General features: G+C 43.3%; 1 protein-coding gene and 1 long non-coding RNA gene across 5 annotated transcripts; one reads left to right on the forward strand and one right to left on the reverse strand.

Moving 5' to 3' along the window:
• Nucleotides 1-21091: 21091 nt before the first annotated feature.
• SPTLC3 (serine palmitoyltransferase long chain base subunit 3) lies at nucleotides 21092-86258 on the reverse strand. 2 transcript variants are annotated; one of them, XM_079969882.1, is made up of 12 exons: nucleotides 85514-86258; nucleotides 56829-57020; nucleotides 54021-54175; nucleotides 51919-52067; nucleotides 47315-47439; nucleotides 46433-46526; nucleotides 44928-45033; nucleotides 42677-42896; nucleotides 37469-37595; nucleotides 26609-26744; nucleotides 25530-25659; nucleotides 21092-23086 (listed from the first exon to the last, which is right to left on the reverse strand). In XM_079969882.1, the coding sequence occupies exons 1-12, from the start codon at nucleotides 85754-85756 to the stop codon at nucleotides 22973-22975; spliced, it is 1791 nt and encodes a 596-aa protein (XP_079826008.1). In that variant the 5' UTR covers nucleotides 85757-86258; the 3' UTR covers nucleotides 21092-22972. The 2 variants fall into 2 exon arrangements, with proteins under 2 accessions (XP_079826008.1, XP_079826007.1); XM_079969881.1 differs by lacking the exon at nucleotides 85514-86258 and adding an exon at nucleotides 66006-66685.
• Nucleotides 86259-86267: 9 nt separating this feature from the next.
• Nucleotides 86268-96319, forward strand: LOC307212682. Of its 3 annotated transcripts, XR_013837092.1 has the most exons (5): nucleotides 86268-86512; nucleotides 87792-87980; nucleotides 92669-92929; nucleotides 93980-94502; nucleotides 96192-96319. It is a non-coding gene; the product is annotated as an uncharacterized lncRNA (long non-coding RNA). The 3 variants fall into 3 exon arrangements; XR_013837093.1 differs by lacking the exon at nucleotides 96192-96319 and having other exon boundaries at nucleotides 91229-92929; nucleotides 93980-94755; XR_013837094.1 differs by lacking the exon at nucleotides 96192-96319 and having other exon boundaries at nucleotides 93980-94755.
• The last annotated feature ends 47860 nt before the right edge of the window (nucleotides 96320-144179 follow it).

A 144179-nucleotide genomic window follows, 5' to 3' on the forward strand; every position in this document is an offset into this window, starting at 1 on the left:
CTAGATTCTAGAACTGCATGGTACACTTGGATGTTTATAAGAGAAATAAATTGTGCAAGCTGATAAAAGGTATACAAATATGCTATTCTTTGCATACAAATTAAACTGGGGTGCTTATTCAGCTTCTAGGTTTTTTGGAGGGTGGGATTTTTTTTGGTGGTGGGCAGAATTCTGGAGACGCAAGGATATGTCATTCGTTAAAGAAAAGTATGAGGGAATGCCAGTGTCTTTATATCACCCAGATGTCAAAATAAAGTTCAGTCCACCAGTCACCAGTTCCATGTCAAGCCAAGACCTTAAAAGCTAACAAAGTTTCCCCCCTCAGGAAATAATTGTTGACTCTCTCATCATTAAATCAAAAACCCATCAAGTCAGTCCAATCAAACCAAATAAGAGCCATCCTTCAAAATAACCACCTTTCTGGGTTCTTCAGTGCAGTTTTCTCGTAAGCCAAATCACCCAGAAAAAATGCATATATGCAGTGCTTTTTTCCAGGGGTATGCAGGAGCACGCAAACCCCTAAACATAAGTTTGGCTTCAGTGAGGGGCAGTCGTTCAATACGAATAGGAAAATGAAAATACCCCTAAACTTTTTTTTTTTAAAAAAAGCACTGCATATATGTATAAAATTGTATTTATTATTTTAAAAAAACCATACAAGAATGTATTGTATTGAGGAAAATTGCTTTGCAAAATCTGGATATTAGGCAAAATTGCATTAAAAAAATATTAGGGAAAATTTTGCAAAAAAAACCAAACAAAACCAGTGAATTCTCATGACGACTTTAAAAAATTGCACACTTATGTGGAAATGTGAAGACCTGAACTTGATTGGAAAAGTGATAAACTGAGAGAAACAAAAATTGGCAGATCTGCCCATCCTTAGACAGGCCTTTGGTCTTGCATTTTGCAAAGGATTTCTTATTTTCTTAAAAGCTATTGTCAATAACTATTTAAAATGCCATGTCTTCTTGCTAAGTCTTGCCTGTATGAAATATTGCATAGAAAGAGCAGTTCAAAAGTAATTCTATAAAACTTTGAAACAAGATATCCTGTCAGTAAAAATTGTTCAGTCTTGTCCTTGTTTCTCCCATACGTTGGTATCAGCAGAGGCAAATGTTATCCATTAAACTTCAGACTTTGCTCTTTGATTGCAGTGATTTACAGGAGTAGGGAACCTCCAGCTTGTGGGATAAATTTGGCTTGTCATGCTAATACGACCTGTGAGGCTGTTTCCCCAGTTACATGACATTGTATGTGACATCAGGTGTGGGACAGAGAGAGACCCAGGTGGATCAGCTGTGTGATCAAGATCGTTTCAACTCACGTAGGGGTCCCTGCACATCTTATAGCTCCCCCCGAAGATGCTCCTGCTTCATGCATGGACTTCAGAGGCAGGGAGGTGCCATAGCCCCTTCCATCAGATGGAGCTCCAGTCACATGATTAACACAATTCAAAAGCGTAAGAAGTGCCCTCTTTTGCTTTGCAATGTTGTTCATTAAAGGTGGCACACTGATCAGCTATCCAATCGCACTCCTGCCCTGGAGTGAAAAACCACAAGGGAGAGATGAATGTTATATCTGGGTTATAAGCAGAAATGATAGATTGGCCCAAAAGTCAAATCTTAAACCCAGCTTGAGTTCAGTGGGACTTACTCAGTGGAAAAATGCTTTTGGCTGGGCCTGTTGAGCAAGGAATGTCTTTTCAAACATTTATGGTAAAAAAAAAAAATCCAAAAGGAGCAGGACTGGACCATGGGCAGTGCCAGATTTACGTATAAGCTAAACAATCTATAGCTTAGGGCCCCACTCTCTTGGGGCCCTCCCAAAAAAATTAAAGGAAAAAAACTGGATGTACAGTTCCAAAAATATAAGATTAAAAACAAATAAAATAAAACCTACATACAGCAACAGTGTTTTGTGTTGTGTAGGTTCCTATGATGTAAGTAATGGGTCCCACCTGCTAGCCTGCTCCCTAAAATATCACTGGTTTGCTCATTTCTATATACAGTGGTACCTTGGTTCTCAAACTTAATCCGTTCCAGAAGTCTGTTCCAAAACCAAAGCGTTCCAAAACCAAGGCATGCTTGGTTAATATACTTCTTCTTAATTGTATTTCACTATTAATATACTTGGGACGCAGGTGGCGCTGTGGGTTAAAGCCTCAGCGCCTAGGACTTGCCGATCGAAAGGTCGGCGGTTCGAATCCCTGCGGCGGGGTGCGCTCCCGCTGCTCGGTCCCAGCGCCTGCCAACCTAGCAGTTCGAAAGCACCTCCGGGTGCAAGTAGATAAATAGGGACCGCTTACCAGCGGGAAGGTAAACGGCGTTTCTGTGTGCGGCTCTGGCTCGCCAGAGCAGCGATGTCACGCTGGCCACGTGACCCGGAAGTGTCTCCGGACAGCGCTGGCCCCTGGCCTCTTAAGTGAGATGGGCGCACAACCCCAGAGTCTGTCAAGACTGGCCCGTACGGGCAGGGGTACCTTTACCTTTACTTTATCAATATACTTCTTCTTAATTGTATTTCAGTTCAAGAATTACTTTGATGAAATACACATTTTGTTATGTGCAAATGGCTTTAGATACCTATTAGGTCCATAAATTACCATATAGCATATATTCAACACAAAAAACAGCAACAATTTGTTGTTGACAAAGGACAGCTGGACATATAAAGGGTCCCATTACCTTCAGTAGCTTAGGGCCTCATCAAACCTAAATCCGGCCCTGACCATGGGTAGTATGCAGGGTATTTGTTGTGTTACTTGCAAGGATTTATTATTGTGCAGTAGAGGTTTGCCTCATTTCCTCTCCTTGTGCCCTCCCCAAATCTGCTCCAGAAGGTTGGGGGAACCCCAGAACAGATTTAGGGGGCCTGTAGGGGGATGAGAGGTAGGGGGAGAGTTCTGTTGCACAATCGTAAATCCTTGCAGTAACAGATGCTTAGCCTTATATTGGATTCAATGCAGTGAGAGAACTGGCATTGTTTAATTGCTGTGTATGTGAAACAACCCTTTAAATAGAAACCCCCCACCCCCAAGGTGCTACTTTCTGTGGAGAAATTACAAGTAGCCAAAGTTGCTGCATAAATGGGTTTTTTAAAATTATTATTATTTATTACAGTGAGTTGCTTCACCACAACATATAGCATGCAACAAGGCAAAGTGTATGTCTGCCAGCCTCTTGAAAATGGACTAAAATGCTTTCCTCTCAAGGAGCAGATCCTGGCTGGGAGATTTTTGCAACAATAAAGCCTCTAATATTGTTTTAAAGTGCTTCATTTGTGCACCAGATGTTTGGAATGAAGAGATTCCGCTTCTTAATATGAAGGAAAATGATGAAAGTGTTATAAGGAAAAAGAGAACAATGGGTGTTAAGAGCATTCGAGGAAAGTGGTTTGGGAAGTTTTGAAGTGTGCAAAGTTCCAGTGTTGTTTTGTAAATATTTTCCTTTGCTTGTTTGAAGTCTTAACGATTTGTGGAATTCTTTCTGCCTAAAGATCAGAGGGTTTTGTAGTTGCATTGGTCCCACAGAATGAAAAACACACAGCAAGTGAGACGATACCTTTTATTAGACCAGTCTGGCTATTTCCTCCCATTCTGTTAAACTCCAGTCCTCTTTTGCTGCTTTTTGAGGACATGCATGGATGGTAAGAATTGAGTTTATCTCACTAAGGTAGTAGATCTGTGCCTACACGATATCATGTTCAGCTTCCAGTGGGGGCTCACGTAACTGAATGTAACCTCCCCTAAAAGGTAAAGGTAAAGGGACCCCTGACCATTAGGTCCAGTCATGGCCGACTCTGGTCATCTCGCTTTATTGTCCAAGGGAGCCGGCATACAGCTTCCGGGTCATGTGGCCAGCATGACTGAGCAGCGCATGGAAACGCCATTTACCTTCCCGCCGGAACGGTACCTATTTATCTACTTGCACTTTGAGGTGCTTTTGAACTGCTAGGTTGGCAGGAGCAGGGACTGAGCAATGGGAGCTCACCCCGTTGCGGGGATTCGAACCGCTGACCTTCTGATCGGCAAGTCCTAGGCTCTGTGGTTTAACCCAAAGTGCCACCCGGTCCCCTATCCACTAACCCTTCCCCTACAGTAGCTCAATTAGTAGAGCATCTTCTTTGCACACAAAAGTTCCTAGGTTCATCCCCTGGCGTCTCTAGGCGGGGCTAGTTGAGATCCTCCAACTCAAACCCTGCAGACCAGTCACTGTAGACCAGGTGTCCAACCTTTGGCTCTTGAGATGGTCCTGAACTCCAACCTCCATCATCCCTGGCCATTGGCCTTGCTTGCTGAATGGAAACTAGGCCTTGACCAGCCTATGCATCTGTAGGAGTGGCATCATGTAATCATTCCACGGGCAGCCAAACCCCAGGGCTACGTCACTGCATTGTGGGCTAGGCATTCTTTTTACCCAGCGTTCAGCATCTTAGAAGCTATGGAAGTTAGTGCTGGAGATCAGTTTTCTTGACGTGTTGGGCAGAGGTGAATAGCTCTGTTTGACTTGCTGGCTCTAACCTGCAGCAAGGCCAAATCCACACAGCAAGGCTTTCGGCATTTCATTAGAGGCAAACACATGTTTAGCCCTCCTGGCGGAAGAGCTCAATGGGGAAATGCCACGGCGACAGGTGCTTAGAAACCAGAAAGTGAGCAATACAATGTCCTAAACCACAAAAGCATGATATTTATTACAAAATAAAAATGGCAAATTCAGTAGTGCTTGTCTACCTGCTGGGGCTTATAATCAAACATGTCTATGCAAAGTGAAGTGATATGCCTATCATTCGTTTATGTTTTAATTTCACTTTACTCATAAGAGTTATATCCAGTCCTTCATCAAGAGACCTTGGAGCCGATAACAACATTCAAAATACATAAACCAAGGTATAAAAACAGGACTGTACAAGTCAATCTCGACAATTTCATAAAGATTTCAAGGTGATCCATGTCTCTGTATTTTACTGTACAGGTCTTAAAATAACCCAAAGGCTGGAGGGAAAGTCAAAAAGGTGCAAACTGAACCTCAGGAGGGAGCTGTTCAAAAGGTGGAATGCTGCAGCTGAGGCAGCTTTCCTGTGAGCTACAAAACCAGGAATCTCACCTGCTGATGGTATTACTGATAAAGTCTCTGTGGATAATCACAAGGCCCAAGTGCATAGCTGTCAACGTTTCCCTTTTTTAAAGGGAAATTCCCTTATTCTGAATAGGATTCCTCACAAGAAAAGGGAAAAGTTGACAGCTATGCCCAAGTGTGACAGTATGAGGAGAGCTTCCCTTTTACTGTAAAGGCTTTAAAAGTCAAAGCAAAAACGTTGAATTGAACTAAGAAGTGCTTTTGACACCAGGCTTTTAAAATCACTTCCAGGATCCCTGATGAATGCTAAGTCCCTAGGTCTCTCAAAGACATCTGAAGTCAGTGGGAAAGGAGGTGAAAAAATATTTGTTTCTGGGTATGAGATGAAGTGCATCTTATTCTTTGCTGGTTCCCCACCCCCCGGCCCTGCCTTACTGATATGTCACCAAACTAGCTTCCACACACATAGCACAAGTCCAGTCTTTGAAAACTTATGCCGTAATGACTTGGTTAGTCTTTGAAGTGCTGCAAGACCCTTTGTCAGATATTCAGGAGATCATGTATACTTATAACAAACTCAGAGTGCCTTTGTTGTTGTTGTTGTTGTTGTTTAGTCATTTAGTTGTGTCCGACTCTTCATGGTCAAACTCAGGTTGGTAGCTTCAAGAACACTATCCAACCATCTCGTCCTCTGTCGTCCCCTTCTCCTTGTGACCTCCATCTTTCCCAACATCAGGGTCTTTTCCAGGGAGTCTTCTCTTCTCATGAGGTGGCCAAAGTATTGGAGCCTCAGCTTCAGGACCTGTCCTTCCAGTGAGCACTCAGGGCTGATTTCCTTAAGAATGGATGCATTTGATCTTCTTGCAGTCCATGGGACTCTCAAGAGTCTCCTCCAGCACCATAATTCAAAAGCATCAATTCTTCAGCGATCAGCCTTCTTTATGGTCCAGCTCTCACTTCCATACATCACTACTGGGAAAACCATAGCTTTAAATTTCACCATCCATGCACCAGGGAGGTATCAGCAGGCTAGCAGGAGCCTCAAGTAGTGCAGAAGAATAAGAAAACATTAAAAGAAAAAGGCAGAGGGGAGCTTTTCCTCCAAACAGCCAAAGGAGGACCAGGCATGCTTGATAGGCACAGAATGCTGGCTGACTAGGTTTGTGAGGAAATGAAAACTAGGAAGGAGGGTGAATGGAATGGGCTATTCAGAGCAGGAGATCTCCATGCAGCAACATTTTGTTGCAGGTCCAACTTGTATACACATATTGTTCGTCCCCACCATTCTCCAATTTTAGTTGGTGAATTAAATCACCAGTACTGAGTAGTATATTAATTTTTTTGTATGAAAATTCATCAATAACTTCTCCCTTTTCCTTCTCTAATTTGTACCCAAATCTTTCCACCATACTCTTCATATTGACTTTTGATGAGTTCCTGTTTAAGAGTGCTTTTGACAACATGCAATCCTGCCAGAAACATACCAAAACACTCAGCTTGAACTGCTTAAATCGTTTTGTGGGCTGCGTTGGGATTATAGATGGCTCAAGAGGATGTTTGGTAACATATAAAGGGATTTCCCCCTCCCTTTTGAATTCAGTGGTGGGTTTAAGAGTGGGAGAATATAAAATAGTGGAATGTTGAAAAGGTCTCTATTTGGCTGGATTTTTGAAGCTTAATGCCATTTAATAGGAAAGCACATGGAGGGTCATTCAGAAATATTTTAGAGCTTTATTGGAAACAGAACTCCTTCATCTGCTTGACCAAGTTTGACTGAAAACCCAGAGAACTCTTACAGCTAGCGTGCCATACAATTGCCTGGCGTTTGATTCTTTTTTTATACAACAGCACCCAAGTCTCTGCAGGGACTTCCCCTAACATCCCAACATTTTGGACTACACATCTCTCATCCACTTGACCATGCTGGCTGCGGTAAAGAGTCCAAAAGGTTGGGAGGGCAACAAATTATTGCCTATTTCACCCTTGAAAAGTACATCGGGCTGAAGGAGGAAGTTGGAAGACTGCCCTTCTTTCCCACTTCCACTCCCATCTCTATTCACTTTTTCAAGGCTCAGTTCTACTGTATATGACTTTTACACAGATCTCTTGGATAATTCAAAGTGTGTGTGTACACATGTTCGGACTTCCATGTGGCGGCAAAGAGGAGGCAGTACCCACACCACTTGCTCAAAAATTCAAACATGCCCACGGGCTTAATAGGTTTGGTGGCCCTTAACCTATGTGAAATCAAAAGGGCTTGCATGAAGGCCAGTTTGTGTCAATGTTAGACCCATCAGGTAGATCTTTCCTCAGAAACGATGGTCACAACCGACAGATCATGAAGGATAAGGTGCTGGCTGAAGAACGAAGCTCCAGATATGGGATAACCCTAGTGTGATGGATTCTTAGAAGAATTTTGTCTTGCCAGTAAAGATTTAGGGTCTGCAATGCACCCATTCCCTGGATATTTAGCAATCAGCAACACCCATCACATCTGGCAGTTCCTTCTCCTCTTATGATCATTTGATTTTCTTGTAGTCACATCCAAAAACTATTTATTTTCCACTCACAAGAGTGGGGCAAAGTGTAGCCATGAGCTGAGTGGAAAAAAAGTGTCATTTTGATATGGTTTTGTGAACTTGGTTAATGGATGGCCTATAAAAATGTCTAAATAAATAAATAAATATATATACCCTGAGCTATTGTTTGGAAAGAGTAAATGCCAAAAGAGAAAACATGGCTGAAGATTTCAAGTGGATTTTTTTTTTTAAAAAACCACACACTTGAGAAAGATCAAGTGCAATACATTGGCTCTCAGATGCAGTTGTAACTTTGATTTTCAACCCGTTGGGATTAATTATTCAAGAAATCGAAAAGTTCCCACTTAGGAAAAGTGTTTGGAACCTTTGCAGTAGCATTTCAGCTCTGGACAATTCTTTGACCTTATAGATATATATAATGCCCTGCAAACAGCCAATTGAATTGTGGAAGATTAAAATCTCACTTCTCAAGCAAGCCCCCTAATCATGTTACAATGAGAGGAGACTTGTCAGGGGGAAGGGGGAGGACACAAACCAAAACCGGGGGGGGGGGGGATTTTATCCTAAACGAAAACTCTGTATCACAATTTGCGAGCTGGCTTGTTGGAGACTCATTCGCATTGCCTTAAGAAGAAGATGCATTCATTGCAAATTATGACAATGTCACCTATCTAGAGCACAGTCCCAAACCCCATTCTTGACAGTTTTTGGATTTTTTAAAAAATCTTTTTCCTAGAGGAAGCTCTGTCTGACCTCTGCGGAAGGTCAACAACTTAATTATCCTGCTCAAGACAAAGCTAGTCTGTGCACAGGAAACGAAAGCTAAGTAGAAGCACTTTGAAAAGAAAGACATTTCCCTCTCTTGAAAGAAATGAAACTCGCACAATCCAATATTCTTTTCATCCCCAACAGACCTCCTGACTGGATGCTAACTGATGTGGATCCCACAATGAAAGGCGATGCAGAGTCCTTTCCTGCCTGGGGAACACAAGAACTGCAGCTGGGGGAGAAGCGCTTTGGGAGACAGACAATCCCATAAAGGGCTTTCAACAAGAAAGGGCTCTGCTGGCAGAGCAGTCGCGAAGGTGTGTGCAAAACTAATTAAGAGGCCAAACGAGCTTGGCTGTTGTCATCTGCCTGTGTGAAAGGGACCGAGTCGTGAGGACAGCCTTGCAAAAATATGTGGAAAGGGAGCATTCCTTCATCTCCCCCATCACATCCCAGCAAAGGACATATCCATATGTGGAGGTACGGAAACAAGGACTGGCTTGGACTGTTGGGCTGAGGGGAAATGCACTCTGTACATGTTCAAAAGCACCCTTTCTCTTATTATTCCTTCACGTAAGATTGGGCAACAGCCCAACAGTTGGACACAGACGTTCTTTTTGGAGTGGAGTTACCCTCATTCCTCCAGTCTGTTCTTCCCATTACTCAAATGGTAGAAGTCACTGGTCCCTAAGTCTCCATTGTGGACCCCCAGACATCTGGTGTCAATGAAAATATTAATTTGTAGGGAGCCAGAAGGGAAGATTATACAAGATCTTCAGAATGGGAAGTGGATAAGGAGAAAGTAGGGGCAATGTGTTTTTGCAGTGCCTGGCATCCTTTAAAAACCCCTTTAAAAACTGAATGTTGCTTATAGAGTGTCTTTCTCTCTGAAAATCAGTCTAAATCTGTGTCTACACACTTGCAAATTTGTATGTGCTCAAAGTCTTTTAAAGGACCCACAGCAACACCCCTGGAAGAAGGTTCATTCTGGTTGGACCAGTTTTCCTAGTAAATCCACTCGAGTCAAACAGCAGTTTCTTATTTTCGCAACCAAAAGTCGCTTGGCCATACTTCCTTCCTGATTTGGCTTTTTTCCACTGGTGGAAATTTCTGGGCATGCTTGTCAGTGTCTGAAGCCAAGATGTGGACATCATAGCACTGACTAATAACACATCCAAGTTTTTGTAGGTTTTCTCCCCCACCCCCTTTTGAAGAATACGGTTCTTTCCACTGTTTGTATCCATTATGCAACTTCGGCTGAACATGTGAGGACACAAACAGGGCTACATCTGTCACTCCTGACCCCATAATCTTGCATATCACCAACACCCTTCATTCCTGAAGTTTGCTCTTTCAGCAAAAAGGTCTGAAGGGAGATTCTAACCCTAAATGTATTTATTTATTTGATTTATATACATCCCTTCAAAAGAGTCTCAGTATGTGCCTCTCCATCTTAGGAAGGTTCTAGAATTCAAAGCTTCTCTCTCTAATTCCATATATTTTCCCCACAGCCTCCAGCCACATGTGCTCATTTTCACCTATCATATGTCTTTCTTATTTTAGGAATTTATACTCTGCCCTTCCAACAAGTTCCAAGGGCAGCTTACAAAAGAGGCATGATGACAGTAAATGCAAATTAAAATGTCAACAGTTTTCGAAAAGCAGCTTGGAAAAAGGTGATGAGATACACACACAATGCCGCAATAGAATCCTCAGTAGAAATAAAAAATAGTTCAATATAACAAGCTGGAGAAATTAATAAACCCCAATAATAACACTGAGCTGGAACAGAAATGACATTAAAGTAGATGCCTGATGAGTTTTTCTAGGGAGACTACTCTGCTGTTTGGGATGCGACCACCATGAATGCCCTGTTGCCAAGAGCTCCCTGTGGCAGGCTATACTTTGGGCCAATATTGGTCAGGATAGTTGGGGCGAGCAGTGAGGAATGCTGGGAAAGTATCTTTTCCTTCACCTTTTACCTTTACCTGCTGACATGAGTTTAAGACCAGATTGTCAGGCTCCTTACTCAGCTTTGTTGCAATAAAACTGGAAGTGAGAGGGATTGGCCATGATTGGCAGACACAAAGGATTACTGGGTTCAGACCTTTCCAAAGGAAAGTTCGTAATCTCTTGAAATGGGGTTTATGTCTCTCACCAAATACAGGACTCACTATGCTGTAGGTTCTGACATACCTGATCAAACAGGAAAATACTTGTTTACCCTGAAACTTCCTGATAAACCAGGAATTAACAAAGAAACACCTTGCTGAGACATAATAGTAATAAGTAAAGTCATTGTAATCTTTAACTTCTAGTGAAGACTCTACTTCATTTTTAGAAAGTTGGAGAAAACTTCTTAACCCTCCTGGTTTAAGCTTTGCCCCTCCTTTCTGGGTACCAAAACCCTAGAGAAGGGGTATGTGTTGGCCCTTCATATACCCCCCTCTGCCTCTTCACATTTCAAGAGCATCTCAGCACACTGCAACAGACCAAGACATTTTTAGGTTAACAATTCTGTTGCTTTGGTGCAATCCTAACTCACAGCAATCGTCTTGTAGAGCTTGTGAGTCCAAAAAGCTGAAATCCCAATGCATAATGTTTCTAGTCTTAGAGCAGGGGTCAGCAAACCTTTTCAGCAGGGGGCTGGTCCACTGTCCCTCAGACCATGTGGGGGGCTGGACTATTTTTTGGGGAGGGGGGAGGAAATGAACCAATTCCTATGCCCCACAAATGACCCAGAGATGCATCTTAAATAAAAGCACACATTCTACTCATGTAAAAACACACTGATTCCCGGACTGTCTGCGGGCCGGATTTAGAAGGCGATAGGACCGGACCTGGCCCCTGTGCCTTAGTTTGCCTACCCATGTTTTAGACTGAGAGAGAGAGAGAGAGAGAGAGATATGCAGGAGCCCCTTGGGGTACTGAATGCTCCTACTTTTTACAGTGGTACCTCAGGTTAAGCACTTACTTCATTCCGGAGGTCCGTACTTAACTTGAAACTGCTCTTAACCTGAAGCACCACTTTAGCTAATGGGGCCTCCTGTTGCTGCTGCGCCGCCAGAGCACGATTTCTGTTCTCATCCTGAAGCAAAGTTCTTAACCTGAAGCACTATTTCTGGGTTAGCGGAGTCTGTAACCTGAAGCATATGTAACCTGAGGTACCACTGTACTTTCATTTCGTCAGCACAGTGATCTCTTTCTCCTTTTAAGAACTTACTTTTAGGCTTTGAGGTTGTGAATGTCACAGGGAATTAGATTAAATACACCTGTGAGTTTATGTTTATAATGCTGCACTTTCATTAATTAGTTGAATATCTCTTCCAGCCTGCTGTAACAAATAAATAAATGCTTTACTATTTCAACCTAAATTCTTGACGTTGTCAGTTCCTGGGTTCTGAGCTCCTTAGAAGCCTTTAACACACAGCTCTGCCTCACAAGCGCATTTAAAGGTCACACATGAAGTGCACACACACACAGTGCATTGTCACTTGCGCGAAAATGACCAGGCCAACCGTAAGCGTCCCGCAGGTTTTGGAAATCGCTTTGCAAGGTCACCAAAATGCTGATTACAGGCAGGCTGGAGGCTCTTATTCCTGAGAGTGCTGGCCATTTTTGCCCATATCCAGCCCATGGCTGACCTCCACTTGCAAAGCAGCGTTTCCTGTCACCCGTACTGCTCACAAACATCGTGGTAGGGCAAATACATAACACAATCCCTCTTTAAAACATAGGGGAGCCAAGAAGAGGGCGGGATTCTTTTATGATCAAACTGGGAGATCATGGGAGAACTTAAGATGTAAAGGCCCAAAACTAACAAGCCACAGTTCTACCAAACTGCATTTCTATCTGGCGTTATTTAAGACTGATTACTATTTTATTGCTTTTTTATTTGTTTGTTACAAAAAGTGCATTGCATAAGCAGTCTTCATTTGTGACTTCTATAAGCCTTTTTCCTAGTGCCACTTCCGACATCAGAGAAGGGGGTTTTGCGGTCTCACGACCCATTCACACTCTCGCGGGGCTGACTACAGCCCCGCGAGAACAGGGGAATCCCGGGATCATTAGTATGCATTATTCATCACGCCAGCCAATCGGCTGGCGGCGGGGGCGGGGTGAGTAAGGGGCATTTAAGGTCGGGATAGCCCATACTCGCCCCTTTCTTTCCTTCCAGCAGCTGCGGTTTCCCTCCCTCCCACCCTTTAGGTTCTATGCTGGACTTTGCTATGGGCCTCGGCTGGTCGCTGCAAGGGGCCTGGTAGGAATTTTTCCATTTGGCTAATTGGCTATATTTTGGAAGCCACTTGGTTTTTTCGCCTACCTCGTAGCAAACGTCACAACTTATTGGTTTTGGCGGTTAGGCATTGGCAGGGGTATTGTTATGCAAATGAGATGGGGGGGAGGAACGCCATCACCTCCCCCAAAATGCTGAAGGGTAGTTCGTTAAAGGACTCCGGGGGGCGTCGCCTCGTCCAAAACCTACGGAGGCTAGGGCCTAAAGCGCGCTCCCGAACGGTAACCCCTCGGGGAGCGCCCAGGGATGTGCATCTCGGGGGCTCCCCCTGTTGGTGCTTAACCCTTCCCGGTTATACCGGTTAGTCTGATAGGGCCAGTGCCTAAAGCCAATACCGCTCTTACCTGTAATCAATAAAGTTGTGGCCATTTTTCGCCCATTAACCTAAATTCCGTGTCCTGTGTCTTTATTTATTCCATTCAGTGGGAGGGGGCGGGAATAGACACGCAATAAGCATTTCTGGGTCATGCAGCTTAGCCTGCAATTGTCTTAAAACTGTTATCTACCACCTGAATACAGTAGGACAGCTTCATTCCCAGCTGGTATGAATTGATGTAACTGGACAGAAATCAGAAGGTATTTGGCATCTTAACACTTGCAAAAGACCTGGCCAATCCTTCTGCAAAAATCCGTAAAGTAATCTTAGGGAATAAATGCTATTTGAGATCTATGTAACATTCATCATAAACCATCCAGAAAGCAACTGGACTTAAATTTGTAAGTTGAGCCAGGTAACTGAAGCATTGCAATTATTTTAAAACAAGTTTCTGCTTCCCAAAGTGTGCATCCCACCATAAACTACCTTCTTACTTTTTAAACCATTGTGCTTCAAGAACAGTTTAAGCCATTTAGGAAGGGTGTGTGTGTTTTATTTGTGGCTCTTTTAATTGGAGTGATTAACCAATGTAAAATGCTTTCGTGAATGTAAAAAGGTAAAGAACCCCTGACAGTTAAGTCCAGTCATGAACAACTCTGGGGTTGCGGAGCTCATTTCGCTTTACTGGCCGAGGGAGCCGACGTTTGTCTGCAGACAGTTTTTCCGGCTCATGTGGCCAGCATGAGTAAGCCGCTTCTGGCGAAACCAGAGCAGCGCACGGAAACGCCGTTTACCTTACTGCTGGAGCGGTACCTATTTATCTAGCTCCACCTGGTACGCAGGCTAAGACCCTACCTGCCCGCGGACTGTCTCACCAGAGTGGTGCATGCTCTAATCATCTCCCGCGTGGACTACTGCAACGCGCTCTACGTGGAGCGACCTTTGAAGGTGACCCGGAAACTGCAATTAATCCAGAATGCGGCAGCTAGACTGGTGACTGGGAGTGGCTGCCGGGACCACATAACACCGGTTCTGAGAGATCTGCATTGGCTCCCAGTACGTTTCCGAGCACATTTCAAAGTGTTGGTGCTGACCTTTAAAGCCCTAAATGGCCTCGGTCCTGTATACAGTGGTGCCCCGCAAGACGAACGCCTCGCAAGACGGAAAATCCGCTAGACAAAAGGGTTTTCCGTTTTGGAGGCGCTTCGCAAAACGAATTTCCCTATGGGCTTGCTTCGCAAGACAAAAATGTCTTGCGAGTTCCTGCGGGGTTTTTTCCCTCCCCCCCCCTTTCCTAAGCCCTAAGCCGCTTATCAGCTGATCCGCTGATAAGCCGCTTATCAGCTGATCCGCTAAAAGCCGCTAAACTGCTAATAGCGCTAATCCGCTGTCAATGGGCTTGCTTCGCAAGACGAAAAAACCGCTATACGAAGAGCCTCACGGAACGGATTAATTTCATCTTGCGAGGCACCACTGTACCTGAAGGAGCGTCTCCACCCCCATTGTTCAGCCCGGACACTGAGATCCAACGCCGAGGGCCTTCTGGCGGCTCCCTCATTGTGAGAAGTAAGGTTACAGGGAACCAGACAGAGGGCCTTTTTGGTGGTAGCGCCCGCCCTGTGGAATGCCCTCCCATCAGATGTGAAGGAAATAAGCAGCTATCCTATCTTTAAAAAACATCTGAAGGCAGCCCTGTTCAGGGAAGTTTTTAACATTTAACGCTGTATTGTTTTTAAGACTTGATTGGGAGCTGCCCAGAGTGGCAGGGTATAAATAAATAAATAAATAAATAAATAAATAAATAAATAATAATAATAATAATAATTATTATTATTATTATTATTATTATCTACTTGCACTTTGACATGCTTTCAACTGCTAATGTAGTGACCAACAAACTACAATGCACAAAATAAAAAAATTCCTTCCAGTAACACCTGTCATTGTCTAGGAGAGGTTGTAGATCTCTGATGATGCACTGAACAGAGAAACCAGTAGGAGAACACTTCAATCTCCCAGGACATTCTACACAAGATCTCAAAGTAATTGTCTTATTACAAAAGAATTTCAGAAATAGACTGGAAAGAGAAGTTGCTGTATTGCAACTTACTTAAAACCATGGAGAGACCTGGTCTGAATAGAGACATTGGATTCTTATCTCATTATACATGATAAAGCTATTTTTAGCCATCTCACCCCTTGCTTTTTCCTGTAAGACCAAGTGCAATCGTTAACAGTCGTCAACAGGTTTACCACACCTATCAGCCAATCACCCATTCCCAACACCCTTCTGAGTAATACCCCTCCCCACCCTCTCACTATATATAAGGGTCTGGTGACTTTTGTTTCAGTGTATCTGAAGAAGTGTGCATGCACACGAAAGCTCATACCAATAACAAACTTAGTTGGTCTCTAAGGTGCTACTGGAAGGAATTTTTTTATTTTGTTTCGACTATGGCAGATCAACACTGCTACCTAGAGTACCTGTAACTAGTACAATGCACAAGTTAGAGACCTTTACCAGACAACAGGGCAAAATCTCAATTGTTTAGAATGAAATAACCTGTGACCTATCCATCACACAGATCCCAACACTCTCCACAGGAGTGCCAGAATTATAAAAAATCCTGAGGTTTAAGATCTCTTAAACTGTCTCCTTAAAAAATTTTAGTTCCCAAGGTTGCAGGGATTAGTGTGATAAATTTCGCAGTGGGAGAAATATTCAGAAACAGAGAGGTATGCTGTATCAGCAGGAAAACTCTTATGATGGATAACAGTCGGTTAAGCTGAATTTGTCAATACAGTGGTACCTTGGTTCCAAATGGCTTAGTTGTTGAACAAATCAGCTCCTGAAGTAAGTGTTCAGCCAATCGGAAGCTGCACCTTGGTTTTCGAACAGCTTCTGGAGTTGAACGGACTCCCGGAACAGATTAAGTTCGAGAACCAAGGTACCACTGTAATCTCAGCCTTTTTCTTTTATTTAATGGGACAGCGTCAGCGCCGTTTCGCTCATGGCCTGCATCAGGTGGTCCTCAGCCTTTTCTTAAAGTCAATAGATGGCACCTACAAATTAGCACACATCACTCGTTCTAGAGCATCTGATTAAGTAGGGGATCAAAACATACTAGTGAATTGTGGATATCTACTTCCATTCCAACTAAGAAAAATATTACCGTATTTTTCGCTCTATAAGACGCACCAGACCACAAAACGCACCTAGTTTTTGGAGGAGGAAAACAAGAAAAAAAATATTCTGAATCTCAGAAGCCAGAACAGCAAGAGGGATTGCTGCGCAGTAAAAGCAGCAATCCCTCTTGCTGTTCTGGCTTCTGGGATAGCTGCGCAGCCTGCATTCACTCCATAAGACGCACACACATTTCCCCTTACTTTTTAGGAGGGAAAAAGTGAGTCTTATAGAGCAAAAAATACGGTACATTTTAAGTAGTGGAGTTGGTTAGGCACGGAATCTTTAAGAGAGAAATTGCTTTGCAAAAAAGTCCTCTGTGTCTTTGTGTGTGGGGGGAACTCTCACAATCCAGCTGGCATCAGGTACCAAGACATTTATAACACTTACACTTTTAATATCAAAGAGAGGGCTCCCTGCCCCTTGCCATCTCTCAACTACACTTTGCACAGTATTTATGGTCCAAGTCTGACCACCACGATTGTGCTGTCAAAAAACTGCATATGTATAATAATAGACTTGTTCTGGAATCTGCAGACGAACAGGTCCTTGTTAAGTAAGAGGATATATATTATTTGCAAAACCTGGGAAACAGGGATGTTTGGGTGGGTTGGAATGGTTTTGGAATAGATTATTTGCTTTGCTTTGCTTTGCTGCTGCTGCTGCCTTGTGCAGGAGTTCCGACTGCTTCTGCTCTTAAAGAAGCCCATTAGAATACTTTCTGCCACATAGCCTGGCAAATATAAGGTCCAGATGCTGCCTGCTAAATAATATTAACTAACACCCACCCACCCTGGATCAATTGGAAACTATTGCAAGACTGCAGAAAAATCAAGATGTTTGTAATAAATGTAAAATTAAAAGTGAGAGCTGCTTTCTACATCAGGAATAAGGGGGAATTAAGTTCTGCTGTTAAGGGGCTACACTCAATATGCCAACAAGTTTGGAAAACTCAGCAGTGGCCAGAGGATTGGAGAAGATCAGTCTACATCCCAATCCCAAAGAAGGGCAGTGCCAAAGAATGCTCCAACTACCGCACAATTGCACTCATTTCACACACTAGCAAGGTTATGCTTAAAATTCTACAAGGAAGGCTTGAGCAGTATGTGGATCGAGAACTCCCAGAAGTGCAAGCTGGATTTAGAAGAGGCAGAGGAACCAGAGACCAAATTGCAAACATGCACTGGATTATGGAGAAAGCTAGAGAGTTCCAGAAAGACATCTACTTCTGCTTCATTGACTATGCCAAAGCCTTTGACTGTGTCAACCACCGCAAACTATGGCAAGTTCTTAAAGAAATGGGAGTGCCTGATCACCTCATCTGTCTCCTGAGAGAGCTCTATGTGGGAGAAGAAGCTACAGTTAGAACTGGATATGGAACAACTGATTGGTTCAAAATTGGGAAAGGAGCACGACAAGGTTGTATATTGTCTCCCTGCTTATTTAACTTATATGCAGAATTCATCATGCGAATGCTGGGCTGGATGAATCCCTAGCCAGAATTAAGATTGCCGGAAGAAATATCAACAACCTCAGATATGCAGATGACACAACTTTGAAAACAGAAAGTGAGGAGGAATTAAAGAACCTTTTAATGAGGGTGAAAGAGAAGAGTGCAAATATGGTCTGAAGCTCAACATCAAAAAAAGATCATGGCCACTGGTCCCACCACCTCCTGGCAAATAGAAGGGGAAGAAATGGAGGCAGTGAGAAATTTTACTTTCTTGGGCTCCATGATCACTGCAGATGGTGACAGCAGTCACGAAATTAAAAGACGCCTGCTTCTTGGGAGGAAAGCACTGATAAACCTAGACAACATCTTAAAAAGCAGAAACATCACTTTGCCAACAAAGGTCCATATAGTTAAAGCTATGGTTTTCCCAGTAGTGGTGTATGGAAGTGAGAGCTGGACCATAAAGAAGGTTGATCACCGAAGAATTGATGCTTTTGAATTATGGTTGGAAGGTTTTGATAATAGATTTGGGTGGCATGCATATTTGTGGTATGACAAGAAATGTGCACATAAAGGTTTTGAAAACCATGTAATACGAAGGTCTCTTATAGAAGTCTGGGAGAGGTATAAAAATTTATTGGAGCCAAAAACTCCATATTGGTTATCGCCATTGGAGGCAATGAGCGTAAAGAAAATTAATATGAGGGGGGGATGGGCAACATATGAGAAGTTAATTGAAAGAAAAGGAAGTAAATGGAAAATGAGACCATTTGAAGAGGTTAAAGAATATGTTAATGATTGGCTGCATTACTTTCAAATTAATGAAATGTTTAAGAAAGATATGCTACAAAGAGGTTTTGCTGATAAAGAGTCTACATTTCAGAAAGAAATATTGAATAATGAATTCAAAAGTTTAGCAAGAATGTATAAATTATTATTGGAATGGTATACAAAGGATGAAGAGGTGAAATCGGTTATGATTGACTGGGCCAAAGATTTTGATATAATATACAAATAGATGATTGGTTAAAATTGTGGAAAGATGGAATAAGATTTACGGCGTGCACTGCTATAAAAGAAAATGTAATGAAGATGATGTATCGATTGTATATGACACCTGTAAAATTGGCAAAGATGTATAAGATAAATAATAAATGTTGGAAATGTAGAGAAAAGGAAGAAACGTTTTACCATATGTGGTGGGACTGTAAAAAAGTTAAAAACTTTTGGGAAATGATTTATAATGAATTGAAGAAAGTGTTGAAATATACATTTGTAAAGAAACCAGAAGCGTTTTTACTAGGAATAATAGGTAATGAGATAGATAAGAAAGATAGGAAGATATTTTTATATGCAGTGTCAGCAGCAAGAACTTTGATGGCCCAGAAGTGGAAACAAGAAGAGTTACCTACGATTGAAGAATGGAGAATGAAAATTATGGATTATGCAGAACTCGATAGACTAACAGGAAGGATCCGGAACCGATGTGACCAAAGATTTACAGAAGATTGGATGACATTTATTGAATATACGCAAAAATTAAGTGATAATCAGATAACGTTTGTAAGTTTTAAGGAAGCTCTGTGAAGAGGAAAGGTAGGAATATTGTTAGATTATAAAAAATAATAATAATATGGTGGTGTAATTTAAATTTAAGAAATGTGGAGAAAGTAAGTACTAGGAAGGTTTTTCGGGTGGGAGGAGGGAAGTCAGTAAGGAGGAACTTGGATGTAAAAAAAGATGTTTTGGATGTATAATTTGTTATGGAAAACAAATAAAAATATATTTTAAAAAAAGAATTATGGTGCTGGAGGAGACTCTTGAGAGTCCCATGGACTGCAAGAAGATCAGACCTATCCATTCTTAAGGAAATCAGCCCTGAGTGCTCACTGGAAGGACAGATCCTGAAGCTAAGGCTCCAATACTTTGGCCACCTCATGAGAAGAGAAGACTCCCTGGAAAAGATCCTGATTTTGGGAAAGATGGAGGGCACAAGGAGATGGGGACGACATAGGACGAGATGGTTGGATAGTGTTCTCGAAGCTACCAGCATGAGTTTGACCAAACTGCGGGAGGCAGTGGAAGACAGGAGTGCTTGGCGTGTTCTGGTCCATGGGGTCACGAAGAGTCGGACACGACTAAACAACAACAACAAGAAGTTCTACATAGGGATTTGCTGCCCCCGTGGATTCTGCCGCCTGAGGCGGTTGCCTCATGAGTGGGCCGGCCCTGCTTCCTTCAAGGTTCAAGGCTCTCAAAGTTTTTTGTTTTTTTTTTAAGACATGCCATTTTAACAATATAAAATCAGTCATTGTTTACTGCTGTTCCATTTTATGTAATTTGTTCCTCCCCAGCTCTACAGCCCCTTCCTTAAGCCTCTTACTCTCCACCCCACTCTGAGGGTGATAGTATGCTGGAAATGAGAACTGCAACAAGAATTTAGGAAGATAAAATATTCACTTCTTAAATAAAGTAAGTAGAGTTGTTCACAGCCCTTTAACAGACATTGCCTTACCAAAAGAAGGCAAAACTTTCAACTCACTGGCTAATGGCACAAACTAACACCACAGTATTATTGAGACCTACTCTGCTCTAAGCCCAGTCCTTACATATGGCTTACATTTCTGTATAGGTACAATGACAATCAGTAACATATGAAGTGCAAAGGTCGAATCATTCCTATGTCATAAACTCCAAAGTACTTTAAAGGGTAAGGCCTTCTAGTCTCTTTTTGCTGATTATGCACTATAGGAAAATATTAACCTACCATACAGGATCCGCCCCCCCCCCCCCCCCCAGATTACAAAACTAACCAAAACTGTGCATGGGAGATGTATGGGAGGAATAAAGAGGAATGCTTTGCCTGTGGGCAGGGATGGTTTGGACTGATTTGGAAGATACCATTGAAACTATTATTCTATATGGATGTTATTAGTCGCCAGCAGGGGATCTGTGATGCGGAATGGTAGCTTCAGTTCTAAAGACTCTTATGTATCTATTCCAAAGAACAGACAAATGTGGGACCTGGATCCAGTGCTCTGTTGCTAACAGGTATCCAGCTCTGCAGCAGAGGAAGCACACAGGATATGGTACCATTCCATACCATACTACCTAAACAATGCATCTGTTAAGGGAATAATGAAGGGGAGGAGATGGAGATGCGAGGAATTATTTTATTTGTAAGAGCAGAACTAGCAACATCTTTAGAGAAAGCCCTTTCGCCAGAGCATCAATTTGGCAGCGTGCCCCCGGGGGTATGAAGCCATATCTCTCCCCCCCCCTTTAAAATGACCACTGAAACCAGGATGTTCTGTGGATCCTGTGAATTGTGGATCATGGCTTAAGAGGCTTCCTCTATAACCCACCATCATTCTTCAATGGATGAATGCCCCTCCATGCAAATCTGTAGATGGAAATTAAAGTTACCCGAACAAGAAAGGAGTCAACTTCAAAAATTATAAAAACAAAAACATCCTTTAATCTTTATACAGTAGTTTTAGTATAATGCACAAACATGGCCCCTATAGTGTTTCTCAAGTTCATCTGCCAAAGTGAACAATCATAAAACACTGTACAAATCACTTCCCTCCACAATATACTTCTGAAGCAGACATTTGATATTGTGGAATGCGTTGCGGTCCGTTCTTAACATTATAGCAGCATTGAATTTTATTAACTTGAACAACAAAAAGGGACCTCATAACTAATCAGCCTTGCTTCATCCTCAAAGCTGCTTTAACAAGCAGGGGAGTCATATACTGTAATTGCTATTCCACAATTTAATTGTTCTGTTCTTAAATCTAATTTTGCAGCTGTGGGTTAAGTGGATACCACAGCTTTCAAGAACATGAAAGCAAAGTACATCTGTGCAACAGAAAGCTAACCATCTCTTGATCGGATGTGTTTACAGTGCCATCAGATAGTCCAGAATGGTTTGCAGCTCTCTCAAAGCTACAGAAACAACTTTCAACCAGTTATTTTATTTTTATATAAAAAAAATACATAAAACTACAAAGACCTTCCTTAACTGCTGAGAGTGGAGAACTTCATTTCACATGCAGCCCAGTTGGAAGTGGATGATATCTTCCCATAAGTTCTGGCTTCATTCATTTGGTGCAATGCAAGTGGGACTACATCCACCTATTCTCCCATTATCCTTTCCAGATCATTGGTCATGTTCTAACACCAGTTAAAAACTGTAAACATGTAATAAAAAACATAAATCTGTAACTCTCACAGCAAAACCAAGAATGTTGACCAACTTATCTACAACTGTGTTATACCTCATAGAAACAGCACTACAAAGAGGTTTCAGGAGTCTGAAAACAGCAAGTTCCTGGCGCATCTTATTCTGTGAAACACACAACCAAAGTGTTCTTTACTCCCAAGTATGCTTATCAAGCCTGTAAGGCACTTCAAGAACAGAAAATAGGCTCCCGAATGTCAGTTATATTTTGTGCACCACAAGGGAAGGTATGTATGTGAAAGTATGCAAGAGTAACAGAAATGTTAGTTATGAAAATTGTGCATGAAAAGCTTTTAAACCTGCTTTCAGACCAAACAAGTAAAAAAAAGAAAGAAAAGAATTTCTACCATTAATTTTAAGTATTCAATGCATCAACAATGTAAGAATAAAAACAGACATTTTTGTGGCTTACCCTTTCTTGCCACGTTTGATGAAAAAACATTAAAACATTTTTTTTTGCCAAAAAAAAAAAAAAAAAAAAAACCAACTGGCAAACAGAAGTTGTAGCTTTCCCCTCCCCAAAAAACTTTTGGCAGTAATAGTTAATGTTAAGTAAGGCACTGAATGACCACTGTCTCCTACTAAGGCACCTGTTAATCAAAGAAACGTCTGCCTGTAATTTCCTCTGCCAAAATTCACATAAGTTGAAATGGAAGTATGCCGTTCTGCAAGTGAAAGCCAGTTTAACAAGTGAATTTTTTCCTTCAACCAACATACTACATTCCAATTCACTCTTTTGAAAAGTTTATTGTAATCATAATTAAGAACTATGAAAAGCCTGCTCATAAAAAGGCTCAAAACAAAGGCTGCACAGTTGCAATCAACTTAATGGGACAAAGTCTTTTGCATCAAATAATAATAATATTAATAATAATAATAATACTCGTATTTCTTGGTAGGGCTCTGTAGCAACCATATTTCAGTCTCTTGCACACAGATTCCAATCCAGTGAAACACACACAGTGCTTTTCTTGGTTCAATTAGCTGTGAAGCAAAAACTGTCCTTAGAAAAGAAGAAACACATTCCTATTGTTTAGGTTCCCTCCCCCCCTCTTGTAACATCGTAATGGTTTCTCCATGGGAGGGAAGCTTAATCTTCTAGTTCAAAGCATGTTTCATCATATAGTTCAGGACGAGATGACTTGGAGCGCTGGGAATATTTCAGCTGCAAAAAATCACCCAGTTCATCTAGAGCATCAAGGACCTGTAAATACAATTGTACGATATCAGAAAGATATAAAACGCTGCTCACTTCTGCTTAGCATCAAGAACAAAGAGCCATACAAGTGTATGTTTTCACACTCAAACAAAAAAAGGAATTAAGACCACTGGTGAATCCAGGTGAAATCCATAGTGTTATTCCATGTTCATAACACTATTATGAATGTAGAGTCACAGACTCTACGTCTTGTATTACCTGGGGCCAACAATGAAGAAGTGAAAATTGTTTCTGTTTCTGATGTTTTGTCCAAATAGTTAATCCAGTGTATACATTTCCACCAAATGCTTGTCAGAAGGAGGCAGGCTCTTTTATAGTTGAAGACCAACTGCTCTTTGGCACCTCCCAACTGAAGACAAATTTCCTCTCCCTGGTCATTTTAAAACATGAAGTCACCTGAACTCCAAATTTCATTTTCCTTTCCTGCTTCCGTTGCTTCTCTAGTTTGTCATCATGACTGTTAGACTGCAAACCACTCTCCATTCTGGTGTGGTCCTGTCTATTTTATTTCTGGTCTGGATATACTTCAGTATATTTTTCCATTTTAGACTCCAGTTTTACAATGGGTTTCATGCTAACTTTTTTTTTTTTACCATTCCCCTGCTTAATGTGCATTTGTGCAATGGCAATTGCCTGAACATCTTTAAAGATGTCACCACCACCACCAATTTGCATCCAGTTTTAGGCCAGGTCTTGCCACTACCCACCCTCAAAGCATGATGCTTCCCACACCTTCCTTTGACAAAAGGAACAATTTTTCATGCCTGCAAAAAACTCAAGTGCCTATTTTAAAAAGTGCCTCAAAGAGCACGCATTTCTCCTCCACAAACAGCATTTAGTATTAGCCGAGTGTAAGTGTGAAGGTGAGATGATATTGCTATTAATTTTAAATTGAAATAGCATCTGCATAAGAACCAGATGGCTTTTGTTATCAAATAACTATGGGTTTTGGTTTTTTTACGAGAGGAAACAAGCCTGAAATGTCTCCAGCAACAGTAAAATTCTTAGTGCATTACTTATGTGGTCTTGTGGTGCATGACACTTGTTTATTTGCACTATTCTAGATTTGGGGTTATTATATATTATTATTATACAGAATATTATTATATATTATTACGCTTTTGTGTCTTACAAAAGTCATTGGGATTAAGGTAATGGGATGTCTTTCCATTTCAAGAATGGGTTGAAACATAACCAAATCAGGACATTCAACATATTGGTTTGTATGGTATTACAGCCCCTTCCTTCCTTCCTTCCTTCCTTCCTTCCTTCCTTCCTTCCTTCCTTCCTTCCTGTTTGTTTTGTGTCAAACCATAACACCATATAGGAAAAAACTAGTTACAAGCAAACTTTCCTTTATGGATGCTGCAGATATTAGGTTATCAAAATACAGCTGCAATCAGCAAGCTTCACTCTCCTGTCTTAACACCACATGGCCTTTACCTTGAGCAGGTATTGTAACTCTTTCCCACTGCTGTGTTAATTTGTCCAAAAATTAAATTAGGAGACTGTATAACTCCCCATTATTTCTCAAGTCCACCAAATACCACAAGGGAGTGGGGCTTTGAGAAGCAAGCAGTATTCAAAAGGTATGGCCGAATAGGAGAGTTCAACCAAGTATTTGAAGCCCATCATTCTATTTTGCACAGAACATGGGTCCCTAACACTGTCACAAGATCAAAGTCATACAAAATTAAAGCAAAACACAGATACAATTTCTCACCCATCTTTGCAACAGCATGGGGGATATATCTTGGCATACTGCTGTCTTACCATCCGGGTCAATTCTCTTGTTCCATTTCAGAATCAAAAGTCTAGATTTAGTTAGTGATCATCTTGTGCCAACGTAGCCCTCAACCCGAAAATATGATTGCAACCAACATTTTGCTGCTTTTCCACTTTGTTCAGTGAAGAGTTCTATGAAACTCAAAAGTTTGCATACTTCTAAGTTGGCCCAGTAAAATATATTAATTTGCCAACATGTTTCTCACGTAGACATAAGTACAGTCATACCTTGGGTTACAGACGCTTCAGGTTGCGGTTTTTTTGGGTTATGGAGTGCCGAAACCCGGAAGTACCGGAACGGGTTACTTCTGGGTTTCGGCGATCGCTCATGCACAGAAGTGCTAAATCGCGCTTTGCGCATGTGCAGAAGCACTGAATCGAAACCCAGATGCGCCGCTGTGGGTTGCGAACGTGCATCCCGCACGGATCACGTTCGCAACCTGAGCGTCCACTGTATTTATTTTCAAAATCAAACCTTCTGCAATAATGTGAGGGCAATCAAGGGAGGCAAAGAGTTAATAATAATAATAATAATAATAATAATAATAATAATAATAATAATAGAAGAGACAGTGTGAGGCTTCTTCTAGAACCTTCCCATTCAATGTCAAGTCGATATTGCAAGCAAGCTTGCTGTGCTTACCGCATCTAACATCTCCCGTGTATGAGCAGCTGACACACAAAACCGAGCTCTGGATTCTGCGATCGGAGTAGCTGGAAAGCCGACCACCACCACCCCGATATTTCTGGCTAGCATGCGTCTTGCAAAAGCCCTGGGTAAGAAAATGAGGCAAAACTGAAATTATTGCTGACACACTGCACAATGTTTAAATATAAAAGAAGTAAACACAAGACCCCCATCGCAGAAGTGGATGCTCATATTCAGTGCTTCTGCTGACAGGACTTTCGCTGAATCCTACCTTAAGCTGGTAGCAGTGATTTTGGCCAGGGTGGGGGGAGAATCCCCCCCCCAAAAAACAACAACTAAACTGTTCCAGTGCTTCATTTTTCCATGGAAAACTTTCTACTTAATCAGTTCATTAGTAACAATGAATGGATGTGAATTCCAAATGCAGTATTAGGTAAGATTGGCAGTTTCAATTTTTTTTTCTTTGTTGATTAAATACAAGAAAAATGAAACATGCTAAATTGGATCACTTTAGAGCTTGAGAAAATTTTCCAATACAGATTACTCTAATTTGCATGGGACCCCCCCCCCAAAAAAAACCCACATCACTGCTTGGGAATAAGGCCTACTGAAAAAACAGGACTTCCTCGTATAAAGGATGGCACTGCCTGTCTTTTATACATGTCTGATAAAATTGAGAGGAGGGGGCTGCTTAAACCCAAGAGCCTCTTAAATTCAATTAAGCCCAGAAAAGTATTTTTTTTTAAAAAAATAAACTAATTTACAGGCACAATTTTTAAGACTATTACACCATAGAGTGGAAGCATCCACCAGTTTGACACCAGTACGGCCATTGATTGTATTTAATCAATGGCCATACTTTTCCCTATAAGCCCGGAGAACAATTGTCAGTCAGAGTAGACAGCACTAGAAGGGAAGCTGCCATAGAAGGAAGCTGCCATATAAGTCAAGTCAAAATATGTTCCCCAATGTAGAAATAAAAAAAAGACATTTCTGAAATAAAATCTTTCGAGTTTACCAGCAAATTTCTGAAAACTCTGCATAGCTGCCTGGGGCAGAGGAGCTTAACTTACCCAATTTTGCCTGGTATGTAAAGGAGCAAAGGGACAACAGGAGAATCTTCATTGCCATAAATAATGAAACCTAGTTTATGCAATCTTCGTCTGAAGTACCTTGTATTTTCTGCTAGCGCGCGGACTCTCTGAAGTCCTGGAATAAGAACCAGAAAAGCAGTGAATGCAGGAACATTACACATCTGCTGCCTCAGGACCAAAACAAAGATCTAGAGCTTTAATGTTGCAGAGACTGATCAGCACATAAAACAGCTAACTGAGATGGCTTCAGAAGCCGATACATCCTCAAACATACATTCAAACGTTAATGTGTCCCCAGCTGATTATTTCTGATACAGTGGTACCTTGGTTCTTGAATTTAATCTGTTCTGGGAGTCCATTCGACTCCCGGAACGGTTCAAAAACCAAGGCGTGGCTTCTGATTGGCTGCAGGAGCTTCCTGCACTCAATCGGAAGCCACGGAAGCCGTGTTTGACGTTCGGCTTCTGAAAAACGTTTGCAAACCGGAACACTCACTTCCGGGGTTGCGGCGTTCGAGAGCCGATTTGTTCAGGAGCCAAGCCGTTCGACTACCAAGGTACCACTGTACATAATAGTATTAGGAAGATAAAAGAGTACCCACAGGGCCAAATGAGACATGCATCCACGTGGAGGAGGTTCATACACCAGTGGTAAAAGGAGCACCACTAAACATTCCCCCAACCCACACATCTCAGGCCTTACCTCCCACTAGTCCATTGCTCAAGGCACTCTTCTTCATTCTCTACTTACTTCTGGTTTTGGAGTCAGAAGGGAATAAAAGTGCTTGGAGCAACAACTGGGGTGGGGAAGAGAGGGGCAAGGAGGTTCAGTACTCTCCTCCCCCCATTTTTTTAAATACTGTTTAAAAACAGATGCCCCCCCCCGAATATCTGAACAGGGAGGCTATGTGGATGATGCTTAGTTTGGCCCATACACACTGTACTCCCCTCTTTGCTTTCTAAGCAAAACACTCACAGCTTCTCAGTTACATTAACAAGGCATAGCGGAGGTATTATGATTAAAGTGCCTGGGAGGAACAATAAGACACCATGATTGACTACAATACATTTGTTCTACCCTGCTTAGTATAATAAACAAACACAGTTATACAGTACAATGTTGTTCTCACATGCAAACCCATCCTGACTCCATTCAATATGGGTTTAAAGAGAACAATATCCAGGACTGTTTTCTGGTGCAAGGACACACAAGTCCTCATTCCACCTGCCAAAAATTCCTCCTAAGTCAAGATAATGGGTTTGTATCTGGATCACAAACAACAATAAATCAGGTGATAATAGCCATGGGCTCATTATAATACTATTCTTTGGAGTGCTAGAGAGGAGTTTGAAGGCAAAGGGGAGATACATTTCACCCACTTCAATACACAGTACTTTGCAATGTCCAAAGCATTTGACCTTCCAGATGTTGTTGGACTCCAACTTCCATCATCCTTGACCATAGTTCATTTTGGTTGGAGCTAATGGGAATTGGAGTCCCGCATCTTCTGCAGCACTACAAGTTAACCACTTTTTAACTAAAAGTTAAAAACACAGTTCAGAATCTAGAGCAAACTTAGAGCGGACAGAACAAAACAAAATTTAAACTGGATGACCCAAAGTCATTTCTATATTTCACCGACTCAAGACTGTTACATCTTGTCTTTACTGATGATGCAATAACCTTGCTATCTCTTTAATCTCCCAATAGCCAAGGGAGTATTCGCTGGATTACTTTTAATGTTAGTTGGTAAGAGACAGACACAAAGCACATGTTTGCAAATCTTTGTACATCACAATGTAGCAGATCTTGTGGTGTCTCTGATCTTTTTAACAGCCTAACTGCTCCACCATATTTCTTTTTTAAGGAGGCCACCATCACAATTGTCATTACAGCATTTCACTCTTTCCAGAAATTCTATCTACGGCACATCCTGCTCCACCCCGCCGAGAATTATTATTATTTTACAATGTCTCTGGAGTTCTTTGTAATTAGCACTTCTCTTAGGCACCACTTCAAGCCGAACTATTTTGCATTTCCCTATATTCAAAAAAAATAAATCAGTAATTACCATAATCCTGAGATTCTTCCCTTCATCCCATTTGGTTTGAGAAATGAGGCATTTCAGTTCTTTGGAGTCCCAAAGAACACTATGTTGGCACACAGTTGGAACTTGCAGGACTGCAAATAGATTTAACTCTTGGTGCTTATTTCTATCCTTTATGTTATGTTGACAATATATCTCATACAGATATATCCACACACACACAGCAGCTGTTTAGAAGAACCTCTTGTGCATGTAGCCGATGAAGCGATATAGTGGGGCAGAAGACTGTTTAAGGCCCCACTCAAAACATGAAGCCCTGCTCAAAATATGAAGAAAGGATCCTCATGCTGAAGCCTGCTCTCACAGATTGCCCTCGCTGGATCTCAGAAGACTGTCTCCTTCAGAGGCAGAGTGAGGCAGCCGCCTCAGAAGACAGATGTTGGAAGGTTTGCAGAGCAGTTTGCACAGTACGTCCAGTATTCCTTAAGCGAATACCGTATGTTGCCCTCCAGTTTCTTGGTGCCAGTGTTAAAATAAGAATCAACTGTCAATCCAGGGAGCTTTGGGAGATGGAACACAGCAGGTGGGAAAGTGGGCAGGCACCATGTTGTCCTTTGCTTCAGACGGCAACCTGTTTTGGGCTGACCCTGGTCTCCTTGCAGGATTTCTCTTTCTGACCAGCTGTTTAGGAACTTTATGTACCATCAGTTTCGAAAGAACCACACATGTGACTTTATTGGGTATGCTCTGTTATACCTGACATAGCTGACAAAGGATTTTGAAAAATTATTGGAAGGATTTCCAGGTGCTGGCTGTCCTATTTCTTTCACAGAAATAAAATACGATGCTTTCCTCAGATAGCGCCTTGGTGATTAGTGTGATTGTCCTGAGAAATGTGATTGTGTGGAAATTACAGGAACTTATCTGTGACGTCATGAAAGACCAGCAGTTACATAAGCATCTCATTTGTGACACTCTAGATTTTAAAAAAATACATCTAACCATTACTTTCTTCAGCGTCTGAGAACTAAGGCATCTTTAGCATACTTATCTAGTCATATCTTTCTTTTAAAAGGAGAGACAGCAAAGCTGCCTCCTCTATCACCGTCTCATTTATTAATTTTTTTTAAATGAGCTATGTTTGATGGTATGCTCTCTGACAAATATGAGTGGGAAGTCAAAGCTATCAACACACATATTTATAGATACATATTTCTTTATTTAATTTCATAAAACTTATATACAGCTTGATTGTAAAAAGAACCTATATGAGAGGGAAGAGGGTGGTGAATAGCTCTGGACCTCTGTCCTCCTGTCCCCCAAATATGAAGAAAGAAGTACAGGTCTTCCTAAGACAGCAGATGAAAGAGCCTAATATACTGTATTTTTCGCTCTATAAGACGCACTTTCCCCCTCCTAAAAAGTAAGGGGAAATGTGTGTGCGTCTTATGGAGCGAATGCAGGCGGAAAGCTCTGCTCAGCGCTCCCTTTAAAGAGCCGCGTGGAGCGTGTGTGGAGCTCTTCCCCGAGGAGAGAGAAGGGCTACACACACGCTGCACGCTCTTTAAAGGGAGCGCGGCTCTTGGGGGAGCCTTAGCCGCACGCAGCCTCTCCCGGGCTCCCCTTGCCCAGGAGAGGCTGCGCGCGGCTATCCCAGAAGCCAGGACAGCAAGCGGGATCACTGTGCAGAGATCCCGCTTGCTGTCCTGGCTTCTGGGATTAAGAATTTTTTTTCTTGTTTTCCGCTTCCAAAAACTAGAGGCGTCTTATGGTCTGGTGCGTCTTATAGAGCAAAAAATACGGTACTTGGAACAGATCTCCACAATTTACAGATGAAAACAGGGTTGGCTTCTAACAGCTCAGTTCTTCTACTAAGGATCCCTGTCCAAGCCATGCCCCTTAGCCATCACAGTTACGCACTAGACCCATGTATCCTGCAGTATTATTATTATTAGTTACAGATAGGTAGCCGTGTTGGTCTGCCATAGTCAAAACAAAATAAAAAAATTCCTTCCAGTAGCACCTTAAAGACCAACTAGGTTAGTACTTGGTATGAGCTTTCGTGTGCATGCACACGAAAGCTCATACCAAGTACTAACCTAGTTGGTCTTTAAGGTGCTACTGGAAGGAATTTTTTTATTTTATTATTATTATTATTGTTGTTGATGATGATCACCATCCGCCCTTCACTCTCAGAAGTCAGTAGTCTTTCACTGAATTTGAAAGCCAAAAATTGCTATTCTTGACAAACAATAACAATCCTAAAACACACACAACTTGTTAGCAACAGTTCAAAATATTCCATACTAGACTGAAGAATGCGAAGTGGCATGCAAGGTATTGTGTGGGGCTCTTGGTGTTTAAGTTCCAGGGGCCTTGGGGTGGGAGCTAAACCCTGAAAAGTGACAGAAGTGACCTTAACAAAATTTTAACAAGGGATTCTCCAGAGGGGAAAAATTGAACAAAACTAGGAGTGGTGATTTACCAGGAGGCAGTACCAGAACAGTGACTGTCCTTCATAATAAAGGGTAATTTGGAGCTCATGGACTTCCCAAGTGAGAAATTTTCTTATAGAAAAAGATGCTTTGGAGATGACCTGTGCCCTGCTGAATGAATGGGAAGGGAACAAAAAGCCCAGTACAGTCTGTAAGTATCTTTTATACACAGATCTGCTCACACAGGCATTCTGGCTGTTATTCTTTGGGTTTGCCATTCAGTTTCCATTTGACAAATCCGTTGAGTTAGAGGGACGACAAATAGCTTAACCATCTCTCCAGTGGCACTAAAACAAAAACAGCTGTGCCAGAGTATCAAAAACACAAAAAAGCATCTTACTACAAAGCTTTCCAGTTCTAATAAAAACAATAGTCTGGGGGTACTTCCAAAAATATTTTTGGCACAACAGATTTTAAAAGAACTCGGAAGAAAATGGGGGAGGGGGGGCTTGAATAGCTTGCAGGAAATTTTTAGAGGCTTAATGCATTGTTTAGCATGATTAATATTAAACTGGGGACTATCCATTTTTAATGCACAGATTAAAAAAAAAGTTCTTTTCTGTAAAAAAAATAAATACCACCAGTTTTCTACCAGGATCCAAGAAAAGAAAAATTGTTAGTTCAAGAACAGATCCCTTTTCCTGGCTGTACAGTGGTACCTCGGGTTAAGTACTTAATTCGTTCCGGAGGTCCGTATTTAACCTGAAACTGTTCTTAACCTGAAGCACCACTTTAGCTAATGGGGCCTCCCGCTGCTGCTGCGCCATCGGAGCACGATTTCTGTTCTCATTCTGAAGCAAAGTTCTTAACCTGAATCACTATTTTTGGGTTAGCGGAGAGTGTAACCTGAAGCATGTGTAACCTGAAGCGTATGTAACCCGAGGTACCACTGTAATGGGAAAACCTCAAAAGCTGATTTGTGTACATGAACAGAACTCACAACCTGCCCACCATTTTGTCCCATGTGCTAGCTTACTTCCTATGTGCCAGAGTTTAGTCATGCGTTGCCTTCTGACTTTTTAGATATAAAAATGTCCCATTACCCACATCTGCATGTCTTGGGCTGTATCAAACCTACTTCGAGTGGATGACAGAAAGGGTGTAAGCTGTTCTTTACCAAGCCTCAGCACTTTCCTGTCATTTCTGATGATGTGTTTTGTGGTCAGAGACCACACACTAGCACGACTGCCTCCCCAACCCTTGTGTACATGTTCTGCCAAGCTATTTTAACACACAAGGACAGATATTATGGTGATAAGTACTTTAGAGAAACCTCAGTGCTTGAACACAATTACAGACTCGCAGATTGATGCGGCTCCTCAACCATCAAATCAAGGTAACTTTCTAAAGGACAAAAATGGTTAAGACTGTTTTGTCTAAACCAAATTGTGAAAGTGTGACTTTCGGTAGTTAAGCAGGATGCCTTATTTTAATTTCTTAGCTATAGAGTAACAGAGTTGTAGAGTCGGAAGGGACCCTGAGGGTCAATCTAGACCAACCCTCTGCCATGTAGGAATCTCAACAAACAGGCTCCCATCCAACCTGAAATAATACCAGAGACTGCTTAGCTTTGCAAATGTGCTAGCAGTTTTACTGCTGCACCACTAGGAGGAGATAGCTTTCTAAGGAATTTGTAGCACATGTAATTTAAGTCAGCACTCCAGAGGAGGGTAGATGCTGTGGCAACTTTCATCCACTACAGGTCTTTTGACCTTTCAACTCATTCTCATACTTTTTGCTGTTGTTGAAAAGCCTAAATAGATGCGCCAAAAAAAAAAAAAAAGCAGCACTGTGGTGGAGTAGATGACTGTTAAAACGAAAGATTCCCATTACTAAACACAATAATCCAGCCGCAGTAAGAGCCTTACACAGAGGCTAGTAAAGGTAAAGGGTCTAGTCATGACCAACTCTGGGGTTGCAGCGCTCATCTTGCTTTATTGGCCGAGGGAGCCGGCGTACAGCTTCTGGGTCACGTGGCCAGCATGACTAAACCACTTCTGGCGAACCAGAGCAGCGCACGGAAATGCCGTTTACCTTCCCACCGGAGAGGTACCTATTTATCTACTTGCACTTTGATGTGCTTTCAAACTGCTAGGTTGGCAGGAGCAGGGACTGAGCAATGGGAGCTCACCCCGTCGCGGGGATTCGAACCGCCGACCTTCCGATTGGCAAGTCCTAGGCTCTGTGGCTTAACCCACAGCGCCACCCATGTCCCTCTTACACAGAGGCTAGATGGTGCTAAATTCTATGTTTAAGGTAAAGGGACCCCTGACCGTTATGTCCAGTCGCGAACGACTCTGGGGTTGTGGTGCGTATCTCACTTTATTGGCCGAGGGAGCTGGCGTACAGCTTCCAGGTCATGTGGCCAGCATGAAACGCCGCTTACTACTGACCTAAGCTATGGCAAGTATAATGATAGCCTGGAGAGGGGCACAGAGGGGAACAATGATTCCAGGGACCTACAATTACTGCCCCAGAATTGCACTTAATTTTTTATTTGAATATTTCTGAATATTGTAATATAGACTTAGCAATATAGCACTCTGGGTGGTTCTGAATAAGCTTTACAGCACCCATGGTATGTAGGTCAGCATAGGTAGATTTGCAATGGGGATTTCCTCATTGTTAGCACAGATTTTCACTAAAAATCTTAAGCATTTTTGTGGGACACAATTCTCACTCAGGTGGTGAAATCTGTGCTCGGGCATTATCCCTTCCGACTGTTGTTGTTGCTGTTGTTGTGTGTGCGCCTGTATGTGCACACATGATGGAAAGGTCCTCAATATTAAAAAATAAAGCACGCACAAAAGACTAGCTGGTCAGGGAGGAGTTTGGCCTAGGCTTCTTACTCCTGAATATTCTTGTTTTCTATGTACAGAGAACCCCCCTACCCCAATAGAGGAGTTTTCCACCATGTGAGACCCCCCCAACCCCTGCAATCTGAAGTAGTGCAGCACAGATATACTGGTTTTCTCCACAATGAAAACTAGGCCTATACTGACACAAGATCTCTATTCAGACAGAACTTTTTTTCTTCAAAGAAGAAACATTATCTTGCCCCGACACAAAATTACAAACTGAGCCTTAATAGCAAACAGAAATTAAATCCTTTTTCAATCTTTCTATCATAGGCGAGGCTAGTGGACAATTTTGGTTCACATTTTTTATATTTTAAACAATGTACAAAGAAAGATGGAAGGAAAAACAATTCAATAGAAATTTTAAAAAACTAGTACATTTAGCTAGGTAAATATCTAATATTCCAGGAAATCTGCCAAATTCATAAATCAAAATCTCACAATATTCCCAACAAATCATATGGATTTCTCTTTTCTTTGGCTTGTTACACCAATACATGATAAAAAGTCGTATTTTTAGGAAAATGGTAATAACTCTATTTCCCCTTTCTGACTTGGATCATTTTGGCTAGTTTAACCACCCAGGGTTTCCTCCCCCAGTAAGCTAACTGATTATTTTTAAGCTTTAATGCATGATTATTTGTATTTGATCTTTGCCACTCTGTTGGTTAGGGTAAGAAGCAACCCAAGTAAGTTTGGCTCTTCCCTCAGTTCCATTCACAACAGCTTATGAACTTTACATAAAATCTGGAAGCAAAGGCACACAGCTCATCATTCCCTGTCTAAAAGTCTTCTCTTTCTGTAAACTGAAGGAAGACAAAGTCCAATAATTCATTCCGTTGACACCGATGGAAGAAGCCCACTTTCCAGCTCATTTTTGAACCTACTAGATATTGCAGAATTCAGCACATTAAGAAGTTAAATCTTTCCCAGCCAGAGGCTTTGAAACAGCCTGCTGCATCCAGGTTTTGTTTTAGCATGCTAAAACAGAATAATTTGCAATGGACTAACACCAGAGGTTCTATTGATTTATAAAAAACAGGATCTTGCTCACACTGTTCCCTTTTCAAGGCTTCAAAGGGGAATTCTACTGAAACTCCAGCATGGACATGGAACTTTTGTAAAACAGGCTTCTCCATTCACTTATATGGAAGGGGCAATTCTATTCTAGTGAAGTGGGAAGTCTTCTTTATTGCTTTCTGAGCAGATCAGAAAGAAGCTGCTGAATCAGCTTAAGTGTGTAGGCTTAGATGAAGAGTTCCATCCTATTTCCTTATCTCAGATACTTATCAATTGCCTGCAGATTATCCTCAAAGGCCTTTAATACTATTGAGCATGATGCCCTTTCAGATCATTTAGCTTTGGGGCTGGGTGGGAGGGAATGCCACAGCTGCCACCTTCCTGCTTAAAGGAGAAGCATAATTTCCTCACTCCTTTAAAAGGGTCCCTTGAAGTTCATTTGGATATACCGTAATTGTCCTAGCCTAGTCTTCCCTCCAATATACTAGTTTGCCATGTTTGTATCTCTTCCACCACTGTATCCCCTTATGAGAAGTATGGGTAGTATATTCAAGACTGATGTTTTCTACCTTACTGAGAAATAGGCCTGTCACTATGCTACACTAGGTGCAAGTGCTAAATAAGGCAGTTTTTAAACAATCACTCCTTAAAAATGCTTTTGACGCGATCCTTTTAAGAGGCAGGGAGGGAAACAAAAGCACGCTCTATAGTTAACTCAGTTCAACTTAAAGTAGAAGCTTGTACCGTGAGTGGATGCCCAATGTGCTAGTGTGCATCAAAGCCACTGCGGTTAGTTTCCCCTTGCTATGCTCCTTGCAATGCAACAACCCTTGAACCTGCAGGTTCTGAGAACTTCTGTATCTGTGGATCTGTACCAGCTCAAAAAGGTAAGAAGAGAAAAAGTGCAGATGGAGCCTTTTATGTTTCTTTCTTACAGCCAGAAAGAATACTATCATCTTGGAAAACTACAGTGCAATGTTGCCCTCCACTGGCAAGAATATTTGCAAAAAAGCAGCCCATAAATCAAATTTTACATGTGTGCTCTTATTTATTGCTATAGATGAAGCCTACCCTCTTTCACACCACTTTAGAAACTGTATAACAATTCTACACACTATGGCATAAAAATGCTATAGAGACAAAGTACACCCATTCTGTGCTAGCATCTCATAGGCACTGTTCTATAGTACTGGCCACTTGTGCCTGCTTCTCAGTATGCTGGTGTTGTGGTTGCCACTGGGAAGCTGATATGAATTATGTAGGCACCTCTTGATGCTCCACCAAACATGTTGGCCAAATTCAACCACATCAGAAAAAAACTTAATTTACTGTTGGCCCCAAACCACCTGGGCATCATTTCATATAAGCAGATAAGACCTTTGTCCTAACTGCCCTTTTTTTCATCCAAGACAGGAAACAAATCCAAAATTCTGCAAGAATATTCCTTTTAACAGGGTTACTCATAATATTTAATTTTTAATCACTTGGACATTTGGGTCACTGCCACCCCATGCACTGCTGACCATGGTCTGTTCTATGTTATGTAGAAGTTTATGGGAAACAGTTCAGTGACTCTTTTATTCAGATTAACATTCCCACCATGTAAGGAGGTAATTATTATGCCTTACAAACAGCCCAACACAGCGATACATGTTTTATGAAGTGAGGAATAGGGTGTTGGACCTGTGTGCTTGTCTTCTTGCACACTGAAGTGTCAGCACTTCAGTTCTGATGAAATACAGTGGTGCCTCACAAGACGAAAAGAATCCGTTCCGCGAGTCTCTTCGTCTAGCGGCTTTTTCGTCTTGCGAAGCAACCCTATTAGCGGCTTAGCAGGTTAGCGCTATTAGCGGCTTAGCGGCTATTAGCGGCTTAGAAAAAGGGAGAAAAAAGCAAAAAAAATCGCAAGACTCGCAAGACGTTTTCGTCTTGCGAAGCAAGCCCATAGGGAAATTCGTCTTGCGAAGTGCCTCAAAAACGGAAAACCCTTTCGTCTAGCGGGTTTTTCGTCTTGCGAGGCATTCGTCTTGCGGGGCACCACTGTAAATCAGTTTCCCTTTACATCTAAAATGGGGAAATGTAACTCAGTGTCAGTTTAGGTTTACAACCAAGATCTTGAGACAGCAAGAGTGAAGAAGCACATGCTCCCCGATGCTTGTTCCTGGCTTCTTACACCTACCAAGTCAGAATCACTGCATCACTATTGGTCTAACAACATCCTCCAAGCAAAGTGTGCTTGCAGGTGTATGAAGGCCAGGAATTAAGTCCCCCAAATGCTATGTTTTGCTCATACATTGACCACAAATGATCAGTTGCATTCATCCACAAGCATGCCTTTCTTAAGGTGAAATGCTGTTATTCCCCCTCCCATTTCAAACAACTCTAAAAGGAAATCTTCTCAGTCAGCACAATATCCTACCTTTTGTGGTTCCATCTAGTCCCATGACACATTTCATTGCTCTTATGATTTGTTCCACAACTGGAGCAGCCATAGATGAAGCATATGCAGCACTATGGGAGTGAACCCGTAAGTAGTCTACTAGTTCCTGGAATAAAAACAGAATAAAGTTTTAGCGCAGACACCAAAACCTCTTTATGTTTGTTGGAACAGAAGTTTGCAGGTGGTAAGAGCAATCAGATCCAGAATTGGCTGCACACTCAACTGTAAACCGAAATGCAAAACTTTTAGAAACATACCTCAGTTTTGAACCAATGGCTAAATCAACTATTTGTTTCACTGATTCCCTCAAGTACTCTTATAGCAACTGTCAAAAGGGCACACTTTTAAAAAGTCAGTGCATGGCATGAAGCATCATGCTTCCAAATTTCCATGTAATGAGAGAACAGATAGACAGCAGAGGATGATATTTTAATGCACTATCACTAGAGATAGTCCTTCCCATGGACCTTGTACCCAGAAGAAATAAACTGCTATTCTATCTCTTTTTATGGGTTCAGTGTTTTGTTCTATTTCAATCCCTTAAAAGGAGGCACGGAGCTCTCTCATTCAGAAAAAGGTTATTCAGCCTAGACCCACAATACAGTATTTGAATGGAAAAGTACATCAGGAAATTTATTTTTCAACAGTGTTTCAAATTAGTTTAATGCTAAATTAGGCCTGGCACAGTAGCAATGCCTAATTAAATGATCTGCAATTCAATACCTGCAACCTGGATCTTTTTCAAAGGCGTGTCTGACTGAGCACACCTCTGGTCTCAGAGGTGAGAGGTTATTAAACAGTGCTAATAGGGATCTGATGCAAAGAGTAGCACAGAAGCCAATTTAAGCTGACTCAAGTGAAAAATCTGACTACAGTTTCCCCTGCAGACAAAAACAAAACAAAACATGCTCACAGTTTTACTTGTTTATACTCAAGCAACATAAGACTTGAAAGTTCACAACCCTAAGGAAACTATGCAGTCAATGTAAAATTCTTTCATGTTTAGCTACAATCCTTTGGCAGGACTTGCATATAAGCTGTATGCAACTGCACCTTTCCCCAATATTACTCAAGCAAAGAGCAATTTTTGCAGCAAGCACATGACTTCTGAAGACATGTAATGTGCCCAGTACAGAGAAATCATTAAAATTTTCTTAAGATCAAATAACAAAAGGAATTCAGAGGCATTCCAAAAAACCATTTGAGAACTCAGTTACCAGTGTGCAAATTGTTGCTGCATTTCTCCCTTATATCATCATATTCAATTACATTAATTAGAAAGTGCTTACTATGAACAACCTGCATGCAAATAATAAATGCGGAAAACTGCTGTCTTGGCAAATGAAAAAAAGACAAAAACTTAATATTATTACAAACTTGGAACTGGAAGGAAAGAATATACAGAATCCAGCGGAGATCAGAAAGTTCTTCCAGAGGTACTTTAAACAACTATATACACAGGAGACGCAGAAAGAAATGGACATTGACCGTTTTTTGAAAATAAATGGACTACAAAAAAATCTCTCAAGAAAATAAGTTAATGTTGAATTATAAAGTAACGGACCAGGAGGTAGAAGGGGCCATTCATGCAATTAGGTAAATCCCCAGGACCGGATGGTTTGACTTCAAGATATTATAGATCCCTGAAAGAATGGTTAGTACAACCTTTAAAGGAAGTCTGTAATGAAATATTGGAAGGGAAAAGGGCACCAGAGTCGTGGAAGGAAGCTTATATTACACATACTGAAAATAGAGTCTGAGAAGACGCAGCTTAAGAATTACCGCCCCATATCTTTGCTTAATGTGGATTATAAAATTTTTGCAGATATTTTGGCTAAAAGACTAAAAAAGGTGTTAGTAGAAGAAATTCATAAAGATCAAGCGGGCTTTCTCCCGGGCAGACACTTGTCTGACAATACGAGGAACATAATTAATATCTTAGAGAAATTACAAGTGAATATTAATACTAAAGCAGTTCTGATATTTGTGGACGCGGAGAAAACCTTTGACAACATTTCTTGGAGTTTCATGAAGAAAAACTTACAAGGGATGGGGGTTGGTCAAGGGTTTGGAAATGGTATAGGTGCAATTTACTCAGAACAAAAGGCTAAATTAATTGTGAATAATGTAGTGACAGAAGAATTTAAGATAGAGAAAGGAACACGACAAGGTTGCCCAATCTCTCCATTGCTTTTTATATCGGTCCTGGAGGTCCTTTTAAACATGATTAGAAGGGACCAATTGGTTAAAGGTATACAAGTCGGAGCTAAACAGTACAAATTGAAAGCATTTGCTGATATTGGTATTGACATTACAGGAGCCAGAGTCTAGTACTAAAAGAGTACTGGAACTAATTCAAGAATTTGGTCAGGTAGCGGGTTTTAAGTAGAACAAAATGAAAACTAAGGTTTTAGAGAAAAACCTAACAGTGATTGAGAGAGAGAGGTTTCAGAAGGAGACAGGATTAACACTGGTTAAGAAAGTGAAATACCTAGGGGTCAATATGACTGCCAAGAATGTGAACTTATTTAAGGATAACTATGAAAAATGTTGGATGGAAGTGAAAAAGAAATTAGAAATTAGAAATATGGTCAAATCTGAAGCTATCATTGCTAGGCCGAATTGCTGCGATAAAAATGAATGTACTGCCTAGGATGCTGTTTTTGTTTCAAACATTGCAAATTCTGGATAAAATGGATTGTTTCAAGAAGTGGCAGAGAGATATTTCTAGATTTGTCTGGCAGGGCAAGAAACCTCGAATAAAATTTAAGATACTAACTGATGCTAAAGAAAGAGGTGGATTTGCTCTGCCAGACCTTAAACTTTATTATGAATCAGCCGCTTTTTGCTGGCTGAGAGAATGGTTGCTTCTTGAAAATACTGACGTGCTGGATCTAGAAGGTTTTAACAACGTATTTGGGTGGCATGCATATTTGTGGTATGATAAGGTCAAAGCACATAAAGCGTTTAAAAATCATATTGTCAGAAAAGCACTGTTTAACGTCTGGATAAGATATAAGGACTTGCTCGAAAATAAAACCCCAAGGTGGTTGTCACCAATGGAAGCGAAGGCTCAGAAAAAGCTCAATATGGAGGCCAAATGGCCGAAATATTGGGAAATTCTGGAACAAGAGGGAGATAGATTAAAACTACAGAGTTTTGAAAAACTAAAAAATAGAGTGCGAGATTGGCTCTATTATTATCAAATAATGGAGGCATATGATCTGGACAAAAAAATTGGCTTCCAGGTGGAAAAATCAAAATTGGAAATAGAACTGTTAGATCCCAAAAGTAAGAACTTGTCAAGAATGTATAACTTGCTGTTGAAATGGAACACTCAGAATGAAACGGTGAAATCAGCTATGATTAAATGGGCACAAGATGTTGGACATAATATTATGATGGCTGACTGGGAACAGTTATGGGCCACAGGTATGAAATTTACGGCATGTAACGCCTTAAGAGAGAATATAATGAAAATGATATACAGGTGGTACATGACACCAGTCAAGCTTGCAAAAATTTATCGTTTGCCCGATAATAAATGTTGGAAATGTAAAGAGACTGAAGGCACATTCTTTCACCTTTGGTGGACATGCCCAAGGATTAAGACTTTCTGGGAAATGATCTACAATGAAATGAAAAAGGTATTTAAATATACTTTTCTGAAGAAACCAGAGGCCTTTCTCCTGGGCATGGTCGGCCAATTGGTGCCAAAGAAGGATAGAACTTTCTTTATGTATGCTACAACAGCAGCAAGAATACTTATTGCAAAGTACTGGAAGACACAAGATCTACCCACCCGGGAAGAATGGCAGATGAAGGTGATGGACTTCATGGAACTGGCGGAAATGACTGACAGAATCTGAGACCAGGGAGAAGAGTCGGTGGAAGAAGATTGGAAGAAATTTAAAGTTTATCTACAGAAACATTGTAAAATTAAGGAATGTTAGAAGGAGGCTGGAATGAAGTTATGTGGCTTTAGCAGAAATATTATAAAGGATTAAGTAAAAATAGATTGTTAATGGATGAAAGGAGGAAAGGTAAAGTTACATTATATTAAGATAAATTATAGGATAAAAATTGGGAAAGATGGAAAGGATTTGCTGAAATAGCTAACCGAACTAGAATACAAAAAAGGGAGGTGTGAGGAGGTCAAGGAAACAAGCAAATGAAAGATAAGTTATGGGAAGGTTTGTTGTGTTTTTTAATTGTTTCTATTTTTCTGTTTTTTATAAAAAAAAATTTCCTATTCTCTTCTTTCATTATTGTGATGTGTTGTCAAGTTTTTGTTTAACTTGGAGTTATCTCTTTCTCTTTTTGTAACATTTAAAACTTTAATAAATATTATTTAAAAAACAACAACAACCTGCATGCAAATTGTGATGGGATGATGAGCTGCTTGTGCGTAAAGCTTAGTCCCTCAGAGTTTGCTCAACTTAGCAAGGCTCTGTTTTTAGCGGAGCATGGCTCCCTCAGTCGCTGGCAGAATCCGACAGTGGGTGTTTACGGAATATACTCCAGCATAAAAGCTCCTTGACGGAAACGCGTCGTCTAGATTCTCGGCGCGACAGTTTCCGGCGAGGAGTGGGTGTACCTATGGGAGGACCTGAGACTTCTCCGCTGTTATCGCTGGAAGACTCCCTGAGCCATTCCTTCGTCTCTCTCTCTCCCTGATCTCCCACTCTCCCCCTGCTGCTGCCTTCCGCCGCTGCTGAGTCTCTCCTGACTTCTGAGAGCCCCTCCACCTCCTGTCTTTCCGATGGCAGTTCCCTGACACAAATAGTGGGATGAGATATTGGCACAGTTATCAAATGTAGCAGAAACAATGTTTACTGTCAACAGGAGAATCCAAAGAGCTCTATATTTGTGACATGATATTCATTCAGAAGTATGTGAACTCTGTAAAATCATGTAGAGAGGGACCTCAAAACTGGAATATTCTCTGTTCTGTGGATGCAGATGGAACCACATGAAGTCCTTCAAACCTAGTGCAAATATACACACAAGGAAGCAAAAACTTTTGCAAAAACATGAGCAGTGGCAGGATTTTCTAGGTACCAGAATAGGATATCTGCTTCCTGACTGCTATAGCAACCCAGGTCTTATTCCATTTTTGAAATGGTTAGCAATCACTGCCATTTGAGTTTTTACACACCTACAAATGCTGACAATTGATGCCAATACCTTTTTGCCTGCTATGTATCCCCCTGCTGCTCCAAAGCTTTTGGTGAATGTTCCCATCAGTACATCAACATCGTTGGGATCCATTCCAAAGTATTCCACAACTCCTCTTCCTGTTGGGCCAACGGCACCTATGCTGTGAGCTTCGTCCAAGTAGACATAGGCTTTGTATTTTCTCTTCAAGGCAATTATCTCCGGCAAGCGTACAATGGAGCCTTCCATACTGTGGGAAACAAAAGAAAACAGCTGAGAAATGAGCACTTAATTGATTCAGCTGTAGCTATTGTTGCATAATATGGACATAATGCTATTGATTGCATCCAAGCAGCTCAAGCCACAGTGGAGAAAAACCTAAGTATACTCGTTTGTACTCGTGAGCAGCTACCAGCAAGAGACAAAGAAGCACTAGAGTTCAACAAACCAAAAGTAGCTTAGCTGTGGACTCTTGTTTATTCCTTAGGTGTCAACAAAGGAGTGTCCCAAAAGGGAATGAAGCACAGTGGAGACTGTGGTGTCTGTAGGATATATAGTTTATTTACACACATACAGGGTGGTCCAAAAGTAGGTTTCAAAGAAAGAAACAATTCTTTTCCTTTACCGATATTTTGAATGATGAGAACTTCTTGAGTCAAAGAACAAAGAAAGTGGATTCTAAAGCAGTATACCTACTTTTGGGCCACCCTGTATATAACCTGAGCCTGTGATGGAAAGGTTCACTGTGTCAACACCCCAAAAGGGTTTTGTTTCTCCCATAGCCACAGCCTTGGATTCAGCCAGAGATCCAGCATGGCTCTCTGTCTCTCTCTGCTTTTCCAGCCTGCCGTTTTTGCATCATATCACTCCCTAACCTCTCTACTCTAAACTCGGGCTTTATCTGTTGAGGGAGGGGGGGTCTCCACTCATTTTTCATCTTGCACAGACTCCTTGATCCAGTCAAAAACAATTAAAATAATTAGTTAAAACATGTCAACATTACACATAGGCTGGTCTAAAACATGTTTTTAGTAGGAACTGAAAAGAGTACAGCGAAGACACCTTCCAGATGTCATTAAGCAGGAAGTGTGGGTGTACTCATGATTTCATTGCTCTATTATTTCCCATCCACCCATCTACTTGCTAAATTCAGATAACATGATTGCTTTGATGAAGAGTTCCAACACCTTGCAGAAACACTGACCAGTTTGGAATGCAACACAACATTCAGACCAAGTGCAATTCATTATGCAAACAAAAGATCTCTAGAGATTTTCATCCATGACATGTTATAAAAAAAGCCTTCCAACAATGCCAAAAGCAATCTGTGTCTTTCTCACAGATATATATCCTTTATTGTTTTAAGAATCATGCTACATGATCCCTATTCATATGCATATTATTATTATTAATATACCATCTGTTATCCAAATGATAGTGTTATGTGTTGGGATACTTCCAGGGAGACACGGGCAATCAGGCAGCCATGTTGTCTCCGGACGATTTCCGGTCTCCCGTTGGAACAGCATCAGTCAATTAGCGACACGAGCCTCAGACACATTCCAATACTCATGCACACCCTTTCTGCAGAGTTCCCACAACGGAAGATTCACCCAGGAGAGCATATTTACAGCTTTATTCAATGTTGATCAGAACAAAGGAAAAAACATGACTGCTTGCATCCGTGTTGAGGAAAACAGCCAGAAACAAAAGCTATATACAAAACGGAAACTCCCAGTGAGCAGGAAGTAAACAGGCATGTGACACACAACAGCCTGTTCCCTTTTTAAGGAGGAACGGAAATATCCTAACATAATGATGTAATAATGACACCAGGCATGCATTATGACAACAAAGGCTGAATGAATGAACCATGCACACCTGGGGAGAGCATTCCACAGATGGGAAGCCACCACAGAAAAGGCCTGTTCTTGTGTTGTCATCTTCCAAACCTCTTAGGGAGGGGGGACAAAGAGAAGAGCCTCAGATGACAAGCACAGGGTCCAGGTTGGATCGAATGGGGGAAGGCAGCCCTTAAGATCCTGAGCTGTATTGCCATAATCTGGAACCAGAATCACGAGTAGGAAGAAAGGTGCCAGCTCAGCTCTCCCATATCTGCAGTGGGGAGCCTTTCACATTCATGGAGGCTTCTTGTGAGATGGGGGTTCTACACAATGCAAGGAGCCTATGGAATTAGAAGCTACAGACCCATTGTCTTCCAAATCATGGCAGGGAGTGAAAGTCAACTTGAGCTTGCACAGGAGTTGCAATTTCTGTATACCTGTAAATGCCTTCCACAAGAATCAGAATCTTTTTCCATGCTCTCCGACTTCGAGGTTGTCCATGTATTACTGCTTCCTTCAAAAGCTTTTCTAAGCTTTGTATATCTGGTTACAAAAACACAAGAAAGCAGTGCATCAGATGTTTATTCATGTAATTTCTTTGCAGAACATTTATATCCCTCCTTCCAATAAGGAAGACCGTAATCCTGTCATGCTCTGGGTAACAAAAGTCTGTGCTTTTCAAAAATTGGAGACCAGCAGCGGATTCATCTTTTTAAATATTTGAACAATTTAATTGTTCAAGGACACATCTGAGTGACTTCTTTCCTGAACAAGAATGTCAACATTTAGAATACTGTTACTGTTCATGGTGGGGTGTGTTTTTATGGGTGTCTTCCTGCAACACACAGTCAGCTCTCAACTTATGTGGGCGATAGTGCATAAAGCCAAAATTGCTTATGGTTAAAACACTCTCCCTGCACCTCTGAATGCTCTCCCAAGCTGAGTGCAATGGCAGGTAAGACTGCTAATGTTTTCCCCCCAGACGCCCACCTTTAAAAATAAATAAATTCAGCCAAGCATGTACAGATAAATTCGTACAAGTTAAGATGTGAGTTGGTCTTACTATGTTTTACAAACTTCCAAGCTCTCTACTGCATAATAAGCCTGCTGCTTTACATGACCCTGAGAAGCAACCCCAGTCAACAACCAAAACACGTTGCATCACATTAGTGAGAGGTGCATTTTACCTTGAGTGAGCAGTGGGGTAGAAGATACTTTTAGTTTATCATACAACCATATTAAATTTTCAGTAAACCAAGTATCTTAATGGTGATCTTTTATACAGAAGCTGGATTTTGTCTTCCCAACCATTCCATGTTTGATATAAAATGTTGAGATCAGTGCTTGCTCATAACACAAACACCCATGTATATTCTGCCAGATTGTGGTAGCATTCCATACATCTGATGACATGGATTCAAATCCACAAAAGCTTACACCATGATAAAATTCATTATTCTTTAAAATGGTGCCACAATACTTTTTTTTTTTTTGTCGCAACAGACTAATATGGGTAGCTTCTTTTTCCTAAACAATGTCAGTCAGGCATGTAATTTGCTATATAGTATATAGTGTGCTCATAAAAGTTTAACTGATGCACCAACTGAAGTATGGGCCATTTTTAGTTACTCATTTGTACAGTTTTTCTAATAACTTAGGAGCATGGGAATTGTTTCACAACAAAGAGAGTCAGTAAAGTTTCCTCCAAAAGTTCTGAATACCACAGATCAACCTGGGTAATTTAAGGGCTTTTGTGCAAAACAGAAAGCTGTGTTTCTTTTTAAATGAATGAGAAGTACAAACACGTTTTAACATGCCTTATCTCCAGTGAAATAGTCTCATATGTCAATTGACAGAAGTTTCCTTGCGTGTACACAAGTCAGTTTAATTCCACTTGAACACTTTTCCACTTTTACCCAACATACCTAGTATTAATACTTACTGTTGTGTCTGAAGACTCTAATTGTAGCACCTGAGAGCCTTGCACCGAGAACAAGTGAAGAATGGTTCAGTTCATCACTTAAAATAAGACTTCCCTGTGGAAGTAAATAACGAATCACAATATGTTATTTGGTCTTGGTAATTGTCATCAATGTCCAATTTTTTACTTTTATTGTAACGTTTATTGATTGAGAAATATTGTAAGAAAGGTCTTTAGTAGGTTCAAGGGAAGCCTGCTCTGAACATGATTCTTTATGGAAGCAACACTTTAATCTTCGGACCGTCGTGTGACTGAACTGAAGCATACAACTTTGGTTTTGCATTTCGTCTTTGTGGACTAAGGTGTTTATTTTTCTTTCTGACAAATGGAACACAGAAACGTTTAGCCATCTTGTTCCAACCACTCATTCTTAAAAAGGGTGGATGTTACTTTCTAAAAGGTTACTTTCTAAAAGGTTCTAAAAGGTTCACTATCACTGCTAATGTTTCCTTCCCGAGGGAGTCAAACACCCCAAAATTATCTCTATCACTGTTAATTGCATTTGTTATTCATTTCATAAAAAGTGTACTATAGCGAGTTAATAATATAAAAGACAGACAGGTAAAATAAACTAACAGTCAAATTAAAAACACCATACAGTAGAAAATTCCTGAAATGCTCACCCAACAATAAATTAAGAAGGATGGAGTCTACCTCAGCACACTGAAAGATGAGTAGCATAATAGCGGCTAACTTAACTATCAAAAGCCTGGATAAATTAAAATGTCTTAGCCTGGCAAATAAAACTGGAAAGGATGACTCAGGTACATTTTCCTGGGCATCACCTTCCACAAGGTCCATAAGTTTCCTGGGATATGGACATTCCTAAAGACGTTCACTCACCTTCCCAACCAATGCAGGGATGTTCATAGAATTTGTAGCAAAGCCCATGCCAAATGCCATAGCCGCTTCAACGCCCAGGAATTCTGCCACCAGATTTTCTAACTCAACATGTTTGTCAAGGTTGCCTGTTGGAAACAATTAAAAATAGTTTCACAGATCACATTAGTACTTCCCAAGAAAATCAAAGCAGACAGTTTGCAAGAAGTGGATATACCCGGCAGATTACTCCGAATCTTACATGAGAATGGTTTTGAGCTTCTTATATATTTCTGTTGTATGGTTTTCTTTCGACTGTTGCAGAGAGCTATGATATATTATTGTGATGTACTGGCATATAAAAATTTCTAGAGAGAAATAAATGAATAAACGTACGTAATGTTTTTATTTAAAAGATCCCATATGCTGACATAACTAAGTGTTCAATCTCAAGTGTGGTTTTTCCTTACTTAGGTGAAGTAGGAGCTATAAAAGGCCAACAAAGATCTGATGATGGAGTTGGACCAGCTCTGATTAACTAATCCATGGCTCCTTCCCCGCTGCAAAAGTTCACTAAAAACATACAAAGGGACCAGAGGAGTCATGTGGCTCTGGGGGCAGGGCTAAATACATGTCCCTGCCCACAGCCCTATTCTACCCAGAAAGTCAGTAGATCTATCCATGTGCAAATATCCACAAAAGGGTTTGGATGGTTTTAGGCCCTCCTCTTCCCACCCTCAGGAATCCCTCCTCAATTTTATTCATCTATTTATGGAAATTGTTGGGAGTGGCCGCGAACTAACAGCAAAGACTTTTAGTTCATTCCTGTGGTTGATCTAGAAGGCACTGTGGATTTACCCTGTATGCCAGTCCTAATGTACCTACAAAAAGCCTGTTGCAATACGTGGGGTGCTCCTCTTCCATGTTTTTGAAAACCAGCCCTATGCCCTTTGACAGGATACTCCATTTCATTCCCTTGTCTGGTTTTCAACTGGTTTCTCCCCTGCCCCCCCCCAACTGTCAGTCAGTATTCTAAACATGATTAGGCTTTTCTGGGCTGTTCCACCATGTCCAACACATACAAACACCCCAAAAATGCAAGTTTCTGAGATAAAGCTGAGGTCACTCTCCTCTCACAATTTTAATCCTTCAGGTTATATATTTTGATGATTTTTAGATTCTTGCACTGCTACTGGTTTCTGCTGTTGGCTTTATTATGCGGCTGTCTTAACTGGTTTTTAGATTTTATGTTACGTTTATTGTTATGTTCTTGCATTTTATAGTTTGAACCTCTGTTTTCTGAACTGTCTGGTGAGCTTCAGCTGCTAAGTGGCACAGCAGTATTGTAAAGTTAATTTAAAAAATAATCTTCTCAACTGACAAAAGCCAAGGTATATGTGGGCTAACAGCTGTTTGCCAGCACCAAATATTGGTAATTATTGTTTGAATAAAAAGCAAACAAACAGTATTTCCACTTTTGTACTTTCATGAAATATAACACACACAGTTACTATGTCCAGTTGGATCCAGAGATCCCAGGTGCAAAGTTCTGCTCACAGGATGTGGTGTGTGTCAGTTTTTGCTGATTCCCCATTTCCCCTATCCGAAAATCTGCTCCAGAGGATTGAAGGACCCTCTGGAACAGCAAGGGGGAAATTCTGGGACTGCAGCCTATTTGCCGAAGTGCTACTCTAGATTCAGACCAATGCGTTCTTAAAACAGGTAACACAAGTTTACTGTTAAGACTCCCGCCTCCCCACAATAGCTTCCAAATTTTTACAAATGACCACTATAAATTGGAAATTATGACATGGCTATTGGATTACTCTATGACAAATCATCAGATAATGGAACACTCTCGGCTGTTCAAATGAACTAACCAAATACAATTTCTGGCAATTAGCAAGGTCACCTCCATGATGTTGCAAAAGCATCCTTGTCTGTGTTACAGGCAAAAACCAGTGTGACAGATATGTTTCAGGCTACATTAAGATGCAGCTACATCTGCATGTCAATGGCTCTCAGAACATAATGAGAACTAATTCCTGATTCATCTTTGCATAAGTCAAACCTGACTGGCAAGGGTGTGCAAGACCAGCCCTTTGCTTTGCACATTTCTAATTAGAGTGGAACCTCTGTAGGTGGTAGGTGAGGTGTTCATGAAAAACCATGAGCCACCTACCAGATCTTATCACTGGGAGGTTTGTGACAAGATACACAGGGTGGGGATGAAATACCCAGTTCAGTTTCAACATGTTTCTAAGCCCAACTTTTAATGCAAAAAGGATAGAACTAACTCAATCTAGGCAGGGATTTACATGCTTAGGCTGGCAGGCACAAATATTGTTACATCGACCAACACTGTGCTTACTGGAAGGGTCATAGCTCACTAGCAGAGTGCATGCTTTGCAAGTGAAAAAATCCCAGGTTTGACATTAGATTCTCCAGGTACAGTTGGGAAAGGACTCCTGCCTGAAATCCTAGACAGTGGCACACAGTCAACATTGACAATAATGAGCACAATGCACCAATGGTATGACTGCTATAAAGCAAGTGTTCACTGGTGCTGTTGCTGGTAATGCGTAGAAAAACTATTTACTGGAGCTCAGAACAAGTTCAACCAGCTTTCCCCTAAGGTTTTTGGGATGTCAGGAATTCCAAAAAGCTAAAGTTTGGAGAAACTCTGCCTCTTCCTTACTCCCAAGCACAAAAATAAGGAACCCACTGTATAGGAACACACCCAAATAGAAAACACAGGGGTTCATGCCAGCGTACAAAGACACGATATATGGCAAGCAAAGTACCACAAATGTATTCGTCACAATGTACCCGCTATTACAAGGCATACAGTACATGCAAGCAGTACTCCAGAATCGTCAAAATAAGTACAATATTACAATTAATGATATATTTTCATTATCTTCGACGCAAGGGAGTTATTGGGAGTGGTGGAGCAGCTATAGCAAACAGGACTGGAGGCCGGTGATCCCAGTTTCGAAGAGAAACTCCTTCTTCAGCTGACAATATAGAAGAATATGGTAGCAACCCAAGCCAGACTATATGCAGTGGAACCTCGTTGTTGAACGTAATCCATTCCGGAAGACTGTTCAACTTCCAAAATGTTCAGCAACCAAGGCACAATTGCTGGTTGGCAAATTCCTTTTAAAAAATGGAGAAACACGCCTAAGAAGCCATTCGACATTTGAGGCTCGTTCGAAAACTGAAGCATTCACTTCCGGGTTGTCGGCGTTCAGCTTCCGAAGTGTTCAACAACCAAGGTTCCACTGTAGTGTAAACTATTCCAGACCATGAGCAGGCTGACTCACCCTGTGAAGTTAATAAGGTCCCACATTGGGTACAAGTAGAGACAACTGCTGCTTGCTGGCTAGCAGAGCACAGAGGAAGCCCATTAGTAGACATTTATTAGTAGAGACTGAAACACCGAGGATTTCTTAAGGAGGTACTACAAGAAACAGCCCAAATCAAAAGATGTATTCAACCCATGCGGTGTGATTGTATTAAGAAGATGAATAAACTTAATTTCTTGTCTCAAGAGTACTTTCTTAGTATTGAGAAGGTGGTGCATGCTCTGGTTATCTCCAGCTTGGACTACTGCAATGTGCTCTATGTGGGGCTATCTTTGAAGGCGACCCGGAAACTACAACTAATCCAGAATGCAGCAGCTAGACTGGTGACTGGGAGTGGCTTCTGAGACCATATAACACCAGTCCTGAAAGACCTACATTGGCTCCCAGTACGTTTTCTAGCACAATTCAAAATGTTGGTGCTGACCTTTAAAGCTCTAAACGGCCTTGGCCCTGAAGTACAGTTCCAAAGGCCTTCTGGCGGTTCCCTCCCTGCGAGAAGTGAGGTTACAGGGAACCAGGCAGAGGGACTTCATAGTAGTGGTGCCCTCCCTGTGGAACACCCTCCCATCAGATGCCAAGGAAATAAACAACTATCTGACTTTGAGAAGACACCTGAAGGCAGCCCTGTTTAGGGAAGTTTTGAGTGTTTGATGTTTTATTGTGTTTTTAATATTCTGTTGGGAGCTGCCCAGAGTGGCTGGGGAAACCCAGCCAGATGGGCAGGGTATAAATATTATTATTATTAATTCTGATGTATGGGTCAGACTTCAGTCGCCTAATGGAAAAAAACTTTATGTCGGTGTCACTGTGCTTTTTCTTGAGATAATGTTCCAGGATAATGGTGCCCCTGCTAGTCTGTTTCGTGCCCGTTGCACTTTTATACCTCCAGTGAAGCATTTGCATATTATTCAAATATTCCTTAGAGATACTGAAAGACTTAAGCCTCAGTGTCACAGAAGGCATTATAATTGATCCAGAGCAGATAAACTAATCCTGGATACCGTTGCCCAATGTTGCGTGTGACTAATATAAAATACGTTATGTTCCATACTGATCCTGTCAGCTGATTTTATGAGAGAACAGAATGATTTTTTAAAGGTGCTTATAAGTACAACAAATTTGCATGATGGCTACATTTAAAAATGGCTTCTTGGTTTGAAATGGAGCCAGAAATGTATTCTCAAATGGATTTTTAGCCATTTCCAAAAAAGAGCTCCCAACACTAAAGATCGTGGTAGTAACTGAAAAACTGTTCCTTACCCATTTCCTGTCTGGTGCTACATACGCCTGTGCCGTATTTATGCAGCATAGTGCCCACAGTTTTCAAAGCGCTAGGATCAGTTTCTGCAAAGCCGAGGTAGTTATATGAACCCATGTTGATTACATTCTTCATTATCTTTCCAGTGAACCTACAGCCAAGTGAAAAAAACCTTATTTCAATATTTAAATCACAATGTTGATGTAATAAAACATAAATGGCATTATTAAAACCTCCTGAATTGAAGATCTGAGTTAGGCCAACATGAAAAAACTATATGATGGAAGTGACCCTATAAACCTTGCCCTTGTTTCCTTTTATTTAATAGATCTGGTCATTGGTAAAGCATATGTGCGAGTAGCAAACTCTGCACAAGGAACTATATTTCAGCCAACAAATTAAGTCCCTTTTCACCTGCATCAAACACACAAGCAGCTCCATGGGTGTTTTTCTCTCAGTCAATTTATTTGAATAATGTATTCTGGAGAGGATTTTGCAAAATTTATTTTCTTGAGCAGTGACAGTTCCTCAAATTTGAAAAGTAATCTATAAAAGTTACAATCTTTTTTCAAAAGCAATTCTTACTTCCCTTATTGTTGTTGTTATTTATTAGAATTATATGTTGCCCTTCGTCGTAAGATCTCAGGGTGGTTCACAAAACAAAATACAGGATAAAAACAAGTAAATAATTAAAACAAAACAACAAACAACAACAACAAAAACCCCTCCCTTCCCACAGACACATTTAAAAGGTTGTAGAATATAAATCAGCCAAAGGCCTGTTTAAGAGGAACGTTTGCCTGTCACCTAAAAATATATAGGCGGACCTCTCTTGGGAGAATATTTCACAAATGGGGAGCCACTGCAGAAAAGGCCCGTTCTCATGTTGCCATCCTCCAGACCTCAAGTGGAGGAGGCACATGAAGAAGGGCCTCAGATGATGAACACAGAATCTGGGGCAGTTTATATGGGAAGAGACAGTCCTTGAGGTATTGCGGTCCTGAGCCATTTAAGGCTTTATAGGTGAAAAACAGCGCTTTGAATTGGGCCTGGAAGCTAATTGGCAGCCAGTGCAATTGGCTACCAGGATCAATACCCTTTGTACTCTGTTCCTTTCTCTGTTGCGATCAAAATAAAGAATTCGGATTAATTCCAGATTAACAACATGGATTTCCTATAGCGTTTATGTTTGAAGTTTGTGGTAGCTCAGAGTTCAATCCTGATACTCTAATCTGGCTGGTATGGTGTTCAGCATATACATGATACATGCACTTGCTAATGAAATAAAAGCTCTCCCCCTCCAGCTTTTACATGTATCTGACTGTGCTCCCTGGAGAGATCGGCGGGGTCAGCAGAAGGTTTGTTATTTGTTTTAAAACTCATGGTTTGTCCAGGAGATCTAATTGATTAGTCCTGGTTTGGACATCACAATTAGCAGCAGAACAAATGGGAAGCAGCAGCAAAATGATTGCAATCTCTTCTTTGGGAGCGTGTATGCTTACACTAAGGGCTTGTCCACTCTTCTGATTATCCCGTGCCTATAAAGAAAGGGTCCAAGTGGTTTTCTGCTTGTCCCATGCTTTCTAGGCACAAGTCTGAGCAGTTTTGCCTTGGCCCTGCCGCTTTCCCCCTGAAAACCCACTCTTTAGTGCTAAATCGGAGCAAACAACAATCCGTGGAAAACTCAGTTGCAGTTTGTTCCAATTCAGAACTAAATGTCAGGTTTCCCCCAGACAAAAGTTGGTGGTCAAATGGAGGTGGGGATAAGCCCTGGGCCACTGTGTAATGTGCCAGCCAGGCTACCATCAAGGACAGAAATGCAACCCTGCTTCAAGATGCAAGTTCTGTGCAAGTGAGGTAACACAGGAACAGGGCTTATGTTGAAACCATTAATAATTTTAGGTTTGAGTCACAATTCAAGCACACAATCTTTATAAAAAGACTTCCCAAACAGATCTGTCCAGACTCTACAATTCTGTGATTCTATAATTTCTGTGGTATCACAAAATAGGTAATTACAAAATTCCACTGATAGCTATGGAAAGAGAGTGAGAGACACATTTTTCTTCATCGATCATCACCTGTATTTACTAGCCTGACCCACCTAAATGTCCAGTTGTAATCATCTGAAACACGTTCCATCAGATCAAACTTTGGTCCAGGAACGCTGCAGATAGGGCGGTTCCAATTGTCTCTTATTCTCACGTAGAGGTTTCTTGTAAAAAAGTTTTCAAAATCTTGATAAAGTGGTACAAAATCCTAGGTTTTTTAAAGGGAAAAGAAGTGTGCAAAGTTACATCTCAAGGATATATGTATCATTAAGGTTTTTTTTTATTATATATAAAAAAACAGCTGTACACATGACTGCATGTGGTCTGCTAGTTACAGTGTTAAGGTAAGATTAGGAAGTCTAGATTCAAATCCCTACTCTGCCACGAAGCTTCCCAAATATTGTCGGGCCAGTTAGTCACTTTCTTTGCCTAACCCACCTTACAGGGCTGCTGCACGGATAAAATGGGGATGGGGAAAACAATGATAAGAGAACAGTAGTTCTAAGTTCTTTAGATGAAAGGTGGGATTAAAAAAAAACCCCTGCACAACTGATATTGTCCTCCAGTTATAGCATTCCATCCTGCTACAGAGTTAAAAATTTGAGATCTCTGAAGCATTCTAAGATCTACCTCCTTGGCCTTTGGGGTTGGAGATTAAAGATGGGCACTTTTTAGTTGTTATATGGAGGGGTTTTAGGCCTGTCACCGACCCCCAAGTCTGCCACACTAGAGAAGGCTGTAAGTCTTAGTAAGATAAATATAGTGCGATCTAGACTGGCAAGAGGTAGACTTTCATTGGTGGTGTTCTGGTATGTATGTATGTATGTATGTATGTATGTATATCTCCATCAAAACAGGTAAGACTGAAAAGCACTTTGTAAAATTAAAAGGGGACTTAGCACACTAGCAGTGGCACAATGGGTCAGTTTGTCTGGCTGTTAATCAGAAGGTTGGTGGTTTGAGACCACTCAGGGATGGCTGTGGGGAGGACTCCTGAATTGCAGGGGGCTGGACCAGATGATCTTCATGGTCCCTTCTAATTCTACAATTCTGTGATTCTTGTGAGATTGTAACACCATACCTTAGGGACAGTCTACTTCTGTGTCTGCCAGCCAGCCAGCCAGCCAGCCATGTGGTACTTAAAAGGGAAGATTCTGCACTGAAAAATAAGCTATCTGTTAGATCAAATGGGTTGCCATTCCATTTACCTGACAAGTGATTTGAAGACTAATAAGCAAATTAACAATGAACTTCGAACCAGGCATTTGATGTTTGGTAAGAAGTCCGCTTCCTTGCATAATATACCTGCCCCCTGAAACCAAACTACTTCAACACTGCATTTCCCCCCTGTGCTGGAAGCATTCCCTGCTAGATCCACCAATTTGCAAAAGGAAAAACATAATGCTTCAGACAGTGATGCTAAGTTGCATTTTTCTTACATAAACAGAAGAAAATGCAACGTGCTCTGCCGTTTTTTAGAAGAGATCATCCCTACTATCTGTAACTGGAGGTGATAACACACAGTTTCTCAGGTTGAGGTCAGTGAGCGTAGGAAGGGTAAGAAGAGAAAAGAGCACATGCTTAATAGGAATACACCCTATGCTTTTCAGACACATCTCCAGGACTGGTTCACATCTACATTTTCATCATGGTAAGAGGCGAGATTCTCAGTAGAATGTGTCAACTATCCCTATGCCTTAAAAAGTTATTTGCTGAGAGATTCACAACCTCTTGAAAACTGCATGTGAGACCATCCATCTGCAAGTCAGATAGCTATGAATGTGCATTCACAGGGTGGCACTCAAAAGACAAGTCTGATCATTCATATTTATTTATGTCTATGTCTATGTCTGAACAGCCTTTCCCCTAGAACTTGATAGATGCAAATTAACTCAATTTGCAGAATGCAGAATGGATACTGGAAAAAGTTGCATATACCAGATCAGACTATTTGTACAAGTCAGCAAGTATTATTTATTCTAACTGGAAGCATCTCTCCAGGACCTTTGCCAGAGTTTTTTCCTATCACAGAGGAACATCATTGGTATCTGGAGAAGTGTGCATGCACACGAAAGCTCATACCAATAACAAACTTAGTTGGTCCTTAAGGTGCTACTGGAAGGATTATTATTTTTTTTTACTATGGCAGACCAACACCGCTACCTACCTGTAAGAGGAACATCAGTAGCTGCTTTTATATAGACTCAGGACACTGGTTCATACAACTCAGTACTGTCTGCACTCACTTGGCAGAGGCCAAGGTATCGTTCCCCATCCCCCAGATTCCAAACACCTCTGAATGAACCTCACCAGAATTATTGACCAGTGCAAGAAAATATTTCACTTGGTGCCACCTGATTCTTATGGAAAATTGCAAGCACACACCTGTATCCTTCATAAGATCCAATTTAAGGAAGATTTTATTTTAAAGAAAAAAGCATTATATTCACATCACACGTGCTAAATCTGAAATACTATTAAGGTTGTTGTTGTTGTTTTGCAGGGGAAGGTGGAGAGCAGGCTGCACCCATTTATATCTTGCTCCACATTATTTAGTACACTAGTCAGATGACTTGGATATTTTAGAAAGAAATTCCAAAATGAAAAAGGCAGGCATCTAAAACATGGGTGGTCTACTGTCAGTAAGGGATCTCTCTCCAACTGTGGCCTGACACATGCAGACTTCTGCCACAGATGCGTCATGAGACATCCTATGTCGGGGGATGGATGGAAAGCAGTATGGGAACCTGAGATCTGAAGGGCAAGTGACAGTCGAATCCTCCACTTACAACCCTGTTCTGGATATTCCCTTCCTGCTTGGGAAGGAATCAGAGCATTCACCAGTTTTTGATTCTATATACCTTTTGTTCTTCCCGCTCTACAGCAACAATAGTTTTTTGAAGTCCACAAGCTCTCAAGAAGTCTCGCAGGTAACCAAATGACGTTGCTACGACAAAACCCGCATACGTAAGGATAGACACATACATTGGTGCTTGTTCAAAGGACTCATTAAATGTTCGTTTGTAGATGCTTCCGTTTGAGACGCCATTTTCCTGAAAATGGAAATAAAGCAAGTTATAGCAATAATTACTTCACTTGGGCATAAAACTACAGCGTTCCTTAAACAAATCTTGCTCTAAACACAGTAATACATCAATTGTCTGAGTCTCAGCCACATCATGGTTGTCCTGTTTCTAACTATGCCTGCCCTCCATTTGAAATTAAGAGTCTTGGCTGGGATATAAGTAGATACTTAGATGGGACTGAGCGTGTTGGTATACTTCTTGAGTGAGCCATTTTTGCTGTACCAAAAAACACGGATGGAAATGCATGGAACAAAATTACTGCTTCCTAGAACCAACTTGATGCTTGCCTCTTCATTTGCGCTTGCAGTCTGAATCAGGAGGAACAATCTATCAATCTGATTCTGTTGGCTTAAAATAGCATGTCTGTAGGAAAGAGCACACTGCTCTAAACATTTACTGACTCATCCTGGAGTGGGTTCCTTAGGAGTTTCTCCGTCTCAGTGAAAACAAATATTCTAGTTCATGTGCCTTTATTTACTGTATGGAATCTGGTGAAACTTTACTCTATATTGCTCTCTCCCTCTCTGCCCCACTCTTCCTTTGCCTTCTATCAGCATTGTCTTTCCCCCCAAATACAAAGGGTCTATGAATATGCAAATATGTTAATCATGGATAGGCCAAAGTTCAGTGGTAGAACATCTGCTTAACACGCAGAGGGGTCCCAGGTCTGATTCCCAGCATCTCAAAACAGTGCTGAGAAAGCCCTGCATCCAACTATGAATAGCTACTGCCTGTTATATCAGAGAGGCAATGCTGAGGTCTCATCAAGACTTGTGTGCTTTCCAGGAACAAGTCCCACTGCTTTCCTCAAGGAAAACCCACTGTTTACTGCTGAATTGGAATAAATGCCAAACAAGTTTTCTGCAGATTGTGATTTGTACTGATTCAGCATTAAACACCAGGTTTTCCGGGGAAATTGACAGGATATATAAAAACCGAACCGCCTGGACACTGATCTGGAAAGTCCGATGCAAAAGGAAGTCTAGATGAGCCCTGAGTTGGATGAACCACTGGCCTGCCTCAGTATCAAATGTGAAGAGAAATTCAAGCACATTTTCATAATAATTAGCCAGAAAACAGCTAGCATTACTATTTATGTTGATAGATATAATGTGAGAAAAAGCCTAATGGACACAGCAGAGCAGTATTGCCTTTAGCTAGCATTTACACTAAGGAGATAAGTGCAAAAGGGGAAGGGGTGGGAGAATGAGGATTCTAAAGCTTTCGGAAATAATTATTAGCATGTTGTAATCTCAGAAATCAGAGCTACCTTGAAGCATTATTATTGTACTGCTTCATGATTATTAATGAAGGCAGGATTTAATACATCAGCACAAGGAAATGGTTCATTGACACTGGCATCCAATGACCAATGACTGCAGCTTGGGAACATTCTTCCTCTTCATATCAAACTGCAGAGCAGAGCTGTCACAGTATTCCAGTATTTGGAAACACATGCTTACAACCACCATTTGTACCTTGGGCATCAGCATTTGGTACTGAAATGACCAACTTCCATGAAAAACTCGCAATAGTAATGATAAATATTAATAAGCACTGCTTAATATTTATGCATTATTAGTGCAATTGACTACCAATAATCTAAAATTTATGTAAATTAATGCAGATAAATACACAAGTGCACTCTTTTCTGTTTTTTACACTAGGTTTTATTGATTTTCAGTGTATAAAAACAATTCCAAAGAATTCCCCCATCCCAATCTACCCCACTCCTTCCCTCAGGGTAAATCAGTCCATTAAGTTTTGGCAAAGTCCAGTTTGTGATTTGGGTGGATGCCATTCTTCAGGATTATCAATGGAATATTTTAAAAGAGGATGCCAAATTTCAATAACATCATCTGTGTCTCTTGTACTGTTCAGTGCTTGCAGTCTTTGTTTCCACCCCTGATATAGCAGCTGTCCACACATTCTGTTTCCAGTGAGATATCTGCAAATGTTCTAATCCTTTCCAGTTATGTGCTACTAATATGTGTACTGCCAACAGAAGAAAAGTGGTTAATTCTTTGTTGCTTTTCTCTGAAATAGGTTAGCAGCCCCAAACTTGGGGTACATTCCACCTGTTGACCTGTCAGATAGCTTATTTCCATAAATGCACTCTGCCAGAAAGGCTATATATGTGGGGTGAGAGTGTTTTGTTGAGTGCACTCTGTTTTTGAGCAACATGGGTAATTTATAAATGATGCCATGTAGCTTAGGACAAAAACTAATTTATAGAAGAACTCCAATGAAAAGTAACAACTACAGGCGTGGCAGGAATCTTGCTTAACCAGGTAGATTACATATTCCCCCAAGCTGTAAAAGTTTGTAAAAACAAGGGGTCTCTTCAGGTTGATCTTCAAGGTAAGTAATTGTGTTCAACATACTGTATTTTTCGCCCCATAGGACGCACTTTTTCCCCTCCAAAAATGAAGGGGAAATGTGTGTGCGTCCTATGGGGCGAATGCAGGCTTTCGCTGAAGCCTGGAGAGCGAGAGGCATCGGTGCGCACCAACCCCTCTCGCTCTCCAGGCTTCAGGAAGCTATCCGCAAGCCTTGCAAGCCCGGCGGGAGTTCCCGCGGGCTCACAAGGCTTGCGGGCAGCAGCCTGCAGCCCCGGCGAGTGTCCACAAGCCTTGCGCACCTGGCGGGAGGTACTGCCGAGCGCGCGAGGCTTGGGGCAGTAGCCTGCCGCCCGGAGCACGCGGAGCCCTCCGGAGGGTGCCCCGTGCAGGTGTGCGCAACGCTTGGGGCGGCAGCCGCGGCTGGGGGGGGGATAATTTTTTTTTATTCATTTCCCCCCCAAAAAAACGCAAGCTCCGGGGACAGCTGGGAGGCGCAGCGCGTCTTCCCGCTGTCCCCGGACCTGGTCTTAAGGCGGGCGGCGGGGAGAAGAGCGCTTCTCCCCGCTGCCGGCCCCACAAGCGCCGGGGGGGGGGAAAAATAATTTTCCCCCCCTTTATTTCCCCCCCAAAAAACTTGGTGCATCCTATGGGCCGGTGCATCCTATGGGGCGAAAAATACGGTACATTAAAACGAGCTTGGTTTTGTGCTAATAATGAGACACAGAGATTTGGTATTTGGCTAGCTATTTTTAGACTTGCCCATTGGGCAAATGAGCCCATACACACCTAAACAAGTTTATGAAATTAACATGTATCTTCAACATTATACAAATCTTTCTGGAGTAAGCATTTTTCTAGTATTGTTTCAGTATTAAACTAAAATGATTTACGTGCGGTTTAAAACTTTCCACATGAAGCAATGGGCAAATTAATTGTGAGGGCTCTTGAGGTTTGTTCAGGAAGATCTAGATTCCTCCACATTTTTACAAACGGTTGCAGGTCACACACACCCATCTCCCTGAAGAGCAGCCAGCGGCCAAGACAAGATGAAATCACTGGCCAGTGTAGGATTCTTCTCTAGTTTTGTTCTCTTCCAAAGTTAACCAGAAACCCTAAAAATGCTTATGGAACAACCTTTCTCTCCCTTGTAAGAGAATTTGTATAACCCCAAGTCAGCAACTTGCCTTCCTGAAAAAATACAACAGGCCAGCAGCACCTTCAATTCAGTGAAGGAAACACTGGCAATTTATTAATTTGCTCTTGGTCTACTCTGTTCCAGTATCATTTAAAAATGAACCATTATTATACATGCACATGGAATTATTTGGCTGGATATGATTGTATTAATCCCCTAGTTAAGCACCTTCTTGCAAAACTTGAGATTATCAGTAAACTAGAGGGCCCAGTATGCAACAAAATAGTCTTTGGTACAGGGCCTCCTGGTGGTCAGCTTTCAAGCTTGACTATATTTTAGGCATATTTAGGCCCCTTTATTTAAGTTCAAGGCTTTTGACTAGAAAAGGAGCTATAAACCTCTTTTTTTCCCTTTTCCTTTTTTTGCAACTTATAAGACTTGACCACATAGCTATAAAAGACAAATGGATGCTTTCAAACACAAGTTACTATTCCTATTACATTTTGCAATTACTTTTGCCAGATTCTTTAGTACGTTTCTCAATATTCCAGTCTGTAAAAGTAAACTTTATTACTTGTTGACAGATGGCCGTGGCAAATGTAAACATGTCATACAAGTGTCTTATTTGGAAGAATAGATTAGCGCTTTTCACTGCTCTTGTTAGAACAGGTATCTGAAAAGTCATTTTGGATTTTGATGCAAAAGTGCCTGTTATGCAACACAATTCGAACCTATGTTTTATTACTCTGAAGTACCGTATTTACTTGAATCTAATGCTCACCTCCCTGCATGTCCCTCTGTCTTTTATATTAACAGAAAACTGTGGATCCTTATGTAGCCAAAACCACACCATCCATGGACAAGAGGGAAGGTGGGGGGAACCCAAATGTTTAAAGAAGTACGAATTTCTTTAGGGTGAAAAAAACCCAATGCAGGGGGATCCCCAAAACAACACAAGGAAGACTAAACATGGTCAGTGGTTTCAGAATATTGATCATCTATTGGGGAAGAAGGAAGGAAATAGAAAACTGAGGAAGCGAAGTAATAAGTGGTATAGAATACTGAGGAAAAGAGCAGAGATAGCCAGAAGGAATTCTGAATAGGACCATTCCAAACACTACAACCATTTGTTGCTGGCCCAACTTGTCCACCAGAATTCAATTTCAAGAACAAACTAGACCAAGCACAAAATTAATAGTTTGTGCTATTAGTCTCACCTTCACTAGTCAAGTCTTGAGATACCCTGGGGATAAAACCTGGAATTTTTGAACTCAGAATCTGGCAAGCCTAATCACAAATTGCACAAGCTTTGTCTAGTAAAAAACCCAGCTTTTACAGATTCAAAATCACCATGCACCCATCCACCTGGCACCCACTTTCATGTCATTGTCCTTCTCTATGAATTCCTACATCACAATGCTTTTCTCCTTTCACTGTTCTTCCCAGGAAAGCACTTGTTAGATCATTAGGCCATACATGAAATTATTGATAGCATAACAAAACAACTGCTTCAGATTATCTATCAAGGAGGGTTGAAACACTCTCTCTTGAAGGAGTACGCTAGGCTTGGCCCAAATACACCAATAGTCCTGGTGGTATCCTTTTTTCATACACTGTACATTGTTGGATGCTGCCCCCTTGTATACCAAAAAATAGACCCAGGGTATCTAGATATTGAAATCTTTCCAACGTTAGAGAAAAGTACTGCATTGCCGCCTGGTGTTTAGGAACAGCAAGATACCAGTTACTGACAATAAGATGGAATGGACTTTTAATTTAGCTTCACCATGACAAAAGGGAGACTCTGAATTTAGACAAGCTGATCTGCACAAAAATGTCTTCCCAACAATTCTTAAGCAAGAGCTAAGTTTGACAGCCTGCAACTTGGACCTGCGGGTCTTTTTCATTTAGCGCCATGAAAGTTGAGAACTAAATGCCCGAAAGAGATACCAGGAACAAGAAGAATAAAGAACATGAAGAAACAAGAACATAACTGCATATATAAGTCTTGCGTATGTTAACCTTGTTGAACTTATGCGTTGGTGCTTCCCATCAGCACCTAGTTGGCCACTGTGAGAATGCTTTGGGCCAGCCCTGCATGCCAGGAGTTTCTGTGTTCAATTTAGTATTTGGAAACAATATCTGGTATCTAACAATACCTGGTATCTAAATAGAGTCTAAGGAGAAATGTACTGGATCAGGCTAATAACCCACCTGGTCCATCCTGTTTTCACTGCTCAAAGCTAAATGACAACACGGTGCACAAAAACGCGCTGGGCTGAACACTGGTGACAGGATAGTGTCCTTCACTGAATCTGAAGCAGCAGGCCAGAACAGGGCCCCAGAAAGGTTCAGGTGTTGCCCCAGCCCCACACAGAGGGAGTCACCTTACTTTGCCTTCAACAGGAAGTGCCAACATGTACTTTGCAATTGTCTGGTTTAGGTCATGAAAGATCAAACCCTCACCATCTATAAATAAATATCATGTTTTGATCCTAATCAGAAAGATTACAAGTGAAGAGTGGTTTAGTTTCCATTTCAAAATATATAAATACAATATCCCCTAGTCATAGAAATGAACCATATTAGCAAAGTTGTATCAAGGCTGGAATATACCTGAAGGAATATACCCAGTATACCTGAAGGAGCATCTTCACCCCCATGATTCAGCCTGGACGCTGAGGTCCAGCTCCAAGGGCCTTCTGGCGGTTCCCTCACTGCAAGAAGTGAAGCTACAGGGAACCAGGCAGAGGTCCTTCTCGGTAGTGGCACCCGCCCTGTGGAACGCCCTCCCATCAGATGCTAAGGAAATAAACAACTATCTGACTTTTAGAAGACACCTGAAGGCAGCCCTGTTTAGGGAGGTTTTAATGTTTGATGCTTTATCGTGTTTTTAATATTCTGCTGGGAGCTGCCCAGAGTGCCTGGGGAAACCCAGCCAGATAGGTGGGTTAGAAATAAATAAATAATAATAATTAAGTGGGCATTGATTATGGCATGATCTCACTGGGTGAATGTCTCCTTTTTTTCAAGGGGACCTTCCATTTGTCTTACTTTTTGCCTACTGTACTCTACATCGTCCTCTCTGCTATCTTCATATTCAAATTCCTTATTATGCATTTTTCCCTTCCTTTGGAGGCCAAGTATCCCTCACCCTAGTACTGTGCTTTGAAGATTCTTCCATTATATAGAACACAAAAAATCATTGAACTACCCTGAGGCACTTCCTTAATGTAACTGGGTTTACTAAGGTTACACAGGTATTACCAGTGTTTGCTGCAACAGGCACATTTCTCAACATACAGTTGCCATGCCAAGGGGAGTAACAGCGAAACATGAAAAAGTACTGGGGTGGGGGAGTCCTTTCGGTGCTGGCAATACTAGCCATGAAAAGAGCGTCTCCCAAGAGGCTTGCCTAATGCCCTTTTTGTTATCTTTTCAGGGCCAGGCAGATATCTTTTTTTAAAACCAGCCAACTTTAAGAGAAAATTGTTCTATAAGATTCACTTTTGGTTTTATTTTATTGGGCTACCAATTGTATTTCTATCTGCCCCAAAATGGTGTTTTATGCTGCATTTTATTGCTCTTGTTGATGCTTTTAATTTCTGCCTTGTATTTAAATGTTGCATTTTAGTCCCTGATGCCCAGGAACATGTGCTATTTTATTTATTTCATAAAATTTATACACTGCTTGATTGTAAAATAAAGCTCCAAAACCTCAAAGCAGTTGACAAAGAGAATAAAACAACAAAAGGATCAGTAGAAACCAACTCTTTAAAACATCGAAAAAAATTTAGAACCAGCAATAAATTATAAACAGATTAAAGCAGGCATCTCCAACCTTCAGCCCTCCAGATGTTCTGGACTACAATTCCCATCACCCCTGACCACTGGTCCTGTTCGCTAGGGATCATGGGAGTTGTAGGCCAAAACATCTGGAGGGCAGCAGGTGGGGATGCCTGGAGTAAAGCATACATCAACATGCTACATGTCTGGGTAAAGTAAAGGTAAAGGGACTCCTGACCATTAGGTCCAGTCGTGGCCGACTCTGGGGTTGTGGCGCTCATCTTGCTTTATTGGCCAAGGGAGCTGGCATACAGCTTCCGGGTCATGTGGCCAGCATGACTAAGCCGCTTCTGGCGAACCAGAGCAGAGCACGGAAACGCCGTTTACCTTCCCGCAGGAGCGGTACCTATTTATCTACTTGCACTTTGACGTGCTTTTGAACTGCTAGGTTGGCAGGAGCAGGGACCGAGCAACGGGAGCTCACCCCAGCACAGGGATTCGAACCACCGACCTTCTGATCAGCAAGTCCTAGGGTCTGTGGTTTAACCCACAGCGCCACCCACATCCCTACATGTCTGGGTAGGCTTGTCTAAATAAAAGCATTTCTAGAAGGCACCTGCCTGGTGTCAATAGGAAGGGAGTTCCGGAGAGTAGGTGCTGCCACAACTAAATATCAATTTCTTACAAATCTGCAACAGGTATTATGTGGCACCTTTAACAGGGCCAGTTCTACAGATCAAAGCTGTCAATGTGGGCATATTGATAATGTGGGCAATCTGATAAAGAAACTGGCCCCAAGTTGTTAAGGGCTTTAAAAATACTAACACACTTGAACCTGGCCCAGCAGCAGATTGGCAACCAGTGCATATCTGAGCGCAGGTGTTATATGCTGACAAGACCTCACTTTTGTCAGCAATCACACTGCAACAATCTGACTGAACGGCAGCTTCCGGATCAGGTGCCACATAAAGCACATTCCACTATTCCGTTCTTGAAATAACAAATGCATAAACTACTGTGGCGAGACTCTGCTGGTCCAGGAATGGTTGTATTTGCCATACCAACTGCAGTTGGTAAAAGGTACTCCTAGCTACAGAAACTATCTGCACCTCCAGTGACAGAGCAGCTGCCAGACTGCAAACCTGCTCCTTCAAGGAGCAGTGCAACCCCGCCCAGAGCAAGCAATTGAACAATTTATTGGATGTGGGAACTGCTCACCCACAGTGCCTCTGTTCTGCCAGGATTTAAGCTCACCACGTTCTTCTTCATCCATCTCACCACTGCGTCCAAGCAATGCCCCAGGGGCCATGCAACCTTTCTCAATTAAGACGCTAAGGAGACATAGCATACGCATGGCAATGATCCCAATGATCACTCCCAGAGGTTTCATATAGATATTAGATAGCACTGCAGCACCGTGTAATTTAGCTGTCAAGGCGCTGAAAGGCACTCTCCCCATACTACTCTCCAGATTTGGTGCCCCCAAATGGCGCATTAAGAATGTGAGGAGAGCCTGGCCGGATCCGGCCCAAGGCCCACCTAGCCCAGCATCCTGTCCTCACAGGATGATGAAGGAAAGCCTGCAAACAGGACGGCGTGCGATGGGAACATCATTCTGGGCACCACGGAAGCCATTAACGTGGCACGTTGAGAAGTCGCCTGTTAAAACCCTTTGGGACCATGGGTTACCTCCGCGGATCCCTCCAAAGACAATGCTATTCCGCTCTGGCCGTTGGGTCGCCCCTCTCCCCCGTCTCGGGGCTGCTCCTTTTCGTCGCCTCTCCTCGGCGAGCTCGGCCCGCTCTTCTCTTTCAAAACGTTGATCACCAGCTCTGCCCCGTGCCGCCTGGGCGCCTCTTGGCGTTCTCCTCCCTGCCGCGAAGGCATGTGCCCTCCTTCCATGTAGGCCATGATCTCCTTCCACGTCTCCCTGGGGAGATGGCCCATCCATTTCTCCAGTCCTCTCAACCCCATCGAGAAATGTGTTTTTTGAAGGAACGGGCGCCTTCGGGCTCTCTTCTAGGCCTTTCCTCCTTTACAGCCTTTCCTCCAAGCTCTTCCAGGATTCAAAAAAGCTCCTTCATTAGAAACCAAAGACCCTCACTAAAAATGGCTCATTTCAAGGAAAGGCGATGACAAGGGGGGGGGGGACAGGCTCTTTTGAGTCTTCTCACCCCTTCAGTCTTTTTAAAAAATAACTTAGTTATATACACAATATAAAGGGACGCTTAAGGCTCCCTTCATCTTCTGAGCGGTGTTAGAAGAACTGTCTCTTGGGAGGTGAGACGTCAAATTCACAGCACCCCCTTTTTTTTGGTGGGAAACCTACAAAAGCCTGTGCTAAACTCTGAGGAGTCCCTGAGGGGTAAATAGGAAGGCCCACCTGTTCCCATAGTAACAGGCCTAGTGGCTTGTTGCGAACTGCCCTGAGTGCTACTATAGATGATGGGCAGTATGCAAATTTAATAAATAATAATATTAAATAGTAGCTGCTAGTGGATACATTAACACTTCAGAAAGACGGAACACTTTGCACTTGCTTCAGATGAAATGTATGCTTGACGTTTGCTCTGAAAAGATTCTACTAGCTTTGGCCCATCATGCAGCACTGTTCATAGTCAAATCCACCCTGATCACACATTTCCACAGAGAAATGCAGAGTGTTGGTCAGGTGTACATACAGTGGTACCTCAGGTTAAGAACTTAATTTGTTCTGGAGGTCCGTTCTTAACCTGAAACTGTTCTTAACCTGAGGTACCACTTTAGCTAATGGGCCCTCCTGCTGCCACTGCACGATTTCTGTTCTCATCCTGAAGCAAAGTTCTTAACTCAAGGTACTATTTCTGGGTTAGCAGAGTCTGTAACCTGAAGTGTCTGTAACCCGAGGTACCACTGTACTTGGAAGGCATTTTTAAATTTGCTGGGCTATTAACATACATCCGATACGCCTATCTTTATATGATAATATATGCAGGCCTGATGTGAAACAGAGACATGTTTTAATTCAAAGACATATAAAAAAAACATGATTAGAGACTTGCACACATTTTTTTTTTTAAGTTATGAATGCAGAGGCAATAAATTCATGGACCAGCACTGTAGAGATAGTTGAATGTTGACAAACTTTAAATAGACTTGGGTGGCGATTTCAGTTATACACATACTCGTATCTTTTATTTGTTTTCTGACTATGTTTAACATAATCCAGGTCTAGGGAAAGTCTTGAAATAAGTGTATGTGTGCATTAACTAGAAAAGGGACTAGAAAAAAGTTTGCATGCTATCTGGATATTCTGTATGGTCATGGAAAAGTGTTTTACTGTCCTAGAAAGGTCCAAAGGATGATGTGTAGCAGAAAGTTTTCGACTATATGTGCTCCCACACAGGGCTTATCCACACTTCCTCTTAGTCCCGCTGCTTTTTTCTCAGTGAAAACTGCTCTTTAGCCCTCAATTGGAGCAAATGGCAATTCGTTAATTAAATCATGTTAGTAGTTCAGCTAGTTTTAGATACTGAGATGTTTAATCAACCATGTGGCATACTTGCATTACTCAATACGGTTGAAATCCATCATGTAAACATGTCAGCGACTGAAAATAATATTCTGAAATGCAACGTTTTTTCATGGAAAACCTACAACACTGATTGAAAGAGCACACGTTTCTCAGTATCCTGCTCTCACCTTTGAATGGGTCGGCAGAGTGTGATCAAACAGCATGTCTTATGAACAGGCTGCATTATGCGTCTTGGCCCCATTCTACACAAACTTTAGAATGACATGAGGGTGATCATTTATTGTATTTGTTGGCAATGTCACCCTATTTATTTGCTATAGGATCCTAGAACTACACAGATTAGGGTTTAAGAAAAAAAAGCAAAGCAAAGCAAAACAAAACAAAACAAAGCAGAGGCTCCTAAAAGGGTTCAAGACATACAAATGAACACAATACAGGAATACTGTTGTTGACAGAAACCACATTCATGGGTTCTGGAAAAAGCCATGGGAGAGAGACTGATGTAGTCACATAACGTGTAATCAGCTGACTAAAGACACAAATAGGACGTTAAACAGACATAAAACCAAATGAAGACGCAAACCTATAGATGGTTACAGAAGCACAAGACAGATCTTTTTATTCTGTTTTTCCACAACCCAACCTACAAAACATTTAAAGTTCAATTTGACAAAACTATCAAAATAGATAAATTAAATCAGCACCAGCATCAATCTATATAATATTTTTTTATAAGAAAGAAAAAAGACTTAACCTTTCTCCTGGAAGACATTCCTATTTCAAAAAGGAGTTTCAAAGGGAAGTTGCAAGTAAGGAAATGGTTCGGGCCCAATTCTGAGCATCCACAGAAAACCTCAAGCTGTCAGTCCCCAACGTTGGGGGCGGTGGCGGTATACACATTAAGTGGTACTCCTTCAGACATTCTGACATCCAGTGCCCAGATAATTTAAAGGCAAGTAAAGCTCAAAATAAAAGAGAAGGGCAGCACTCTGAAAACTCGAAGCCAAGTTTCAAAATAATGCTGAAAATACAAAAATGGGTGAGAAAATGCAATACACCCAACAGTACAATACACGTTTTGGCATATCACCTCAATTGGGGCAAACGTATTTCTATGCCATTTAGTGGTACCATCCCATAACATGGAGCTGTGCACCAATGCAATTGAGTGTGATGCTTGGATGTTGGGCTGTGAGATGGAGCTGTCAGGGCACTTGCATTATGTTTTGTGCTTTCTATATGTCCCTAATAATATACTGAGTGCTGCTTGTTAACGGGTGATGTAACTTTAACTCTGGATGTGCAATCAAGGAGTTTTCACTGCTATTTCCTGACTCCTCTCCCATAACCAGCACAAGTTTCACTAACAAGCCCTACTATATTCAGTAGGAGTTTCAGAAGTGAATATGCACTACTTCGGAAACATGTTGGGAAGCAGTTTATAAATATCGACTAGTAGCCATAAATTCAATGAGTAGAGATGTCTGTTATTTGCTTGGTATCTACAATTGGGTAGGCTTTCTGTACTTCACGTTTTTTGCTTCATCACAGGGTCAACACATTTTTGCTGACCACACTTGCCAACCAAAAATTTGTCATGGCCATGATGGCTCCTCCCGCCCCCAGGCTTGTTCGTGATCTTGTACTACAACTCTGAAACACAAGAGATGAGAGGATGTTCTCCTGGTCTTTTCTTAGGCCCTAGGCTTGGGGCTAGAAAGGGGAGTGGGTCAGAAAAAAGCTCCCACCCCATAACATTTCAAAAGCTGTAGCAGGGTGGAGAACAGATGCTTTCTCTGCCACTGCAGTCAAGGGAACTCCAACATGAGAATGCTTGGGTGCAGAGGTGGACCAAATCCACACACCTCCACCTTAACTTGGAAGGGAGAAGTAGAGAGACATCAGTTTCTTCTGCCCCTACATTCCTGGACACTCAAATCTAGGAGCACCTGTGAGACTCGAGGGGGGGGGGGGCAAATCCACACACCTCTTCCCTTTTCCCTTTGAAATGGAAGGGGGAGGTGCACTGCCTTATTGTCTTGTCTCTGTGTCCAGTGGGCATTTCGGGTGTGGAGCACATGCCAGATCAAGTCAGCGAATGCCTTGCCTCCTCCATCTATCTCTGAAGCTTGAGATCCAAGACAGACACTGTTATGGCTGTTAATAAGCACAGAGCCAAGACCAATCCAGGCTTCAGTTGGATAGCTCAGTTGGTACAGCATGAGACTCTTAATCCCAGGGTCATAGGTTTGAGCTCCACATTGGGTAAAAGATTCTTGCATTCCCTCGTGGCATCTTCCAACTCTATGATCACAGAGATGAAGATGGAGTAGGGTTCATCTCCTTTCTGGCTCTAGGTTTGGAAGAAGCCTTTGAAACATCTTGATGGCCTTATCTCCCTGGCCAGGGTGGCATTATAGAAACTTGGTCAGTAAGCAGAATGCTGCAAGCAGTGGGTGCTCATAAAGAAGCTTGGGTTACATACGCTTCAGGTTACATACTCCACTAACCCAGAAACAGTGCTTCAGGTTAAGAACTTTGCTTCTGGATGAGAATAGAAATCATGCTCCAGCGGCACGGCGGCAGCGGGAGGCCCCATTGGCTAAAGTGGTGCTTCAGGTTAAGAACAGTTTCAGGTTAAATACAGACCTCCAGAAGGAATTAAGTACTTAACCCAAGGTACCACTATATTATGGTGAAACCTGACACCAGGCTAGTAGAAAGTACTGGTTGTCTAACCAAATAACCCAAGTTGTATAAGCTCCTGAGCAGATACCAGTTTAATAGCCTTGCCACTGCATTCCGCAGTGCTGAGTTTCCAAACACTTTCCCCACAGAGTGCACCAAAGGAGTCTCCAACCTTGAGGTTACCAGAGCATATAAACTATGTACATGCATTGTAATAAATGAACAAACGCTACAGATGCCATCTGCAAATTAACTAGTATGGCTGGTAATGTTGTAATGCATTGTGTTGCAAGATGAACATACACAAAACCCTTTCATCCTTGTATGTTTTATTAGTGGGTAATGAAGTGCATTCAAATACTGTCTGGTCACAATGGCAGTATAGGCCTTTGACAAGAATACCATGCACTAGCTTTTAGGTTATTGTTGTCTTAAGTTTGAAATCCCAAAGCTGGTGCTTGTGGCCATTATGTCACCTTCACCCACCCACCAAGGCTCATAACCCAATTTTTATATTTACTTAATTCATATTATTATTTTTGCTGGGGAGATAGGTTGCCTACTTTTTTGTCTATGTTTTTTTGGTGTGTGTGTGTGTGTGTGTTACCTGGTTTTTTTTGGGGGGGGGGGGAGGGGTGTGTGTTTCTGAGCATCACCAGTTGTTGTTGGAGTTACTTGAATTTCAAAAAGTTCCCCTGGGCCTAAAAGTGTCAGGGAACTTTGCTTTACATAGGTGGTAATTATTTTAAAATTTTAAAACAAACGAGGCATGCAATTCCACCAAATTAAGAAGCACTCACAATACAGAACAAGCAAATAAATAAATAAAATCTTCTAACATTGAGATGGCACAACACATCACATGTTTCAAGGACAAGTGTGATCTTGCAACTATTATTAGGTAGGTAACCTGCTATTCTTTGATGAATACAGCGAAATTATCACAAAGTCGACAAGGAAGGGCTGTCCCCAGCTCCCACTGTTTGCTTTAACTGTGAAACCACTAGCCATATGCTTGAGGGAACTATGGCAGTCAAGATTGGAGCTTTAAACTGATTTGGGGCTCTACGCTCATGACATGCTAATTTTTGCAACTAGTCCATGCAGTCAGCAGTGGTCCTGAAGAAAGAGTTATGGAAATTTTCACTGGTCTCTACCTTGAAGGTGAACTTCTTATTAACGCCTCCTTTGGTGTCCGAGTCAAAAGTCAGGGTGGGACATACAGTAGTGGAATGGTCTGCAGGCCATGAACCCGTACAAGTCTTTGTCAAGTCAAACTCAAGACCTCTCTCTAACGTTTGTACGTGGCTGGTACCTTACTCCACAACAGCCCTCCTTTGTGTATCCAGGTGCATCTTCACGGTGTTGGAGGGGCTGCCACGTAGTGGGTATGTATAAACACATGTGGCAGGACTGCTCAAAGATAGCTGTTTTTTGGAATGTGTTCACTGACATCTCTTGGATAACTTAAATAAACTATTATTTCTGCACAAAAAGCTAAGAGGCTTGGGGTTTTCCTCACAGGCCCCAATAGCTGTAGGTTATGAGAAAGCTAGAGCAATAATCCACCAACGAATTTGGGATGTGGAACTGCAATGTCACGTGAGTGAGATGAATAAACACCCAGCAATAAAAGACAATGGGAAAGAGGGTTCACCACAGCAAAATATCTGTCAAAATTACAAATACCTAAATACAGGCAGTCGTTTACCCTCGCTAGATTCAACGAGCTGCCATCTGCCTTATTGCAGGGCAGATTCAAGGGTAAACCATACTTAGAACGAGTCTGCCCCTGCGACTTGATGAAGGTAGAAACTGTCTCTCGTGCCTTGTTATGCTGTTGTTTCTACGGGGATATATGCTCGGGATTTATCACCCCTGCTATACAAAAATCTCCAAATGGGTCCGAACTTCAATGTCTAAAATCCCTGGTAGAGGACAAGATTCCAGAGATCATGCCAAAGGTGGCCAAATTCTGTGCAACTGCCATAAAACTTAGGGAACAAGCTGTGCTACCATAATGACTAAGGCCTTAAATGAAAATTTTAGGTTATATTTTAGTGATTAAGATTTAACTTACATATTTTTAATTGCTGCTATATCTGTATTGCCCCTGTTATACCCAATTGCAAATTCAAATGTATCCCTATCGTGTTTTATGACTTCTCTGATATTGAATGTGAGCTGCAACTGGTCTGTGACCGAAATTAATAAATTCTATTCTATTCTAACTATTATTCCATCTTTCTACCTGGCAGTTTTGAATCTTTTTATGGAAACATAACAGGATTTGAAAAGTAAAGAACTTATTTCTCATTGTTTAACAACAGCCAGGGATTGTACTGCCAAATACTGGAAGACCTTTAGCCTTAATAAATTTGAATTGCTGGTAATCTAGGGTTTGACAAACTGCTCTTCTTAAAAAGATATCTCATAAACTAAAAGTATTTGAAGGGTAGAAGTCAAATGACCTATCTATCTATCTATCTATCTATCTACACACACATACACGGCATGATTCTGTTTGTTATATGAATATTGAATACCTTGTACCATGTTCAGAAACAAAGAATACAATTGCACAAACCTATATTGAGAATGTGATATGAGTTGTCACAAGCTTATTGAAGTACTACCTAGTATTGTTCAGTTTAATGGATTTCAGTATAAAAAACATTAGGCAAAGGTGGGGAATATGACAAGGTAAGGGACAAACTGACAATATCATCTAATAAAAAATACAGCTGACAAATTATGCAAGCATTTGTTAAGCCACCCTTACCAGTTGCTCTACAAGTTTTACGGTTACCGAGCATAAAGAATTCCTGTTCCACTTAATTCAACTGGTGATCCTGTGGACCATGGAAACTGAATATGAAGAAGCAAAGTAGGCCATAAAAGAGACATGTAGTCAGACACATTAAGAAGTTTTCAAACATCACAAGCGTAAAACTGCCCTGTGTGCATTTCACTAGACATATTTTAAGTGGAGGCAATCCCTTGAAGATGTGACATTGCAGTGCTCCATGTTTTGGGATAAAGCCCTACTGCCATCCAGTTTTGTCATACCTGCAAAAGGCAGTAAGCACCTAGAAAAACCCATTGTTTTAAGACGGTATTCTTTAGAATCATAGAATTGTAGAGTTGGAAGGGACCCTGAGGATCATCTGGTCCAACCCCTTGCAATGCAGGAATATTCAGGTGTCCCATATGGGGATCGAACCTGCAACCATGACGTTATCAGCACCATGCTCTAACCAACTGAGCTATCCAACTGACTATTCTCCCTTTTGCTTCTCGTGAAAGGTCCCATGTCTTGGGGTTCAACACTGCCTGGTTCCTTCATAGCTCACAACACCCACACCAACTTACGGAAAAGTCAGCGGCAAAAGGGTGTTGCAACTCACATTTGTGTCAGTAAAAGCATGGACACAGATTCCTGATAGTACATCTAGTGCAGCAGGAAGTGTTTAAGAGATAGAGATAAAAACCTAACCGACTCATTCAACTTTAATGATGAAGCTGGCTTGGCACGCTAGGTACTGTAGTATACAAGTCTTCTGATACAAGCAGTCCCTAAGCTCTAATTAAGTAAGAATTGATGAAGAAACTAATTAATTAATAATTAATAATTAATAATTAAAGAATACAAGGTGTACTCTTTATAAGCTAATATAAAAAAACATCACAGGCAGAGGCTTATCCATGATGTGAAATGATGCCGGAGTCATGGGAAAATAGAGGCAATTAATACAGTATGGCTTGGAGAATACAAGGTGTACTCTTTATAAACTAGTATAAAAACAAAACACAGGCAGAGGCCATGATGCAAAAAGAAGAAAAGATGCCTGAGTCATGGGAAAATAGAGGCAATTTAGCTACTAATACAGTGGTACCTCGGGTTACCGATGCTTTAGGTTACAGACTCCACTAACCCAAAAATAGTACCTCAGGTTAAGAACTTTGCTTCAGGATGAGAAAAGAAATTGCGCAGCAGCAGCGGGAGGCCCCATTAGCTAAAGTGGTACCTCAGGTTAAGAACAGTTTCAGGTTAAGAACGGACTTCCAGAACGAATTAAGTTCTTAACCCGAAGGTACCACTGTATTTAAATAATGTTACAGAAATTCTTATGGTGATCCGGTAGAACAGCCATGGGAAGAGAGAAGCCATATTCAAGCTGGTCCCAGGCAGGCCAATGGAAGGGGTCTCACTTCCTCCATAGCTGTCAATGTTTCCCTTTTCTTAAGGGAAATTACCTTATTCTGAATAGGATTCCTCGCAAGAAAAAGGAAAAGTTGACAGCTATGACTTCCTCCCCTCTCCCACAACCCTTATTGTCGTACAAATATCACTCCAAACTCTAGTGCTTCGCCTTCTCATCTTCAATAGGCAGTGATTGACTATTCACTTATCTACTTGTTTCTAATATTTTTGATGGCGCGGTGTCTCTTCTCTTGAGCCATTTGAATACTTAGATACAGAAGCAAACGCTCTCAATGGACTTCATGACAAAGCCCTGCTATATAAAGGGGAAAGGCAAATATATAGACCTTCTGCAGCCCACAGTGAGCAAAGCAAGACAGATTATAACAACCCTCTCCGTTTTTTAAAATTAGGTTTCTATGCTGCCTTTTCTTCCAAGGATCTCAAAGTGGTGTACATGGTTTTTCTTCTCCCCGTTTCACCCCCACGACAGCCCTGTGAGGCAGGTTAGGCTAAGAGATGATGACTGGCCCAAGGTCACCCAGTGAGCTTCATGGCTGAGTGGGGGTTCAAACCCTGCTCTCTCAGGTCAGAGTCCATCACTCTAACCATTACGCCACAGAAATGGAAGGGGGCGGCTGATGCTGCACTCTCACTAACCTGCCTCTGTGCCTGACACACAGCCCAAACTCAGAATGCCATAGGGCACGGTGGCAAGCCAATGTGCCTCTGCCACCTGGGTTTGCCTCTGTCTTTCCCAACCCAAAAAAAGGTTGTTACCATGACCTTTTACTCCATAGGCCTCATGCTACATCTCTGAGATGTAACAGGAGGCTTTTTTGTGGGGTGTGGATCTGCTCCTCTCTCAGGCTCTATAGCTGGGAAAGTGGATGGTGGGATCAGAGAAAAAGCTCTCATCCCAGAATACTTCTAAGCCGGAGAGGGTGCAGAGAAACAGATGCTTTCTCTGCCTCTGCACTCAAAGGGCACTCCAGCGTAGGGGAAGCTTGAGCTCAGGGGCACAGCAAGGCGGATTTAATAACACTACTGCGGTCTTGACTATGCTACCACTCAGTGGATTTGTAACTGGCTGACTGACCGAACCCAAAGGGTGCTCATCAATGGTTCCTCTTCATCCTGGAGAAGAGTGACTAGTGGGGTGCCACAGGGTTCTGTCTTGGGCCCAGTCTTATTCAACATCTTTATCAACGACTTGGATGATGGACTCAAGGGCATCCTGATCAAATTTGCAGATGACACCAAACTGGGAGGGGTGGCTAACACCCCAGAGGACAGGATCACACTTCAAAACGACCTTGACAGATTAGAGAACTGGGCCAAAACAAACAAGATGAATTTTAACAGGGAGAAATGTAAAGTATTGCACTTGGACAAAAAAAAATAAAAAAAAATGAGAGGCACAAATACAAGATGGGTGACACCTGGCTTGAGAGCAGTACATGTGAAAAGGATCTAGGAGTCTTGGTTGACCACAAACTTGACATGAGCCAACAGTGTGACGCGGCAGCTAAAAAAGCCAATGCAATTCTGGGCTGCATCAATAGAAGCATAGCATCTAGATCAAGGGAAGTAATAGTGCCACTGTATTCTGCTCTGGTCTGACCTCACCTGGAGTACTGTGTCCAGTTCTGGGCACCACAGTTCAAGAAGGACACTGACAAACTGGAACGTGTCCAGAGGAGGGCAACCAAAATGGTCAAAGGCCTGGAAACGATGCCTTATGAGGAATGGCTAAGGGAGCTGGGCATGTTTAGCCTGGAGAAGAGGAGGTTAAGGGGTGATATGATAGCCATGTTCAAATATATAAAAGGATGTCACATAGAGGAGGGAGAAAGGTTGTTTTCTGCTGCTCCAGAGATGCGGACACGGAGCAATGGATCCAAACTACAAGAAAGAAGATTCCACCTAAACATTAGGAAGAACTTCCTGACAGTAAGAGCTGTTTGACAGTGGAATTTGCTGCCAAGGAGTGTGGTGGAGTCTCCTTCTTTGGAGGTCTTTAAGCAGAGGCTTGACAACCATATGTCAGGAGTGCTCTGATGGTGTTTCCTGCTTGGCAGGGGGTTGGACTCGATGGCCCTTGTGGTCTCTTCCAACTCTATGATTCTATGACTGTTACCCGCAAGTTCCCAAGAAAGCATGCAACACATGCTGAGCCCCAATGGTGGTGCCAGGAGCAGTGTTCAAAATTCGCCAGGTGCATTTTGCACCTGGCTATTGGCCACTTGTGACCAAATTAAGGTGCCTGGGCACCAGGATGATGCCTAACATCTCTACCATCTGGAGTGCATGCCTGGGGATCCTTGGATCTTGACTGTTTTCACACACTAATTCCACATCCTGTAGAATTCTATCTGTTATATTTTACCAAAACGAATTTCAGAAACCAAAAAGTCATATTGAAATACAGTCATACCTTGGTTCTCGAACGTAATCTGTTCCGGAAGTCTGTTTGACTTCCAAAACATTCGAAAACCAAGGCACAGCTTCCGTTTGGCTGCAGGAGCTTCCTGCATTGAAGCAGAAGCAGCGTCGGACGTCCGGCTTCCAAAAAATGTTCAAAAACCGAAACACTTTTGGGTTTTTGGCATTCATGAGCCAAAACATATGAGTACCAAGGCGTTCAAGAACTAAGGTACGACTGTATAAGGCTTTCGAGTCATCTGGCCCCAAAATAGCCACTAGGCATTCCATTTTGGTGACTGTAACCCTGGTTTAAGGAGCCATTTGGCACCTACCTGTAGCTTATATATCTGAGTTTCTAACACTGGGTCAAGGGAGAAAGTAGCAGCCTGTAGCTCAGTGAATGTGTGCTGGCGACCTATGGCATTTGCCAGAGAGAAGTGACGGTGGTGGTGAACTTGGCAAATGGATTCACGTGTCCCTGCGTAAAGCCATCAAGGGAGCAGACAATGACAATTAGATCATGAAATCTAATTTCTCTGAGAGGCAGAGTATACCTGCACAAGAAGGCAGACCACCAAGAAGCCAATCAGAAAAAAACAAATGGAAAAACAGGATGCATGGAGAAAAACAGTAGGCTCTGGCTCATTCCGTTAATCCATTTCAGTTTCCAAGCACAGTCTGCTCTGTCCTATGCCTTGTTACAACATTAAGATAATCCTTAACAAGAAGAGCCACAAACAGATTAAGAGAGTTGGAAGGACTGCCTCTACATAAGGCAGTTGCCAGGCCTCTCTTCATATCTCACGAAGGCCATCAGCCCTCTGGGCAGTGATCACGTTACACTTTTATTTTTGCACATAGCTCTTGCGAAAAGAAAACTAAGTGGTTGTGAAGGTTTCTTCAAACCTTCTTCCCCACAGTTTGCGGAGTCATAAAAATTGGTTGTATAACTGTAGATGCCCTACATAAATAGCTAGTTCCTCCTTCTGCTTTGCCAAGCCCTCATGACAAAATGATCTATTGTGGGGGCAGGTTCCACCTGTAATTGCATTAGGCAAAAAGGGAGACAAAGACACCTGTCGTATTTAAACAAGCCACCATCTGAACTGAACATGTCCATTGTTGCATGTGCACCAAAGGCAAAAAACAGCAACTAAAAATAATGGGAGGAGAAAAGGAGTACGGTGGGCCTGCCATGTGTGCAAGGGTTCAGCTCTGGGGGTTTTTGCACAAAGGCAACATTGCACAAGCCAGGAACCCCCAAAACTGCCTGCCCCATGAGGCTGTTTACTGGGGTCTGTGAAGGTGGTGTGAGAGCTCTGGGACACTGTCAGAGCTCTTTACTCCCTTCCCAAAGCCTGGCAAGTGAGGGAAACCTGCTGGTCTCAAACAATATGAAATCAAAATATGGCAACTCTTGTCTGCAAGAATGTCTTCTTCAGCAAGGGATCTCCAGGTCTCTTTCAAACCAAGGTCCTAGCAGCACTTAATCCAGTGTTTCTCAAAGGGTGTGGCACTTTGAGGATTGCAAGTGTGGAAGGAAGATTCAAGGACAATCAATATTATATTTGGGGAATGATTCATGTCCTTACATAGCTGCACTTCCTGGGTGTCCCATGATCATATGATAAACTCAGTTGTGTTCTACATTAAGAATCAAGCACTGCGAAGCACTGTTTATTTTTGATTTCCAGTGTCTTTCCTATCAATAAAAACTTTGGTGTGGCGCAAGCCTATTTTTATTCTGAAAGTATGGTTCACAGGGAAAAAAGCTTGAGAACCAATGACTTAATCCAACAAAAACAAGTGCGACCTGCAACAAAAAAGTTGCAGTGTACCACCCAGACATGGAACATGCCTGTGCTGTTCTATAAAGCATCAGATAGCAGGTAATGCTGGAGCTCTGTTTAGGACTCTGAAGTTGGACTAGAATCAATACTGGACTAGGTGGAACAATTTAACCATAAGGCAGCTTCCTACGTTCCTATAGCACCAGCTGGTTTACAGTGGAACTGTCCACTCCAAACCACTGACAGTTTGAAAGCTACATAAGTAAGTGATGTGTGCGTATTCTGCAGTGTGGGAAAAGAAGCAGAGGGGGGTGATGGGTGTCCTTTGGCTCTTTCCTCTTGAAGCACCTGTGTCTACAGCAACCTTTTAGAAACACACACTCCTCACAGCCCACATTCCCCAAACCCTAATCCTCTCCTGGGGTGTATGGGGTTTTAGGGTAGGGTTAGTACCTCTGGTGGGAGGGGGGACCACACCTCATGCTTCTTCTGGGATAATTTGCCCACCTTTGGTCCCCATCCTGCATTCAGCTCTCACCTGTGGATCCTAGAAGCAGCCAGCATTTGACGGTGGCCACACCACAGGAAACAACTTCAACTGGCTGGCTAAACCATGTGAGGGTAGACGATAGGCCTCAAACCATCATTTAGTTAGGGACTTCCCCTGCATGCATAGACGGGCCCCAGTGGATTGAGCACATGAGACCAATTATAGGTCCAATTGTCAAGAAGGTAGTTTCTGCAGTGCTGTAGAGGGAAGTGGGTGGCAGATGGGGCTTGTTGACCTGGGAAGATAACCCATCTTGGAGACAGAAAACTCTGATCCTAAACCTCTGCTGCTTTGTGGCTATACAGTGGTACCTTGGGTTAAGAACTTACAGTGGTGCCCCGCAAGACGAATGCCTCGCAAGATGGAAAACTCGCTAGACGAAAGAGTTTTCCGTTTTGGAGGTGCTTCGCAAAACGAATTTCCTATGGGCTTGCTTCGCAAGACGAAAATGTCTTGCGAGTTCCTGTGGGTTTTTTCCCTTCCCCTCCCCTTTTTCTAAGCCACTTATCCGCTAAGCCGCTAAAAGCCGCTAAACCGCTAATAGCGCTAATCCACTAAGCTGTCAATGGGCTTGCTTCGCAAGACGAAAAAACCGCTAGACGAAGAGACTCACGGAACGGATTTTTTTCGTCTTGCGAGGCACCACTGTAATTCGTTCTGGAGGTCCGTTCTTAACCTAAAACTGTTCTTAACCCAAGGTACCACTTTAGCTAATGGGGCCTCCCGCTGCCGCTGCGCGATTTCTGTTCTCATCCTGAAGCAAAGTTCTTAACCCGAGGTACTAAATAAAATTTATTATTATTATTACTATTTCTGGGTTAGCGGAGTCTGTAACCTGAAGCCATAGCTGTCAACTTTTCCCTTTTCTTGCGAGGAATTCTATTCGGAATAAGGGAATGTCCCTTTAAAAAAGGGAAACGTTGACAGCTATGCCTGAAGCATCTGTAACCTGACGTACCACTGTACACATTTGTGAGAAAGGCTTTTGGAGCAAATCCTGAATAATAGTATCTATCCGCTGCCTTGCGGGACATCTTTGGGAGAAGAAAAGGCTAAGGAGTAAACTCTATGCAGATCCAGAGTAGAATCCCTAAGACTGTTGGACGGTGCCATGTACGCCTAATTCTGGCAACTCCTGCAGCCAAGCTGGTGCCAAACATATTGCTCTGCTTCCCTCTGGACCACATCAGTGAGTCTGAGAGAGGAGTCTTGTTGTCTAGGCAGCCAGGACCTCCATATACACTGCCCCAGGCTTGCACCCCAGAAAGGTCACTTTGGTGCTGCTAATGCAGCAAAAGCAACATGGGAGGCAGCCGGAACGAATTATAAGCTCTGCCTGATTGGCATAAGGTACGAGTGCTATAGGTTGCTTTTGGCAGTGGGGGAGCTCATCATGTCTCAGCTTAAGCCAGGCAGCCTTAATGTTGGCCCGCCGCTATCTACCTGAAAAACTGCACGAGGCAATAAAGAAAGAAAAGAAACAACATACAGATGGCCATCATTGACTGTGAGTCGAAAATGTTCAACTCTTTCATCAATGCTTTACAGGAGATCAGACTTTCTTTGAATGGCAGCCTGTGAGAGGAGAGCTATACCTTTTTCTGGCAAGGAAGGCATCCTAAAGTACCATATATTCATGGCATATGATTAGCTGTAAGGAACTTCCTTCTGTCTGCAACAGAACTGCCAACTGAGGGTTCAGAATGCTTGCTTTCCATTCATCTCTCAATCACTTCCAGTCCAGTTAACATCTTGAGCATTTATGCTCCCAGTATGTGCTCTGACATACAGTCCAGAGACCTATTACACGAGGAACTAGACCAGGCTGGTCGCACCTATTCCTGCTAGGAGATTTCAGTGGCAGAGTTGAGAACGATCATCACATATGAGACAACTCTGTAGGCCACTTTGGTATTGACAGCATGAACGAGAAAGGACAAAGGCTGTTTGAACTGTGCTGCTTTCACAGCCTTTGCATCACAAGCATGCTCACCTCTATCAAGGCAAAACAGTGACTGTCCTGGAGACATCCCAGGTCACACCGTGGGCTGGACTTGTCACCAGGTGATTGGCACTGTTACATGGAACTACCATGATGCAGACTGTGACATGGATCATTCCCCAGTGATGAGTAAGATCCTTCTCCAGCCACAGAAGACCCATAGCCCAAAGCGAGGCCTCAAATCAACACTACCCATCAGTCATATCTGAACTTTGTGAACGCTTCTCTGATTCCGTCAAACAAGCACTATTGAACTGCCCCAGAGACAGCGTTGAAGCAAGGTGGAACTACATCAAAGAGGCATCCTACAACACAGCTATGTCCTCTTTTGGCAAAAGAGAGCAGCAGATCCTTGACTGGTTTGAGGCTAGCATTCCAGTTGATGTGACTGCTGCATCACTTAAAATGGTATTGGTTCAGTGTCTCAGAGCAAACAATGGGCAAAACCGTTGAGAACAGACTTTCAGTCTAGCCCAATACTATAAAAATGTCAGTTCAGTGCTATAAGGAATGCACCGTTACAACCTTCATCAAACCACCTGCGCTTTAACAACACATTTTCCTTTACGCAGCGCTCTAACAAGTGTCACTCAGACTTGAAGCATACACACAGAATTCTGATGGGAAGGGAGAATTTCATTGCGAATTGTAATCACCGCATACTGTACATCTAAAGCTCATGGCTTTTCAAAAATAATCCTGGGAACAACTGTTTACCCCTCTTCAAGCAACAATTCCCAGAACCCTTAACAAACTACAGTTCCCATGATTCTTTGGGGGAAAGCCATGTGCTTTAAAGGTATGGTCTGCAGGTGACCCTGCTCTCATCTGAAACCAAGCTTCGGAACAGGAAACGGGGAGTACACAGACTCCAGAAACAGTTGAGTCAACAATTAGTTATCCTAAAGGCTCACAGAATAGCAAAGGGGCAAAGAAGAGTTCAGAAAGTGTTCTAGGCTTATCAGGAGGTAGATGAAGAGTAGTGCCACACAGTGGCGTAGCGTGGGGGGTGCAGGGGGGGCCGGCCGCACCGGGCGCAACATCTGGGGGGGGGGCGCACTCGCCGCCTCCGGAGTCGCCGAAGAGCCTCGGGCGCAGGCTGTAGCAGAGCCCCATGTCTCGCGGAACTGACGAGCTGTGCGCGCATCCGGGCTGAAGGCGTCCGGCAGGCAGTGGCTCTCAGCGCTCGCCACGGTCCCCGCACGTCAGGGCCACGGAGGGCGCGCCAGGCAGCCCCTCCTCACAGCCCTGCCGCTGCTGCTGCTGCAGCTGCTGGGCCATGTTGCATTTTCCTCGCCTCTCTGCCCTCCTCCTCCGGGCAAGTGGCGTCGTTTGGGCAGCAGCGCCAGTGGCAACTCGCCTCAGATCACCTGACACGGACCCGCCGCCGTGGCTACCTTACCATAAATACCCCAGCCCAGGCAGCAGCAAGAAGAAGCTGGCAGTGGTGGCAGGTTAACGGTTAGGGGCGCAAATTACTTGCCTTGCCCCGGGTGCTGACAACCCACGCTACGCCGCTAGTGCCACACATTACTAGTAAAAGGTTACAGGGAATATCCAAAGTTGTTTTTGCTACAACAGACGGAAACTTAAAGACTAACACATTGTGACATAAGCTTGAATGAACTACAGTCCACATTGTCAAACGTATGAAGTGTTATCCTGAGTTTCAGATAACACGCTCGCACACCAAAGATGGGGAACCCAACAACACCAACTCCTATCCTCATTGGTCACTGGCCATACTGGCTGGGGTTCATGAGAGTTCTAGTTTGGCAATATCTGGAGGACCACAGATTACTCACCCGCAATATACCCAACCGGGGCAGGGGCAGCAAGCAATGAGGACAGAAGGAAATGAAATGCAGAAAGGTATAGGCAGTTATGATTATATTATACTGGAAATATCCAGTACATCCCAACAAACTTCCATTAAGCAAAAAAAAAATAGCCAGGGGTGTATGTTAAATTTGATTGGCTGCCTGTATCTCCCTTAAGGCAGATCAATAGATTTGCTGAAGGATTTCTTTCCTTGCATAGAGTCCTCTCCCATTGTTCTGCTGTTGGCTGAGCCCAGTATCAAAATCCTGAACCTCTCAGACTGAATGGAAGTCACCCAGAACATCCCTCCACATAAGTTGCACAAGTATTCTTCCCTCCCATCTTCACACTAAGGTTTTATGCCAAGCAAGCAGGAGACACCCATAGACACTCCTTGGACAAGGCATTGGGTGCGTCTACTTAATAAGCATAGCCGTGTATGCAGTTCACAGTAGGAAGCGACTCTAGATAGGAAGTTTGTGTTTGGAAAGCCTCCAAGTTTGGAAAGCAAAGCAATCAACAGCTGTTCTACCACCATGGTATTTTGCTTCTTCACAAGTAAGAAGCAAGATACTATTCAACAAGCAACACTAACGTATGAACCAACACCTTTTTTTTTTTACTTCACTGAACAAAACCACAGCACTTGAAGTCTCATATACAATCTATTTCTTACCTCTTGAAGCTTTGACTTATTATAAAGAAACTCGGTTTTCACCTTAGGCCCTCCAGATTTTGAACTGCAACTCCCATCATCCCTGACCATAGAGCAGTCTGGCTGGAGATGCTGGGAGTTGTAGCCCAACAGCATCACAAGGGCTACAGGTTCCCCACCTCCAGCCTTGGGGGTGAAAATGGCTGTAGTTCAGTGTTAAGAGCAAGTGTTTTGCATGCAAAGGGCACGAAGTTTCCATCCAATTCCAGGTGGGAAAGACGTGTGTCTGAAGCTCTGAAGAGGTACTAACCATCATTGCAGCAGTAGTTCTCAGCTTTTTCAGATCTGGGGCTCACTGTTAACCCAAACATGTGTTTGGAGACCACACACACACAAATATGCACACACCATTTATTTGTATGGCAGTATGTCGCTGCCACGCATTAGTGACTCCAAACACACTGGTTGACGACCAATCACATAGACCACACAAAGCTTGATGCAGGGGCAAGTTCGGCCCTGTGCGATGTCAAAATTCGGCACACATGCCCCCAGCCTTCCATTCTGTTCAATTTGCTACGTCATAGTTGTGACGCCCCCTAGGCTCGGCCCCCAGTGTGGCGGAACAGGTCACACTGCTCTAAAGCCGCCTCTGCTAGGTGGACCAGCGGTCAGACATGGGAAACTTCCTCATGTCCCACTTTCATCTTCACCACAACCACACAAGCATTGTTGTTTTTTCTTATATGGGGAAGAGCCCTCCCTCCAACCCACCCACACCTGCTTCTCAAACTTCAGCAAAGACCTGTTTTGCAAGCTGACACCCGGCAACCTGTTAGAAAACTTTGGAGGTGTGAGAGCTGAATCAGAGGAAGATAAAGCAAAGGAGGCAACTCAACGAGACATCAAATGTGGACAGTATAGTTTAACAAGAACCCTGACCTGGAGTCCAGCTGTGAAACGAACACCGGGACAAATACGTATCACATACAAGTTGCCCCTCATTTTTGCATGCAACAATAAGACCACCCTGCATTCATATGCTGGGGGCGGGAGAAGAGATGTTTCAGTTTTTGTTTTTTAATCAAAAGCAGTGTTTCAAGCTACTAATAATCGTAGATTTGTAGAGTTGGAAGGGACCTCCAGAGTCATCTGCACTGCAGGAGTCTTTCGCCCAATGTGGGGGTCCGAACCCACAACTGAATCTCAGTCTCATGCGCTACCCCCATATGAGCTTCTAGGAGAATAACCATATATTTAAAACAGTATAACAGCTATATGCCATGCCAAAAAGTAATCAGAAAGAGGAGGGCAGGGAAGGGGAGATGGGCCTAAAACAGATGCAAATCAAGCCTTTCTGACCTGAAGATGCTGGGGCGTTAGAAAAGATGAGTGACCCCATTCCCATGTACAGTGTATTATTTTTTTTTGGGGGGGGGGAGACAGCTAAATCGCCCCACTGCACACAAGTAGAAGGCTTAAAAGTATATGGCTTAGTTTGGTTAGCCAAGGGTTCCAGAGTTGGGACCGGAAATGCAAAGCTCACCTTGGTCTCTTTAACCACCCCGTTTTTCTTGCGAACGTCCCGTTTGGATAAGCTGTGCCCGTTCTGGCGGCAGTGCAGGTGTCCATTGGAGAGCGCGTTAGGGTTAGCCATTTGCTTGGCAGGAGAGCCGGCCGCCGAGCCGTGCGGAGGGTGGCGGGCGCTTTCGAAGTCGAGCAAGCCGGAGCGGGGATGAGCAGCAGGCGAAAGTTTCCGACGAGAGGGACCTGCAGCGCAAGAAGGCATCCAACTGGTCTGGCTGGCTTTTCGAGGAGATAGCTATCGCTTCAGCGAAGTCGCAGCGGCCGAGAGGCGAGCGGTGGTGGTGCTGGTGCTGGTGCTGGTTGCCTCGGATAGCGCGGGGCCGGAGCGGAGCCGAGCAGTTGCTGTTCCCGAAATCAGGGAGCAAGACGCAAAGCCCATGCTGGGTCCTCCCAGGCACCTGAGTTGCGTGACTCAGTTGGAGTCGCGAAGATCGCACCAACGATTCAGAAAAGGAGGAGAAGGAGAAGAAAGAGGAGAAGGAAAGGGGTGGAGAAGAAGGCGGGAAGGCTCCAAAGGCACACGCCCTGCTCCGCGTTGAGCAAAGCGCAACCTGTGCGCGCCTTTTGATCGCGCGCCAGGAGGGCGTGCAAGATCCGAGTTTACTTATTCATTTTTTAAAAAGCAGGGGAGCACAGCGATTGTTTCTCTCTCTCTTTTCTTTATCTGCGCGATCAGGATTATGCCGCTTCAGCGTCAGGTTTACGCGTTTTGGGAAGAGACACCAAGGTCACATCCAAAGGTGACACCCGAAATCCTTGGTGTCCCCCCCCCCACCTCTCTTGGCCCCTAATCTGCACAGTTGGGTTTCTTCGCTTTTCTGTCCCCCCACCAAGAGAGAGAGAGAGAAAGAAAGAGGGAAAAGGAGAAACCTACTTCGATAAGTTTATTTGCAAGAAGTAAACACCTCAAAAGCTTCCACTGAGCACCGCGCCCCCTTTTAAAGCCTAGGAATAGTAGGTCAGTTTCGGGTCATGGCAGAGCTGCTAAACAATAGGCTTAGCTCGATTTCGATGTTAATTCGGATGGCGGGGAGCGAAGCTGGGTTCGAGTTGCTTGCAAAGAGCCCGTTGTGCTTTTTTTTTTTTTTTTAACCAGGCTTGAACTCTCCAGGCGACATTTCAGGCTTCCCTCGTAGGCCCAAATTTGGCCTGGTGTGCCTAACTGCGTCACCTAACCTTAACTTACCTCACAGGGTTGTTGTGAAGATAAAATGGTGTGTGTGTGTGTGTGTGTGGAGGGGAACCATTTGCACCACCTTGAGCTCCCTGGAAGATAAAGGTGGCTGTAAATGCAATAAATAAATACAAATCAACAGTGAGCAAATGCTGTTGAGGAGTGAGGCCTTTCCCTCACCCCTAAGCTGTCAATAGGCAACATTTTTATTTATTTCTTTGAAGCAAGCTATATCCCAAGGACATCACTTCCCTATGTTTCTTCAGTGGTACCAGCCTGGCAATGGGGATGTTGCCGGGTCAAGATTCTGGCAAGCTCAATTTCTACCTCACCAGCACCTTAGGGAAAGCCTTCACAGAATGAAATTCCCCACTTCTGAGGAAAAGAACAGGTGCCCCAAGCTTCGGCATGTTAATTCAGCACTTAACGGTTATACGAACATTCTTACTCATTGGAACAAATGAGATGTGTGCCACGATCCTATACATGTGTCTCATATCCTTCCTGCTGATTCTAGTGGGATTTACCCTTAAGCTTAAGTATGCAAAGTTAAGTGCAGGGTTGCATCCTGTGTTTTCAGGAGAATGCCTTCTTGGTACTGGCACCCTCCCTTCAGATGTCAAGGAGATAAAGAACTACATAACTTTCAGAAGACATCTGAAGGCAGCCCTATATCAGGAAGTTTTTAATGTTTGATATTTTACTATGTTTTATGTATGCTATAAGCTGCCAAGAGTGGCTGGGGAAACGCAGCCAGATGGGCAGAGTATAAATATTATTATTATTATTATTCATGGGACAGACATATACTAAACTTGTATCCATCTAAATGAATTAACATAGAGAATAAATATAACAGAAGTCTGGATTTTTAATGGTTCCTCAGAAGTCCAAGGTCTTCAACAACGGAGACACAGTTTAATTATTGGAAACTCATGTACCTCCCAGTTGTTTTGTACTACGTAAAGGGACGATTTATCTGGGTCCCCACTCAAAATGTTTCAAGTTTTTCCTCTTGATTTTTGTTACTCTTCTTTCTGATTTCTATTATTATTTCTCATAGATCATCTTAAAAATCAACTATGAATACTAAGAAAATAATTACACCTGGAGTTGCCATATTCAGAGAGATGTTACATGCCTTTGGAAATTCCTAATGGCTCCTGAAAATGCCATTGTCGTTGTCATCATTGGCTGACAAAGGTTGCCTCCAGAAATGTAGGAGGAATTAAAGCGTGTACCAGAAATTAAGGTTTGCACAATTGTTGTTGTTGTTTAGTCGTTTAGTCGTGTCCGACTCTTCGTGACCCCATGGACCAGAGAACGCCAGGCACTCCTGTCCTCCACTGCCCCCCGCAGCTTGGTCAGACTCATGCTGGTAACCTCGAAAACACTATCCAACCATCTCGTCCTCTGTCGCCCCCTTCTCCTTGTGCCCTCCATCTTTCCCAACATCAGGGTCTTCTCCAGGGAGTCTTCTCTTCTCATGAGGTGGCCAAAGTACTGGAGCCTCAGCTTCACAATCTGTCCTTCCAGTGAGCACTCAGGGCTGATTTCCTTCAGAATGGAGAGGTTTGATCTTCTTGCAGTCCATGGGACTCTCAAGAGTCTCCTCCAGCACCATAATTCAAAAGCATCAATTCTTCGGCGATCAGCCTTCTTTATGGTCCAGCTCTCACTTCCATACATCACTACTGGGAAAACCATAGCTTTAACTATACGGACCTTTGTTGGCAAGGTGATGTCTCTACTTCTCAAGATGCTGTCTAGGCCTGTCATTGCCCTTCTCCCAAGAAGCAGGCGTCTTTTAATTTCGTGGCTGCTGTCATCATCTGCAGTGATCATGGAGCCCAAGAAAGTAAAATCTCTCACTGCCTCCATTTCTTCCCCTTCTATTTGCCAGGAGGTGATGGGACCAGTAGCCATGATCTTCGTTTTTTTGATGTTGAGCTTCAGACCATATTTTGCACTCTCCTCTTTCACCCTCAATAAAAGGTTCTTTAATTCCTCCTCACTTTCTGCCATCAAGGTTGTGTCATCTGCATATCTGAGGTTGTTGATATTTCTTCCGGCAATCTTAATTCCGGCTAGGGATTCATCCAGCCCAGCCTTTCGCATGATGAATTCTGCATATAAGTTAAATAAGCAGGGAGACAAAATGCAGCCTTGTCGTACTCCTTTCCCAATTTTGAACCAGTCAGTTGTTCCATATCCAGTTCTAACTGTAGCTTCTTGTCCCACATAGAGATTTCTCAGGAGACAGATGAGGTGATCAGGCACTCCCATTTCTTTAAGAACTTGCCATAGTTTGCCATGGTCGACACAGTCAAAGGCTTTGGCATAGTCAATGAAGCAGAAGTAAATGTCTTTCTGGAACTCTCTAGCTTTCTCCATAATCCAGCGCATGTTTGCAATTTGGTCTCTGGTTCCTCTGCCTCTTCTAAATCCAGCTTGCACTTCTGGGAGTTCTCGGTCCACATACTGCTTGAGCCTTCCTTGTAGAATTTTAAGCATAACCTTGCTAGCGTGAGAAATGAGTGCAATTGTGCGGTAGTTGGAGCATTCTTTGGCACTGCCCTTCTTTGGCATTGGGATGTAGACTGATCTTCTCCAATCTTCTGGCCACTGCTGAGTTTTCCAAACTTGCTGGCATATTGAGTGTAGCACCTTAACAGCATCATCTTTTAAAATTTTAAATAGTTCAGCTGGAATACCATCACTTCCACTGGCCTTGTTATTTGCAGTGCTTTCTAAGGCCCATTTGACTTCACTCTCCAGGATGTCTGGCTCAAGGTCAGCAACCACACTACCTGGGGTATATGAGACATCCGTTTCTTTCTGGTATAATTCCTCTGTGTATTCTTGCCACCTCTTCTTGATGTCTTCTGCTTCTGTTAGGTCCTTTCCACTTTTGTCCTTTATTATGGAAATCTTTGTACGAAATGTTCCTTTCATATCTCCAATTTTCTTGAACAGATCTCTGGTTCTTCCCATTCTATTGCTTTCCTCTATTTCTTTGCATTGCTTGTTTAAGAAGGTCTTCTTGTCTCTCCTTGCTATTCTTTGGAAATCTGCATTCAATTTCCTGTATGTTTCACGATCTCCCTTGCATTTTGCTTGCCTTCTCTCCCCCGCTATTTGTAAGGCCTCATTGGACAGCCACTTTGCTTTCTTGCATTTCCTTTTCATTGGGATGGTTTTCGTTGCTGCCTCCTGTATAATGTTACGAGCCTCCATCCATAGTTCTTCAGGCACTCTGTCCACCAAATCTAAATCCTTAAACCTGTTCCTCACTTCCACTGTGTATTCATAAGGGATTTGACTTAGATTGTATCTTACCGGCCCAGTGGTTTTTCCTACTTTCTTCAGTTTAAGCTTGAATTTTGCTGTAAGAAGCTGATGATCTGAGCCACAGTCAGCTCCAGGTCTTGTTTTTGCTGACTGTATAGAGCTTCTCCATCTTTGGCTGCAGAGAATATAATCAATCTGATTTCGATGCTGCCCATCTGGTGATGTCCATGTGTAGAGTCGTCTCTTGTGTTGTTGGAAAAGCGTGTTTGTGATGACCAGCTTGTTCTCTTGACAGAACTCTATTAGCCTTTGCCCTGCTTCGTTTTGATCTCCAAGGCCAAACTTGCCAGTTGTTCCTTTTATCTCTTGACTCCCTACTTTAGCATTCCAATCCCCTATAATGAGAAGAACATCCTTCTTTGGTGTCACTTCTATAAGGTGTTGTAAGTCTTCATAGAATTGGTCAATTTCAGTTTCTTCAGCACCAGTAGTTGGTGCATAAACTTGGATTACTGTGATGTTAAAAGGTCTGCCTTGGATTCGTATCAAGATCATTCTATCATTTTTGAGATTGCATCCCAGTACAGCTTTTGCCACTCTTTTGTTGACTATGAGGGCCACTCCATTTCTTTTACGGGTTTCTTGCCCACAGTAGTAGATATGATGGTCATCCGAACTGAATTCACCCATTCCCGTCCATTTTAGTTCACTGATGCCCAGGATGTCAATATTTATTCTTGCCATCTCATTTTTGACCACCTCCAACTTACCCATGTTCATGGTTCTTACATTCCAGGTTCCTATGCAATATTTTTCTTTACAGCATTGGACTTTCCTTTCGCTTTTCGCTTCCAGGCATATCCGCAACTGAGCGTCCTTTCGGCTTTGGCCCAGCCGCTTCATCAGCTCTGGATCTACTTGTACTTGCCCTCCGCTCTTCCCCAGTAGCATGTTGGACGCCTTCCGACCTGAGGGGCTCATCTTCCAGCGTCATAACTTTTATATGCCTGTTGTCTTTGTCCATGGAGTTTTCTTGGCAGGGATACTGGAGTGGCTTGCCGGTTCCTCCTCCAGGTGGATCATGTTTGGTCAAAACTCTCCACTATGACCTGTTCATCTTGGGTGCCCTGCTTGGCATAGTTCATAGCTTCTCTGAGTTCTTCAAGCCCCTTCGCCACGGCAAGGCAGTGATCCATGAAGGGGATGAAGGTTTGCACAATTAAAGTATATTAAAGTGTTTTGGCATACTACCACAACAAAGACACTAAAAAAACCCCAAACTTTGTGGTAAGGAAAGTGACATAAATGTACTGAAAAGGTTTTGATGAGCAAATGAGTAACATATAAACACTATTCAAGCAAATTGGGATGAATGCTCATAATAACACAACCTCCACATAAATCAGAACAAATGCTCAATAAATACTAGACATAATCTAACCTCTATGTAAACTTGTGCAAGTAAACCAGGATGAATGCTCAACAGTGAAGGAATGCAACAATGCAGTTTGCCTGTGTTACTTCACTGGGTATGTAGTGTCTTAAGGTTCACACATCTGCAGTGCCTACGTACATTAGGAAACTAATATTTACATTAGAAATTAAATGCCTCATGTCTTTCTGTTGCTATGCTTCTGTTGCTATTATTAGGAAAGAAATGTCAAAAGTAAGCACATTTCGAAAGTCAGGGTTGGGCAGATGTGAAGACATAAGATTCCAAGGTATATTACCTTTTTTCCTGAAGGTAATTAACAATGCAGATGACAAAAGCAAGAAGGCTCTGTGGAATGGGAATATTCATGGTCTTTTCCTGTAGCACAGTCACGCTTAATATCTGCTATTACAAATTAGGTGCCTAGAAACTTCTGGTGAGCACATAGAACACTCCTACCTAATCACTACCTTTTCTTGGCGCGGGTTGCTTTGTTGCTAGTTTCCTAACCATGCTATATCGCATGCAGGCTAATGGGATGCTGATGACAGGGATTCTTCCTACGCACTATTGTATTTATTAGTTTATACTTTCAGATATTCACTTCCCAAATTAACTATGCCCAAGTTCCTATGAATTCCATGATCTTATTCCTAGAAAATTTTCTGGAAGTCTTTTCTCCAGAAGGTACGCAGTTGTGCAATTTTAATTTAATCCAATTGAATAGATTTTAATCCCCCTTTTCAAGAAAGTATCCTCACAAAGCACAATGTGTGAATGAAACAACACATAGCAACAATATAAAAATGGCATAGTTTAAAACTTTAAAGCATTCAAGAAGAGCATGAGACACTTATTCCCAGGGACGTGGGTTCAAGCCCCACATTGGGCAAAAAGTTTCCTGCATTGCAGGGGGTTGGACTAGATGACCCTTGTGGTCCCTTCCAACTCTACAATTCTATGATTCTAATACTCATAAAATAGCCATAAAAGCATTCTGCTCTGTTCAGTCATAGAACAATACTGCTGAATAAAAGCAGATTCACCACCTCCACAGCCCAGTTAAAATCATTCCACAAAAGTGGCAGAGAACAAGTGCATCTTCACATCAAAACTTCATTAGGAATTGGATGAGGGCCACCAGTGTAAAAGTCCTTTCCAGGATCCCTGCAAACCTATAGTTCTCATAGGCTGGTATACAAATTGTATTTCCACAGACCTAAAGTGATCCAGTTATAACCATAAACAGGAAAAGACGGGCCAACACCAACATCTGACACTGGCTCACTGGAGGAAACAGACAAAAGCCACCACTCAATGGCTGCTTTGGGTAATTGTAGGTTTCCTCTGTGTTTACTTATGTATTTACATTGATTTGTTGGTGGAGAACTACGAGGACCTATGCCGTGGGTCAATATTTTTGTGGTCCTGGAATTCACCAAATCTGTGATTTTTACTGTGCAGTTTACCAATGTACCGTATTTTTCGCCCTATAGGACGCACTTTTTCCCCTCCAAAAATGAAGGGGAAATGTGTGTGCGTCCTATGGGGCGAATGCAGGCTTTCGCTGAAGCCTGGAGAGCGAGAGGCGTCGGTGCCCACCGATGTCTCTCGCTCTCCAGGCTCCAGGAAGCTATCCGCAAGCCTTACACGCCCGGGGGGAGTTCCCCCGGGCGCGCAAGGCTTGCGGGCGGCAGCCTGCAGCGCAGAGCATGGGGCGCCCTCCGGAGGACGCCCTGTGCTCCACACTGGTGTTGGCAAGCCTTGCGCACCCGGGGGATCTCCCCCCGGGAGCACAAGGCTTGCGGGCGACAGCCGGCAGCGCGGAGCACGGGGCGCCCTCCGGAGGATGCCCCGTGCTCCACGCTGGTGTCGGCAAGCCTTGCGCACCCGGGGGATTTCCCCCCCCCCGCACGCATGGCTTGCGGGCGGCAGCACGGAGCACGGGGCGCCCTTCGGAGGATGCCCCGTGCTCCGCGCTGGTGTCGGCAAGCCTTGCGCACCCGGGGGATTTCCCCCTGGGCGCGCATGGCTTGCGGGCGGCAGCCGGCAGCGCGGAGCACGGGGCGCCCTTCGGAGGACGCCCCGTGCTCCGCACAGGTGTCGGCAAGCCTTGCGCACCCGGGGGATCTCCCCCCGGGTGCTCACGCTTGCGGGCAGCAGCCTGCAGCCCGGAGCACGGGGTGCCCTTTGGAGGATGCCCCATGCTTCGCGCAGGTGCCCGCAAGCCTTGCGCACCAGGGGGGCATGTGGGGCGCCCTGAAACAGGGCTCCCCATGCTGCGGACAGTAGCCTGCCGCCCGACGCGCGGGGCGCCCTGAAGCAGAGCGCCCCTCGCGCCAGGCAGACATCGGCCAGCCCCACAAGCTCGGGGGACAGCGGGGAGGCGCAACACCGCCATCCCACTGTTCCCCGACCTGGTTTTGGGGGGGGAAATAAAGGGAAAAAAATTTTCCTTTATTTCCCCCCCAAAAAAGTAGGTGCGTCCTATGGGGCGGAGCGTCCTATGGGACGAAAAATACGGTAAGTTTTAATTTGACAGTGGTTTTTTGTTTGTTTTTTGTAAAATCATTCAGATTCAAAAGGATATAATTTAATTCTATTGGATCTGATATTCACACAAATCCCATGGAAAAGCAATTTGTGCCTGTGCTGTCTCTCTTTCTGTCTTAGGGGTGTGGAGAGTTTGCTAGGCGGGGAGAGAAGCAACCAGAGTAGGTGCTGCCCAAAGCATTTCCCCCCCCCCCCATCCAGTTGTGCTCCTGGACCAAAAAGGTTGCCCAAGTGAAATATTTCCTTCCGAACTGGAGGATTGCAGACCCTTCCGCAGAAGTTACTAGTGGGTAGATAGACATAAAAAACTTTAAACATGGTGGTTGTTAATGTGGAGATCCAGTCAAGTCTATGACAAATTATGTCCCATGCACTAACATTCAATGGATCCTTCAACCGAGGTTCAGATTTGCTCCGCCGTGACCCAGTTGAACAGGGAAGAAAACTTAACCAGTAGAATCACAGACTCGGCACTGAAACTAATCACTCGGAGCAAAAGTCAGTGTGGATTAACCCTAAACCTCTCCTGAACTTCGCTGTCAGATAAAATTGGGAGTTAGGGCAATCTCATACACAGAAGTGAAACGAATGTTTATCATGTATGCATTTAGCAACCAAGTCAGATTCGTTTTCGTATGCACGTTTATATGTGATAGCGTTATTATATTGTATTATTTTAATGGAAGCTGTGTTGGGAATCCTTCTGGATCCATAGGTGAGACAAACATCAAATAAATATGTTAATAAGAAACGCCTCTTTGTTGTGCACCAATGCAGGTTTCCCCAAACACCTTTCCTTGGTTCAAATTAGACACACACTCCACCCCACCTCAAAACATGCAGACAGAGACACATACCATAGTTTCAGTCATCCCTCTCCCTCTCTTTCTAATTAAAAAAAATTAAAAAACCAGGCAGACATCCTACTTGCAAAAAGTTCTTTGCCCCCCAGCACCCCACTCTCCTGTTTTTGGATAGTCAGTCAGAGGTCAGGGGCAAGACTATGTTTTTTGGCAGTGGTGGTTTTTCTGTGGTCCTCTCATCCCTGTTAGCTGTACTGCAGGCTGTGTTAAGGAATCTCAGTTCAACCTTTTGCACTGATGTCACTGCCCTTATATTGGTAGTCGTGGAAAATCAAGGCTGCCTGGGCCTCCATTACTGTAATGGGTTTAGAGTGGTGAATGCATCAAACATGGCAGCTTAATTTCTGGACACTCATGTCAAGCCCTCCTGTATGTGCCCTGGCACACAATTTCGGAACCACAAGCGCAAATGTCACATTTTTAGGGGTTGAAAGAAACATGTGTGAATAGCACATGTTAAAAATGTAATGTGAAACTCTTATTACAGTCCAGGTATAGGGTGATAATTATATTTTCTAATCATACCAATAGAGACAGGGAGAGACAAAGCTCCACATGTTCTGATCTTTCTGTTTTGAGCTTCAGGTAGTAAAATGGAGCTGTCTTTGACCCTAAATGATGAAACTAGCGGTGGAAAATGTTTACTTTCTGCTTGGGATTAATGGGAAGGCTTCCTCATGCTACCACTTTTCCCAAAGTTAATATGTCTGGTATAACAATAAGCTCACTTTGTGCCCTTAGGTGAAATTTTAAAAAACCTGCTGGATTAGACCATCTAGTCTAGCATCCTGTTCTCACAGTGATCTTTGGGAAGTTAATTCTCAGCTTTACTTACCCAACAGTATTGTTGCAGTAGAGGAGGATAAGCATGTAAATTTATTAGCCTGTTGTTGGGCAATTTATATAGAAATCTGAATGAATAATGCTGCAAGGCACTGTGACGGATATGAATCAATCACATATCCATGAAATGTAAACTCAAAAGCAGCCATAAGGCTGGAGTAGGAAGCAAGGCAAGAGTCAGTAAGTGGAAGTCCTGCTTCTCTTCTTCCCCACTGAGGCCTACCTTCCCAGTCTGCTTTTACCTCAAGTATTCTTACGGCTGAAACAGACTGCCTTTCAAGCCTTGGTGCTGGCTGTGAACAGCAAAGCGGCAGTGGTTTTCAAAATTTCTGCTCTGAGAAAAACCCTTTCAGCATCAGTTTTGTCTGCTGAAAACAATCCTTGCCACAGATTACCAGTGCTGCCCTGAAATGGCTAACACAGAATTCTGTTTGTTTATTTGATTTCTATACATAGCTGTCAACCTTCCCTTTCTTTGCAGGAAATTCCATTATTCCAGCACCGTTTCCCGCTGCTTCCTGTTGCTATCCCGGATTGTTAGATATCCCGTAGACTGTCCCCTTATTTTCGAGGCTGCTGATCCCTTATTTTCAAATCTGAAAGTTGACAGCTATGTTTCTATACCACCCCTTCATCCATAGATCTCAGGGTGGTTCATAACATAAAAATGCAAAATAAAAACAATAACGCAGAATGTCTAATAAAAACCAATGAACTGCATTTGAAACATTAATTATTTATGTATTATATATGTATTTATTGGCCTCCAACTACATGGGCAAAACCAATGGCCTTGTTCTTTCCCTCCAGTGTTTGTGTGATGCTCTATGGGTATAGATTTGATGAAGAAAATCAATGCACGACCAGGCCTGCCCATGGGGCTGTGGACCTTTAAATAGTACTGAAGCTCTATGGAATGAACCCAAAGAGAAGGCCACAATGAGCGTTCATGTTATGTTTAAAAGAAACTTGCGTTGCAGAGGATTTTGGGTCATGTCCTAGTGTGGACACCTAGTTTTGGTAGGATGTTGGTGTGGCCTGTTACAGTTCTTTTTCTCTCCCCACCCTACCCCCAATTAGTTTCTGGTATGCCATGTAGTCAACTAAGTTATGCATGTTTCAAATATAATAATAATAATAATAATAATAATAATAATAATAATAAATTTTATTTATATCCCGCCCTCCCCAGCCAAAACCGGGCTCAGAGCGGCTAACAACAGTAAAATGATAAAACATTCTAAAATCATTTCATTATAAAATTAATTCCAATCAAATTAATGGCAACCATTGGGCTAGAAGTTCTATGAGGATTGCCAAAGGAGGGAGTCAGGCTGTGCCGTGGCCAAAGGCCTGGTGGAACAGCTCTGTCTTGCAGGCCCTGCGGAAAGATGTCAAGTCCTGCAGGGCCCTAGTCTCTTGTGACAGAGCATTCCACCAGATCGGAGCCACAGCTGAAAAAGCCCTGGCTCTAGTTGAGGCCAGCCTAACCTCTCTGTGGCCTGGGACCTTCAAGATGTTTTTGTTTGAAGACCATAAGTTCCTCTGTGGGACATACCAGGAGAGGTGGTCCCATTGGTACGAGGGTCCTAGGCCGTATAGGGCTTTGAAGGTTAAAACCAGCAAATTAAAATATAATTTGTCTAGAAGGCTCCCTGTTAGCACTGCTCATATAGCAGCTTGGATCTCTGCTTTCCCTTTCCCTTTCCAAACCTGCCTCCCACACCTCAACCCCCACAGCCTGTTTGAGCTCCCTGTTTCCCCATCACCCATGGCGACTGTGAGTGCCTTAACACTTGGGAAGATCAGTGGATGCAAGCTGTCTCTTTTGTATATACATAATGGGGGCGGTATACAGCCACTACAGCAATCCACAATATAGTCAGATCAGAATATAAGTCTGCCGGATCAGGCCCATGGCCCATCTTGTCCAGCATCCTGTTCCCTCACAGAGGCCTGTAGGAAAACTGCAAGCAGGATTCGAGCACAACCACTCTCCACTTGTTTCCAGCAAGTGACATTCAGAAGTGTTACTGCCTCTGATTGCAGAGGCAGAGCATAGCTGTCACGGCCAGTTGCCATCACCAGCCTTCTTTTAAAGCTACTGTATTTTCCGCTCTATAAGACGCACCCGACCATAAGACGCACTTAGTTTTAGAGGAGGAGTACAAGAAAAAAAAATTCTCTCCCTCTCTGCGTAGTGCCTCTCCAGTGAAGCAAAGTCAGAACATCAAGAGGGATCGTTGTGCAGCGAAAGCAGCGATTCCTCCTGCTATCCTGGCTTCTGGGATAGCCATGCCAAGCTCTTCAGGGCAGGGGGAGCGTTCCTCCCATTGCCCTGAAGAGGCTTCGCGCGGCTATCTCAGAAGTCAAAACAGCAAGAGGGATCGCTGCTTTCGCGGTCTCTCTTGATGTTCTGACTTATGGGATAGCTGCGCAGCCTGCATTCGCCCCATAAGACGCACACACATTTCCCCTTACTTTTTAGGAGGGGAAAAGTGTGTCTTATAGAGTGAAAAATACGGTATTTCTCTCCATCAGTCCTCTCTTAAAGCCAGCCAGGTTGGTGGTCACCACTGCCTCCTGTGGGAGTTAGGTCCATAGTTTAACTTTGCACTGAATGGCAAAGTGTTTTCTTTTATCTTCCAACATTCAGCTTCAGTGGAGGTCCACAAATTCTAGTGTTTATAAGAGGAGGTAGTGGGGGACGCCGGCGGACTTTTCTTTCTCCAATTTCTCCATGCAATGCATACTTTTATAACTTCTATCTTGTCACCTCTCACTCATCTTTTCTTGAAACTACAAAGTCCCAAACACAGTAGGAAGCACGGAAAAGCCTAAGTGTTAAAAACCAGCAAATGTCTACTCATGGTTTCCCAAACTTGGGTCTCCAGCTGTTTTTTGGACTACAACTCCCATCATCCTGACCACTGGTCCTGCCAACCAGGCATGATGGGAGTTGTAGTCCAAAAAAACAGCTGGAGACCCAAGTTTGGGAAACCCTGGTCTAGGTGTATTCTTACTAAATGGCATGGGGTTATTTGAAATGCAAAATGGAAAGCCCATGCCTTGGGAGCTGCTAGCTAGATGATGCCACAAAGTACCTTCATGCCCTAACAAAGGGCTCATCCACACTTTTGCTTGTCTTGCCGCTTCCCCTGCCCCAGAAAACCCACCGGGGGGGGGGGATCAATTATTAAATTATTATTTTCAGCAGGTTTTCCTGGGAAAAGTGGTGGGACAAACAAAAAGCTGCTCACACCCATGCCTAGAAAGCACCACGAGGCAAGCGGAAAACAGTTTGGGAGCACCTGTTCCTCCTCCTCCTCCATTTATTCATTTTAAACTATATAGCTCTCCTGGAATTTCCCAGGAAGCATTTTTAGGAAGGGCTGTAGCTGCATGCACCTGTTTCTCATGCAAAACATCCCAGGCTCAACCGCAGCGCATCTAGGTAGCGATGGGAGAGACTTCTGCCTGAAATTCTGGAGAGTGGCTGCCAGTCAGTGTGGACCGTATGAGATGGGTCTAAAACAACATTAAAAAAAACAGAACCCACCACCACTTAAAAGGTAAAGGTACCCCTGCCCGTACGGGCCAGTCTTGACAGACTCTGGGGTTGTGCGCCCATCTCACTTAAGAGGCCAGGGGCCAGCGCTGTCCGGAGACACTTCCGGGTCATGTGGCCAGCGTGACATCGCTGCTCTGGCCAGAGCCAGAGCCGCACACGGAAACGCCGTTTACCTTCCCGCTGGTAAGCGGTCCCTATTTATCTACTTGCACCCGGAGGTGCTTTTGAACTGCTAGGTTGGCAGGCGCTGGGACCGAGCAGCGGGAGCGCACCCCGCCGCAGGGATTCGAACCGCCGACCTTTTGATCGGCAAGCCCTAGGCGCTGAGGCTTTAACCCACAGCGCCACCTGTGTCCACTTACCACCATTTAAAAAGTAACAGTATGGATTTAGAATGCAATTTCACTCTTTTAGAGCCTGGCCCAATAAAAAAGCAAGGGAGAGATGGACATATAGGAAGTAAACCCCTTAGTTACATACTTAGGATGCGGACACCCCCTGCCCCTAAGACTTCTGGGAACTGTAGTTTGTTAAGGATGCTGGGAATGGAAGTTCAGTGAGGGATAAACTCAGTTCTTAGGGTGTGTGTTTAAAAATACGGTATGTACCCAAGCGCCTAGCTTGCACTGTTACTTGTTATTCAACTGTTCTTACTACCTATCCACTTTACAGCTCTCTTTGGTATTTCACAATTCTTTTCCCTCTATTTTTTCACAGTACACTGAGGTACATTAGGTCCAAGTAGGCAAGGACTTGCTCAGCAAAAGCTGGCTTGCACCTCAGTTCCACCAGTTTTGTTTTCCCGGCGGGCTTTCTGTGCTGTTCACAGATATTTTCCAGTCAGGAAACCTTCAACCATTGGCAACTGTTAAAAAGGACAAGGACTTTGCCAGAGGTTGGGGGGGAGGGAGTTGGCAGCCTTATCTGAGACTGCAATGAGCTAGGCTGGAATCCACAGTGACATTCCTTCAGAAATGGATCTGGGAAAACAAAACGAAAACTTCAGGTCTGCCTGGTGAAGCACAGCATATATAAGTGTATCTCAGAATTGCATCACACACGCACTGCGATGAGTTTTAGCAGAAACTCTCGTTTGTCACCTTCGTGCTTACCTAACCTGATAATACGCACTCTTGAAGGGAGTCACACTTGTTTGTTCAGAGCCATCCCCTTCCTTCTGGGCCAGAAAAAGTATGTCGACGTATCCCATTCCTTGCGTATTGAGACACTGCTGGTGTGGTGGAGCAAAAGAATATACTTGACATTCCTGCCAGGCTTGTTTCATTAAGAGAAAGCACCTGCAGGTTTTACGTGAGAGGTAAGATCTCTACTGAGTTCTGTGTGGGGTCACGAACACTGTTTGCTTTGGAGAAGTTGCAAGGAGAGCATTTGACTTCCTGACTTGTCACTTCTGTACCCTTCCTAGGTCCAGAGTTTCTCCACTTAGCAGCGCTGAACTAACCACAACTGTGTCCAGTGTGAAGCATATATTCAGACCTCCAAGTGCCTCTGTTTTCCAGGGACAGTCCCGGATTTACAGAAGCCATCCTAGTTTCTGATTTGATCCCAGAATGGCCCACTTTTCCTTAGGTAAAGGTAAAGGGACCCCTGACCATTAGGTCCAGTCGTGACTGACTCTGGGGTTGCGGCGCTCATCTCGCTTTATTGGCCAAGGGAGCTGGCGTACAGCTTCTGGGTCATGTGGCCAGCATGACTAAGCTGCTTCTGGCGAATCAGAGCAGCACACAGAAATGCCGTTTACCTTCCCGCCGGACGCACTTTCGAACTGCTAGGTTGGCAGGAGCAGGGACCGAGCAACGAGAGCTCACCCCGTCACGGGGATTCGAACCGCTGACCTTTTGATCGGCAAGTCCTAGGCCCTGTGGTTTAACCCACAGCGCCACCCGCATCCCTCCACTTTTCCTTAGGACGTTGCTATTTTCATTGGAGAAATAGAATCATAGAATCTTGGAAGGGACCTCAAGGGTTATCTAGTCCAACCCCCTGCTATGCAGGAATTTCAGCTAAAGCAGTGGCATCGCAACGGAGGGCGGGGGGCGGTATGCCCCGGGTTCCATGCCTGCGGGGGTGACAAGAAGTCACCCCGCAGGGGCTTGCGGTGGCGTAAGCAGCCATTGCACCGCTGCAGCCGCCTTTGGAGGATCCTTCGCAGCTGCAGCTGTGAGCAGATGATCCTGGCGCTGGCAGCAAACCACTAAGTACAGCGCATGTGCAGCGTCGCACGCATGCGCTATACATAGCGATGCCGCACATGCGCTGTATAGCGGTTTGCCACTGGCCCCGCTCCAGCGCCGTACGGATAGTGCCGGGACCCTCTGTTCGTGCCTGTAGCGGCGCCGGAGGGATCCCGGCACTGTCTGTACAGTGCTGGAGCGGCACCAGTGGCAAACCACTATACAGCGCATGTGTGGCGTCGCTACATACAGCACATGCGTCCTACGTCGTTACACTCGCCCCAGGTGTCACGATGCCTCCCTTCGTCTCTGAGCTAAAGTATCCAACCTCTGTTTAAAAACCTCCAAGGAAGGAGAGTCCATCATCTCTCGAGGGAGTCTGTTCCACTGCTGAACAGCTCTTACTGTCTGAAAGTTTTTCTGAATGTTTAGTCGGAATCTTATTTCTTGCAACTTGAAGCCATTGGTTCGAGTCCTACCCTCCAGAGCAAGAGAAAACAAGCATCTTCCCTCCTCCATGTGACAGCCCTTAAGATATTTGAAGATGGCTATCATATCTCCTTTCTGTCTCCTCTTTTCCAGGCTAAACATACCAAGCTCCTTCAACCGCTCCTCATAAGGCTTCGTTTTCAGACCCTTGATCATCTTGGTTGCCCTCCTCTGCACACATTCCAGCTTGTCAACATCCTTCTTAAATTGTGGTGCCCAGAATTGGACACAGTATTCCAAGTGTGGTCTGACTAAGGCAGAATAGAGTGGTACTATCATATCCCTTGATCTGGACACTATACTTCTGTTGATGCAGCCTAGAATAGCATTAGCTTTTTTTGCTGCTGCATCACACTGTTAACTCAGGTTAAGCTTGTGGTCCACCAAGACCCCTAGATCCTTTTCACATGTACTGCTAGTAAGCCAGATGCCCCCCCCCATCCTATATTTGTGCATCTGGTTCTTCCTGCCTAAGTGCAAAACCATACATTTGTCCCTGCTGAAATTCATTTTGTTAGCTTGTGCCCAGTTCTCCAATCTGTTAAGGTCATTTTGAACTTTGATTGTGTCTTTTGTGGCATTAGCTACCCCTGCCAGTTTGCTGTCATCTGCAAATTTGATAAGCATCCCCTCAATTCCTTCATCCAAGTCATTTATAAAGATGTTAAACAATAACAGGCCCAGGACAGAACCTTGTGGCATCCCACTTGCCTCTTTATTCTGGGATGATGAGGAACCATTAATGAGTACACTTTGGGGTTGGTCAGTCAACTGGCTACAAATCCACCTAACAGTTACCCCCTTCAGCCCACATTTTACCAGCTTCCTCACAAGACTATCATGGGGGCCTTTGTCAAAAGCCTTACTGAAATCAAGATACACTATGTCCACAGCATTTCCCTGATCCACCAAGTTTGCAATTCCATCAGAAAAAGAAATCAGATTGGTCTGGCATGACTTATTTTTGAGAAACCCATGCTGAGTCTTAGTAATTACACCATCCTTTTCTAAATGCTCACAGACCAACTGTGGAATTATCTGTTCTAGTACCTTCCCTGATATCAATGTCAAGCTCACTGGTCGGGTCTTCCTTTCCCCCCTTTTTGAAGATGGGGACAACATTTGGCCACTTCCAGTCTGTTTCATTTAATCTAGGCCACGTCAGCATGACTCAGTGCTGAAAATGTGCAATAATAATAACACCTGCCCATGTGCATCACACCAGAGTAATCATAACCAGCTTCGTATGCCTGAGCCTGGGAGAATATCTTCCAGATTTGGGAAAGGATGTGGAGCCAGTCAATGTGGCAATGTGGCAAGGAGTTCAACTTTTTTGTTTAAAATATTCCCTGATTAGCTCACAAACCAGCAAGCAAGCAATAATAGCAGCAACATTTCTCTCACCAGTCTACGTTCAAGATATTCTGAATTTATGCTAGGGGACGGCACTTGTTGGAAGCAGATCCACACACCTTTACTGGAAATTCTCTGGAGTTGCACATGGTTCAGCTCCAATTGCCCTGCCCCAACCAGAAGCTAAGTGAATGCAGGGAAATGGTTGGCACACAGTTGGCACCCCCCCCCCCCCCCCGCTTTGCTTGTTCATTTTCCCTATTTGTGTCTTTCCCAGCTTTTTCCCAGCAGGCCTTCCCATTTCTAGCCATAGAAATGAAACAGACTGGAGGCAGCCAAATGTTGTCCCCATCTTCAAAAAGGGGGGAAAGGAAGACCCGACCAGTGAGTTTGACATCGATACCAGGGAAGGTTTCTGAGTTAGGACTGGCTAAGTGGTGCAGAGAGATGGTTGGCAGAAATGCATTCACAAGCCTCTGCAACTTCATGGAAGTATAAAATTTACACTGAGCCAACTCCTAGGGGCTGAGGTCCCTTCGGCCCGCCCCATAAAATATTTGAGGAGGCTGTTCCCCCCCCCCCCAAGTTGATGGGCATTGCCATTCAAATGATGTGTGAGCCACTGCCTCATGTGGTCAGTTATGGGGGGCACGGCTTACCTGCCCCCAATGTTTTATTCAAGTTGGCACCCTTGGTGTGTAGCCTTGAGATATTTGGGGTAGGAGAAGGGATGTTTTAAAAACTACTTGGTATTCCCATTAAGCGGGATCTGCCGTAGTGGAAGAGCCTGCACTGGTTGCAATATCCAGCTATTGTTTTTGGAAGGCCAGTTAGCTTGGTCTAATAAAATTGAAGCTCTGATAAACATACTAATTTCACAATATCACACTGATGCAGTATACTAACCAACAGTAAAGATTAGCTAAAAATTATTGCCTTGTATTCAATGCAATGTTAAGGTGAATGTTCTTCCTTCCTTATGCACCCCTAAATCCTCTGGATAAGATTTGAGGACGGCACAGGAAAAGGAGGGAATCGCCTTGCACTAGTGATAATCCTTGCACTAGTGCAAAAAAATTAGCTGAATAACACACATGTACAAAATCCAGACATTTAAAGATGATTTTCATATTAAACAAACCTTTTCCTTTTATTAAATCAAAGATACCTGCAAGGGATTAATATAACTAACATTCACTGTTTATAATGGTTTTATTACCGGTAATTACACATGGGTAATTCTGATTTTGTGATGACTAAACAAACCCGCAAACGAACTGTCAAAAGTGTGAGGCTCATGCTGTTATAATGATTTTAAGCCGCACACCATTGACAGCAACTGGTCTTGTGCTCCACCCCCAAGACCTTACACCCAGTGTTGGGACATCACTTGTACCATCCTAATTGCTCTCCTGGTACTTAGCTTTTTCGTTTTTGGGAGGAAAGGCCCATAGATCAGTGGTGGAGCATCTGCCTCGCAAGCAGAAGATCTCAGGTTCAATTCCTGACATCTCTAGGTTGGGTTGGGAGAAACTCTCGCCCGGCACTCTTGAGAGCTTCTGCCAGTCAGTTCAGACAATACTGAGCTATAAGGCCGCTTCCTCTGCTCCCATGCTATTTATTACTCATGATACAGGACTGGTGGACATTCCTGCTCATTGCAGCAGCCACAAAAGCCCAGGGAAATGACGCTGATTTTTATCACAGAGGCAGAGCCTGTTCTAGGCCACATATCCAGCAAGGTGTGTCATAACTGTTGCGCTGAGCACCACAGTGCCTAGATTGGAGAGAAACTGCTGCAGAGAAAACGGTGTTTCGCTTTTCTTTGGCCAGGCACAGGAAGGATTGTAAAAGGCTATTTGCTTTAGATAAGCTGGGAAATGCCAATAGCCCATTGCCATTCCGTGTACCTGCAGACTTTTTATTAGTTTTGTGAGCTGCGGTTTGATGGCTTGAGGATGGTTTGTTGAGAAACTATGTGAAGCAAGCTCAGGCTTGAATGTTTACACTCCTTGCACAAGTTTCCATGCTGCCACTTTAGTTCACCAGTCTCTGACTGTGTGGGATTTCTCAGTTTTCCTACCTGTCTCAAAAGGTGACTTAGGTTACCCTACAGCTCTCTTTACTACACCTGTTGCCTTTGGCTTAGCTACAACCTTTATCAAAGAAATGACGTCTCAAACATTATTTAAAATGTCTACATTTCCACCGCTACAAGTTTTATTCCTTTTTTTAAAAAAGAGGGAGATCATGGAAAATCATGCATCATTCTGCAATATGAATTTATGCTGCAATAAATGCACGTTTGTTTCTCAAATGTTGTGCATTTCGTGTAATTCCCCCCTTAAAGCTGCATTTTCCAAGTACTGTGGTACCTTGGTTCCCAAACGCCTCCGTTGGTGTATGTTTTGGTTCTTGAATGCCGAAAACCCAGAAGTAAATGTTTCTGCTTTCGAACTTTTTTGGGAACCCGAACGTGCGACGCAGCTTCCACTAAGTGCAAGAAGCTCTTGCAACCAATGGGAAGCTGCACCTCGGTTTTTGAACATTTTGGAAGCTGAACGAGCTTCCAGAACGGATTCCGTCTGAGAACCGATATACCAGTGTATACAATTTTCTTAATAAATAAATAAATCTTTTTTTAGAAAAAGCCTGTGCATACTCTCCCAAGATCTCACAGCACCCAAAAATCTGAAAACAAAACCTCAGAGGAAAAATGAATACAGTATTTTCAGGCCTTCAATGTTCTATGAAGAAAGTAAAACCTTCCCAACAGAAATGTATCTAATGTTAACTTTTCTTTCAGATATCTCACCTCTTCCCCCAAATATATCCTTCACACCAATGGAATGTGGAACCTTTCCCAGTCCCCACTATCCTTGCGTTCCAACGCCACTCTATTTGAGCCAGGGATGCATAGCAAAGCTGTGGGATACATCCAGCATAGCACAAAGTCAGGGATTTCTGCATGCGCAATGGGACTCCCCTCATTCTCCTCCCAGCTCCCTAACCGTTCTAGGGGTTTTGCCAACCCTCCAGAGCAGGGGTAGGCCAACTAAGGCCCGGGGGCTGGATCCGGCCCAGTCGCCTTCCAAATCTGGCCCGCGGACGGTCCAGGAATCAGCGTGTTTTTACATGAGTAGAATGTGTGCTTTTATTTAAATTGCATCTCTGGGTTATTTGTGGGGCATAGGAATTCATTCATGTTCCCCCCAAAATATAGTCCGGGTTAGGGTTAGGGTTAGGGTTAGGGTTAGGGTTAGGGTTAGGGTTAGGGTTAGGGTCTGAGGGACAGTGGACTGGCCCCCTGCTGAAAAGGTTTACTGACCCCTGCTCCAGAGACTATCTCATGGGAGGAGGGGGGGGGGGGCTTGTCCCATTCTGCACATGGAAATTATTGCATTGATGGGAGCCTCAACCCAATCCTATATGCATGTTTATTGAGAAGCCCTGTGAATAATTGGGACTTACTCCCAGGTAAGCATTCATAGCAGCGGAAGCCATTAAACAGAACTCTATGCATGTTTACTTGGAAGTAAGTGTCCCTGTGGAGGGTTATTCCCAGTGTGCGTAGGCCGTAGGACTGTAACACAAAGCCACTCCCGAATTTAGGAGGGGGGGTGTTGCGGGCTCACGACCCCGCCCACACTCTCGCGGGGCTGGTGCCAGCCCCGCAGGATCAGGGGATTCCCATTACTATTCATCTCCTGCAGCGTCAGCCAATCGGCTGGCGGCAGGGGCGGGCCGACCTAGGGGCACTTAAGGTCGGGGCAGCCCCTGGCTCGCCCCTTTCCCTCCTCTACAGCAGCTGCGATTTCCCACCCACCCGCCCTTTAGGTTTGGCACTCGGACTTTGCTATGGGCTTCGGCTGGTCGCCGCAAGGGGCCTGGTAGGAGTTTTTCCATTTGGCTAATTGGCTGGAATTTTGAAGGCACTTGGTTTTTTCGCCTACCTCGTAGCAACGTCACAACTCCTTGGTCTTGGCGGTTAGGCATTGGCATGCAAATGAGATTGGGGGGGAGGAACGCCATCACCTCCCCCAATTCTTGAAGGGTAGTTCGTTAAAGGACTCCGAGGGGCGTCGCCTCGTCCGAAACCTACGGAGGCTAGGGCCTAAAGTGCGCTCCCGAGCGGTAACCCCTCGGGGAGCGCCTAGGGATGTGCATCTCGGGGGCTCCCCCTGCTGGTGTTTAACCCTTCCCGGTTAGACCGGATAGTCTGTTAGGGCCAATGCCTAAGCCAATACCGCTCTTACCTGTAATCAATAAAGTTGTGGCCATTTTTCGCCCATTAACCTAAATTTCTGGTGTCTGGTGTCTTTATTTACTCCATCTGGGAGGGGGCGGGAATAGCCACGCAACAGCTCACGCCTGTGCATATTTGCTCAGTTACTCCCAGGTAAGTGTGTTAAAGTTTACCACCTTAGTTACTAATCTGAGTTGGGGCATGAAGAGAGAGTAGTAGTTTAAATATTAACTCTCTATCAGCGTGGTAGTCTTAATTCCTCCCCAAGCTTTTGTTTCCTTAGCTGGTTTGCAAATATTTTGTGTCTCAAGCTTTCATCAAAATGGCATATTCTCTTCCACAAAACTTGTTACGCCAAAGGAGGATAGAACCGCTGCCTGTGACTCCTCTTGCAAGGCCATTTCCTGTGACACATAGGTTGCGCTGCACATTCCTTTATGCTCATGTCACTCTAAGCAATTTTGGAGATCGTGGATTAGTGACACAGCTGATAATTGCCCTGGACCAATATTTATTCTCTCAGCATGTTTAATAATATGCTTATGGGGTGATATGGAAAATTCATTTGTCGAAAGGTTACAAGAGGCCAACTGTGTCCAGGCCCAGCCCTTCTTGGGAAGATACCTTAGCCTGGCGGTAGAGCATCAGCCTCACTTGGAGAAAATTCAGGTTCAGTCCCTGGTGTCCTGAGGTGTGGCTGTCAGTCTGAAATCCCAGAGAGCAGCTCAATATATAGCTAGATCATAGAACTGTAGAGTTGGAAAGGACCACGATGGTCATTTAGTCCAACCCATAGCAGTGCAGGAATCTTTGGCGCAATGTGGGGCTCAAACCCACAACCCTGAGATTAAGAGTCTTATGCTCTACTAAGTTATCCAAGCTAACTAATGCTTGACCTAATGCTTTGACTTAGAGTTCGTCCACGCTTCCGCTTGTCCAGGAAAACGCGGTATTTACTGTTGAATCGGAGCAAACATCATCTGGGTTTTCTGCAGATTCATGTTTGCTCTGATGCAGCAGCAAAGAGTTGGTTTTGCTGGGCAAAGTGGCGGGACAAGCGGAAAACCTCTCTGACCCGTGCTTTCTATGCATGGGACAAGAGGCAGCTTCCTGTCTCCAGGTCCCTCTGCTTCTTAGTGTTGATCAATGAAAAGCACAGGATTACAAACTGCATGACTATTTGGCTCCTATGTGTGCAAGATGAGGTGTCTAGCTGAGTGATTTCCGGTGAATTGATTTGTACAATTACTGATTTGTACCCATCAACACTTCAGGAAAAATGGGAGACGCATGTTTTGTCTTTAAATAATGGGTTCACCAGATGACAGCCAGCAATCCAAATGACTGAGTCATTTCTTTGTGTTCTAATACAATGCTCCACTGAATAATTTTTGAAATATTAATTCCCAAATCTCCATTTTCCTGTAGCCCATAATGTGTATTTATTTGCACATTTATTTAAAGTGTACACTAGACATACAGCTTCCTAGCGTGTGTGTTTTACTCAGCCTTTGTCACATATTCAGCCCACAATGAAAAAGAAAGAGGGCAATTAAAATATAATTATTTTTAAATCTCTTTCTCCGCCCCCACTGATGCTTCCTTGCCCAGTCCAGGCAAGGAGACCTGTTTCTGCCCCAGTTTGTACATCATGCTAAGCCAAACTTAGGGCAAACGGGCAGGCTTCCAGAGAGGAGTTTGCAATTGCTTTGTCCTCCCAAGTCTGCTTTTGCGATGCACTAAACCAAGGTTTGCTTAATTATGCCTGTCGTCTGAACCCAGGCTTATGGTTAAGATCTCTCCAGTCTAACTTTGGTGTAGCTCAGCTCAGTGGCAAAAAGAACTAAGGAGAAGCAAAACGGCTGGCTGCTCCTTTGGCCTGTGGCCCTTCGATTATTCTGAAGCATAGAGTTTTTTTAAATTATTATGTTATTTAGCATTTTCAATATTACAACAAATTCACAAAATTCCCTTTTCCCCCTTCCATGGTTTAGTGTTGTTTTATCTTTTATTGCTATGTATTCTAGTTACTCCATATTTAATCTTTCCAATTTATAACTCATTTACCATTCCCCCCTGCAATTATTCTAATCCTAACATTTTTAGCTGTTTGCAATTAAATTTCAAATAATCCACAGATTTTCCCCCTTCTTTCTTAAACACTTCTTCTTCCTGATCTCGAAATCTGTTTGTTAAGTTAGTCATCTCGGCATATTCCATTAATTTAGTCTGCCAGTCCTCCACTGTAGGGGCTATATCTTCCATCCATTTCTGGGAATATACCATCCAGGCCACTGTAGTTCCATACATAAATAAGTTTATCTGTTCTATAGCTATATCTGTACCCAATATTCCTAAAAGAAAGGCTTCTGGGTTTTTTCCCCTTAAAAGTTTGTTTAAACATTTTTTCCATTTCATTATAAATAATCTCCCAGAAGTCTTAAGCTACTTTGCACGTCCACCACATATGGTAAAAAAAAAGTCCCTTCCTGTTCTTTAGATTTCTGACTTATACATCTTTGCCAGCTTACTTGGCGTTATATACCACCTATAGAACATTTTCATATAGTTTTCCTTTAAAATACAGTAGTGCCCCGCAAGACGAATGCCTCGCAAGACGGAAAACCCGCTAGACGAAAGGGTTTTCTGTTTTGGAGTTGCTTCGCAAAACGAATTTCCTATGGGCTTGCTTCGCAAGACGAAAATGTCTTGTGAGTTCCTGTGGGTTTTTTTTCCTCCCCCCCCCTTTTTCTAAGCCGCTAAGCCGCTTATCAGCTGATCCGCTAAGCTGCTAAGCCGCTTAACAGCTGATCCGCTAAGCCGCTTAACAGCTGATCCGCTAAGCCGCTTATCAGCTGATCTGCTAAGCCGCTAAGCCGCTAATCAGCTGATCCGCTAAGCCCCTAAGCCGCTAATAGCGCTAATCCGCTAATGGGCTTGCTTCGCAAGACAAAAAAACCGCAAGACTAAGAGACTCGCGGAACGGATTCTTTTCGTCTTGCGAGGCACCACTGTATAGCACGAAGCATAGAGTTTTAAGCACAGAAGATAGTCGGGAGAACAGCAACAGGAGGACTGACAATGGGAGGGTGGAGGTGCTGAATTCATGGAGTTGTAGAGTTGGAAGGGACCCCAGGGGTCATCTAGTCCAACCCCCTGCAATGCCGGAATCTCAACTAATCATCCATGACAGATGGCCATCTAACCTCTGTTTAAAAACCTCCAAGGAGGGAGAGACCACCAACTTCTGAGGGAGTCCATTCCACTGTAGCTTGTCCTGCTAGGATGTCAGCTTCACAGCCACATCTCTAGGGTTGTCTACTTATTCACTAACACAGGCCATCAACCAGTATGCAGGATGAAGAAATAAGTGCTATAACTTTTGTAAGTGCAGGAATGTAACAGGAGCAATAGGAGGATATGCTGATTCACTTCCTCGCCCTTTCCTCCTCCTCATTTTGCTGGGCTTTTCATGGTAACTGGAGTTCTGCTTTAAGTGTTTTAAATGCAAGGAGAACAAAGTGAGGCAGGAACTTTGCCCTCTCATGTAGGAGGATGGCAATGAGCATGCAAAAAATCATCTACTGCCCTAGGAAAAAGTGCATTACCTTACAATGTATATTTTTAACTGTTGATTCTATTAATATTTCGATTTGTTAAAAATGTATTTAACTTCAAATTTTATTGACAGTTTTAAGGTACATTGGTACCTCGGGTTACATACGCTTCAGGTTACATATGCTTCAGGTTACAGACTCCACTAACCCAGAAATATTACCTCGGGTTAAGAACTTTGCTTCAGGATGAGAACAGAAATTGTGCAGTGGCGGCACAGCGGCATCAGGAAGCCTCATTAGCTAAAGTGGTACTTCAGGTTAAGAACAATTTCAGGTTAAGAACGGACCTCCGGAATGAATTAAGTACTTAACCTGAGGTACCACTGTATAGTTTATGTTTTTTGTAAACTGCTTCAAGATTTTATTTGAAATTAAGTGGTATGCACATTTTGTAAATAAATAAATAAATAAATCTGCAAATAAATCTCCAGACTGTCAGTATTTTGTAATTCAGGTGCACACTGGAACCTTCAACCACCAATCTTCTGATTGGCAAGCCCAAGAGGCTTAATGGTTTAGACCACAGCGCCACCAGGAAGGAACACTTGCACATGCTCATAAACATGCAACCCAAGACAACAGAATTTTGAAATGCAATGGCAGTAAGCAACACAGCTTATATGCTGTCCAGGAACTCTTGAATCTGGGGAGTAGCTCGGCCTACTATGAAGTGCAGTGATTGACAACAGCAGTTTTAAAGTGACAACATCAGTCTGAAGGTCAGTGTTTTTCTAGAAAAAATGGTGCTGGGACTCACCATGAACACCTCCCTTGTGCTCTTATAAAGCCAATGGCGCCCACCTGAGAGGGGCCGGAACTGAGTTCCGGCTGAGAAAAATCCCCGCGAAGGTTAATGCAAAAGCTTGACATAGCAAACACACAAACAATTCAGCACAAAGCATTGTTTTGGGGAATGCAGCACAGTTTTCATACACTTTTTGGAACCCTTCCGCTTCAAATGATTGCAAAATTCGGCCTCCTCCAGAAACGCTAAACAAACTTTAGTACCGTATGAGGAAAGCCCACAAAATATCTATGCTGTCAGCTGCCTCAGGGCCTGGTCTCTAGAGTCTTTGGAGTTTCCTGCTCAGGAAAATGCCTTTAAAAAAACACCAAAAAAGAAAAGAAAAAAACCTTGGAGAAAGATCACAATTGAACCACAGTTAAAAAACACTTGTCTATGTCGATTATTTCAGCTTTCTAACAATTGAAATACTGGTACATGGGAGTTTAACTTGGGTTGGATGAGATGAATCATACTAATGGAGAGCGTCTGCGGAGCTTGAAAAGAAGCTGGTGTTTCCCATCATTAGCGGGCAATTGTGATGGTTTTAGTGCTGTTCAGTTTCAAAACACAACACTTAGGTTTTTGTCTTTTTCAATCGAGAAAGTGAGATCATCCCTAGTCTCCTGATCACGTGACTGTGACCTTCACATCTGGTATGTCAACACACAGACACACCTTCTTGTCTATCATCTCTGCTTCCAGTGCCTTTCTTTTTAAACGATATGTTTTATGCCGTTTTACATTTGACATGTTAAGTTGGTGTCCTGTGCGTTCCTTAGAGAAATCATTTTCTGAGCTCTGGTGAAGGAACTATTAATCCCAGTGTGCAAATACCTCTTGTTTGGGGAAGCAGATAATACTTTGAAATCCAGGGGGGTCTTTTCTTTTCTTCTTTTTTCTTTTAGCCAAAGTAAATATGGAAGTGGAAAGGAACAGGAGAGGATAGCGCTTATAGGACAAAAAATATATTGTAAAAGAGGTCCAGGGAGAAGGGACGAAAGAAACTTTAAGTTTTAGTAGGGTGTGGTGAACACGATACATGTTGAGTGTGAAAGGAGATTGGGAAAAGAAAGTGCAAGAGTTAGATGAAAGAAAGAAAGAAAGAAAGAAAGAAAGAAAGAAAGAAAGAAAGAAAGAAAGAAAGAAAGACATATGGAAACAGGAAGGAAAAAACAAAAAAGAAAAAGCCTCCAGTTAGTGCCCCTGGGCTGGCAAATTCTGCCGAAAATCAGGAGTCACGTTTTACCTCCAGAGCAAATTGTACTGTACTTAGCTTGTGGAAAGCTGAGCTACGGAATTCTTTGCTGGAAAATGCTGTGGCAAAGAATTTAGCAGAGATGGGTTAAATATCAGTAGAAAGTGATAATAATTGCTGGTTGTTGTTGTTGTTGTTGTTGTTATTATTATTAAAATCTGCAAGCTTCTGTTCATCTGTAGATCTCAGGGTGGTTCACAACATAAAAATACAAGATAAAAACACAAAATATATAATAAAAACAGGAACAACCCCCCAAACCAATACCCCTCCCCTCTCCATCTGCCACCATTTTGTGACTGACTCTGCCCCTGTGCCGCCATTTTGTGACTGGTGGACCTCAGCAATTTCCAGCTGTCTCAGGTGGGCGTTGTGGGAAGAAAGCTTGAGAGCAACAGCCTCATGCAATGAGAGAAAGAGAGCGTGTGAGGCTGAGTATAGTAGCTCAGCCCTATCCCCCCGCCCTAATCATTAGTAGTTTGATTTTTATCAAAGGTTATTTATATCTGCAGAGCTGACTTGGCTTTGCACGTCTCTGCATCTTTTCAAAGTCAGATATTTCAACACGACGACGACGACAACATAGCTCCATGTAAGTAGAAAGCTAGCTCAACAGAGGAAAGAACCTTTCTCCCTGATAGGTTACTTGCAGAAAACAAAAATAAAAATGCAGAGCCTCATTAAAAAATGGTGCTCCCACCCCACCTCAAGATAGGGTGGCCAGGTAAAAATCAGGAAAAAAAATAACCTCAAAACTGGGAAGGGAAACACCGGTAGGAAAAACATAGAGGAACTCCAGGTATTTGAAGAAGGATTTACTACAGGCATAATTCTGAATAATAAGGGGCACTATAAATATATGTATGCACATAGACAGAATGGGATAGAGAAATATGATACAATATAAAAATGATCAAATTAGTTATTGTGAAAAATAGATTTACAAAACTTTTATACATAAATATTGATATATAGGAGTGGCTTTCAACTAAACAAATTTGCCAGCAGAATGACCTCTGCTTGTGCAACAGGGCATTTTCACTCTCCCCTCCCCTCCTGTGCATCCCTTGCCATCTTCAAATATGCTCCGGAGGGTTGGGGGAAACCCAAGAACAGATTTAGGGGAGGAGGTGGTGAGGAAAAGGGGGGTAGGTCCTGCGGTGCAAGTGAAAGTCGCTTAGTTCATCCAAAGTGCTACTTAGTGCTATGTTGAATGTAAACCTTTATCTAGACCTGTGTCTCTAGAATGTCAAGAACAAGACTTTTATTTAACAAACCAAATTATAAACAGAAAATCTAAAAAATGCAAAACTGATTGATAACATTATTAATGATTACTAATAGTAACCGATAGGTCTCAAGATGTAGCCTCAGAAGTGTTAATTTTTTTATATAATGTAATATCTAAAATTTAGATATCAAATTTCCATATGCCTGAGAAACCATTTAATTTAGCAATTTGCATGACAATACACGGGTGGCGCTGTGGTCTAAACCACTGAGCCTTGGGCTTGCCGATCAAAAGGTTGGCAGTTCGAATCCCTGTAACAGGGTGAGCTCCCGTTGTTCGGTCCCAGCTCCTGCCAACCTAGCAGTTCGAAAGCATGCCAAAAAGTCCAAGTAGGTTAATAGGTACCGCTCTGGTGGAAAGTAAACGGCGTTTCCGTGCGCTGCTCTGGTTCACCAGAAGCGGCTTAGTCATGCTGGCCACATGACCCGGAAAAATTGTCTGCGGACAAACGCTGGCTCCCTCGGCCTGTAAAGCGAGATGAGCACCCCAACCCCAGAGTTGTTCGCAACTGGACTTAACTGTCAGGGGTCCCTTTACCTTTTTTCTACTAATACTACTAATTAAAAAGGGACGTGGCGCTGTGGGTTAAATCACAGAGCCTAGGGCCTGCCGATCAGAAGGTCAGCGGTTCGAATCCCCGCAATGGGGTGATCTCCCGTTGCTCGGTCCCTGCTCCTGCCAACCTAGCAGTTTGAAAGCATGAAGTGCAAGTAGATAAATAGGTACTACTCTGGTGGGAAGGTAAACGGCGTTTCCGTATGCTTCTCTGTTTTGCCAGAAGTGGCTTAGTCATGCTGACCACACGACCTGGAAAATGTACGCTGGCTCCCTCGGCCAGTAAAGCGAGATGAGCGCCACAACCCCAGAGTCGTCCGCGACTGGACCTAATGGTCAGGGGTCCCTTTACCTTTACCTTTACTACTAATTAAAAGTGCAGGCACCCTGTCCAGTTTCGTGTTTGTCAATACAGCCTCATTATTCTATCATTTCATCCTGTTTCATGAGCAGATTCAGCCTCAGTTTAACTCCTTGCACACTGTGCAAACGCCATGCAGCATTCATCAGGATTTGTGCAAGCTACAGGTCTGCTGTCAACCTGTTCTTTGGCTTACGTAAAAAAGGGGACCATTTTAGGCCCTAAAGATATTCTAGCCAGCGAGACCAGAGGTTAGGGATCATGGGAGTCGATGCTTCAACAACATCTGGAGGAGAGTCACAGTTTAATTTGGTAGCAGAAAGTGTTTGCCTGATGGCTTCCTCGGCGCCATAAAAATTATGTCGCACTAAGAGAAACAAGCAGCAATATATCTCTAGGCAGAAGTCTGGGTGAGCCAAGAGCCAGAAGCCAGGAGTTGCAATAGGGGATCAGAGTGGGAAGATAAAGTCAGGAGTTGGGGCCACAGAGTAAGTCAGAAGCAGCAGAGAAACCAGGAGGTAGGACTTGAGTCAAAGGCAGAAAGAAGTCAGGACCAAAGAGCAACCAGGCAATATAAGAGTATGCCAAAGCTTGGCAAGGCTGTGTTACTCAGGTAAGGCTCAACTGGAAGAAAAAGCCCTCTTCTGCTCTTTTGGAATGATCCAGGAGCCAGCCTGGGCGGGCAGTCTCAGCACCTGAGCGTATCTCACTGCTGCAGCTTCCCGTTTGGTGGCTTAGCAGTATGGAACAGCTGCAGCCAGAACTAAAGACTTGTGTTCCAGGAGCTGTAGACACCCAGGCAGGGGCCACAGTAAACAATTTTTTCATTCTAAATTTGACCAGAAGAATGAGGAAGGTCCTTGAGGTTTGCAGATAGCAGTCAAGCAGCCTTGAAGAGATGTAAGTCTATGTCACTGCTTTGGGGGAGAATGATCGTTTTTCAGGACATGAACTGCTTGGTGCTTATCAGACCCTCCTCTGCTCAAATGCCCTGTCTGTAAAGCAGGGGTCAGCAAAATTTTCAGCAAGGGGCCAGTCCACTGTCCCTCATACCTTGTGGGGGGCTGGACTATATTTTTTTTTGGGGGGGGGAAATGATGCAAGAGCACCATGAGTCCCGGTGGCTGCTTACCTGTGTCTTGCGAGTGCCAGGGTCTGGCGGTGGGGGGACAATGCGTGGCGCATGAAAGGGCTCCAGAGAGGGGCTGCTTAAAATGGCGGCCGCTCAAGCGCTGCTGCTGCTGGCACCAACAAAGCCCAGCCCCCTTCCTCTAGGCAGGGCAGGAAGAAGCCAGGAGGAGGGAGGGAGGAGGCGCCACTGCCGCTGTGTGAGGGAGAGAGAGAGAAGGAAAGAACACACACACTGGCGATCCACGTGGTGATTCCTGGACCGTCCGTGGGCCAGATCCAGAAGGCCATTGGGCCTGATCCGGCCTGCGGACCTTAATTTGCCGACCCATGCTGTAAAGGAGCAGATAGTAGAAGTGACACCATAAATCTGCAGTGGTCTGTCCTTGCAGAGGAACCTCCTTGTGAAGTGCTGCTTGGGCATTTCCTACAGCTTGGGGATTTGAGAAATGCAAGAAATACGCTGCCTTGCACATAGGCCCCACTTTTCTGGGTGGTGAGAAGTTCTTGGGCAACGTTTCACCCAGGTTGTGGGGTTGATTGTCTTGTGAAGAGAGAAAAACTGGAAGCATGTCATCATCTACATCACGGGTGTCAAACACAAGGCCTGAATCCGGCCCTCCAGACCTCGTCATGTGGCCCGTGTAACTGCCGCCGGCCGCCAGCCTTCACCTTTTATTCTCGCTTTTTTTTTTTTGACACAAGAAAGCTGCCTCTTCAGCGCATGCGCAGCAGCCTACAAGCCAGAGAACGTCTGCCCTCTAGCGGCGCCGGCCGTTCTACACAGGAAACCTCCACTTTACATGCATTCAGGAAACCTCCACTTGTTTTTATATTGAGCGCATATTGAGTCCTATAGATACAACCGGCCCTTTGAGGGTGACCAAACTGCTGATGCGGCCCCCGATGAATTTGAGTTTGACACCCCTGATCTACATTATCATGATATATGTAAATATTGTTGCATACCACCCCAATCTCTGTGAGGTGCCAGATCCCTAAGGTCTGTGTCTCCTTTTGGAATGAGGCACAGTGGAGACTATGGTGTCTGTATGATATATTGTTTATTTACTCCTACAGTATTTACAACCTGAGCCTACAATGGAAAGGTTCACTGCATCAACACTCCAAAAGGGTTTTGTTTCTTGCACAGCCACAGCCTTGGATTCAAACAGAAATCAAACATTGCTCTTGTCTCTCTCAGTTCTCAAATTGCTGCTTTGCTTCTGGCTCACATCATGGCCACTCTCTGCTCTCAACTCTGGCTTTGTCTTTCTAACTACCAGGAGTTGAGAGAGGACCTCACCTCCCACCCATTTGCTGTCTCCTTTATTCTTCTTAATGTCCCAAAACCCAGGCTATCACCTCACCTGACTATTCCAAGAATTAGAAGCCTTATTTAAATTTTCACACTTGCTGGATACAGGGATTAGAAGGGTCTCGGCATACTGTCATGACACCCCAAAAATCATAACTATCTATCTATCTATCTATCTATCTATCTATCTATCTATCTATGAGAAGCTGGCCAGAAACCAGGTAAAACATATGTATTTAAAGTAGCACCACTTCTTCCTCAAAGCAAACAGGACAAACCCCTCCAAGTTAGCAGCAAAGCTCCAGCTGCTGCCTTCTTTTTTGGCCCCTTTCCAAATCTCAAGTGTTTCTTTGCAAGGTATTTGGAGTGTGTGAAAGTGATGAATGCAACCCTTCTTTAAAATAATCCTCTGCAATCTTCACAAACCACGGGACGCCTTCAGGTAGTAGCTCCGAAGAAACATAAACCGACCACCAGTGTTCGTAACAAGGAATCAAGTTATATTAAACATGGGGATCCCTTCACTTGACCCAACGCAATAAAATTTCTGGCACAATGTTGTCTGGCTGAAAGCATATCCAGAAAATGTACCAAATCATACCTTAAGCGTCTCACTACGGTAATTAGTGGCAAATGTTAAATTAACCTCTTGTGCAACAGGCACTTATCCTACCGCATTAATGCTTCACCATTGCATTAATGTGTTTCTCTAAAAGTGAAAAAAGATGTAATTTTCAAACAAAGCAATTCTGTACTCATGTTTATGCCAGATACACTGTCAGAAGATCCATCACATCCTGTACAAGAAGAGGGGAGGGGGGAAATAATCACCACCACCTGATCAGTGGAGTATTGAATCATGTGCCCCAGGGATCGCCTGAACCCTTATATTCCAGCTGGATCACTGAGATCATCTACAGGAACATCTTTGGGCGTTCCTCGAGTTGGTGAGGCTCATTTGACAACAACGATGAGAAACTCAGCCTTTGGTGTCATTGACCCAGTGGTTTGGATCGCTCTCCCTGCGCTCCCCCTGCGCTTCCCCTGACTCGGCATTTATGGAATGAACCTCAGTTGTGCAACTGCATGACTCAAGCACTATAGGGTTAGCCCCACTCATGCAAATGAATGGAGTAACATGGCTGGAGGGAGCAAGCTGTGCTTGGGATTCAGCTTGCCAAGCTGGTTGGTTGAGTCTCGCCAGCACCCACGCCCATGACACCCAACACCTGAGGAGATATGCCAAAGCCAAAATGATTTGGCAAAACCAAATTAATTGAGAAACTAAACTGTTTATTTCCTGGTCTCAAAGCATAGCGCATCTCTTAGTCAAGTGATGGCAAAACTAGAAGCAGTGATGTTTGTTTATTCACATGCCTGTGCATTCATGTGTAAAATGGGGTGGAGGAGTGTCTGGAGGTCAGCATTCAAGGGGTTGGGGGGCATGTGAGTAAGAGTGGCTTCAAAGTCAGCCCACCCATTAGATGAGGTGGAGCAGCCACCTCAGGCGGGTTTGGCGCTCGTCTTCCCTGCCACTGGGGTGGAGAAGACAAGTGCTAAGGCCTTGCAGAACGCCACCTGAGTTTTGGCGAGTGGAGGGGGCGCTGTGGCAGAAGTGGTGGAGCAGGCGGTGCATGGGTAGGAGGCAGCACATTCTCATTTTGCCTCGGGTGGCAAAACGAAACGGGCCGCCCTTACTGGCTCGGTGTCCTGGTGCTGCCAGGCAAGGAAGGTCCCGAGGAAGGAACTTACTATTTATGGTCAAAAGCACACTTACAAGTTAGGGAAAGGCATGCCCTTCAGTCCTATGTCTCTCAGCTACTCCTGGGTGTGCATCTGATGAGGCAGTGGCCGCAACAGAGAGTCCCCGGCCCTGACCTTGGCTTATGTGTCTGCCCCACCTGAGCAGGTGAAGACTGCATCTGCGTGTAACCTGGTTCTGCTCCTCCCACTTCAATTCTTACCTGGTCCTGCGAGAAAATGAAGCAGGAGAAGTGGAGACAGGAGAAGGTGTGGAAGCCCTTGTCTCTACACCAGTCTGACCTCTCCCCCCCTCCTCCTGCACCTTCACTCTCCAATCTTGCAGCTTCTCCTGCCTCTGCCTCTCGTCTCCCAGGTTACAGGCTCCCCCAGGTCACCGTTCCCTTTTTCCAAGTCAGTCTCCAACCCGCCTTCTTCCAGTGCCCATCCAGAACTCATTCATCAGAATCCAGAACCCAGCCACCGCTCCTCAGTGTCCAGCCATTCCCTGATACTCAGACATGAAGCCCATTGGGTCACCTCAGGCCTAGTTGCATAGCAACAGCATTGCCATTGTCATCATGGGACCGGGGCATTGGCTAAAGGTATCACAGTTCTGGGGAAGGAGCTGCCATGTCTCCTGGTGTGGTGGTTTTGGGCTTAGTCCTGTTTTGGACTGTCCATGGAGGCACAGGTCAATTCTGTGTCCAGGGCAGCTGTCTTATCAGCTCCATCTGGTAGGCAGGCTGAGACCCTACCTGCCCACAGACTGTCTTACCAGAGTGGTGCATGCTCTGGTTATCTCCTGCTTGGACTACAATGCACTCTGTGTGGGGTTACCTTTGAAGGTGACCTGGAAACTACAACTAATCCAGAATATGGCAGCTAGACTGGTGACTGGGAGCAGCCACTGAGACCATATAAAACCGATCCTTAAATACCTACATTGGCTCCCTGTATGTTTCTGAGCACAATTCAAAGTGTTTGTGCTGACCTTTAAAGCCCTAAACGGCCTCAGCCCAGTATTCCTGAAGGAGCATCTCCACCATCATCATCCAGCTCCGAGGGCCTTCTGGCGGTTCCCTCACTGCGAGAAGTGAGTTTACAGGGAACCAGGCAGAGGGCCTTCTCGGTAGTGGCGCCTGCCCTGTGGAATGCCCTCCCACCAAATGTCAAGGAAATAAACAACTATCTGACTTTTAGAAGACATTTGAAGGCAACCCTGTTTAGCGAAGTTTTTAATATTTAATGCTGTATTATGTTTTTAATATTCGGTTGGGAGCAGCCCAGTGTGCCTGGGGAATTCCGACCAGATGGGCGGGGTATAACTTATTATTATTGTTATTGTTATTGTTATTATTGCTATTTTTAAAGCCCTGACCTTTCGGTGCCATCTCCTTTCTTCTCTTTGCTTGGAGTGGAGCAGAAAGGAACCATATGGGGAAGCTGTGCCCCAAATTGCACCGTTCCATCTCTGGCCCCATTCCTTCATGCCTACAGGCTAGAAGACGTGCATGTTGCACTGACAGTTGTCATCAGCAGGAAGCCCTTCAGGGACAGTTGGCATGATTAGGTATAACTACTGCTGGATGCCCTGTATTTTAGATTCCACAGCTTCACAGGGCAATACATAGTTATTTATTATTTATTTTGGAGTACTTATATACCCTGCAGGTATAAGTCAGGTTGCAGTATATTTAAAGAACAATAAAAATGCAACAAAGGACTGCAAATGTCTGTATTGTCTCATGTGGTTGTGTGACACACACACACACACACACACACACACACCTGTCTGTATGTGTTTCGGATTTGAAGGGTTTTTTTAAATAGATGAAATCATTTTGCCTGTACAGTAAACAGTTTGGCAGTGAAATGGTCTCCTGCAGGAAGTCGTGGACTCTCCTTCCTTGGAGGTTTTTTACAAGCCGCGTCATTTTTCATGGAGAAAGACTTTTTCTTGCTCCAGATTCTAAAAGGATGTAGCATTTGAGGGTCTCCCCCCTATGTGAAAGTAGTACAGTTCTTGCTATTCCTCACATTGATTGAATGAGCAAGACTTTGCCATCCGTTGCTGTTCTCTCCCTTTCAGCTGTCTGGTGGCATCTCTGTCACCTGCGATGGTGAAGCAACTCAACAGGAGGCAGGAAGGGATGAATTCAAGGCTAAGGAATAAACCCTACACAAATCCAGAGTGGAGTCCCTAAGATGGTTAGATGATGCCTTGTGTGCCTCCTCCTGGCAACTCCTGCAGCCCAGCTGGTGCCAGACATATTGCTTTCCTTTCCTTTGAACCACATCAGTGAGGCCGAGATGGGGGGTCTGGTTGCCCAGGACCTCCAGACACACTGCCTAGGGTTGCACCCCAGAGAGGTCATTTCCTGGGAGGCAGCAGTTATGAGTTCACAGTCACTGTAGCCAGAGCAGGCATTGTGATTTTCCAGTGGTTTGGCTTCATTCCTGGAGGTGCACTCCATTGTCTCTCAAGACAGATGCCAACAGCTTCTAGTTATGGCTATGAAAGATCACATTCATAACTTTATCTTCCTTTGGATAAATAAGAGACCGAGACTACCTCATCTTTCCATACAAGCTGATTGTAATAAACACAAGAATCTTATGAAGACAGCTGTCATGATAAGTCAATAAAAAATTGAGGATTGACCTTTCCCCTTGTTACTGATGATGCCCAATGACTGTAGCAGGAATGTCCTAGAGGACTGGCCTTGTTCCACCCTACCCTACAATTGCAGCTGAAACTTCCTGTGGCAACCATCCCATCACAATTTTGGTAATCAGAACTGGATGCCTGATGCACAGTCATGGTTCTTCCTGAGGATGACTTATATTAATAGGTAACACAGTATTCTTCAGTCTGAAATCCTGGCTGCATAAATCACAGAGGCAGGTAGAAGCACAGGTGATTAAAATGCATTACAACTTACCATCAAGTGGTGAAGTCACATTATTCCATTAGCCAACATTAAAATATTTCCCATAGCCTTTAAATCACAAGGACCCCAAGGTTTCAAATGATAACAAAAACCAATGGTCTAAGTCAGTAGTTTTCAGTCAGTGTGCCATGGCACCCTGGGGTGCCTTGAATGATGGTCAGGGGTGCTGCGGGCAACACTGACCTCTGTCCCTCTTTCATTCATTTTCTCCTTCCCTCTGATGCCCTCTCGCGTCTCTGCCTCCCAAAGGCTCTGAGCCCCACAGGGGTGCCCTAGAAAGAATGTGGTTGGTCAAGGGAGCCGTGGATCCAAAAAGGTTGAAATCCTCTCGTCTAAATAACAAGGATTTGTTGGGATTTTTAAAAAAGTGGTTTGCGTCTCTGAGAGTCTGTTTTTTAAAAGGATTACAAGAAAAATGCACATTAATTCAATGTTACTGGGTTGATGCTGACCTCTTCTGGTGAACATAATGCACATGCCCAGTTTTGCTTGATTTTTACCTGCCAAGGAAACTTGTGTGTTTTGCCTAAGGAGATAGACATGGTAACAGCTGGAGTTTATATTTTCAAGAATGAGGAATCCGCTGTTTTTATGCTTCTTAATCCTTGCAGTCCTGGGTGAAACCTGAAACCTGCAAATAATCTCACTGGAGCCTCATTTAATTGTCTGCCACCTCCTCCCACATTCCATCCAGAGTCTGCATTTAGTCTGTGACCAAAGACAAGACGCCTTGGCTTCAGCACCAGCCAATTCCCTTTTCCCCTTCCCCGACTTGCTTTGTATACCATCTAGCTTGATGAAGAGTTATGGAGCACTCTAAAGCTCGCTTGCTCTATTTTGCGGACATTTTGTTTGGCCCAGTGAAGATATGGATTTTGGTCCCCCCCTTATGGTTAATATGGTTACCTTTGCTTCTTATATAATGGACATCACCGTTTTATACCAGTACAGACACAGAGAATCATACGTTCATACAGTAAAACACATCATTGCTACATCACTGACATGTCACAAAGGGGAGGGTTACACATGATTAGCATAGACAGATGTGTTAGGGCAACACGAAAGTATAAGATTAGCATAGACAAATATGTCTTAAGTACCCACCACCCAAAAGTACAATAGAACTTCCTTTGCATGTCTGGAGCCTGAGGCAAGTCAGGTGATGAGATTTGGCTTCCCTTGGCTAACAATGAGCCCAGCAATTGTCACCTCTGGGAACTTCTTGGAGTCCATTTTCAAGGGGAAAATAGCTTTGGAATGGAGGAAACTGGCAAAGCAGTTGATTTTATTTTATTTTTAAAGCTAGGTAACTTCTCTGAGCTGTCAAGTTGAAAGGATACATTCAGGCATAATTGTAACATTTAACAACTTTAAAGATGTGCCCCCCCTAATTTTCGTAACAGTTGGCTGCAACTGCGTTCAGGCACCAGGTAGCCTTAAAAAAAGAAATTGTCCGGAGATTGTGTGGCTTTTGTCAGGCATGGCCAAACTTAGCCCTCCAGCTGTTTTGGGACTACAGTTCCCATCATCCCTGACCACTGGTCCTGTTAGCTACGGATAATGGGAGTTGTAGTCCCAAAACAGCTGGAGGGCCAAGTTTGGCCATGCCTAATAATATTGGATTTTTGTTGCTTCTTGGTCTTATTTCTGTTTGAAGGATATTACGTTGCTTTCTTATACAGTGGTACAGGGTTACATACGCTTCAGGTTACATACGCTTCAGACTCCGCTATCCCAGAAATATTACCTTGGGTTAAGAACTTTGCTTCAGGATGAGAACAGAAATCGTGCTCCGGAGGCGCAGCGGTAGCAGGAGGCCCCATTAGCTAAAGTGGTGCTTCAGGTTAAGAACAGTTTCGGTTTGGGGGGCCACCAGGTGGCGCATTGGAAGATGGCCGACAATAACATCTTTCCGATTCACATGAGGTAATTAAGAGGCTGCTATGGGAAGTATGCAGCCTTCCCGCCCCCCCAAGGAGATGGGGGGCTGCCTTGCCAGCGGTGTCCATAATGCACCCCCGGATTCGAAAGAAGGGGGTGCCCGGTCACTTGGCACAAGCCCTCAGTGAAGTCGGATCTTCCTGACGCTGTCTCCAATCAGCGCCCGGGTTCGCTTTAGCTCGAAAATATAATTGGAAACATATAATTGCAAAGAAGCTAAAGCACATACATCAAGAGAAGTTCAGGAGATAAGACTGCTGATTAATGGATCTCTGTGACCGGAGCGACGGACGGGACAAAAAAATCAAGTGATGAATCACCATTAAGAGACTGGTATGTTTGGAGTGAAACGGAGGGGGGGTGGAGGAAAAAACTTTTCTTTTCTTTGCCTTATGTGAGTATTAATAACCCTCCACCCCAGAAACAAGCTGGCAGTTGTCCTCAGTGGCAGCAGCAGTGGTGGCAGTGCTGGATTTATGTATAGCCTACTTAATTGAGGATTGTAACAAAAACACTGGGACCTAATTTGAATAGTAGAGTGCCTGGTATCTGGTGGGCAGACCAAAGTACTTGTCAGGAGAGCTGTGAGATTCAGGTGAGGGTCAGATGCCTTGTCAATCCCAGCAGGTATATAACAGGAAGACCCGGCCTGCCCAGGCCGCATCCAAACTGCCAGGGTCGCAGAAGTCAGTTCCTGCGCAGCGAGGTGTCCGCAGCACGCAGGGACTGACCGAGCAGGTGGCAGGGTCCGCAGGCCGGATTTATGAGCCTGGGGGGCCGCATCCAGCCCCCGGACCTTAGTTTGCCCACCCCTGCTCTTGCCCTAGGTTAGTGAGGCAGAAGGAAGTTCCCTCATTGGGTTTTCCATTCATTTAATTATTTTGTTTTGCTCACATGTGCATACTGATATTCTCCACCCCTTTACCACTGACCCCACCCCCAGGGATGCAGGCTCCACCCTTAGTTCCCTTCGGACTCCACTGCTGACCCTCCTAGGAAGTGATGCTTGCCTTTTCCTTGGCCTGCTCCTTGGTTCTTCCCAAAGGGACGTCTTTCAGGAATCGGCTGGCTGCCAGACAGCAGCGAAGGGGCAAAGCTGGAGACTAGCTGGCCTTCCCTCGGCAATGGTGTGCCAAGACTGAAGAAGTTAAGAATAAAAGAATCATTATTCTTTGGGTTTTCATGCTAGCAGGAATATGGACCTGGATTGCTTGAATTTCCTGGCTAGAATTGTCTTCACTTTTGGCCAGCAGCCCCAGTGCTGCAGATTATCTGGGAGCTGATCTGCAGAGGCTGAATTTCAAGCCTGACATTAGCTAAATCCAATTTTAATTAGAAATAAGTATTCTGCTGAATGCGGACGAGCTTTGGGCCAGGGCCAGGAAATGGTACAAAGTGATTCCTATTGAGCCATGCACTGTGGATCTTAGTAAATGCACATCCAAAATGTGTCGCCTGCCCTCCCCATTGCATTCTGTGTTTCTATTTCCTCTGGATCTCTAACCCTTACAAGCATATCAGAAAAACCAGTGAACAATGCTGAGTGCAATTCAGCTTTTCAAAAAACAAAAACACCCCTCTGATTTCTATGCTTTTATATATATACACACACACACACACACACACACACACACATATATATAATTAGTTTTTTAACTTATCATTTTCAACAGTAATTAAACATACTTTTACATCTTATTCAATGTTTTTTTGACTTCCATCAATCCTGTCTGAAAATTTTCCAATCTAATCTCCTGGTATGCATATCTTATCTTCCCTATTACATTTCAAACTCATAACCAATATCTCTGTCTTTTTCTACGTTGTAACACTTCGTATATTTCTCCTTACAAAACTTGTAGTCCTACTAGTGTAATTTGTTGATTACACTTGCTCTTCAAATAATTCATATACTTCTTCCAATCTTCTGTAAATCTCTGGTCCCGCAGGTTTCGAATCCTTCCTGTCATTTTGTCCAATTCTGCATAGTCCATTAATTTCGTCTGCCATTCTTCTTTTGTCGGAATTTCTTTCTGTTTCCGTTTCTGGGCTAACAATACTCTCCCTTGCCGCAGTTGTTGCATATAAAAACAATTTAACATCTTGCCTATTAATGTCCTGACCTATGATACCAAGTAAAAATGCTTCTGGTATTTTTTAAAAAATGTATATTTCAACATCTTTTTCATCTCATTATATATCATTTCCCAGAAGTTCTTTACTTTTTTACATTACCACCACATATGATAAAATGTTCCTTCTTTTTCTTTACATTTCCAACATTTATTATTTGTCTTATACATTTTAGCTAATTTCACTGATGTAATATACCATCTATACATCATTTTCATCATATTCTCTTTCAAAGCATTACAGGCTGTAAATTTTATCCTTTCATTCCACAACCTTTCCCATTCTTCAAGCTGTATATTATATCCAAAATCTTTTGCGCCATTGTATCATTACCGATTTCACTTCCTCATCTTTCAAATGCCATTCCAACAGTATTTTATACATTTTGGATATTATTTTACATTCATTGTTTAATATTTCTATTTCAAATTTTGATTTTTTATCATCAAATCCTTTTCCCTTTAAATCCTCTTTATACATTTCATTGACTTGGCGGTAGTGCAACCAGTCATTTACATATTCTTTAACCTCCTCTGACTTCTATGCTAGCCTATTAGTAATTTAAGCTTTGCCTGAATGCCACTGGCGTATGTCAGGTGGGCATCAACGAAAGTGACCTACCAGTATCAGTAGAATGTTTTAACTTGAGACATCTCTGAAATAATTTAAGACGCAAATAACTTCACTGGGCTTAAGAGAGAGCTTTTGAAGGGACCTTTAATGTTTTCTACTTTGATTTCTCTTTAATAGCCTTGTGGGCTCAGATGTCTGATATTCAGCTTCATTTACCTCCCTCCAGGACAACCTGGGCTGGACTAGTTTTCTTAAGATTGTAGGGCTTGGCGCAGGGTCTGTGTTGTTGTTGTTATTGTTGTTGCTGATGATGATAAAATAAAAATATTAAATCATCTGCCTAAAGTTACCTAGGCACTTTACAAAAGATAGAACATTAGGCATTTTTAAAAATCAGTTTCACCATCATTATAGAAGTACTATTATTTATTAGTTACCTTTTACAAACCTATTGTTATAGATTTGGGGAGGACGCCTTTGATGATGGGTCCCTTTCAGGCCGGTGATTATGTATCCCGTAAGGTTTGGAATCTAGTAGAAGAAGCTGCTGGTTGTAGGATAGCAATGAAGGGGTTTCTGTATAGAAGCCAAGTGGAATTGCATGCCAGTTATGTGACTGCATATCTATCAATGTTCTCTTGTATGGACAGAGGAGAGGAAAGCAGGGAGGATCAAAGTGACTGCTTTATGGCTCAAGGACAATCCCCATTCACATTTCTTGGCGCAGCTACACAATGCTGCTGCCCTGGCTCTCATCATAACAATCAGACACACTCTGGCTTTGTTTTCTACCTTGTAATAAATATTGGGGGGAACAATGGGGTTCTTTATCTCCCTTCTGCAGTGCCCTTAAGCTTTCCTGATGAGCACCACCTGGTGGCTTGTATGTCATTTCCATCTACCCCTGGTTAAAGATGTCTTGGATGCTTCTTAAAAAAAGCTACTGCTTTCAAGAGCAAGTTGTGATGCTTCCTGCAATCCAGGGCTTTCTGCTGCGAGGTCGAGGGAAAGGAAACTTCCTATCCCTCAAACAGCATAATGAGAATTTTGCAGGATAGATCTACAGCTAGAGATCTAGATGTGCACCTGTATAAGATGTGGATGGGGCAGAATCAACAGGTGAAACTCTGCGGCGGTTGAATTTCAGCCTGCCATTCTGCTGCTAAATAATTACAAACATTCTGCAGGGAGGGGGTTGGGTAATATTAGTTGCCAGTGGGAATTCAGCTGGTGATTTCAGGGCTGCCAGGAACAGTATCCCTCAGGCTGAAAGTCACTAATGTGGGAGAGACACACCTCACCAGGGAGGGCATTCCACAAATGGGGAGCCACCACTTAGGAGGCCCTGTCATTGGTCAGCATCAACTGGGCAGCTCAGTGACAGCACCATGCTGGTTGTAGAATGGCTGAAATCTGGGAAGGCGCTTTTTTAGGTACTTAGGTCCCTGAGCCGTTTAGGACTTTGTGTGCTAGAACTAAAACCTTGAATCTAGTAGCTCACTGGCAGTCTGTTCAGGACTTTCAGGACCAGGGACACATGGCCATCTCCTTTGCCAGCTGCACTCACTGCCACCCAAACCCTGAGCACCCTCCCATAGCCATGTATGACCTCTCCGGCAAAAAAAGGTTTCCCACCTCTGGTAAAGGTAAAGATAAAGGGACCCCTGACCATTAGGTCCAGTTACGGACGACTCTGGGGTTGCGGCGCTCATCTCGCTTTATTGGCCGAGGGAGCCAGCGTACGGCTTCCGGGTCATGTGGCCAGCATGACTAAGCTGCTTCTGGTGAATCAGAGCAGAGCACGGAAACACCGTTTACCTTCCCGCCGGAGTGGTACCTATTTATCTACTTGCACTTTGACGTGCTTTTGAACTGCTAGGTTGGCAGGAGAAGGGACCAAGCAATGGGAGCTCACCCCATTGCGGGGATTCGAACCGCCGACCTTTTGATCAGCAAGCCCTAGGCTCTGCGGTTTAACCCACAGCGCCACCCAGTCCACCTCTGGTATAGAGGATCTATAGAACTAGAAAGCATTGGACCATTTTATTTTATTTTTTTGAGAAATGAGGCATCTGCCTGGTACCTTAATGCATGCTTATTAGTATTTTTTACTCCTTTATAAGAGGCTCTCTGCACAGTCTGCCTTGCAGAAGAGGCAAAAGGCAGATCTGCACTACCAACATACATTGCTTTTGAATCAGCATGTTTGTTGTGGCTTCCCAGAAATCATTTGCAAATTGTAGTTTGATGAGGGTGCTGAGAATAATCTCTCAAAGGTGATCCCTGATCCTCTTATACCATGAACAAGTTGTAATTAGAAGTAATGCTCATGTGTTGCATTAATGCATGAGCTGAACCTTTTGCGAAGCACACCACTCAAATTTATGCATACCAGCTCACCCTGTTTCCTGAAATCTGCACACCCAAGAGAACAAATGTTGGCAGAAAGGAGGCATTTGCATGTGAAGGTCCCCACTCCCATGTTCATCCAACCCTTCTGAACAGGACCAGTTTAAGTTAGTAGTATAGACAGGGACCTCTTTTGCCCAAGTGATTCAGCTGTCAGGGATACAAGGTCCACCCCTTGCTGTCACTTTTGATAGGTAGGTAGAAGCTGTCTGCGGACAAACGCCGGCTCCCTCGGCCTCAGTCAGGGGTACCTTTACCTTTAGCTTGGGATTCCCAGAAGTGGGTTATTACATCGATACTTGTGTATAAGACTTGGAATATTGGAGTGGAGGGGGGACCCACCATAAATCAAATGTCCAGCATTTATGGACTGGTAGAGAAGGAAGAACCAATGGAAACGTCATTATTTTGCACCACAGAGAGTGGATAACTCCCCCTCCCCCTCCCCCTCTGCTTTGTGTCACAGCAGCCAAAACAGATTGTAAAAGAATTGATGATAGGTGTTAACTATTTGGAAAAAGTCAGAAGCCCAAGGCAGTATAAGTTCCTCAACTAAGTTTATTCAACATTTGTCAGTGACAACAGCTCACTTATAGGAGCACAAGAACCAAACTGACCGGACAACACAATATTAAACCCGAGCAATGGACTGACCGTCGACAGTTGAAAGTGCATGCGCTTACTTGCTATTAGAATGTTCGTCTATCAACTCTTATACGATTGGTTAGAACGCGCCTTGTAACATAACAATAGGATACAATGATGTTGTGAGGGGCAAAAGCTAACAATGTGCTTAGTAGGAGCAGGCTAGCCTGCAGTGAAAACATTTCCTCAGATGCTGTCTCTAAAAGCCATTTAGATCATATGCAGCTTTCCACAGTCAGACACTGAGTCATCTGGGGCGGAGCTGAAACAAATATTTGTTCCACAGCTAAGTGCTTCAGATATATTATTGGTTTCCTTATCATGTTGTTTCTTTGATTGTGGTATCCACTTAAGCCGCTGCAAAGGACCATCGGATCGAAACAATGGCTATTTCTGTTAAGTTGTGGGTGAACATATCAGACGACACAGCAATTCTTCAAACAGCTCTTGTTTATTCACAGGCCAGACAGAACTGAACTGAAGGGTTCAGCCAGCCTGCTTATATAGAGCTCCACTAGAACGCAACAGTAACCATTTTCTGTAACTATCCAATCACCGAACGTCATTTTCGATCCCTTATTTGCATATGTGGACCTGAGTGAAAACTATCTACAGTATCCCCCTGCTGGCCCAGGGTGAGAACTTCAGTACATAACAATTTCAATACATGGATGTCAGACAGAAAAGGTGAAATTAATTTGCTCCTTCAAAATCCTTGTCTAAATTCTCCTTGACCTAACCATAAGGCGTGGTCACCCATTATAAGTGGAGAGCACGTTCTGCAATACAGCTAACAATCCCACGTGGAAATAATGTATGCAGCAGCTTTTAAGCATGCCTACATGCAGCAAAATAAAAACTTGTGAATTGGGCACACAATGGTGTCCCATTTTTTTCCTTATATCCATCTAGGAATAATGCTACAATCGCGATCTCAGAGGCAGAATACCATTTGCTGGAAAGTATAGATGGGGCAAGTGCTGTTGCATTCAGATCTTGCTTGTGGGCTTCCTATGTGCATCTTTTTCAGCAGGGCTTTAATCCTTTCCTGCGTGAAGAATCCCTTTAGTAGGGTGGTAAGAGGCCATGGCATTTTTCTGCTATGTAGCATGTACCATACTGCAAACACTAAAGGATGTATCTGTACTATTTTGTTTTTTTAAGGGACTGGACATGCATGCACCTGATACCCAGCTGGGTCTCAGAGGACCTACTTTGCCAGGTCCTCAGTCTCTTCTTTTCACGTGATGAAGCGTGTTCTCCTTCATGGAGAGCATGGGTTGCGGTGAGGCCCGACAAAGCACTCCAAAATTGTGGGGCGGGCTAATTGATCATTGGCCACTGTTGTGATTGGGCTTCCCTTGTTGTTGGGAGGAAGTTAATGTTCCCTTTTGTGATTGACAGCTTGAAACCTAAAAACTCCCTGCACGAAGCGTAGAGCTTCCTCTTTTCGCTCCGTGCATCGGATTGCCTGTCCCCCCTCCCTATAGTTAGGGCTGTTCGTGTTGACTTTGCTATGCCTGTCATGGGGTCGTCTGCTCTTGAGGCAGGGGCCCGGTAGGAATTTTGTCCATTTGGCTGATGCCATTTGGTTTTTGCCTACTGCGTAGCAACTTGTAAGGTTGCAGTTAGGCATTGGTTTTTGGTTTGGTTTTGGTTTGGTTGGTTGAGGGGCATGGATTGGCTGTGCCTGCCCCTCTAAAGCTGCTGCTGCAAGGGTATTCCGTTAAAGGAATACAGGGGCTCACCATTTCTTTTGTCTGAACCCTGTCAAGGGGCTAGGGCCACACAAGAGCCCCTGCTTGCTTTTGGGGAGGGCTGAGGGCAGGTTTCCTGCTCCGTCGCTATTCCCCTTTTCTGGCTTTCGCAGGCTTGCGAAATGTCAGTCCGTCCCCACCGGGGGCAGATAGTCGCAACCAATGCCTAAGCAACCACTCACATTTTTTGTATTTTAATAAAGTTGCGGCCAAAATTATGCTAAAAACCTTAAACAAAAATTTCTGTGTGAGATGTGAGTTATTTGGGGTGGCTTGGGCACCTCGACGCGCAATGGATGGAAGTGGAATCTAGTACAGGCTGGACCATGCAGACAGCATGGGATTTACTCCCTAGAATTTTTTTAAAGAACAGGTTGCAGTCTTTCAGCTTAGTACTAAAGCACTGAGTTGGGAAGAAACTATCATGCAGCTGTGTTATCTCCAGGTTAAATAACAATGCCATAGCTCATTGGTTAATTAATTGATTAATTGATTGGAGCTCTGTGATCCTAGGCATCACACCTTAATTTTGTCGGCATGCCTACCTGGACGTGAAAACACGATCTTGAATATCATTCCCAAATTGGAGGTGCTGCTATACTGAATTTCTTTTACGTTCATTTTTTTATTGCAGTTTGCCTGTAGCATGCTACAAAAGATATAATTGCAGATGAAGGGCAGTGCCAACTTTATACCAAGAAATACAGAACTAACTAGTCCACACAGCCATATATCAGCCATGGAAGCAAAAGCAAAAGTGGCCTTTGGTATACATGCAATGCAGTCCTGTGCATGTCTACTCAGAAGTCAGACCTGTCGAGTTTAACGAGACAGTTCCAGGAATTGTTTATAGGCTTGTAGTTTCAGTGACTCTGAAAGGCAGATTTCTGCTTGTTCCATTAGATGGCTCTGTTGCATTTCTTTCTACGAGCTGTCACGCTCCCCACTTTGAAATACAGCTGTTAACTTTGATCTGCAATCCGTTTCTAAATATAGTTGCAAAAGCAAGCACAGAGTTTTCACAACAGCCGTTCCAGACAGAATGCCATTTGTTGAAATATGACATTATCATTTTATTATTAACCATAGCATGACTGTATCATTGGTTACGGTGCTTAGGCTACAGCTCATTTGCAGCTTAGCTTTCTCTTGGTTGCTACTGTTGATGATATTGTTGTTGTTTTCACTTAATTGCAATTAAAGATGGTCTTGGAATTGTCCAGCAAAATAAAAGGCATGACCCCCATCAGTTGGAAATACCTATTAACGACTATTGCATACTTAACTGTTGAGGAGACATTTGGTGGTAATTGGTGATTCCAAATTAAGAGGAACAGAGGCAACTGTGTGCTCTCCTGATAGTTTTCCATGGAAAGTGGATTGTCTCCTTAGTGAGTGTACCCAGGATATGATCAAATCCTTGCCAAGACTCATCCAGACCACTGTCCACAAGCTTTTCCTGCTGTTCCACAAATGATACTTCCAAACCCAGTTTCTAAACGTATTTCAAGAGATGATGAAGGTGACAGACCTTGGCACTCATGTGGTATTTTCATCACTGCTTCCAATTGAAAGTTGTGGTCTAGGAAGAGAGGCAAGAAAGTTGGAAGTTAGCAACTGACCATATTGTCATCAGAAAAAGTTTGGATTCTTGGATCATGGTCAGTGATGAAGGACCTCTGGTGAGAGATGGGTGTCGCCTCATGAGGACATGGAAAATAGTGTTTGGCAGGAGTTTCATGAACTATCAGGGGGGCTTTAAACTAAGTCCTACGAAGGAGAGCAGTGGGATTCTGGAAGACAACATCATATGTGTGGGGACAGCAATCTGTGTGAAATTGAGGTGTAGACCTGGGTATGTACTAATATGCAATTAAAAACAGGAAGAGTGCAATGGTTTACAATGTCCCTATGCAAATACAGTGGTACTTCGGTTTTCAAATGTCTCCATTGATGAACGTTTCGGTTTTCGAATGCCGTAAACCTGGAAGTAAATGCTTCGGTTTTCGAACACTTTTCGGAAGTCGAACATGGCATGCGGCTTCCGTATTGAGTTTTCCGCATTGAGGCTTCTGTATTGAGTTTTTGGTTTTTGAATGTCTCGGAACTCAAACGGTCTTCCGGAATGGATTACGTTCGAAAACTGAGGTACCACTGTATGGATTATGGGAAATAAGCAAAATGGATTATGGGAAATTAGCATAATGAATTTACAATATTAAAGGAAGGCCAATATGATTTAATGGAATTACCAAAACCTGGTGGGATGAGGTTCATGATTGGAATATAGGAACTGAAGGTTTTAACTTACTCTAAAGCAAGAGGCGAACCGGGAAGGGAAGAGGAGCTACATTATAAGTAAAGGATGTATACACTTGAGAAATCTCTCAGTCTGAACATGGAAGGTTGGTTGATATAATAATAATAATAATAATAATAATAATAATAATAATAATGAAAGGAGTGGGAAATAATTGTGATGTCCTTGTGGGATTCTTGCTATGGGCTCCCCAACGCTGCTTAAGAATAACGGGGTCTTCCCACTTCTACCTGTATCCTACTTGGTCAGCATTTTGAAATTAGAACCAACCCTTTTGCTCTCCCCTCTGACTCAGTCCCAACCAGCTGCAATTCAAGCAAAAAGTGGTCTAATGCTCTTCCCAGGTGCACAACAGAAGCTTTGATAGAACCATCATCAAGTACAAAAGCAGCTGACTAGTCCTCTGTAGGCACCTAAGCACAGGCAGATGGGAATGAGAAGTTGAGATACATAAGAAATGGACTCTGACATAGCCTGTATTGCTGTAAGAGGAGGGATTAACAAGCCTTTATGGTGGACTGTGTCCTTGAAGCCTATCATAAGGAGGGGGTGATTTGCCAAGACTTCTGTTACTAGTCATACTGGAGAGGAAGAACTTAAAGATTTCCTCCCCTTGTACCTCACCTGTTACAAGAGAAGGTGCTTATTCTTGAACCCAGATGGGAATCCCATGGAGTATTGACCCCCAGCCTGCCTGTTGCTAAGTCTCGTACATTTTCTGAATTCTGGTGTTTTATCCATTATTCATAAATAGGAATGGGGGAGAAATCTGATTCTGTTCACATATAACGACAAAGATGAGAACTGAAACTCAGTTGTCTTTTGAAATTTGCACCTCCCCGAATTCTGGAGTTCTCCAGCCAAGTAATATATTAAAAAATGCATGTATACTGTGATGAAGTGGGCATAAAACTTTGTATATCAGTGAAAATGACATGCATATTAGGGGAAATTGCTTTACAAAAAATGTGCAAACTAGGGGAAATTCATAATACTACAATGCTGATGAATTATTTATAAGGATTTCTTTTAAAAAATAGCTAACTGATGCAAAAATGTTGGGAAATTAATTTAGGGTGGAGAAATGAGAAACTGAGAGAAACCAAAATTGACAGATTTGCCCATTCTTAGTCATAATCAACAGATGGGCGAAGGTGTACAGAACTTGATAACCGCTGCTTGATGGCCAATCAAGCACAATTAACGAGAGATTCTCATGCAGGACTTACAGCGAATGATTCACAAGTAGCCTTTAATCCCTTTGAAAATATCAAGAGCTATCCAAAAATAGAAATTGAGGCCAAAGTTAATGAACAATTTATTCACGAAGGAAATAATTTGAACAACAGATGTCCCAAGAGGCCAATAAGAAGTTCACTTGTGATGGATTAAGTTAACCTTTTACAATGAAATACAAATTAGGTTGTGTTTTTTAAAGCCTCCACTGTAGGGGGTCCAAAGGAGATGAGCCCTTGTCCTGAGAAAGGGCTTTCTGCAAAGTGGGGTCATGGCAGGTAGGAAGTGGTGCTTCTGTATTTTTCCAATACTGGCTGGTATGTGATTGCAATCTTACAGACTTTAAAGGGGACTATTCCATCTTTGGCCACCTCATGAGAAGAGAAGACTCCCTGGAAAAGACCCTGATGTTGGGAAAGATGGAGGGCACAAGGAGAAGGGGACAATAGAGGATGAGATGGTTGGAGAGTGTTCTTGAAGCTACCAGCATGAGTTTGACCAAACTGCGGAAGGCAGTGGAAGACAGGAGTGCTTGGCGTGCTCTGGTCCATGGGGTCATGAAGAGTTGGACATGACTAAACGACTAAACAACATTGCATATATGATGGAGAGGCAAGAAGAATGTTTCATCCTCTCTACAGGGGTGGAAGAAGGGGGTGCGGTGGGGGTGGACCACTCCGGGTGTCTTTGCTGGGGTGTGTGTGACATTTGGCACGCCGCCCACCCGCGACTCCCAAGCCTACCCCGAGCCGTTGGGGGAGTTGCGCCACTTTGCCGGTGACATTCCTCCCTTCCTTTGTTTTGACAGCTGGGGAAGGCTTGGGAGTTGTGGGCGGGTGGTGCGCCGAATGTCCACTATCAGTAGCTCACTCCGCCCCCGTGGGCAGCTCGTTCCGCCCCTGACTGCAGGGCATACGTACCGCTCCATGCACCCGAGCGGCTATCCCGCACCTGGGAGGGCACCCTCTGCGCCCCTCGGGAGTGTGTCCACCCTGGGCAGCACAGGCATAGGCTCTGCCGCTGCCTCTCTGATAAGGGGAACAAAGTGATCTATACAGTGGTACCTCGGGTTAAGTACTTAATTCGTTCCGGAGGTCCATTCTTAACCTGAAACTGTTCTTAACCTGAAGCACACTTTAGCTAATGGGGCCTCCAGCTGCTGCTGGAGCACAATTTCTGTTCTCATCCTGAAACAAAGTTCTTAACCCGAGGTAATATTTCTGGGTTAGCAGAGTCTGTAACCTGAAGCGTATGTAACCTGAAGTGTATGTAACCCGAGGTACCACTGTAATTGAACTATAATACTGAGCTATCCAGTCTTGTCCATTCAACTACTTTCCTATTGAGCAACAAATGGTGTAACTGGCAAGCAGTTGCTGAATCATACCCTAACGGTCATTCTGGCTTCAGAGCAGTTAGTGTGGTCTGGATCTTAATCAACGGACCCAGAATAAAGATCATATCAATTTGCTTTGCTGGTGATACTTTTTACCCTTCTGTGTGACCAGCACAGTTGGCAGTTACACATCAATACTAGGACTGTGGCAATGTTTTGTGGTGATTATTTTCAGCTGATTGGTAGAGCTGGCCCTTCATGTGATATTATGCAGCCAATATGGTTTCTTGCAGGAAATGATGTAATATTCTGTGTTGGTCACACACACACACACACACACACACACACACCAATTTCATATCCAGCTCAGCCTTAATGGACACATAACAGAACAAAACATTTGCAACCACCACGAGCAGCTCAAAATTATCCTTAGATTATAGGTCATTTCCCCTGATTCACCTAAAATACTGCAGACCATTTACAGGCATATTTTCATAAGAAGCATGTGAATATAAAATACACTTTTACCAGGGCTACATTTTTCTTGTATTTCTCTTATATTTGTATAGTTGGAAAGAGTTATGAGAACCTGCTTAAGGAAACCGCTAATAGGCCAAGACTTGGTATTCCATATTGTAGCCCAGGGTGAATGATATTTATGTGTAAAGTATGAATCTCAGAATAATGGGATTCGGAAATGAACTGCTGACATACTTTTAGCTGAAGCAAGCTGGCTTCCCCACCATCCTTTAGTTACATTTGAAATTCTCCGAATCAGGGTCTTGAATACTGATGTTTCCCCCCTTTATTTTCTCCTCACATGGGCTGAAATGGTTCCCTAGATTTATGCTGGAGTCTTTTTCTGCTAATCATCTGATAAGCTGGCAGTGGCTCTGGGTCTCCGGGCAACGACCCATCTCTGGTACAAGACCATTTGCTGCCCTCCCAGGAAATTGGCTATTATGACACACTTAGGAATAACTGCAAATCCAGAGCACTCCCTTGGCTGGCCTGTCCATCATCTTCAAAGTCATCTTGCCAATGGCTGATGGTTCACGAGGGAGAAAGGAAGATTGTTGACGCCAGAGGTTGTGCTGAGTTTAGGGATATGAAGATTTATTATATTGTGGCACCAAAGGTGCTTGAAAGGCCTAGAAAAGCAAGACCCATATTTAATTACATATAATAAAATAGCACACCTTAACCCAAACCTCTTGGTAGTTCCACTGCTCTCAGAAGTTTCCAGGAGAGGGCGTTCTCCATTGCAGCCCCTAAGTTGTGGAATTCCTTGCTCACCAAGTGTGTCACAAGGGGGGGGGGTGCGGGTTGCCTCGGGTGCCGTGTCTGGAGGGGTGACAAGAAGGCACCCCATGGGGTGCTTCCCCCGTCACCCCCGGGTGTGGCGGCACGAGCAGCCATCGCACTGCTACATCCGCATGGGGATTATCCCCCGTTCGCGGCTGCAGCCGTGAGCAGATTATTCCGCCACCGTCCGTACGGCACTGGGGCGGTGCCGGCGGCAAACCGCTACGCACAACGCATGTGCGCTGTCACACGCATGTGCTGTACATAGCGACGCCGCACATGCGCCCTATGTAGTGACGCCACACATGCATTGTACTTAGTGACACCACACATGTGTCGTACGTAGCAGCGCAACACGTGCACAGTCGGCGGTTGGTTAGCCTTCATTCGCCACTGTTCTCCACAGAGCTGCATTGGGCACCTTCATTCTGCAGCTTTTGTCAGATGCTGAAGATGTATCTCGCCTTTAAGATATGTTTTTAGGACCCACTCTAGCTGTGATTACGGGACACGGGTGGTGTTGTGGGTTAAACCACAGAGCCTAGGACTTGCCGATCAAAAGGTCGGCGGTTCGAATCCCCGCAATGGGGTGAGCTCCCGTTGTTCGGTCCCTGCTCCTGCCAACCTAGCAGTTCAAAAGCACGTCAAAGTTCAAGTAGATAAATAGGTACTGCTCTGGCGGGAAGGTAAACGGCGTTTCTGTGCGCTACTCTGGTTCGCCAGAAGCGGCTTAGTCATGCTGGCCACATGACCCAGAAGCTGTACGCTGGCTCCCTCAGCCAATAAAGCGAGATGAGCGCTGCGACCCCAGAGTCGGTCATGACTGGACCTAATGGTCAGGGGTCCCTTCGCCTTTGCTAGCTGTGATTGTAATTTGTTTTAAACTGTTTTCAATGTTGCTGTATCACTCCCTGGGACCTTCTGGTGAAGGGCAGCTAATAGGCAGCTAATAATAATAATAATAATAATAATAATAATAATAATAATAATAATAAATAGCTGTGCCGCCAGCCATATGGTTGGTATTATCACTAAGTCAGATCCATTTTTTCTGACTTTTAACATGCAAAAGTAGTATTACATGGTCCCCAGTTTTCAAAGGGTTGAGAACTTTGTGGATGCCATCAAATTTAGTTTCCTTTGAGTGAAAGAGCACCTTCCTAATACTTGCTTTATTTGCAAATGCAGAGGCAGATTACACAGTGGAGGAAAACGGAGCTCGTAGCAGATCCCAATGATCAACTGTGTTGGCCTTCCAAAGCCACACCTCCATTTTAGGTCCCTCCAACTAGGAATTCTCAGTGTCTCCCTCTTTCCTGTTTCCCTTTTTCTGCACCTTGGAATGTGGAAGTATAAGAGAAAATGGGCCTTTGTGGGACAGGAGCTGACAAGACCCTGGTACAAGGTGTATTTTGTTCTTGAGAATCAGTTAACATTACAGATATCACATATAAGGCAGTCCCTGTTCAATGTCAAAACAGTTAAAATGTCCTTATAGTCATTCATATACACTGAATGCCCTTTTAAATAAAAATCAAAGTAGCATGTTGAGAGCACTTAAATAAATGTTAAAAAATGAATCTAACAACCCAAAATAACAAATAAAATGCTCTGAAATAGAAGTATGCTTTATACATTTTTATAGACCTACAGAAGCCCTTATAATAATAACACACTTAAGCCATTGAAACAATGGCTGTATTTGGGCATAATACTAAACCATGGTTTACTGCTATATTTTAAAAAAGCCTAGTTTCCTCCTGGATTGGAGCCCTCCCCCACCTCCTTTGTTCTCTGGTGCGACAACAAGGAAATCTCCATTTTCATTTTTGACTAACCACGGTTTAATATGGAATTTGAAACCTGAGCAGTGGTTAATCTTACCCATTGTAAGTGAAATCAACCAGCTTTATAAAATACAATTTGAAGCTGGCTTCCTTCCAGCAATTATAGACATGATTTAACACAGTTTGTCCTGGTTTGGACAACATAGCAAGCAGCAGTTTATCTAAACCAGAAGGGAAAGCTTTCAACTTCTCCTTGTGACTAAATGACAAGGGGAATTGCATGAGCCCAGAGGGCTGGTGGAGAGATGTCTGGTCCCACTCTTGACACTAAACTATGGTTTAGGACTGTATCTGAACTAGCCCAATGTTCTAGCCAATACCCTGTAATTGCACAAGATGTATATAAAAGATTTGCTGCGCTAGAAGTCACCTCTAAAAAGAGGTTGCTGTTTATCTCTGCCTCTCTCTTTATGCAAGTGCCAATTCTGGTGGCACTTAAGACATGCTGACAAAGAAAGTTTATTCACTGGGCAACAATACTATCCATTGTCATTGATTCAATGAGATGGCAGTCATTTCAAGGGCAGCTTTATCCTACACATGACTCAGAGAATCTGGATTGTCAAAGAGGAACTAAGGGCTTAGAGCAGCTAACCTTGCTTTCAGCTTGAGGCTCTCTTTTTTCTTGTCCTTTAAAATTTGCCTCATAGCTAAACTCTGCTTATAGGTGGAGAATCTCTTTTCTCGTGATGAAGGTCAAGCAGATAACCATCTTCTAAGAAGTCAAAAGTTTTTTTTTAAAAAAAATTTTTATTAAGAATTTCAACACAATAATTTTAACAAAAGTACATCATCCACATTATTTCTCCCCCATTTCCCCCCTCCCCCCGAACATATACCCACCCTTCCGTCCCCACCCCCTGACTTCCCTCAGCTCCTATCTCTGCTTTCTCAACATATATGTTTTATCTGCATGTTATAGAGTTGTAAAGATCCTCAATTTATCTGTCTATATATTACCAATAAAGATTTTGTGAATGTTTATTCAAAACCTGCCAAAGAGTCCAGTTCGTATTGTTGTTTCTTCAAATATTTCGTAAAAGGTTCCCATTCATCTTTAAAGTCACAGTTATCCTTGTCACGTAGTTTATTTGTCAATTTTGCCAATTCCGCATAATTCATCAATTTTTCTTGCCACAGTTCTTTCGTCGGAGTTTCTTCATTCTTCCATCCTTGTGCTATTAAGACTCTTGCCGTCGTTGTCACATACATAAAAATGTTTTAAAATTTCTTTGGCAGGAGAAGTCAAAAGTTAAACTTGTGTGTGTGTGTATATATATATTCCAAAACATGATCACTTAGTGCCAATTCACACACCACATTTCTCCATCTCCATGTGGAAGTTAGGTGGAGAAAGCTAATGTGTGAATTGGTAGACCTGTGTGAACTGCTGTAGATTAAGGCTTGCAAAGTGAACAGTAGTTTTGTGCAGTGAGTGGGGTGTTAGCTGCTGTTTCTGTTGTGGCTGTTTCTGTGCCCACAACTTATCACGTTAAGAGGTCAACAATCACATGACTGAGGCCCGTGGTATTGTCACTTCCTGTTGCTCCAAAAGTGGGAGTTAGTGACCTTGGCATGGCATGTTAGTGACACTATCTTTCAGACATCAGGAGAGTGAGAAGAGCCACATTGCAGTGGCTTCTGTGTCCTTACAGATAACAGCCACGGTCTGCTGGCTGATGCATTGCATTTATTCATATAGGCACATACTTGGGGGAAAAGCCAGGATAGCTCATGTTGATTATTTGGACCAGCTGTAATTTGAGACAATGCCAGGACAAAAATGCAAGTCTATAGAACAACTGGGACAAAAATAGGGTTTCCACGACTTGGGGTTTAGCCTGAAGTTTCAGTGTTTTAGCCTCATAATTTTTGGGAGAAGAACTAGAGAAAGGGCCCAGAACTGAGTGGTAACACTAATTTTTGCTTGGCTTGAAAACTACTATCAGGGAGTGCCTGGTGCTGCCTGGAAATTTGTAGGGGGAAAATAATCTGTGATTTGAAAATGGATAGTGTATTTTGTGAGTTTGGACCTATCATTCCAAAAATCAGACAAAATTGTGTTTTGGTCTGCCATCTTGTTTCAAAACGGTGCCTGGAATCCAAACATATATAGCAGATTAGCTCTGTTACCAGGTTCATCAGCTCCACTGTTCTTTAAGTTTCTTACTTCTCCAGCTAGGGGAGCGAGGGGCCACTATGGAAGCTCGGTTCCTCAGGTTTCTTCTCCCCTCCCCTCTGGGCAGGATGCTCCCAATTATCTCAGGATAATTATCAATCATGCAAGGAGGTTGGGTAAATTTCTCTTTAGGAAAGTAAATCTTCCATTCATGGTTCTTATGTGGTGAATCCTTCCAATGTAGTGGTTGGTGTAAATGATCCATGCAGTCCTTTATAAATCTGTGATTCTCCAGCTGCAATTTTAGCTTAAATCTTACAAGTGTTCAGTTTCTGTTAATTGATTCTCATGAAAACTTACAGATTCTGGCTTCACACAATTAACTCAAGGCAGTGTCAATTTACTCTTGGCAGAAAGCCAAGGTCTGCTTGACCTAGAAACTACTCACTCCGATTGGTTAACGACCAGCCCTCAACTCTGTTATCTAGGAATGCTAGTACGTTTGGGGTGTGGTGTGTTAGGAGTAGGAGTGCTGTGTATGGTTAAGAGAGAGAGAGAGAAAGATAGGATTTATTTTACTTTGTTTTGTATGCAGAAACTCTGCTGGTTTCTTTTTCCTTTTAATAAATCCTGTAAATAGTTATTCTGAGTCTAGCTGACTAGTCATTTCCACCTCAACTAGCTTCTTCGCTGTGCAGGAAAACTCTGCTACGTTTGGGCTAAAGCCATTAGAGCTATGCCTGACACTTCAGAGTTCCAAGACTTCTGAGGATTAATCTATTTTCTTGCTTGACCTTCGTTGACTAAATTAAATGTAAGTATACATCATGAAAACCTGAAGGTTATGGAAGAGCTTGGTTTGCTTTGGGGGGATTCTAGATTGTTAGTGTTTTTGTGCCTTCCCACGCCCCCCTCCCCCAACAAAAAGGTTTTAAAAGTCTGGGAAAAAAGAGAGAAGATAAAACTAAATTAGATATCTATTAAAAATGAATTAGTTGTGACAGAAAATCAAATTAAGTCATAGATAATCAATCTAATTGTAAGGCTCTCTGGTGAACATTACTGCTTAATTTTTCTTGTGTTTGATGAAGGCACCAATTAATTAAAAATATTTATACAAGGTAAAATCTTGACATAAGTACTTGGAGTGCTCCTTCTGAAAAGAACCTGCGCCCATTAATCAGCCAATCTAGCAAAAGATGACCTGACTTTACAATGAAGGCAAGTTGTTGGTTCAATAAATCTTATTTAGAGCTCTCTCTCATTAAACATCCTTCAAAGCTGGTGCTAAAAATGAAAGTGTGAACTTTCTGGAGGATGATGGAATGTTTCACCATCACCCACAACTGCAGCAAACGAAAAAAGGACCATTCACCACCCCTGTTTTCCTTTGTTCTAAACTTCTCTTAAACTGCTGAACAACCCAGTATCCTAACCTGATGACAGAAAGAAAGAAAAAGAAAGCAAACAAGAGAAGCATACCCAGCAAATGGATAAATGTCCTTATGTCCAAAGGACTTATAGCCATGTCTGCTGCCACAAATTGTGTCAAGTTGCTTCTGGGATTATTGACATATCTATGGCAGATTTACAAGAGATTGAAGTGATCCATTAGCTATATAGCCCTCCTGACAGGCCATAGGCAGCAACAGGGGTTGGATTTTTAATGGCCAGGGGTTATCACCACTCCTTCAACACACCGTCAAAGTCTGGCTCTTTGGTTCCTAGGTTTTACAGCCTCCCAAGGTTTCTCCACTGTGAAATGTTCTGCAGACACATCAGCAAAAACTTGTGTCCTAAGATGAAAATTAGTTAGGTCCTCTAATATATTTTTTTACTATCTGTGTAAAGGTAAAGGTAAAGGGACCCCTGACCATTAGGTCCAGTCGTGGCTGACTCTGGGGTTGCGGCACTCATCTGGCTTTATTGGCTGAGGGAGCCAGCATACAGCTTCCGGGTCATGTGGCCAGCATGACTAAGTG

Source organism: Podarcis cretensis (assembly GCF_951804945.1).
Source record: "Podarcis cretensis genome assembly, chromosome: 3".
NCBI lineage: Eukaryota > Metazoa > Chordata > Lepidosauria > Squamata > Lacertidae > Podarcis > Podarcis cretensis.

Excerpts from the sequence above, each read along its gene's own strand:
- SPTLC3 (XM_079969881.1), bottom strand. The coding sequence starts at position 66,290 with ATGGGGTTGAGAGGACTGGAGAAATGGATGGGCCATCTCCCCAGGGAG. Across the intron at positions 47,440-51,918 it reads TAGCACCAGACAGGAAATGG|GCAACCTTGACAAACATGTT; the intron begins GTAAGGAACAGT and ends TGTTTCCAACAG. Across the intron at positions 26,745-37,468 it reads ACTAGATGGAACCACAAAAG|GACTTCAGAGAGTCCGCGCG; the intron begins GTAGGATATTGT and ends TTCTTATTCCAG.